This window comes from Muscardinus avellanarius, assembly GCF_963383645.1.
Source record: "Muscardinus avellanarius genome assembly, chromosome: 1".
Classification (NCBI taxonomy): Eukaryota; Metazoa; Chordata; class Mammalia; order Rodentia; family Gliridae; genus Muscardinus; species Muscardinus avellanarius.
In genome coordinates this window covers 170,063,021-170,207,199 of record NC_137786.1, presented here as the reverse complement: position 1 = coordinate 170,207,199, position 144,179 = coordinate 170,063,021, and positions in this window count along the sequence as shown.

Below are 144,179 nucleotides of genomic sequence, written 5' to 3'. Positions count from 1 at the left end.
AAATAAATCACCTGCTATGTGGAGAAATCATGAGTATTAATCTAGTGAAAGGTTTAACACTATTTCGCCGGGCGTGGTGGTTCACGCTTGTAATCCCTGCACTTGGGAGGCAGAGACAGGAGGATCGCGCAGGTTCGAAGCCAGCCTCACTGGCTTGAGAGATGCTGTTTCCAAATAAAAAATAGTATAAAAATAGGTCTTGGAGTGTAGGCCAGAGGTAGAAGGGTTTCCAGGAACCCCAGCACCACCAAAAAAAAGAAAAAGAAAGAAAGATTTAACACAATTTCTGAATCCAGAGTAAGCATGTAATATATTAGGAGTTGGGAAACAGAATAGACCTCTTCATGCTTTGCTAGAAACTACACTCTTCTTTGAGACTAAATGATTACTATTGCTGTGCCTTGCATCCAAAGGCCCTCTATTACAGTGATCTACACAAAACACATCCTATATTCTGCCATATTCAATTAATAGTTGAGATTTCTTTAAGTATATTTGGTAAGGGTTGAATTTGGTATCTCCCAAATTAACATTCATTCAATTCTTAACCCCTGTTATCTCAAAAGTGACCTTACTTGTGGATAGTGCCTTTATACAGTCATTAAGGTAAAATGAAGTCCTTAGCATAGACTTGAATTCAATATCACTGGTGTATTAGGGTACATATATGCATAAGTGGAGAACACCATTTGAAAACAAAGGCAGAGATGAGATGAGGCTTTCTACAAGCCAGGGCATGCCAAAGATTAAGAGCAAACTACAAGACCCTAGGAGAGAAAGAGGCATGGGGAAGATTGTTCCCTGCAGCCCTTCAGGGGAGCCAATTCTGTGAACACCTTGACATCAGACTTCCATGCTCCACAATGTTGAAACAATATATTATGTTCCTTCTCACCTAGTTCACAGTATTTTGTTGTAGCAGCCCTAGTGAACTAATACAATGCGCTATTTTCCTCCTACTTATTTTTACATCTTTCTTAAATATTATTCTCTTTTTTCATTTTACAGAAAATATGTTTTTTTTCCTTCCAAATGTATCTCAGATAAAATTGTTTAGGCTGCTTTTTCTTACATACCATACTTCAGAGTAAAGACTGAGTTGAGGATGAACATGATACACAATACATGTCTAATATAATGGTAGAATGTCCCCTGAAGAGCTCATATATTAATGTTCAGAGTTGAGGTAACTAAGGCCTGAGGTTTGAAATCTCATCTGTCAGTAAATCCAATTCCTTGTATTTACTAGACAGTAACCTAGGCAGGTGAGGTGTAACTGAAGAAGTTGGGTTCTTGGGGGTTGGCCTTTGGGACTGTGTTTTTGTCTTCTAATATTCCTGCTTGTTTGCTTTCTTGCTCCTGACCTCCAGGATGTGAAATCAGAGCCCTTATCTTTCTTTCTGTCTCTACTTGTCATGCCTGAGATCCTTAGATCTAGGCTTCACATGGACCGAACCTGATCTCAAAAAATAAAAGAGAAAAATGTGAACAAATAAATTTCCTTTCTCTAAGTTGTGTGGTCATTGCTTTCCACTATATCAGTGAGAATGTTAAATGAGAAAACTAGTATCCAGTTTTTTATCTTAAAAAGAGTAATATGCATTATTTGAGATTATTAATTTATGTAAAGCTGAAGTTAGTGGGATTTGGTGTTTATGCACTAGCTTTTTTCCATCTCTACTTTGTTTAAATATTAACCACTTATGGATTAACCATTTATGGATTTTCAAAATTCAACTACTACTAAGTACATAGGAAGTGAAAAACTATGTCTGCCACTATATGGCTATTTGCTTATGAGAGAGCCAGCTAGGATTGAACTTCATTTGAATTATGACAAATGTCTAGTCATCATATTTAAGCATATTAGCAAGCTACAGATATAAGCAATACATCTTTCAGAAATGCCTCAGTTATTCTGAAGCAAGCATTTGTGAGACTTGACCTATAAATTACATGCTCAAGAACAACAGTATTTCCCATAAGAATGTATTATGATTAATGGCCTTGTGCCAGTAGAATTAATGATTTTCCATTAGAAAATACTACACTCATGAGTCTTGGTCATGAGTGTATGAGAGATTCTACTAAGCCATTTACCTCTAATAGATTGCTGTTTTATAACAAGTCTGGGTGCATCTAACTTATAAGTTAAACTAAATGCAGGGAAATCTTCTAATCACTCCTACATCATATGCCCCAACAAGTATCAAACAGGGAAAACTGATTACTGTTTTCTGGCTGCCAGTTTCCTTCAAAACAAAATTAAAATTCTTTAACATGGGTAATATCCTGCTCTCTGCTGATTTTACCAACCACATACAATTTTTCAATATAATACTTTAGATATTGAAGTCTTACTAAGCTTCATGATTGTGTCATTCATTTTACCCATTCCTATCCCTTCATAATGCCTGCCCACTTGCCCTGGAATATCCTCCCTCTACTTGTGCTACAGGATTTTACTCACAGATATGTCTCCTAGGAAACATCTGCAGATTAGTAGTCAATGTACTCTTTCTCTTTCTCCCTAATTCATCTCTTGTACATTGCTTTGTTTGTGTTACAGATTTTCTTTATCAGTGTGCTTCTTGTGTATACTATAAGATTTTTATGGATAACATTTTGTCCACAAAATGGTAATATTGTTATAAAGGCAGTGATGCCTTCATATATGGGTCTCACATAATTTTGAACTCTTTTATTCAGCAATTCTTTCTTTGTTTCCCTCCCCAGGAAGGATATGTAACAAAGTGGGACTTGAAGAAGAACACATGAAGACCTATATGCATTTTGTTTCTATGACTTTGGACCACATTATGATCTAAAATTGCAATGCATCAGTAAAACTATAAAATACACACAAAAAGGTTTTGTTTACACCATAGCTCTATACTGCATATTCCATGTACTAACTTGCACAAGGTTGTCTTTATGTATATTGGTGAAAGACTGAATACATTAATGAGAGAGTGAATAGAAGAGTAAATTACTGGTAAGATGAATGTATACTATGAATGTATATTATAAGGGAATAGCTTTGTTAAAATAAAATCTGATTTTTTTCTTGTATTTTTTCTTAAGTTCTAATTATATTGATGTTTTGTCATAAAAGTCAATACAATGTTCTCAGGAAGTTATGTTTAAACAGTAAAATCATATTGTGCTTGGAGTAAATTCTTTAAGCAGATGGTGCTTTTTTGTGGTATTAGAGATGGAACCAGGAGCATTTTACCTTCAAGCTACATTCATACCCTATTTTGTATTATTTATTTTCAAACAGGGTCCCACTAAGTTGCAGAGGGCCTCACTAAGTAGCTGAAGCTGGATGGAAACCTGAGATCCTCCTGTCTCAGCCTCCCAAGTTCTGGGACTACATACAAGATTGTACCACACTTCTTGGATGCAGATGATGCTTTCTTTAAGTAGAAGAACATAAAAGAAGAATCTAAAAATAATAAAATGGACTTAATCTCTGTCGCTTTTTATTTCTCCTGCTGTATAATTTTGATATGCCAGGAGTCCTGTCAGATAATCATGTTAGGAGATGAGGTACTTAGACATGGAATTTCTCTCTTCTCCTTGGTGTTGATATAGAATATGAGGGTCTCATAAACACCGAGAATAATTTGATTTATGAAAAAAATATAAATATACACTGTAATAGATTATCATTGTCTATTTTTATGTATTTTATTATTTTATTTTTCTAGGTGCTTTGTAGTCCTACATCTTAACAGGATACAAGATGGTAGAGTCATACATTCACATATCACTATATTGCCCTTCCCTACTTTCTACCCCATTCCCTCCTGCCACCTTTAATTTCTTGCTATGCTACTTCTTTGTATATGTGTTAATGGGGATTTAATCTGGAAGGTTGGAGCTATATTTCACAACCCTGTTTATTCTTTGTTTTATTTTATGTTTTTTTGTGTTTTTTTTTTTGGTGGTACTGGGGTTCCTGGAAGCCCTTCTACCTCCGGGCTACACTCCCAGACCTATTTTTACATTTTTTTTATTTGGAAACAGGGTCTCATAAGCCAGCGCGCGCGGCTGGCTTCAAACCTGCGCGATCCTCCTGTCTCTGCCTCTCAAGCGCGGGGATTACAAGCGTGTGCCACCACGCCCGGCTTATTTTATGTTTTGAAACAATCTCCCAAGGTTGTTGAGAGTTTTGCGAAGTTTCTGAGATTGGTCTTGAACCTGAGATTCCTCTGTCTCAGCTTCCCAAGTATACGAATTATAAACCTGTACCACGACACTTGGCTGCTTATAGCCCTTTTTAATCTCTATGTTTTTAGCAATGAATTTTTGAAAAGTATAGACTATCTCAGCCATGCATAGAAATCCCAAACAGAATTCTTTACAAGACAACTCCAAAAGTGCAGGGCTTAGTGTTTATAATAAAGGAGAAGATTGTAAGAGTTGGAGGAGGTTCCCGAGAACACCATGCAGGATCTTGGTCAAGCTGCCCTTCTCCAGTGGAGTTTCCTTCTTTTAAAGCCATGTTTCTGAATTTTATATCTTAGGAACAATTGTGTGATGTTACACACCTATAATTACAGTACTTGGAAGGCTGAGACAGAAGTATATCAGGTCAGAGACCAGCCTCAGCAACTTAGTGAGAGCCTCAGCAACTTAGCAAGATCTTGCTTGAAAATCAAAGATAAAATGGACTAGGGATGTAGCTAAGAAATAGAACACTGTTGAATTTATTCCCAGATCTGAAAAAAAAATTAAATCCCTAGTACCACAAAAGGAGAAAAGACAAGAAAAGAAGGGCGGTTGTAAGCCCGGCATGGTGACACATGCTTGTAATCCCCATGCTTGGGAGGCTGAGACAGGAGGATCGCGTAGGTTCAAAGCCAGACTCAGCTGGCTTAGGAGACCCTGTTTCCAAATAAAATATAAAATAGGTCTAGAATGTAGCTTGGACAGAGAAGGCCCCTGGGTTTCATCCCAAGTAACACACACACACACACACACACACACACACACACACACACACACACAAGGGCAGTTATATCTACTGACTAATCAATGTCTTGACTGTTATTACTCATACTATCTGGCATAATGTAGGCATTCCTCCACACATGTGAGTGATAATTTTGATTGTGTAATCTGAAATAATTTTTCTAATCATTCAGAAACTAACAAAAATGCCTAAAACTCACTATTTTAAATAATTGAAACTGCCACTATCTATAAGATACCAAGAACAAAAAATACTATACAAATTAAAAAATCATTGTTAAGAGTTCTTGACTCCAATCTTTTTTATGTTACCACATTTAACAACTGGATATTTCTAAGCCTTTATTTTATTAAACAAGAGAAATAAAATTTACTGTTTCTATAGTAAAGCTTACTGTAATAATTAAATAGATAAATCAGCACCTTAAAAAAATAAACACAATTTTTAAATTAACATTGAACATTAAATTCATGCTCCTCTTTTTTTAGTAGAGATGTTTTCTGGGATTTAAATATCCAACAGAAAACCTTAGGCTCCAGTCCTCTTTTATGAATGTGACATCAAATGAACATTGCAGTTCTTACTAGGAAGATATAAGTGAAAGTGATGAGCTGGGCTTGGTGGTGCATGCCTATAATCCTAGTACTTGGGAGGCTAGGACAGGAAGATCACAAGTTCAAAGTCAACCTCAGTAACTGCCAGGATCTTCAGCAACTTAGCCAATCCCTGTTTCAAAAAAAAAAAAAAAAAAAGTCCTGAGGATATAAATTGGATTTAGAATGTTCCTAGGTTAAATCCCACTACTATTAAAAAATAAAGAAAAGAAAGTGATGTGTGTTCTTTCTAGTGTTTGGTGTTTTAATAATTTGATAGGATTTTTTTTCCATCTTATTTCTCTGTTTCTCCCAGCCTAATATCAATGTCATTGTCAATATTCAAAGTTTCTATCTTCAGAAGAGACAGCATAGCTTTCATTCTTCTAGAAAGCTGAATGATTACATGGAACAGAGTCCTATAGCTTTACAGGACTTGATTAGATAAGCAAGAAAAGACTTTATTATATTCAGACATTAAAATTTAGTTTAAATTATTTCTACTAGCCTAAATATATGTTGAGATAAAATATGTGGTAGAGTAAGAAAGCAGATAGTGTAGTTTGGAAGGCTATATAGTTTTGTTTTATTGTAGAAAAATATTTGATAAAAAATAATGTACCTGTACATCCTAAAACACTAGAGAAAATGGTTAGATTAAGCCATAATGTTGGAGTGCTAGATGCTATTGACAGTCTAGAATATTAAAAAAGAAAGAATTAGAAGATATTTCAAGCAGAGGTCACATCAATGGAAAGAGATAAAGTCTAGAAATAAAGGGTATAATACATTAAATTTTTTTTTTTCTTTTGGGGTTCTCAAATATCAAGAATAATATTGAAAAAGGCTTTGGCCAACAAATAACCAGTAATTATCTACAAAATTCCTTCAGCTGTGTTGAAAAAAATAACAGTGGTACAATCTAAGTTCATTGTTTCTGATAGGCACTATTAAGTTGAATGATGTGTTTATATAGATGAGCAAAGTAGGAAATAAAGTTGATTTGACGGGGTATAAGAGGGACTTTAGATATTGGAGGAGAAGCCACAGTGGAGTGAGGGAGGTGGTCTGGGGAGGCTGAGAGGGGACGAGGGGGAATTATTGAGGGGAATAATTTCATTGGTGTTATGTACATATATGAGAAAACTAATGCCAATATCAATACCATGTATGAGGAAAGGAGGAGTGGGGAGGAAGCTGGGGAACATCACCAAGGGCTTTATGTATATATGTCACTACCACAATGAGCTACATTATGATATGAAACTATAATTCAGCAATAAATGGACTAAAAAGTAGGTTCAAGAAACAAGCCTAAGAAACAGTTTTTTTTTCTTATATGTCAAAAATTCCATAATTTTTGATGTAATGTCCAGATCATGGAGAAGCACACATTTAAAAGTATTAAACTTCTGGGAGAATATCGTTGCTAAATAAAAATAATTATAATTCCAATTTAAAATGTTTTCTACCTGGGCATGGGACTACACACCTGTAACCCCAATACTTGGAAGGCTGAGAAAGGAGAATCATAGTTTCAAAATCAGCCTTAGAAACTTAGTGAGTTAATGTTTCAAAATAAAAGAATAAAAAAGGTCTGGGAGTGCAGCACAGACATAGAATGTCCCTGGGTTTCATCTTTAGCACCACAAAACCTGTTTTGTGATATTTAATTATTAAAATAACACCTGGACCTCTGAAATTCCATAGGCACCAGGTGAATTGGGAAATTTTCATAAAGATTAATGTGAGAAGCACATTTTGAGACGGTAAATTCAGAAATAATTTCAAAAACTATTCCTCTCAGGGGGCAGTATCACTATTGAATAGGAATTTCTTCCCATCCCGGGATAGAAGCTGCTTATGATGCCAATCTTGAACAATCTCATTATTGCTGTAAGACTAGTGATGTTATGCATCATTTTTTCCTTTATTTTACAAATAGGATTTAGTTACTTAATTTAGTTATGATGTTACTATTTGGGGATTATACACTGACTCATGAATGAATAGGCAACTTGAGCTTCAGTTCACTGTTTGGCCAATGATATAGATGTATCTTCCCAGCTAGAGAGGGCTATGACCAACCACATTCAGTCTTTGAGATGAGTAGAGAGATGCAAGGAATCTGATATTTTCTCCTTTTTTTTTAAAATTTGGCTGACATGGACAGTAAATATGTTTTACACCTGAGGAAAGGATTCACAAGGACTTTCACTGGCCCGAGGAGTAGACTTTGGTAGAGATAATAAACTATCCACCAAAGATTTGTGCTCCTTCTGAAAAGCACAGACATTTTTTTCTAAGTAGCACCTGTCAAGTCCAGGGGCATTATACTTCCAAAACTATACGCTAGTTCTATTTTTTATTCTTTATTTTGAAAAAAAAGTCTCACTAAGTCGTAGAGGGCCTCACTAAGTAGTACCTGAGGTTGGCCATGAACCTGAGATCCTCCTGTCTCCACCTCCCAAGTATTGGGATTACAGGAGTGTACCATCATGCCAGGCTTTGTTGGATAAATTTTAAAAATATCTTTTAGTCAATTATGTCAGTAGTCTAGAAGTACTGGATCAAATATGAGGAGAGACAGAAAAGAGTGGACATTTCAGAAGAGAAATATGAAGGTAAGAATGACAGTGGTTGCTATAGGACCAACTGCATTAGTGTCATGTCAGCATTTAGTAGAAAATAACAAGAATTTAGATGTAAAAGGCAAGGCTTAGTTTCTGCTGAGACAAAGAAACAAGGCTTTGTTTCTGCTAGAATGAAGAAAGTTCAGTTGCATAAGATACAGTTTTCCACCCCACTGAAAAGGAAAACAGGAAGTAGAATACACCATGAATCATCTTCAATTTTCTGCAAGATTGATATAGTATTAAATAATTCTTTAATAAATTTACTCAATCCTTGGAGATAAAAGAGTGAAAAGAAAAACACAGGATTTGGAGCCAGTGGGCTTGGTGTGAGGCCCAGTCACTCTTCATTTTTCTGGGCCTATGGTTGTTTCGTTTGATAAACCATAAAGATGATGGCACCTAATTCATGGTAGAATTTCGGTGGTCTTGTTTATAAAGGTCTTAGTGCTAAGTGTATATCATCTATTCAATAATGCATTCTCATAAGCTGGGCGTGGTGGCATACGCCTGTAATCCTTGTGCTTTGGAGGCTGAGACAGGAGGATCGCACAGGTTCGAAGCCAGCCTCAGCTACTTAGTGAGGCTCTCAGCAACTTAGTGAGACCCTGTTTCCAAATAAAGTATAAAATAGGTCTGAGAGTAGAGCCCAGAGGTAGAAAGCCTCTGGGTTCCACCCCCAGTACCACCCAAAATAATAATAATAATAATGCAAAAAAATTTTGTCCAAGGACATTAGGAGCATTAAAGTTATTTATTAGAGAGAAAAAAGAGTAACCTAACCACTGAATCATTTTTATTTATTCCTAAAGCTTATTTGCAGTTTTTTATTCATATTTTTCTGTTTTAGATAATTTAGTAAATATAATCTTAAGGGCCACATATTTATTAAATACTTTCTAATGTTATCGGAAGGTGGTTATAATAAAAAAAAAGTGTGCTTCAGCAGGTATTTTAGATGTCAATCTTTAATGCTAAAGACCCATTTTCTCATGAAGAATTGAACACTGCCATCAAATGAGTGCTTTCCTTAAAAGTCCATCCTTGTATATTTTACAACAGGATTAGACAAATGTATAGAAAACTTAAGTGTTTACGCACTTAAGTTCAGGCACAGATCTCTAACCTGCCCTACATTTCATTTCATGTTTCTGCTTCATGGACTATTGATAGAATAAAAATGTATATTACTTTTTGAAAGAATGTTTAATAAAGAATTGACAAAATTTTTAGCTTGTTTTATCACCTAGGAATAAGTAAATTTCTTTAAGAATCTTTTAATTATGATATCAAATTTGAACACTATTTTCATGGGACAAAATGTACCTTGATGCTGGCAGTAGTGTGGAATTTCTGCTCTTTCTTATCCATTGTGGAACTTTGAAGGAACTTCACAGACACAGGAAGGTCCAGTAAATCCATCTCCCAGTCTGGCATTGAAAGCTGATGATTTCAGGTCTTTTCAGGCTGCTATCCTTCTTGAGTAAATTGTTTCATGTTATCTTTTCAAAATATTATAAAAACTATTCTCAGTTTCTGATTCTTTGAGAACTGCTTGTAATACTTTTTAATACACTTTTATTAGTGCATTATAATTATAAATCATAGTGAGATTCAATGTAATATAAAATATAAACGTCCATAGCATTTACTCAGATTTTTCTTCAGATCCTATAAATTGTTGGCTAGTTATATTATAAACCCTCATGTGCCAGAAGCTCTTCTGCCCAAGTTTCGATATATCAGGTCTTCTGCCAGGCTCTGGAGAATTAATTTTAATTTTTTTATTTGATTATATAATGTTTTATTTAATTTAAAAAATTTATTGTATCATTATAGTCATACATTTTTTTTTGTATGTGTGGTACTGGGGATGGAACCCATCTACCTCCAGGCTACACTCCCAGACCTATTTTATATTTCATTTGGAAACAGTGTCTCTTAAACCATAGAGGTTGGCTTCAAACCTGCACAATCCTCCTGTCTCTGCCTCCCAATCGCAGGGATTACAAGTGTGCGCCACCACACCAGACATAGTCAAACATCTTAATAGGATACAAGATGTTAGAGATATACATGCACACATTCTTATAAGACCTTCTCAGGCTCTTTCCATGCGTTCAAATCTTTCAAATTATTTTATTTTATTTTATTTTATTTTATTTTATTTTATTTTATTTTATTTTATTTTATTTTTGGTGGTACTGAGGTTCCTGGAAACCCTTCTACCTCTGGGCTACACTCCCACACACCTATTTTTTTATATTTATATTTGGAAACAGGGTCTCTTAAGTCACCAAGGCTGGCTTCGAACCAGCATGATACTGCTGTCTCTGCCTCCCAAGTATGGGGATTACAAGCATGGGCCACCACGCCTGGCCGAATCTTTCAAAATTTAATGTGTGCTGACTTCTCTAACTGGCATAATTTCACCAACAACAATTTAGAGTTATGTTAGGAAGGCTGATAAAATGTCAATATTAATGAGAATATTTAAGAAATATCCCCAGAAAACAAAGGCAAATTTTAGAGAAAAAATTCTTAGGGGATCCTCCATTATGTCTCCCCCAAAGAAAGATTATTTTGTTTTATTTTTGAGAGAATACTTTCACTTCTACATACCAGGGAATAATAAGTACCAGTTTTTTTTTTTTTTTATTGTATGGCATGATGAAATAATCGATAGCCTGAGTTATTATTTATACCAGTGTTACCAATTCTCTCTTTAGTTGTCTAGAATAATATATGTTTTCCTATATTTAAGTCTTCTCCTTTCCCTAAGGAAGGAAAATAATTAACCTTTTGGAGATATAATTTTCTACACTAAAGTGGTAATCAGAAAAACATACCTAAATATAAGTTTGAGTAATAACCTTTGTTTTAGCTCCCAGATAAGAAGAGCTAGTTACCCATAGTCTCTCATATTAATTCCAGAATTTTAAGAGATTTGGCCTAATGAGTGCAAACATTTGTAAATTTTACTTAAAATAGTCCAAATCAATTTTCTGATGATAATTTAATCTGTGTGCTAATTGATATTATTTATTTTTGTTAAGAAATTTAGAAACCAATACATACAATAAGTATTTAACTTTGTACATAAATTGAATTTTTCATGATTAAAAGAGAGTAATTGATATATAGTTAAATCTCTACAGAATAGTCAATAAAGGCACAAGCTCGTGAATATGATTTATCCATTTTTTAAAGAAAAATATGTTAGGATAAGCAGCCCAGTCATGCCAAAGATGGCGCCTCTCCGGCTTCTCTTCTGTATTGTGCTGGTTACCTTATAGCTTGCCAAAGGGGCCACAGGATGCCCAACAATCAGTCCCGATAACACACTCACTGGAGTATGAACCATCCAATCAGTAAACGCTGTACTTTGTGCAATCTTCCGCTGTGAGCGGAAGCCCCCTCCTCCCAGCTGCCTGATATAAAAAGGAGCTGGGCTGTCTTAAAGCTTTTGCTTGCTGGCTTGCTTATCTCCAACGGCTGGCCTTGGGTCTTTCCTGCACCCACCCTTCAAAATATAACAGTTTGAATTTAAAATGTTCCCCTTGCCCACATGTAAACAAGCAATATTGGAAGCAGGATTTGGTTGCTAAGGAGGGGTCACTAAATATGTAGCCTTGGGGGTGTATCTCCTTTCTCCTCCTGCTGATTGGCTGTCTGGCTTGTGGTATTCATGCTGATTGGCTGTCTGGCTTGTGGCATTCATGCTGTGAAAGCAGAGCCCTTTCTCTATTCCTCTCTCTGCTTCCTGATTCTATACCCTAAGAGTTAAAGATGTCAGTCCCATATTAACTGAGCCCAGAATCTCCAAAAGACTGTGAGCAAATAAATTTTCTTCCTTTAAGTTTTGTGGTCAAATTCTTGGAATTATAACAGTGAGAATGTTGACTGTGACACCCAATACGGTTTATTAATATGATAAATTCAATGTAACATGAAATATTTTATTTGATTGGCTGATAAAATTAGTTATACTATAATTATGAAATTAAAACTTTTACGTATCTCAGCATGTATATGTGATAAAGAGACACTAGGCCTTAACTTCAGTAACACCGTGATGTTACCCTAGATGACCCCAAGGTACTAATGTTAGTCGGTCTGAGAACTAATGTTTGTCATCAGGTACTTTGCTAGTCATGTATAACTGCCTGTTAGGCTTCTGTAACTACTGCTTATCTTGCACCTGCAGAGAAACAAAAGTCGTTAGAAACTTTCTATCCTTAATACAATCAAACGGTGAAAATTTTTATTTACTAGTTTAGCATAGTGAAATAAATGACAAATAAAAACAATTTTCATAAGTTACTTATATAAGTAAAATATAGTAACATAAATATGATAAACTATTTCTTGTATTAATGGAAACCTAATTATGTTCAAGTACAAAGTGTAAACATTAATGTTTCCCAAAATGACCTTTTTCCTGTGTTCTATGATGCTTATCAATCAGAACAATTCGAGCATGATTTATGGTATAAATCAAAAGGCCATGGGATCTGCATTGTCCTTGCTGTTTATATTATGCTCTCACTCTCAGGAATCATAAACTGCATCTGTACTAATTAATTCTATGTCACAGGATAAGAGAGGATAACATTCCCATTAGCTAGACCTCCCATAGGGTTGGGGTTTTCTGAACTGAACTCAGGAGCATTCTAACTCTGAGCTATACTCCCAGCCATTTTATTTTATTTTATTTTATTTTATTTTATTTTATTTTATTTTATTTTATTTTAAAAGGGTCTAACTAAATTGCAAAGGTTTTGCTAAATTTCTGAGGCTCGCTTCCAACCTGAAATCCCCGTCTCGACCTTCCAGGTTCTGGGATTACAGGTGTGTGTCCCTGTGCCCATCTCCACAGGATCAAAAAACAATTTATATAAAAAAAATTTACACGGCTGAAAAGTTGTTTGGTTTTTCATTATACTTGCCTATAACACAATAGTGATAAAACATTAAAGATGAGACTGGGCCTGGAGCTAAAATCTTGCTATCCCTTAGATTCTTTCTGAAAGGATTGTGCATAATTAAATTAAAAATAGGTTATGGATTTGTTTAAATTATTATATATTTATTATTAATTCTTAGGACTCAGCAAAATTTTTCTTGTTGGAAAATATTATTTTAACACAAAAATTAATTTTCTGACTTTTTTCCTGCCTGGATTCAAACTATCATTTTAATGATAAAAGTACTCATTTTAATAAAGCTATTGAGATTTTCTTTCTTTTACTTACAACTTTACTGCTCATATCACATTTAATATTCAGATAAGGTGAAAAGGTACAAAATTAATTCTCAAACTTAATTTGACATGCAGCTAGTAGATCTAATGAAATAATATGTTAATGAATCTATATATACTGAAATAAACTATATTATACATGGTAAGAGGCAGAGCATCAGTTCATTTCTTCAACTTCCAAGTTCTGATCTTTATTCAATAACTCTTGTTTTGATTTAGAAAGTAATATTGTCTCATCTTCAAATTTATATCACCACCAAAATACCACCAGTCTGCTCTTTCTGCTTTCCTCCATCATTCTATTTTTAATGATCAATCAAAGATAGTCAGTACTGCTACCTGGGGCTGAGGGTGTTGCTCAGTGGCATTGTGCTTGTCTAACATGCATGAAGCTCTGGGTTTCATCCCCTGTAGCACACACACACACACACACACACACACACACACACACACACACACACGTACCACTACCTGGTCTAACGTATCATTTTGTGTACTATTTAAGCAATACTTATATACTGACCTGTCACAAAGTCAGCTTTTTTCCCCTACTTGCCAACCTGCATCTAACCCCTTATATTTAGGCCCATTTTTTCCATTTCTCAGGAAGCTGAGAAGTGTCTAAAACATGGTGAGTGCTCAAAGCTATTTAAATAATGCGCCAATAAAAGCATAAAAATGTTTTCAGACAATGCATCACAATCCTGTCTTCCACTTTGTTGATTCAAGTCGTAAATTTACATTGTAGAGGCATTTGACCTGATATTCCCTAGTTCAGGAGCTAATATATAAGTGGGTCATGGAAAATATATGCATTATTTATATATATAATTGCTAAATAAAAAAATAAAAATGGAATTTCTTCATGCAGTTTTTGTCGACTTCCCTGACTCCCATCACTTACCTATTTTAGGAATGGATGTTGGGTATCCCTGACATCCATCTCTATCATAGCTAAATTTATTTATGTCCTGTACTAAGCATATGTGACTACAATCTTATCTTTTAGAGTTTGTTCTACTTGGGTTTTCTAGATTTTATGTGATAAACAGGTGTGCACTCTCAATTAATATCTCAAGTTTACTTCCTATTTTTTAAACTAGAACTTTTCTTGAGTTTCTTGCTTAGTTTTTATTATCTCTGCAAATTTAGACACATACCCTGATATGTGGTTCTCAGCCCAGCATTACAAACCTGTGTTAGAGAAGGAATTCAGACACCTGTTACAGGTTCATTGTTGATGCAAACTTAAATCATTCTTGTTGAATCATTCAGCCAGATGCTGTCAACTGAAAATATAAAGGCTCTTGACTAGAGGACAGAATGTTCCCACACAGTAAATTTATTTTACTCTTCTTTGAAAATTATGTCTCTAACTTTTCCAAAAATTTGTATAATGTCATTCAGGATGATATTCTCACCAACAGTGATAAAAATACCCATGTCAGATCAAAGGTGTAGATATGGTAATAAGAAGCATTAATTTCAACTTTCATTTCAACATTATTATAAATGTACTCATTAAGGGCTAAATAAGTGATGTGTGCATGTATGCCTTTACTAGCTTGCACCCCATTAAGATCTATGACTATAATGCACCAATAAAGAATTAATTAATTAATTAATTAGGAGAGAAAATGTCTTCTGAATCATTTTCATAAGCATTAATCTTAAACTCTCCTCAGCTTATCTAGCTTGAGAGAATAACTATCAGGGTCAGCTAAAACTTTGAGAATTTTCAAGATTATCCAATTCTTTCTCATGCATAAGATTTAGTGCTCTTGTGGCCCCGAAGTGCAATATGTATTGCCTTTACTGCCCAGGACTCCTAAATTGAGATATGAGCCTATTGTGGGCCCGTGACACAATCAGATAGTTGTTTAAAGATGATTGATTAAATGGCCCATTATTTTTTCACTGGTGAATAATGATATATAAGACTAATTTTATCAAATAAAATTTAATAGGTATCTGAAGTTTTATATTTTTAAATGATTTTTGATTCAACGTCTGTAACAGTGGGCCCACATATCCTGTTAGCCTTCCTACCACGAAACCACAGTGGTAGAGAGGTTGCCATGATGAACAATGAGTATGCATACTGTTTTAAAACAATTATGTTCTAGGAGGTATGATAACTTTCATTCTTGTTTTTGTTGTTTTTTTGTTTTTGGTGAGACAGAATTTCAGATGACACTTTGGTTTTTTATTATTAAAATGTAAATTTCAAGTATTATTAATATTTTTAAAATATGAACAAATAAATATAATAAAATGGAAAAATCTACATTCTCAACACACATTGTATCTACACTAAAAAAATTTTCCCTTATTATGTTTGTGGGTGTGTGTCTATTTTAGGCATATATGTGTATATACATGTATTTATATGTTTTCAATGTATTAGTGTAATGTTGTAAAGTAGTTTGAATATATTATATCATGATAATATTCTATAAGTTCTTTTTGTGTATGTGTGGTACTGGGGTTCCTGGAAGCCCTTCTATCTCCGGGCTACACTCCCAGACCTATTTTATACATTTTTAAAATTTGGACACAGGGTCTCTTGAGCCAGCGCTGCTGGCTTCGAACCTGCGCCATCCTCCTGTCTCCACCTCCCAAGCGCGGGGATTACAAGCGTGCGCCACCACGCCCGGCTCTTTAAGTTCTTAAGAATGATGTATTATGCCATACTAAAAAAAAAAGATTATAAGCTATTTAAACAAGTCCTTATGAAGTTTAATATATTTATCACATTTTTCTGTGCTATATTTTTTGTTGTTGAATTCTACATGTTTTATGGATTATTTATTTAAGTATTATTGCTTGTTGAAAGTGTATGAGGAAAAATTTTGTCAATTAGTACAAATTATAGTTAAGAGGAATAAGTTCTGTTGTTTTATTTACGGTAGGGTCATTAGGGTTAGAGATACTAAATTGAGCATTTCATAAAAGATGGAAGAGAGAAATCTAATAATATATGCCACAAAAAATAATAAATGTATAAGGTTATGCACATGCTTAATACTCTGATTTGATTATTGTTTAATATATTCACATACTAAAATATGAGACTGTAGTATACAAATAGTTATATAATTATTATGTCAATAAATGCAAAAAGGATATAAATAATATAAAGATATCAGATACATATTGGCAAATCATTCTTTAATAGTTGCATAATTTATATTTATATTCCTACTAGTTGTCTAATAAGTATGCCTACTAGTAGAGAATGAAGATTCCTATTCTCTAAGTCACAATGTAAAATGTCACCACTTAACAATAGTCTCCAGTTTGATGTGCAAATACTGCTATCATACCATTTTATTCCTTTGGAAACACCTATTGTATTCTCTTGACTCATAAAAGCTTTTTATATATTGAAGATCAAAACATTTTATAATCTACATGGAACTTAATTATTTACTTTCCAGTTTTTCTGTAAGGTAAATTACATTCTTGGCATTTGAATTTATATTATCCTCATCTATGTTATATTCACTTTTAGTACATACTAGATATTCAATTTATTAAATCATTTTGTTGTATGCTTAGAGAAGAAATCTATTCCAAAATAATCAGTTATCTTGTTTCTTTGTTTGCTTTTTGGCTCTAGGAAATAAACCCAGGGTAATTCTACCTCCAAGTTAAAACCCAGTAGTATTTTATTATTTATTTATTTATTTATTTATTTATTTATTTATTTATTTATTTTTGGTGGTACTGGGATTCTTGGAAGCCCTTCTACCTCCGGGCTATACTCCCAGAGCTATTTTTACATTTTTATTTGGAAACAGGGTCTCCTAAGCCAGCACGCGCGGCTGGTTTTGAACCTGCACGATCCTCCTGTCTCTGCCTCCCAAGCGCGGGGATTACAAGCGTGCGCCACCACACCCGGCTTATTATTTATTTTTAAACAGAGTCTTGCTATGTTGCTGAAGTTGGTTTTGAACCTGTGATCATCCTGTCTCAGCTTCCCAGCTGCTGGGATTACATGTGTGAGCCACAACACTAGGTTAAGTTAATCATTTTTAAATGTTCATTATAAGAATATAAAGGATTCAACTTAGATTTTCAAATGTATTTTGAACTTTACATTGTGTTTATATTACAAATTGTTCTTACCTACTGTATTTTAGTGTTCTATATTCCAACCATATTAATTTATTAAGAAAATGATAAAAATGTCTGAAACTTTTATGTTTTTCTTTTTTGCTATTCCTTCTGTCTCAATTGTTTCTTCTCATTCAATCTAACAAAATTATGTTCAAATTCTCTATTTTCCAACTTAAATGTGATCTCTTTCACAAAAAATGAACCGATTACCCTAGGCAGAATAAATATTTCTTTTTGCATAGCAATGGTTTTATATATCTGCTTGTCATTATTTTTATGTCTTACTTAATATTGATATATTTATATGTTTATAGCCTCTTACTTAACTCAAAGACCCATGAGAAGGCTATCAATTTATCACTGAATCTTAACCAGTATCTAGAATATTGCCAACTACAAAAGAGTTAATAACATATGTTTGCATCATAGAAAAGTAAATGAGACTTCTCGAAATAAAAGTAGTCCAACAGGTGGATATAGAAAAGGAATAATATATGTAAAGTATTTGGCTTATACGAGATGCTACCCATGGATTCTTTTTTAATATTTTAATTCCATGTGCATGTATTATTTTATTAGTTATTTAGATTTGAGGATGGGGACAATAAGAAAAAGATATGCTTTGTACAAGATCACATCAGTAAAAAGTGGCTAAATAAGCTAAGATACAATTTGGGTACTATGATTTCAAATTCCATCTGTCTACATGTGTATCTCACTAAGTCTTTACACTCAGATTTTCTATTCTACATCAGAGGAGCAAAGCAATAATAGCATATGCCCAAGTTATATACAAATGTACACTGGGTTAGGAGAAGTTCTTTGAATTCTCTTTATGGAATTTTCCAAGGATAAACAGTCATGAAACAAAGGAAAATTTAATACAAGTTTGCATTGACCAGAAATGCAACAATAAAATCTAGGAGAAAAGAAGATTTATGTCAACTAGAATGACCTAGAAGACTTCAAATTCTGACTGAAATTTAGAAAGAAAAAGAGGTCATGTTGAGTCTTTGTAGCCTACACAAAGTTAAACTGTGCCTTATACACTGAATTACCATATATCTATTCTATGAATTTAAAGCCCTTCAAGATTTGAAATGTATTGTTAGACCTGATGGTACACATTTGTAATTTCAGTACTAAGGAGGCTCTGAACTACTGGGATTAAACCCACACCATTTTTTTTGTTGTTGTTTGTTTGTTTGTTTGTTTTATTGGTGCATTGTAACCATATATCACATTGGAATACAAGACTTGAGAGGATATACAAGCACACATCATCCAACTAGCCCTCATCCAGCCCCCATCCCATTCCCTCCCCCTCCCTGGATCCCATGCTTGTTTGGTGATTAACTTTGATTCATTTGTTTATGTACCTCCTGCGTTTTAAAGAGGCTCCATCCTCCGCTATTCCATACGCTCTGATTGGTCACCTTAGTTGCCTCACTATAGAGCCCTTTCTATAGCTCGACCTCTTCCTGTTGCCCCTATCCTCCTAGTTTTTGCTGATTAGGGGAAGCATCTGATTTTTATTTTCTGCGATATTTCTCTGTGCATGCCGCATTGCAAGTAGCGATACCACTCTTGACGGCCCCAGTAGTGGCCTGGCTACCCGATGGACTGATCCAGACCTCGCTGGCTCAAGCAACAGCCTTACCTCATGGGAGGCTCCGATTCTGGTCTCACTGGCCCCGACACCAGCCTAACCCCTCAGCTGGCTCCGATCCCAGCCTCGGAGGCTCCAGCACTGGCCTAGCCTCACGGCAGGCTCCAATCCCGGCCTCGCTGGCCCCAGCACCGGTCTGACCCCTCGGCAGGCTACAATCCCGGCCTCGGAGGCCCCAGTACCAGCCTTGCCTCACAGCAGGCTCCGATCCCGGCCACACTGGCCCTGGCACCGGCCTAACCCCTGGGCAGGCTCCGATCCTGGCCACAGAGGCCTCAGTAGCAGCCTTGCCTCATGGAAGGCTTCAATGCTGGCCCCGGCACCGGCCTAACCACTCAGCAGGCTCAGATCCTGGCCTCGGAGCCCCCAGCACCGGCCTTGCCTCATGGTGAGCTCCAATCCCAGCCACGCTGGCCCTGGCACCAGCATAACCCCTCGGCAGGCTCCAATCCTGGCCTTGGAGGCCCCAGCACCAGCCATGCCTCATGGCAGGCTCCAATCCCGACCTTGAAGGCCCCAGCACCGGCCTTTCCTCATGGCAGGCTCCGATGACCGCCTCACTGGCCCCAGCATCGGCCTAACCCCTCGGCAGGCTTCAATCTCGGCCTCAGAGGCCCCAGTAGTGGCCTTGCCTCATAGCAGGCTCCAATGTTAGTCATTGACCCTGGCAATGGCCTAACCCCTCGGCAGGCTCCAGTTGCTGCCTTGAAGGCCCTAGCACCGGCCTTGCTTCATGCCAGGCTCCTGTCCCAGCCTTGCTGGCCCCGGCTCTGGCCTAACCCCTCAGCAGGCTCTGATCCTGGCCTCGAAGGCCCAGCACCAGCCTTGCCTCACAGCAGGCTCTGATCCCAGCCTCACTGGCCCCAGCACCGGCCTAACCCCTCGGCAGGCTCTGATTCCGGCCTCGGAGGCTCCAGCACCAGCCTTGCTTCACGGCAGGCTCCAATCCCAGCTTTGCTGTGTCTGTCACCATCCTCATCCCTTGGCAGGGTCCAATCCAAGCACCCTCTTCGCCCAACCAATTGTCCCACGTTCTTGAGGGTGTGTGGTGGTAGCATTCTGCCTCTGGGGTTATTATTTCAAAGGTTCCAGGTGTAATGCATCAGATATCTGCCTCCCCTGAGTACTGGCCACTGCCATTGCCACTGCTTCCACCATTTCAAATCTTTCCCAAGCTCTTTTTCCACTCTGAATGTTGTCCAGTGTTCCTAAGCATGTGCAATGGTAGCATTCGGCATTTGGTGTAATTTCTCCAAAAAAATAAGGTTGGTAGGATCCGATTTCTGCTTCTTCTGAATACAAGTCTCCACCGCCATCGCGGAGACCTCTTTCAACACCGCCTTTCTTCTTGGTCTCCCCTAAACTCTCTCCTTACAGGTGATGTCCAAGATTCTTAACAATATAGAGAAACAGCAGTTCTCCTTCATGGGGGATTTTTCCATAAGTTCCAGAGCATTTGGATAAGTTTTGTCTGCATCTCCAGTATCCTGGCATCCGCCACGGCCTTCTTAACCACTCTCCAATATTTTTCTTTTTCTTTTTCTTTTCCTTTTTTTTTTTCAATAAGAGAAGACAGTATGTGTGGTTTGAGTAGGTAGTAGGATCAAGTACTCAGTAGCACTGTGACGCGACACGGTTTCCCCATGGGTCCAGCGTGCTCCGCACTACTCTGCCTGGGGCCCAGAGTCCTGCAACCCACGTCCTGGCTGTTCCAGGGTCCAGCGTGCCCCGCCCAACCCCTGTCCAGGACCCAGGGTCTTACTGGACCCGGTTTCTCCAGGGGTCTGACGTGCTACGCGTGGTCCAGCCCAAGGCCCAGAGTCCCGCGACCCAGGCCCCGGCTGGTGTGCCCCGCGCAATCCCTGCCCGGGACCCAGGGTCTTACTGGGCCGGGTTTCTCCAGGGGTCTGGCATGCTACACACAGTCCGGCCCAAGGCCCAGAGTCCCGCGACCCTGGCCCCAGCTGTTCCGGGGTTCCGGCATGCACTGCACGACCCCTGCCCAGGACCCATGGTCTTACTGGGCCTGGTTTCTCCAGGGGTCTACCCACACCATTTTTTAAGTTACCTTACCATTATGGATGACAAAGTTGGAAAGATTTTGTTATAATCTGTACTTATTAAATAAAAATTTGATTTTTAATTTATGGATAAATAAAAATAATAATAATGCAAGTTAGGACTTCTGATTGCCTAAGGCAACCAGTTCTTTCACAATGATTTTTCATGATAATAAGAAAACTCTACATTTACTTATTCATTCTTTTGTTACAAATAATTTTCTATGATGCTCTAAAAATGTCAAAACATTAAAAATGTATCTCTAGCCGGGCGTGGTGGCGCACGCTTGTAATCCCCGCGCTTGGGAAGCAGAGACAGGAGGATCGCGCAGGTTCGAAGCCAGCCGCGCACGCTGGCTTAGGAGACCCTGTTTCCAAATAAAAACGTAAAAATAGGTCTGGGAGTGTAGCCCGGAGGTAGAAGGGCTTCCAGGAACCCCAGTACCACACACACACACACAAAAAAAAATAAATAAATAAATAAAATAAAAATGTATCTCTATAGTTACAGAATCTATAAGACCCAGGCTGTGAAAACCAAATCTTTTGGGATAGTAAGTAAACTCTACTTAACAAGAGGTAACTTCAATGAAAAACTCTTTGGTTCAGTACTTAAGTGAGTGCAAGTAGGTAAGGAAGGAAAATTCTACTTTGGCATACTCAAGAGTTTTGAGTCTTGGTCAGTGTAAGAGTTTCCTAGAGAAACAAGATCAAGGCTCACCTACTGTTCTATATCCAGAGATTCCCTTCTTACTACTCACTTCCACTACTCTTGAGTCTACTCAAACAATTAAGGTTTGGCCCCCACCTAGCTAAAGCCTTCTTTGAAGATTAGGTCCCATGCCAGATTTTTTTCTGAATATCTACAGCATTCGCAACTAAAAATTTGAGGTTTCACCTAGCACTTTATGAATTATATTTGTAGTAATTCTCCTAATTTCATGCACCCACCAAAACATTTTCTTCTGGTTACCAGTAAACCCTGTAACAATATATCTTTTATTTCACCTATTTTTGAGATTCTCCACCCAAAAATTATTTACATTTCATGTTTTCCAAATACCTCTCAGTTTAAGGGCCCTTCATAAAATCATTCATTTTTCCTTAGAATCACTCTATAATATGTTATTTAAACATGGTTGTTTAGGAGAATGAACAGGTGATGGATCAGAGAAGATCCCAGCAATGTATGTGAAACCAGAGACTGCCTTGGGTAAGGTGGTAGAAATGGCCACCTTACCACTAGGGATTCCCTAGGGCCAGAAGGTGTCATACACATTCTACTGTCCATTAGAGATGGGCAGCAGTATAGCTACCTTCTGCTCCACATTGCCCATCCCACAGCAGTGTTTCAAGGTTCCTTGGTGATTTTTTAATTGATATTTTCTCATTCCTGAAGCATGTATTTATTTCTTAGTGTAGAGGTTGGTAGGTAAATGTAGAGATGGAGAAATTATTCACCTTCTACCTTTGATCCCTAGATCACAGTACTTGGGAAGCAATTAAGAACAAACGTCTTGATGCTCTTTTGTAGTGGCCCTGTAGCCATGAACTTGCCTCATTCTATGAATTCCTCAGCCTGTCTGAGACAGGAGGATTGCACAGGTTCAAATTCAGCCTCAGTTACTTAGTGAGGCTCTCAGAAACCTAGTGAAACCCTGTTTTCAAATAAAACATAAAATAGGTCTGGAAGTATACATCAGAGATAAAAAGAAAAAAACCCTGAGTTCCACCCCAAGTATCTCTCTCCAAGTATCTCTCTTCTCTTCTCTTCTCTTCTCTTCTCTTCTCTTCTCTTCTCTTCTCTTCTCTTCTCTTCTTTCTCTCTCTCTCTCTCTCTCTCTCTCTCTCTCTCTCTCTCTCTCTCTCTCACACACACACACACACACACACAATCTGAACTGCATTTTTAGATATGGTTCAATTTCTTTCCCACGAGCCACCTAGAATCTTTTCAAGAACTCCCCAAAAATCTAAGAGATAAGTTTCTAGAATATTCAGAAAGGATGATTTGCCAGCCAGGCTTGGTGGCATATGCCTGCAGTCCCATAGTCCCAGTATTTTTTAGATAGTAGGATTGCATGTTTGAAGTCAGTACAGAGTAACTTAATGAGATCCTGCTTCGAATTTTTAAAAATAAGATAAAATAGGGCTCGGGGTATGGCTCAGAGGTACAGCTCTCTTGGGTTCAATCTCCAATACCAAGAAAGAAGAAAAAAGAAGGAAGAGAAGGAGAAGGAGGAGGAGGAGGAGGAGGAAGAAGAGGAGGAGGAGGAGGAGGAGGAAATAAAAGAAAGAAAGAGGAAAGGAAGAATGGTTAGCCATGATCCCACAAAGCATCTCCTGAGGGAATTTGAGTCTGAATTTATCTGAAACTTAAAAGAATTTCACATGTAGTTCATCCAAAATAGTCTGTTAGATATATCATTATTACTTGTACTATACAATCTACTTCACAATGAATTCCTCACCAGCCCGTTATATTTCAAAAAAGATCTTGTATTGTCAATCTCACAGGAGAATTTTAAAAATTTGGTTCCATATGAATATTTTCAGTTTATTTTCTGTTCTTCTTGCCTTTTATCAAAATTTTGGATTCAATATTGAGATTGTTAATGATAATGGAAGGCAACTTTAAAACACAGTTTTAAAAGTTTATATCCATATTTGTAGTTGAAATACATAATTATATGACACCAAGAAGTATTATTTTCTTTTTATTCCTGAGAAAATTGACATTCAGCGAATTTAAGCAACGTGTCAGGATTCTAGCAATTAAAAGGCCACTAAATCAGAATACAGAGTATCTGTCTTATACAGTTATATTTTTTGTCCTTTAAATACCACAAATGGCTCTTCATTTCAGTAATTTTTTCCAGTGGCCTTCACTAGAACCAGTAACAGGAACTTAACAAGACAGACATGGTCAACCATCAGTATGAATGTCAATGACCATCTAGCAGCCCCTCTCATAAAATATCCACTTATTTTTTTTTCTGCATGATAGATCTCTGTTTTCAATGGAATCCGCTTCTTCTTCTTCTTTTTTTTTTTTTTGGCAGTGTATATCTGTGGATTGAATTCTTAAGTTTTGAACTTAAGTTTATGTACTTTCATATTCTCTTAGATAAATGTCATTTCTGGGGACACACACAGAAGTGTATGGTAACTTTTTAATAATTAGCATTAAATTTTGAATAGCTTTCTTTATTCAGCTATTGCTAGAAATATTACAGCATGATTTTACCATGATAAACATTTTTTGGTACTAAAAATGGAACACAGAGGGGTTCTATTTCTGAGCTACACCACCAGCCTATTTTATTTTTAATTTTGAAACAGGCTGTCATTACATTACTACACACTGGCTTCAAACTTGAAGTCCTCCTGTCTTAGCCTCTCAAGAACTCCAAGTACAGGTGTGCATCATTGTACCGACTCCCTGTTCACAAATTCTCTGTACACTGGTTTAAATTACTTAGCAAAATGAAGAAAATCAGCACACTTATTTACTTGTCAATTAATTCAGCTGCATTTTGAATGACTCCTTTTATTCTATAAATCCTTTCTTCAGTTCTACATCAGGAAAGGCTAAACACTTGGTTTTATATCCATCTTTGACACCTCTCAGAATAGTATTAAAATGTGAAATTATTGTAGTATAGAATAAAAGTACTTTTAATATAAGTTGATAATAAATTTGATCAAATACTTTTTCTAAATCTATTAATATATTCATGCAATTTTTCTTTTTTACTTATTTTAAAGGGTTGCTTGTCATGAGTCATGTGATATTAAAAGTCCTTGCATTTATGAGAAAAACCTATTATTTTTAAATAACTAGATTTAGTAGTAAAGTATTTAAATGAAATAAGACTATATTTTAATTTAATAATGCTTTTGTTTAATTATACAACCAATGTTATATTGGCCTCATAAAATAATAAGCTATTTTCAAGATTATATATATATATATATATATTCTAATACATATAATATACAAGTATCTTATTTTAAAATTGTCTTAGCCAGGTGCCATGGCACACCTATAATCTTAGTATTTGGGAGGCTGAGGCAGAAAACTCACAATTTTGAGGGCAGCGTAGGCAACTTACTGAGACCTTATTTTTTTAAAAAAATGTTTAAATTCTCACATGAAAATACTGATCTAAGGCTTTTATTTTTCTTTTGGGTGTAGGTTGCTAGATACTTGATAAAAATTTTAAAAGTTTTAAAGTTTAATGTTAAGTGAATAACTTTTTCTTATAGCAAGTCATTTAAATAGAAACATACCTGATTTATGTCCAAGAATTAATACAAAAAGTTTTCCTAACAAAATTATCCATCTTCTAATTTAAAATGCCTATTCTATAAAATTCGTGAACATACTATTATTTGATAATTTCCACACTAAATTGTTGTAGATCATATGTCAAATTGATGTAAGAAGTAGTATGCATTCTCTCTAAAATCAAGAGATTGGCATGTACAATTAGTACAAAAATAGTGTTATGATTAAAATTCTATATAAAGAAATTTAAAAATCCAAATAAAGAAGACAATTGTTAATGCAACTAAGAGAAACAAACAAGAAAACACAATAAACTTGATATGGGAAGCAGAAAAGGAAAGGGTATAAGATTTAAAGTGAGAGAAAATCACTTCCTGATACCAGGGTCTAAGAAGTTTTGGGGTGGTACCTACAGGACAAACAGGACATTATGAAAGAAGCATTTCCTTGATTTGTGTTGCAGTATATAGATGAGGAAGGATATGTGTAGAAGGATAAGATGAAATACTTGGGTCTGAAAGGGATCAGGTCACATGGAAACATGTCAGGTCATCTAGAAGAATTAAATTGTAGACTTTATGGAAGAGTTTATTGGGAACAAGGGGAATTTTAAGCTTACATGAACTAAAGTTTTCTGTGCCATGCTGAGGAATATGGACTACTAAAGTAGGTAATTTAAAATCACAGAAGAATTTTGAACAAAAGGATAATGCAATCAGAATAAAACTTAAAACAAATTAATAATGACATAAAAGTACCACTGGGAGGTTGTTGAAATGATCCTGATAAGAGCATATGAGCAATGGATATGTGCTAGTGGGAATAAGAAAGACAGGATATAGATGTGAACCCTTCTGAGCAAGGAGAATTGTAAAAACTTGAAATGTGATTTGGAAATTAAAATGCATAATAATAAAAAATGGAAAAGAATAAGACTTAGATATCATAAACATACACAAAAAGATCTGAGATATGTAGCTGATAAGGACTGAAGATACTCTTAGAATAACAATGGAAATTCATAAAGAAAATAAAAACAGATGAGATCGGGTGTGTCTGGGTATCTACCCAAAAGAAAGTAAACCAAACTACCAAACTAATATGTGTGTATCTATGTTCATAGCTGCACAATCACCATAGCCAAACTCTGGAACCGGCCAAGATGTCCATCAACAGATGAATGGATTACAAAACTGTGGGATATGTACACAACGGAATTTTACTCAGCCATCAAAAAAAAAAAAAAAAAAAAAGCTCAATTACACCATTTTCAGGGAAATGAATGGAACTGGAGGACATTATGCTAAGTGAGATTAGTCAGTCACAAAAAATAAGAAATCAGATGCTTTCCCTAATATGTGAAAGCTAAGGAGAAGTGGGTCATAGGAGGAACTCTAGATGAAAAAGGAAATCCTATAGAGAAGCAAACAAGACAACCTAAATGAGGAGATGGGGGGGGGGGAGAAATTCTCTAAAGCACATGATGTACTTAAACATATCAAAATCAACCACTAAACCACACAAGGGAAGTAGGGATGGAGAGGGAATGGGGTGGGAATTGGGTAGGGGTTAAATTGGTGATGTGTACATATATGTCCACACAAGTTTTTACTCCAATATGATGTATGAATATAATGCACCAATAAAATATTTTTTAAAAATGTAAAAATAAAATAAAAACAAAAATAAATTAGATATAAAAACTATAATTTTGTATTATGGGTAGGTGCAGAATTGTAAGACTTAAAACTTAGCAGTTTTAAAGGTCCAACCTGCCTTAAGAAGAAGAAACAAATAAATGTAAGAATGGTCTTAAAGTTAATACATATTTAGATTTTAAAATTAAATAACAAATTAATTTGGTTGCAAATAATACCACCAATGTCACAAATTTATAAAAAATACATGTATAATACTTTCTTCTTATTTTAATCTTTATCAGCTCTAACAATAATTTTTACATTTGCTATAGAAAATATATTAAGTTATCATTCAACTTATTGTATTTATTTTAATTAGTAGTAGTATAGCATTTTTTTTAGTACTGAGGTTGAACCAAGAGGTTTTCTATCTCTGAGCTATATTTACAGCTCAATTTTATTTTTTATTTGGAAATAGGATTTTGCTAAGTTGATGAGTCCCTTACTAAATTGATGAGGCTGGCTTTGAACCTATTATTCTCCTATCTCAGCCTCCCACATACTGGGATTACAAGACTGTCTTACCATGCCCAGTTGACAGAATAATTTTCATCATACATCTTGTTATTGAAATTAACAAATAAATTCTCTGTGAATTTTGAAAAATATGTTATATTTATATACACGATTCGCAAGATATAAAATAACTTTTCATAGCTTAGCTTCTAGTGCTGTAATTTTTTTATTTTTATTTTTTTTTGTTTTACTGGGGTTCCTGGAAGCCCTTCTATCTCCGGGCTACGCTCCCAGACCTATTTTATATTTTTGAAACAGGGTCTCTTACACCAGCGCGGCTGGCTTCGAACCTGCGCGATCCTCCTGTCTCCGCCTCCCAAGCGCGGGGATTACAAGCGTGCGTCATCACGCCCGGCTAGTGCTGTAATTTCTAACCTGTCTCCTCCACTCTCCACATACATGCTCTTGGTTTGCACAGGATACTTTGAGCTTGTGACTTTGATCGCTTTGCGTTTGGGTCATCCTAGTGAGCAAAATGTTTATTTATGAGAAGTTTTCTAAACACTTTGGGATGTATCTGATTTATATTATCTCTGTGCAAATATGACCATAACTACATAAGCAAGTGTCACTACATACAAACAAGTGAGTCCCAAAATATCCCTACCTACAATTGCCTCTGGTGATTTCAAAACCATCTGCCAAGAGGAAAAGTATGACAGAAAAAAAACTTTGAATGGAAAGAGAAACCCAGTCCAACAAACAATACTTAAATCATATTAGTTTTGCGTCTTTTCCAAGAAAAAAAAATGCTGTATGAATATCAAGGCCTTGAAAAGGATCTATGAAAATGAAGAGTCCAGAAACATATTTTATAAACTTCACAATAAATTTTTCTTAAAAATTCAATAACATATTTTTGAGATTTTATATAAAGAATAGGAGTTCTACATTATATTGGCTAAGGATAAGAGGCCAGTAGTTCATCTAGGGAGAAATAGACAGTACATATTAACTGTAAATCAGAGGTGAGGGAGGGGAAATAAACAGAAGGGCAATCACCCTTGGAAAGATAGTCACTGGGGAACACTAAATAATTGACTGTTAAGATAACATACTCACAACCTCTTTAGGGGAGATAGATTTGAAGGAAAGGCACACTAATGAACTATGTCCAAAAGTATACAAACAGTAATGGAAATGTGGCATGGGGCTAATTTCCTCTCCACTGTGACCATATGCTTGCTGAAGGCGTTAATGGCACTAATTGCTTGGGGAGGAATCCATGAAGTGTGTTTTATCTGCTTTGCTGAGAAATAACACAAAATACTTAAGATCTCAAGGTTGCTCTTTGCAGCTTTTCACAAATCAGCCATAATTTATCTTAGTAGAATTCAGTATTAAGAGAATGCCTAATTTACCATCTCCATAGATTAAATGAATCTCCATTCAACCAAGGAGCAAAGGTTCTCTAACTCTTCACGGATGGGTTGCTTGACACCATTTCTGAACCAACAGATGGGAATGTATACTATTGTGCAGCTCCTGAGTACTTTACTCTGATCACTCCAAAACAGCAAACAGCAAAAGCAAGATGACAGAAAGAAAAATAAAAGACATTTGATACATAGGATTCCTTGAATTACAGCATATCAGTGTTATTTAACTTCTAAGTAATTGTCTATTCTAAATGAAACTTGGGGTTCATGCAATTAGATTATCCAACTACCTTAGAAATTGTGTTTGGCCAAAATATGTACAATGCTGTAGTAATTACGAAGAGCCTAGTGAGATGACAGCTAAGCAGAGGACCAGATATGATTCTGAGGAAGCATAAAACCCAGATACATAGGTTGCAGCGAAAAAAGTGCCTATCTCCAACCCCAGATGTCAGAATTGGATGTCACTATTGCAAAAACCCTGTAAAGAAGAAGAAGGCTGATGACAGGTCTTCAATGAAAATGTGAAACAAGCAAAGAGAATTTGGGTTTTTAATCTGACTTTTTCATTGTCAATGTGTTCGTGTAGGACTTAGAATGGGCAACCTTGACTATATTTAGAGACTGGAGAAATTTATTTTTTGTATTCTGTTTTAGCTGGGGTAACAGAGAACATTACAGAGGCTGAGTGATTTAAAAAAGGTTTTTTTTCCCCAATAACATCAGGATTTTTTCTATACCATTACTGAGATCAAGATGAAGGACACTACCATTATCAATTTTGGAACTGGTTCATGATGGATAGACACAGTGTATCAAAATAATTTTCTGCCAAGAGAATTTGCAGGGTACTATTCTTTCATTATTTAAAGAATAAAAACACTACCATACATATAATATTATATATTTCCACTGTATGTCATACCCAAACAATTTTGGATGTGCTGCTATAAGGAGTCATTACCTGAAACTTCTATGATGGACAATCAGAAAGTTACATAATACGTAGCTTACTGGTATGCTCACCAAAAATTGGTGGTAAAATTTACAGGATCATAGACAATTTAGGGAAGATGGAGAATTATTTCTGATAAAGATTTTCCCATCACACAGGGGTGCTCAGGCAATGTCCAGCCCCAAACTACCCCAGCAGAGAGCAGAAAATAGGGATAGTAATCTTGCTAGACAGTCAACAATTAAATCTGAACAAATGACAGATATTTTGCTAATCCACTGAGATACACTGTTCATTTCAGATATGTTAGTCATATTAACCAGGACTTTTCATCCAAAAAACACCAAGAGCAGTAAATCTTCATGGTGAAGCAAGCCATGAGAAATGCTATACTACCTGTGAAACTTATTTGAAAGTCCACTTTTCTATGAAATTATAGGTATGAAATGGATAAGTAGAACTTCTAGTTTATTTGAATAATCTAGTTTTGTAAAACCCAGAAAGATTTTCTCTTTAAGATAATATGAGGAAGACTGTGATAAAGAGTACAGAGTTATAAATTAATAAGTAAATAATGGTTTAAATTCCAACATTTTGACCTGGGAAAAAACACTTAAATTTTTCATCACAAATTCTTTTTTTTTTACCATGATTTTGGTATCTGTAATCTTCTGCAAGAAGGGAAATGACAAGAACTAGATAACAGTGAACTTTTTAAAAACAAATAACTTTATTTTTCATGTTATTTTTCTCAGTGATATATTCTCCATTTTGAGGTGGGGTTTTTTTTGCAATACTGACAAGCTGATGTTTTCTTTAATTGAGCATCACTTCAGTTTGACATGCTTAGTTTCCTAGAGTATTTCATAAAATCTTAGGCTTACTGATTGACTTTGGTATGTTTATGAATGTACATCATGTGCATTGTAAGAAGGGAGGGAGGAGAGATTGGGATGGGAATTGGGGAAGGGGTAAATAAGTTAAGTGTGCATGTATGCCTCTACCATCTTGTACCCTGTTAAGATGTATGACTACAATGTAGCAATAAAGACATTTTTTAAAATTCTAGAAATAGTCCTAAGTGTACAGTTAAAAGAGTACAAGTATGCTATGGTTTGAATGAGGCCCCCAAAGTTCATGCACTTATAACTTAATTTCCAGGGCAACAGTGTTGAGAGATAGAAATTTTATGAAGTGGTTAGGTTATGAGGGCTCTGCCCTCATTAATAGATTAATGTTGCTGTTGTAGGAATGAGTTCCTGAAGAAGTGAGCTCAGCTCCCTTCTTTTCTCTCATGCATAAGGAATATTTTACCCATCTGCCTTCTGTTAAAGGATGATACAGTAAGATGGCTCCCACAGATACAAGACCCTAGACCTTGGATTTCTTCAGACTGTAAGAAATGAATCATTGTTCCTTATAAATTACCAAGTCTCAAATCTTCTGTTTTAGCGACAAAAACAGACTAATTCATGGCAGTTCCAAAAGCTGGCCATTTCTCAAGAGAAAAAGCAAATAATTTAGAAAATAATCGAAAACACAATTTTTAATTTAAGATTTGTTTTATAAATTATTTCAAAATTCATATGTATCTCACCCTGTGCATATTAATTTCCTGAAAAAATCCCTAACCAACACCAAAAAGATGTATGCAGGAGACTGCAAACTAAGTCATTTATTTATTGATGAATTGGTTAATTCACATATTCAATGAATATTTATGAAGCATTTGACATATCTTACCAACTGTACCAGATGCTGGTGACAGTCAGATGCAGCAGAGCTCTTTTGTTAAAGAAGCTCTTGTTCAATGGGAAGGAAATGCACTTATATCAGTCATCATATTTCTGTGTGATAGTGGTAAGTTCTTCAGAGATTTTTGGAATGCATCTTAGATTTAATGTATAAAAATATGAATATTGTATTGCTACAAAGATTTAATTATGGAGTTTCTTTTGAATCTTTGCCCATTGAAAATGATTCTCATACTCTCTTGTCTTTCCTGTTTTATCTAGCTAGAATAGTCACTACAGTTTTCTCATGGCAAAGTACTATATACAACCTCACAGCTTGATTCCACACCACTTTGGCTATAAAGCTTTCTCCTCAGCTTTCAGACAGACTTTTGTTCTCTTCCCAGCATAAGCCCACATAAATGTATAAGGATAGCACTTAGCTCAATTTCATTATCATTTTATATGAAGCCATACTTGTTGTTTATACTATTATTTCTTCCACTAAGCTGGAAAATCTCAAAAGTTAGCCCCTCTTTCCTTCTGGGGATTCCACATTTCAAACATGGTAACAAATTTAATGAAATCTCAGAGAAGACGTACACAATGCATGAAGAACTTGCATGACTTTTACTTAGACTTATGGGGAAAGATATAAAAATCAAGTGTATTCTCCTTTTTTAAACACTTTTAACATAAGTTGTTCACTTTTATGCATACATTTTTTTGAAATAATTCAATAGCCTACCCTTTCAAAAATACAAGTACAAGCTGATCGTGGTGGTGAATGCTTGTAATTCCAGCTCTTGGGAGGCTGAGTTAGAACAATTGCAGGTTCTCGACCAGCCTCAGCCACTTAGTGACCCCCTTTGAAACTTAGTGAGACCCTGTTTCAAAATAAAGAATAAAAAATAGGGCTGGGTGTATAGCTAGGAGGTAGAATGCCTTGAGTTTGAAACCCAGTAATGCAAAAATATATACAAATACAGCTTTTTTTATTGGTACACTGTAATTACACATCATGTTGAAGTTCAGAGTGATAGAGACATACATGCACACAACATTTGGAGAGCCCTCCCCCAGTTACCACCCTACTCTTTTTCCCTCTCCACCTCCCCCAGCATGACATTATGATTGGCATTTATATATCGGGTGATTCCCTCTTTGAGTCTCCCTCCCTCCTCCTACCTCCCTCAGTTTAGGTACCCTTCTTTTCTCCACTCTTTTCTCCTTCTTTGTCTGGGGTCCCTCCTATGTCTTAATTTCTCTCTAGCTTCCACATGTGAGGTAAAACATGTGACCTTTCACTTTTTATGACTGACTAATCTCAGCATGATATTCTCCAGTTCAATTAATTTCCCTACAAATATAAGTGCAGTTTTAACAAATTCTAGAAAAAAAGAACTTGAGCTTATGGGGGACATAAAGTTCAAATTACAGTTTTTATTCATTATTCTTATAATTTTGTCCAATAATCTTAACTAGTATATGCCTTAGTCTACCTTGTATTACTTTTTGTAGATCAATCTTCCACCTGACTCAACCAAAAGATTGTCATAGCTGTGGCATGTATATTTGGAGATGTTAACAAACTCAGGGAGAATGTTATTATAAAACTGTAACATAATACTCATCTATATGAGGTTGCCCACGGCTTAGCATTCAGTAAATCTCGTACATTTTTTGAAGCAAGTACATTTTATAGGAAATGACTTTCATATCCACAGATGAGCTGATGCTCCACATTTTTACATCGTTAAAGGAGATGTCACCTTGATAGCAGGGTGACCAGGGAGGTAATACCTGATGGAACCCATTATCAAGAGGCCTAGAAAAAAATGATTATTTCTCAATTTTATTCCAGCATTTTAAATCTGAATTAATGAAATGTGACTTTGCAGAATGATTTCAGCTGCTATTAAATGCAATATTCGGTGGATGGCATTCTGGATCCCAGATAAAGTCGATAGGGCAATGACCTGGCAGGCTTAGGCTGGTCTACAGAGACCCTTTCACTCCCGAATTCATCTGTCACACAAAGAATACATAATTCTACCTTGATTTGTTCTTCTAAATATTTTTTATTCAGTATTAGGTACATCCCATTATAACATCATGGATTCGTTCCCACAAACATGCCCATACCCCACTGCCTACTTATTTTTATCCTTTGCATTTATTCTTCAAGAAGTAAGCATCATCTCCTCCCCGAATCCTCCTTCGGGGCTCCAAATTGAGTGATATAAGCCTCCTCTGATTACCGCTTTAATCTCTCTTAGATTCAGCTTATTCTTTGAGTTATAATACACCAGTACAGTATTTCTCTCATTAAGAATGGTAGTTTTGTCACTCGTCTCTGAATCATCTGAATCCAGCAAAGTGTTTGGCCAATAACAGATACTTATTAATATCATATCTATGAATCCATGGAGAAAGGACTGAGACAGAAATTGAGAAGGCTTTGGTGAGTCTGTATCTCCATATCCATGGGCTAGAAACTCCCATCCCTCCCCCCATCACACCCAGGGATCGGTTCCTCTTCTTTCTCTTATATTTTATAGTCCAGCAGAAGGTTTGAAATTCTCATTACTGTTATTCTTTCCTAGAAGTTACAAAAGAAGGATAGAAAGAGCTAAAAATACTCTTCTGAAAGTTGGGACAGATTCCATGCTGGTCTCCAATTCCTCCTGAAATCATGCTGAGGCCCTGCTTAAGTGCGCCCATGTAATTGGCTGCACTGGAATTGACAGGCTCTGGGGAAATTTTATTGTTTAATCAAAGCTAGATTCTGCATTTCCATTAGAATTAACTCACAAAGTAGTTATTGTGAACATAGTATATACTAGGCAAGGCAAGGGCGCAAATGCCATAGTCTCTGCACTAAAAGAGAAAGAGATAAATAGAATAAACAGACTTGCAGGTGTGTATGTGCCATGCTGTCTTTAGGGATGAAGTTACATGGGGGATGCACATCCACATATTTAATTTTCTAGTTTTTGTATCTTCCCAGCCTCACTGAAAAGGCTGCTGTGGAACAGAAAATACATTGGAACAGGGTACCATTTGACTTGGCCATTTCCCAGACTGTTTTAGATACTGGACAGGTCACACCACAGTCTGAATCCTCCCTTGTCCGTGACTTTCCAGTGCACCCAGTAAAACAAGACAGGTTGTCTTAAAATACAATGGACTAGTTTTCATTCTTAGTAAGAAGGTGTGTGTGTGTGTGTGTGTGTGTGTGTGTGTGTGTGTGTGTGTGGTACTTTAGATAAAAGTCTTGATACTGTGAAAAGAGGAAAAACTAGCAATGTATTTCTGAGATTAGGCAGGTAATTGAGAACACTGAGTTATTTCACCTCCCTGGGGTGGACAGGCACATAGCCTGCCCTCAGAATCAATAATCAAAACAAATCCTACCTCAGCAGGACATGCGGTATCTGTCCAGTTAATAAAAGCTCGGGCTCCTATTTTTAGATTCATTCTCACACCAGGGAGACAGCAGTGACACAAAGGATTTTTTTTTTTTTTTTTTACACAAAAGCTACTAGCTCTTTTCAGAAGAGAATATCCTTTAAATAGGTTTCTTTCCTTCTCTTCCCTTTCTCTCCTATTCTCATTAAGACAGGCTTTAGGGAGGAGCTCACATTTTCAAAGCCAATTTTTCTGTTTTTAGAGTTGGCTCTGACTTTTCTATTGGATGAATAAAGCCGTTCTTTTTTTTTTTTATGTTCGCTAAACAAGGTTTTTTTTTTTTTTAACCTCAGGAAAATTGGGGATTTTAGAATCAGTCCCTATGGATTTCCTGCCAAATCTTTGAAAAATCCCATTGTTGTTTCAGTGGGGAAGACTTTGGTGTCTTGGGCTGAAAATTATTTAGGTTTGTAGAGTTTGAGTGAAATAATCCTCAGACAATTGAGATCAGAGGTGACAGACATGTAAAGGTCTACATACTTTTGCAAGACAATGACACTTAGCTGGGATAAAGCAGCACAAGAAATAGAATCAGGACTGAGTGCATTTTTGATACTGGTTATCAATAAGTACTAAGCTACACTGCTAGGAGAAAGAACTTTGGTGTACTATTGCACAGCAGAGCGACTATAGATAGCAGTAATGTGTTTTACACTGAGAAAGCTAGAAGGATTTTGAAAGCTTATATTATAAAGAAATGATATACATTTGAATCAAGCATGGTGACACATGCTTATAATCCCAGTGCTTGGGAGGCTGAAACAGCAATCCCCAGTACACTCTCCAAAAAAAAAAAAAAAAAAAGATACATTTGAGAACATAGTTTAACCATTATACAATATGCACATGACTTGAAACATAGCGTGGTGATCATATATACGCCTAATTTTTATGTTTTTTATGAATTGGTTAAAATAAATTTTAAAATACCTCAAAATAAACAAATAAAAATAATAAGGAAACAAATAATTCTAATTAAAAAAAAAAACATATTTCTCTCTTCATCCCAGATCTCTGCCAGGATATATGTGGCTTCTGGATTTTGGGAAGAATCTCAATAGCCTTCTCTTTAGTTCATGAACAAGTCTGTACTGTGCGCTATTAAAATATAAAACTGACATTTTTAATTTAACCCATTAGGGGAAAGGGCAGAGGATGATACTCTGTAGGTTCTAGTGACAAAAGCTTCCAAACATGAGAACTGAACCTTAGAGTGAGTTAAAGGTGAGGGAACACATTTTCTCATCCCACAAAATGAACCTTAGCCTTCATCTCGACTACTTCCTAGACCACACTGGGAAAATCACTCCGTATTTTTGAGCTTTGGTTTATTCCTCTTTAAAATAACGCATATGCTTTATTCTTGGTATTTTCATGAGCCAAGCTTTATCTTAACAACTTGACCTTTATTTTCTCATTTCATTCTCAGAGCAGTTTTAAGAGGTAGATAATATTACTATATCTATTTTTCAGATAAGGAAAGTAGATTTTAGAGCCATCAAGTAACTAAAATGCAAAGTAGGGATAACTTGCAAAGAGTTAGGTAAAAATATTGAAAGTGTGCAGTTGGTACAGTATTGTGGAGTGGTGACTGTGCTGGTGTCGTGGTGGAGGTGCTGGGATGAATCCCTGCACTGTGAGGTAGAGCAGAGACTATGGAGGAAGGGACCAGTAGGAGGTAGAGCATGAAGGCTCTTCACACTCACCCTAGTGCCCTGCATAGAGGAACCATGCAAGAAACACACATTGACTGACATTGCGAACATAATGTGTGGGCCATTAGGACTCTGGAGGCCAGATACAGTCATTTTTATGGAAGACATGCCACAAGGCTGACTTATCTGTTCAGCACACTATCAGCGAAGATGAACACAGGGCTTGAGTAAAGAAAAACCTGTGCTGAGGAGTTATGGAACTCCAGGGAAGGTTCCACGTGGACAGCATACTAACACTTTCTGAAATGGATTCAGTGCTTAGCTAGAATTTTGCCTTAAGCATCTGGGCTGTTTCAAACTCAGGTTTCAATAAAACTCAAACCATCTGGAATTTTTGAAACTTAGGTTTCAATATTGTTCAAACCACCTATAAAAATGCAAGTAGAGTATTAATACTAAGCTTTTAGTATTGATACTAAGCTTTTATACTTGTAAGAAATCAATGAATTTAATATGAACACTTGGCAAATGCATTTATGCTGAATATAAGCTCATTTGATTAAAAATAGGCCCTTAAAATGCACTGATTATAAAAATTAATTTGTATGTGTTTTATGTGTTTTAAAATAAAAGTTCATTTTGCAAAATAATTTAAGGTGGTATTAGCTATTGAAATCAGGCAGACAGAGAAAGGAGGCAATGATTATATGCCCCCAAAAATGTTTTCTCTTTGCTGATAAACTGTCATTGGTGATAACAAAATATGAATTACTGAATGTCAGTTATGACCTTTCAATGCCATTTAATTTAACCCTACAAACCTTTGCAAGTGAAATGATCTATCTTTGCTTTCAAAATGATGAATCGGGAAACAACGATGAAACAAATGAGAGGTTCCCCAGCTCAGAAGAAGGACTGGGATGGAATGCAGAATTGATGGTAAGCCCTGCCTTCACATTCATAGCAAGTCAGTCACAGTCCTATCCCTTCTAACCTTAGGTCTTCCCTTCCTTTTTTTCTCCTTTCTTTCCTTCCTTCCTCCCTTCCTTCCTTCCTTCCTTCCTTCCTCCTTCCTTCCTTCTGGTGTGTGTGTGTGTGTGTGTGTGTGTGTGTGTGTGTGTGTGTTTGGTACTGGGGATGGAACCCAAGGACATTCTACCTCTAATCTATACCTCCAGCTCTTTGTTTTTCTTGTTTTTATCTTAAGACAAGTTCTCATTAGGTGACAAAGAGTCACGCTTCATTCTTAAGGCTCTCCTCAAGCTTGCAATCCTCCTGTCTATCCTCCCAAATACTGGGGATTACAAGCATGTGCCACCATGCCCCATCTCTAGGAAATTTAGTGCAATTGCCTTGTCTTGTTATCCTATTTCTTCTAAGATAATGCTAGGCAGAATACTTGTTAGCTCAGCCATTAACTTTATTCTTAGTCTTACTGCCATGAAGAATGGGGTATTTTCTCCAACCTTCATCCTTCTCATGCATTTGGAATGGAGAATACAGAGTGATGGCCGACCTCCTCAAGGCTATATTAAAAACTGCTGTTCCTGTATAAGAAGATGCCCACATTGAGTATCTGTATGTGACTTGAAGATTCCCTCAAGGGCTATTTGACTGGGGGGAAAAAATGAGTTAACCTCTACACCCTTTATGATGTCCACAGTCTACTGAGAGAAAAAGGCAACCAGTAAATAGTTACTAAATAGTACAAAAAGTAAACAAGGGAGTACTACAGGAACAGGGAGGGAGGCAAAAAATCCAGTCCAGGGCTAGGCTGCCGGGGTGATGCCTGGAAAAGGGATTTATGAAGTGAGTCTTAAACTGCAGTGCACAGCAGATAGGAAATAATGAGAGTGACAGGCTAGAGGAGTGGTGATACAGGATCCTGAATGAACTTCAAAGAGGAGGCAGAAGGAGGACTGGGGAAGGAAGCAGTCCAAATAATATTATGCCCACATATGAAAGTATTACTACGGATCTCACTAACATGTATGAAGGAAGACAAATTTAGAGCAGCATGGGATGTGGGAAGAAATATGCCAAGTCATATATAGATGCATCCTGGTGTTACTTTGAACCTCACTATGATGTATGATTACAATACACCAATAAATAAGTAGTACTTTAAGTGTTTCTCTTTTGACACTATATAAAGTGACCTGGGAAAGTGATGAGACATACATCTTAAATGACCACGACCTCATTTGATCATACATCATTGCAATCTTTTGTTTTAAGTGTGAAGGTTAGGAGGAACAATTGTCACATAATTTTATTTTCATGGCTACAGATAAAAAAAATGGGAGCAAAGAGACTGCATGCGGCAGGGCTGGGATTTAAACCCTGGTTGCCTGTCTCCAGAGCCTGAGCTCCTACACACTAGGCAACACTACTTTATTTGTAGTAAATCACTCTCAGCTGTAGCTATAAACATTAATTGCTGGGGTTGACAGAAACTTGATCTCAGATTTACCTACCAATTCTATGGCAGACTTTATTATTTTAATTATTAATAGAAACAACACATTAGATTGTTGTCTTGCTTTATATCTTCGAAGGACATACCCATCTCTATCCCCTCTCCTTGAATGAAGGTAATTTGCCAGAGTCTAAGACTCATAATGTGCTTCATAAAACTGAAAACCTATCCCTAAAGAAGAGTTTTCACTTTAGAAATTCCTCCGTCATCAACACAAGTGACAATAGTCTCCGAGAAACCAGATGTGGTACCTAGAAGGAAGACTGCGCATAAACCACGGCTCTCATGCCATTTTCAATTTCTTTTCTCCATATAGTTGAGGAGAAAGCTACAGTCAATGAGCACACATTTTCTCAAGTAAGCCAGTTAACTGTAACTGGATAAAGAAGAATGTTGTCCCCATGAGAATAGCATTATGTTGCTTAAAAGCTAGCTCTGCCATGCTAGAAAAGCAACTTTGAAATTTGAAGTTAAATAAAGTTCTTTTCTAAAACAATACAGCAAACTGGGACAGGACTGGAGAGTTGAGTTATTCAGGAACTTTGTGACTCATGAAGATGGACGCAGTAGAAGTGAAGGGAGAATTATCCATTCCCAGTTTCAGCGGGGAGGCCATAGTGAATAAATACAAACTCTTCATATCCAATCCCTTTGCTAACCCTGAGAATAAGTGTAACTGATGACAGTATATATTCCTATGAAGAGAACCAAATCCAGCATTTCCTGGTAGAAAAGAGAGGGAGGGAAAAGAAACAAAACCAAGATCCTCTGATATCTTTTATTGCAACTATCGATGCCAAACTCACCTGAATGACTCACGGAGCTTCTCAGCAGTGCTAGAACTATTTATTTTGACTTTTGTTTTAACCATCGTTCTTTCAATTGTTTTAATTTCATTGCCCTGATTTGTCTTACTGTTTCTTTCTCTCCTCTCCTCTCCTCTCCTCTCCTCTCCTCTCCTCTCCTCTCCTCTCCTCTCCTCTCCTTTCTCTCTTTCTGCCATATTAGGGATTGAACCCAGGAACATTTTAACCCCAGGGTATATATCCCTAGGAATGTTTAATTTTGTTTGGACACAGAATCTACCTCAGCCACTAAAGGTCTCACTGTGTTGATGAGGCTTCCCTTGAATCTGAAATCCTCCTGTCCCTGCCTCCCAAGTTCTAGGATAATAGGCATCTGCCACCACATCTGGCTTTGGCCAGAAATTTTAATAAAATGACTCATCTTGTAAACTTCAAATATAATTGAATCATGCTTGTTTAGAACCCTGAAATGAGATTTTAAGTGAAAATGCTATGAAATATGCTTAATCGTAAATATTAAAGTTAGAAAAAGAATAACCAAAATGTGCATCTCAAAATTCCAAAATTTGTTAAAATGATATGGGGTGGTATACATTACTGATTGCAGAACTAATTATTATACCCTAAAGGTAGCAAGTTCCTTGTTCAATATATGACCTGATATGTGGAAACACTGTATGGGTACTATATTAATGACCTTGTTTTTGAACTATGTAGGGGAACATTTATTTAGAATATCACACATATCTTCAAACTTTCCAATTAAATACAATTTTAAAAGAATATTAAATTTATTTTGAGAGTACAAAAAAATTCCAAGGTCTTCTCAAAAACTTGCCTGATTCATTAGAATATGGTATTTCAATAGCAGTTTTAAACATAGATAAAATATTTCAAGATAAAATTTTAATTAGCTACCCTGGAGCATTTTCACAGAACACCGCTATGTAGAATAATAATAATACTGCAGAATAAATATATTGATATGATTTGATATTACTTAAGAATAGATAAAATGCACAGGCTTAATAAAGAAAACATGCATGGAATAAAACAGTGAATTGACACCATATTACAGTTATTTAAATTATTATATGATACTATAAAATCCTCCATTTTTATTTTAAGATTTCTTGATTTTCTAAGTTACCTATTATGAACATTTTCTTATTACTAATAGGCAGCATGATAGTTTAAGAGATATTTTTCTAAAGTTTTTTCTTTTCACCTTGTAGATGGATCATTATATGAATTTTTAAATAAAAACCATAAATCAGTAGTTTTGATAAATACAACTTCAGAAGAATTTTTAAAATTGCTATGAAGCCTGGTGTGATGGAAAAGTCTTGTAATCTCAGTACTTGAGAGGCTGAAACAGGAGGACTGTAGGTTTGAGACCAGTCTCAGCTACTTAGTGGGGCCCTCTGTAACTTATTGAGACCCAACTTTAACAAAAATAAAATAGGGCTGGGAGTGCAGCTCAATGCCTTGCATTCAATATAATCATCATGTTCATAATTTATGTTTTGATTTGATCAACAAATTAATCCCCAATGTGTCAGAGGGATCATTGAGTAAATCCTTTTGCCCAGGCCTCAGGAGTGGCAAATCATTTTGCAGTATCTTAATGGTGGTGTTTGTCTTCTGTGTTACTACAGTTCACAAGTGCTCAAAAGCATTTTAAGAGAAACTCATTCACTGAATCCTATCTCAAACAAACAAGATGTGCAAGATGTCTTTGTATGCAGACATGTGTGTGAGAGTGGGCAACCAAACATAGCTAGCAAGTACTCTTATTTTCATGATGAAATTTTGAGATAAATATTTCAAGTGATATTCTCTAGTTTCAAAGATTTGCTTGAATGTAAAATTACAAGAGTAATTCATAATTTATGGAATTTGAAAGAAAAAAAAACTGAAGATTAAGAGAAAGTGTCTCCTGACCTTGCTTAATATTGATTGGGGAAACTAGAAAAATATTTTTATATGTTTATTTCTTATCTATTCAAAACTTCCTGAGCATGGTTTTCAGTCATTCACCCCAATGGTAGATTTAATAAGTCTCTAGATGCACTGTTACAGATAATCAAAAGAATGAGCTCTAGAACTAATTCTACAAAATACATGCTAGAAGCTATTAGTGAGCTGTATGTGTGGGATAACTTGTCATTCACTGAGTCTCTAAGGCATCATTTTATCCTCATGAGACCAGTGAATGCATTCCTATTCCACTCAGTATGTGTTAATGATACCTTTGGGCCTTATAAGAATATCATCAAATTTGAATTATTTTTTGCTATACCTCTGCAGGACATATTAATATATATATATATATATATATATATATATATATATATATATATCACTTATGAGTTATACTCATAACTTTTTCAAGGAGATACCAAATTTTTAATTCATAAATACTTAACTGCTAAAAATCTAGATACTTCACAAAAAGTAGTAGTAATGCTACACTTATTATTCCTCTTATATCTGAAGGTGCTCATTAGGCATTACAAATAACACAGTGATATATTTTAAACAAAACTCATATCTTCTGTTAAATTAATTTATAATATATTGAGTTACGTAGATTCACCCTATTTTTTAAAGTACTAAAATACAAACCTCAGCTAGATGGCTAATTCGAGGTATCTAGCTCACTTCTTCCACATGCATAAAAAGTGGCAAAATCAAGAAACAAGAATGGCTGTCTCACTATATTGTAAGCAGACTATCAATACATAGTGAGGATGTGGCAGAGATTCTATGGATCATGGAGATGCACTATAATCTTATGAAGAAGAGAACTTGGCAAACAGCATCCACTGTCCTATCCCTTAAAATAAATTTGGAATCAAAAGAGACTTTAGATGGTAAAAAAAATGTTAGGAGGGAAAGCCCACTAACAGCCCTCACTAACTCAATGTAAATCTGACATTTGCTGCTAGAGAAGTCTGCATCCCACAACAGACCCTGAATCCAGGTTGCATTATTTCCTTCATATCCCCTTCCCTCACTAGAGTGTATGGGAGTTTCTTAAGATTAGGACTGATATTTTAGTATGGCCCAATACAATGCTTGAAGAATTTGTTTTGTTTTGTTTTGTTTGTTTTGTTGTTTTGTATTTTGGTGGCACTGGGGTGGAACCCAGAGGGTTTCTATCTCCAGGCTATACACCCAGACCTATTTTATATTTTATTTGGAAACAGGGTCTCACTAAGTTGCTGAGAGCCTCACTAAGCAGCTGAGGCTGGCTTCGAACCTGTGTGATCCTCCTGTCTCAGCCTCCCAAGCGTGGGGATTACAAGCGTGTGCCACCACGCCCGGCACAATACTTGAAGAATTTTAAGCGTTTATTATATACCTAAAGAAACATGGATGAATGAATACATGCAAGGATGAAAAAATAACAGTGACTAATAAGGGAAACAAAATAATATTGAAAATGAGGGAAAATTACACCTGAAAGACACTGCATACAGGTACTGATCCTCTGCATGAATATTGCAGAAGACCAAAGGAAACACAGTTGATCTGATTATACTTGCAAGGGATGTGTCTCAAAGCTTTACAATATAGCATTACAGTTATTTACCTATAAGATCTCCTTATTTATTTGTTCTTTCCCTTAGCTACAGCTATTCACTGAAACAGAATCTCAAATAATAGTTTATATTTTTGTATAGAAGCCATGGTAGACCCCTTTGTATCCTAAGTCTGTAACCGTTTTGCATGTTTATAATTCCCCTCTTGAGTAAATAAACTATTTGGTAGCCATAAAGAATAATTTCTTGGATTCTTTAACTTTCACTCGTGATTTTACTAATTAGTTTTCCTTCTAGGCTTTTGCTCAGGTTTAAGATAGAGATTTTTTGGTACTCTCTTTATAAACATGATATAAGAAGATAACTTGGTATAAACTATGAGAAAAGAGTCTGTTTTGGGGAGGAAGAGTGCTGGGGATTTAATGCAGGGTTATTCTACCACTGTTCTATACCTCCAGCCCTATTTTATTTTTATTTTAAAACAAGGTATCATTAAGTTACAGAGGATCATACTAAGTCTCTTTCTTTTTTATATTTAATGTGTTCTTTTAAATTTAATTTTTATTTTTTATAAGTGGAACATATTGAGAGTGGTGTACATTTACATTGTGCTTCATGCCCTTCCCCCCTTCCCCCCCAATAGAGAGTGTCCAGGTTAATTAAGTTGTATTTATGCTATTACACATATTCGTATGTAGCTCCTCCATTGTTCATTGCAGCACAGTTTGTAATAGCCAAAATATGGAACCAACCTATATCTCCATCAACAGATGAGTGGATTGCAAAATTATGGGAAATACATATTAAGTTTCTGAGGCTAGCTGTAATCCTGAATCTTTCAGCCTCAGCCGCCCAAATACTGGGATTACAGGTGTGTGCCACCATGGTTAGAGTCTTCTTTAGAAAGTAAAATTTGCATGCTTCCTGGTGTCAGGCTGATGAGAATTATAGAGTATGGTTAATATCAGTGATTTTTCGGCTAATTGAAAAAATACCTGCCCTGCCTCAGAGATACAGCTCCAGGAAGCTCTAATGGATTCCCCCAGCGTACACCAACAGTCCAGTGGTTCACAAAACTACTACTTCCTTTTCTCCTCTTTTTTCCTCTACTTATTTCTCCTTCAAAATAAAGAGCAAAATTCTTGGCTTTTTGTAGAGAAAACATCCTAATATATCAGTCAGAAACATTCAACACTATAACTTTGATTATATAATTAAAATTAAGCACTCCTGTGGGTTGAATTCCACCATTTTGGGTTATCCAGTATACACACATGCACTATTTATTTGAGATTTATAGTCATTTATTCTCACATTGTAGAGGATTCAAATTTATTTCTTTGAGTTAAATAAGAGCTCACATTATTAACCTGTGGTCCTTCTGTCCCAGCCTCCACCACTCACTCTTTGTGCCTGCTCCTGAACTCTCTATATACTGCATTACACTTTAATTATTCCTGGATATATCTCTCTTTCTTACCGGACAGTGTGCTATTTCATCCACAGCAACTTGTCTAAGGCGTAGTACATTTACAAATAAATGAAAAATTTGGACTGCATCCTAATTTCAACCTCATAAAAGATTCTAAGTCAGAAACACTCAGTAAAGCTTTTTTATATGTCTGCTTCAAAGAAACTAATAAATAATGAATACATATTATTGTTTTATGTTTTTCATGCTGGAGTGATTTTTCATGCACCAATAGAAAATGAATCTGTAAACTCCTTTGATGATGATGCAGGATTAATGCTATCTCCCTTTCTTTTAACCACAAACATTGCTACCAAACAGCATTCTTTCTTTTTTATTTATTTTTTTGTACTTTCTGCCCTCAGAGGAGATTCTTTGTCATGTTAATTATTTTATTTATTTTCTTCAACATCACTATTAACCTTTCTGATTTGGAGGTCCTGATATCTCATTGATCATTAGATTTGGTTCATAACTGAAATCTCTTTCTCTACTATTTTCTGTCTCTAATGCTTTCTCTTCTTCATTTTCAACATTTTAAACTTTCCTCTATTAAAAACAAAGACACAAAAGACATTTCAATTTGTTATTATGCCATAGCATTAAGATATGATGTATTCATTTATGTATCTGTTTATTCAACAAACAAAAAACACCACTAAACAGTACCTGGTAAGTGGTTGTAGGGTAAAAATAGTTTTAAAAGGAGGGTTCTCAATCCTTTTGATTTTATAAGAGAGTCAACAGGAAATAATAATATAGGATATAAACAGCCAGGATCTGAGTTAGAATAATTAAAATAGTCATATGTAAGGAGAATGGAGATACAAAATGATAGTATGAGGTGAGAAAAGAGTCCAAGGTCTTAGCCTCTTTGTTGAATGATGGCATGCCCAGCAGGCAACAAGGACATGATCAATGGTAGTATAGTCAGAATCTCACTTAATACAGGCTCCCTTAGACTTGCTGATGAACAAGGAATTATTTCAACTAGCAATGGGAGACATGGAGTATACTGTACTCACCTATGAGTACTAAATTATATAAAATATAAGAATATAAACAAGTTCAATCTGATTTGCAGAGTAAGTCAAATTTTCAGGAGAAATAATATTTATGAGAAAGTATAAAGGAAGTTAAATATTCAATGAAAATTTTGAGGATGTAGAGATTGCAATAGTTATGAAACTCAATATCTATATAGGAAAACTGAGAGATAGAGGAAGATATTTACCATGGTAAGAAAGGAAAGTTGGATCAGCATGTGATAGAGAGAAATATAAGGTGAGCTTAGAGCATAAAGCTGATAAACATAGATATTCATCTCATAGATGGCGCCAGGGATGATGGAGTCTAGCTGTGGTGAGTCTAATGACCACACTGATTTCCATAACTCTCAGTACTTAGAAGACTCCTAACACTTAATGCCAAGACATCCTGCTGCCTCGGCATCTATGTGTTGAGAACCCCCATTCCACATAGTTAAATCGGCAAAAACACCCCGAGAAGGAGGTGTCGTCTCTGGCCAAAGTACCCCCCACTTTTAGATACCCTTCACTATTATTCCTTTTAACTTTCTACACGAATTGCTCCAGTGATGTGAAATTAGAAATATAAAAAGAAACTGAGTCCGTGGAAATAAACTCTCTAATAATTTGTCTAAACGTCCTTGGCTCTGCTCAACAATAATGAGAAACTGGCCAGAATTCAGGTACTGTGATAAGCACCCCAGCTGCAGCAATCACAAATGGTCTCCGACCTTCATCACTATCTATCACTCCGGCAAAAGTAGCTCAGTTCAAAATAATTATTCACCCTTGAAATCCTGCCTAGAGACAGAGAGAAACCTTGTGTGTAACCGTAAAGAAACAACTTAGCTGCCCGAATACAATAGACCCAAAGAAAAAGACTGTTAACTTTTACCTCAGTGTGAGCATTCCAGGAGATAGAAAAACTGGCCGCATAATTAGAAGTAAATATTACAAAATAAAGGACAGACATTTTAAATATATATGTATGAAGGAAAAGAAATACCCTAAGAGTAAGAAAAGCATTTTTGCATGAAAAAGAGCTTATCATAAGGAAGTCCCAACTGGGAAAGAAAGAAATTAGAAAGTTAGAAGCAGACTGCAGAGAATTTGTGACAGGGAAGTGAATTCTTTTAATAGGTTTGTTGTTTAAAGAAGAGTGCTCAGCAGTTAAGGAAATACATCTGACAATTAGAACTAAGAACCTTGTGGTGTTATTTGCGGTATTTTGTCTACCAAACTGTGTTGTGAGTATGCTTAAGCTTTCAGATTTAGAAGATAAGATGCCAACACCTGAAGAAACTCCATCACATCCACCTGAATCACCACATCTCCCCACACTTGCTATATGAACTGAGCCCAAAAGATGGAAAGTTCCAGGAAAAGTTCCCGAGAAGCTCCCAAGCCTTGACTATCCTGGGAGGCTGCCACCTACAACTGCTTATTTACAAGACCTTGGGACCTTGGAGAGGAACAGAAGTTAATTCTTCAAAGGCCAACAGCCAGCTAAAAGACACCCGCCCCCCTTTCTCTTAACTTTACTGGTGAAGTGTATAAATTTCTTGGGGTTTTCATAATAAAGTGTCATTGGCTCAAGAAGCCTTTGTCCACCTCAGGTTCTTTCCCAAAGCGTCGTAACTAAAAACTTAAGGAATTCATAGAGGGGAAAGAACCGCTGCAGATAAGAATCTGCAGAACATCGCCTGCCTTTTGTCCCATCTTTCTGAGGCCCCCGACCGCTAGTGGGCTTGCCCCGCACAGGACTGAACCCGCCAGTAACAACTTAACACAATGTCTGATACACAGAAGTTACTTCATTATGCTGAATGACCTTTGGGCCAGAAAATTTAGAAATTATTAAATTATGCATAATTCAAACAACAGAAATGAATACAATTACAAAAGAGGGTGACCATGTTAAGAATTACAAACCTGAAGGTCTCTTGAGAATAAAGAGTAAGAAAAACTATTTAAGACTATTTAAAAAACTATTTAAGCCCCTCACGCTGTGCTTTTTCTGAATCTAATGAAGGCTCCGTCACTGGTTCCCCTGGTGCGTGCGACTGGATCAGACCTGGCCGGTTCTGTTTCTTGTGTTGCTGTGTTACTGTGGGGTGAGAACCAAGTTCCTCCCCGGGAGTGAGACTTGCTTCTGCCGAAAAGAAAGGTGGGTGCGTTGTGAGGAGAGGGCTGGCTTCAGTTACTTTTCTGCAGAATTATCTTCAAAGCAACAGGTCCTAGGAGCACACAGAGCAGTTCGAGGTTTTCCCTGGATAAGCTCTAACCTAAAGATGAAATGAGTCCGCAGACTGAAGGTACCTTTTTATTACACGTGGTGGAGAGTGTACAGAGCTCTGTGTATCCATGTATCACACCCACCAGGTTGTCACTGCAGTGGGTGTGGTTTTCATACAAGCGTACATTTTGAGAGAAAAGCTGAAGGGGCTTCAGCCTTCCACTGTGTATATATTAAAAAAAAGTTTTGTATGTTTTTATTACTTTAATTATTGTTATAAAAAGCCTGCCATTTTTAATATGTGGTTTTGGGGGATTTCTGTTTGTTTTTCCTGTTTGGGGGTTTTGTTTGTTTTTTAGTTTGTTTTTCTGGGCAAAAAACAACTTGCTTTTAGTGTTTGTACTGCTGCTGGTAAGGACATTAAAATATTGAAGTGTTTTTAAAAATTAAAGAAGAAAAGTAAAAGAGCTTGCCACTGGAAAAAAATATATATACTAGATTGTACATTGAAGTGAAATGGAATAGAGCACGCCTACCCCAAAGGTAATTTAGTATTTTTTACTTGAAAATACTTGCAACAATTCATGTAGAAGAATAGAAATATGATGGAGTCATTGAGAAATATAATTAACCTAAATAGTTTCACACATACTTTCTATAAATTTCCCAGGCCGTATTTGAGAGCTGTGCTTTGGGCTTGTAGCATCAGCATCACTGGTTCTTGTTAGAAAGGCCAATTCTTGAACAAAGTCTCAGACCTACTAAATTAGAAAATGGAACCATGACTACTCAAATGACTATTAACTGTGTGAATAAAAGACTGCCATATACCTCAAAAGATTGCCATACACCTCACCTCGTAAGAACTAGACATGTAATGTAAACTTATCTTAATTTTTTTGGAAGCATTGGTTATACTCTGTGCCAACTGCTTCCATCTATTCTTTATATGACTGCAGGAAAATAGTCAAAATTTTAATATGTGATTACTGTATTTTTTTTTTTTTTTGGTGGTACTGGGGATGGAACCCTTCTTCCTCCGTGCTACACTCCCAGACCTATTTTATATTTTTTATTTGAAAACAGGGTCTCTTAAGCCAGCTAGGCTGGCTTCGAGCCTGCATGATCCTCCTGTCTCCGCCTCCCAAGTAAGGGGATTACTAGAGTGTATGTACCACCACGCCTGGAGTGATTACTGTAATTTTAAAACAATTAAGTGATACAAAACTATTACAGATAGATTATCCTATATTTTAATATTTGTGATTTTGAAAAGTTCTCTGATATTTGAAATGCATAGTGTCTTTAATTAAATTTATCTTAATACACTTTTTAAAGTGTAACTCTGAGAAAGTTATTTAATGTTTCAGAGTCACTAAGAATGCTATGAAAAATCAGAGACAGAATACCTAATAAAGCCTAGAAAATAATTCATGATTCTAAATTCCTTAGCACAAGGCACCCTTGTTTTTTTCAACCTATGTAAAACAAAATTTAAATGCAGTATACATACATACACAGGAGCAGGAATCATGCTTAAAGAAATTTATCATATATCTGCTATGCAAAGTTTTTTTTTTTTTTGCACTACTGAGGATGAAACCCAGGGGCATTCTACCTCTGGCCTATGCCCCTAACCCTATATTTTAGTCTTTTTTGATTTTTGAAACAGGGTCTCACTGAGTTTCAAAGGGCCTTGTCAAGTAGCCGAGGCTGTCTGCTGGGAACTGAGATCCTCCCGTCTCCTTCTCCTGAATGCTGGGATTACAAATGTTCACCACCACACCCAGCCATTAAAGTAATCATTCTTAATCCATTATATTTTTTCTGGTAACTTTATTTCATGTTAGTTCTTTTAAAATGATTGTGTAAAAGTTATTTCTCTGTACATATGCGTCTTTAGGTATAGATTGACACTCAAAGCAATTTGATATTTTCTAATTATCTGCATTTAAACATCTGTGTACCATGTGTCCTATTCATAGTCAGTTTATGTAAAAACAACTGCTGTCCTAGGAAAATAATTGTTGGGACAGAACCAGGGTATAAGCAACCAGGGTATAGGCAACTCAGGGCCTTCTCTTGTGAAATAAATATATTTGAGTGAAAACAACACTGCATACTGAAATGAGAAAAGAAAAAAACATCTATGAACATGTTGATTTTCTTCAAGGGCAACAGGTTTTAAAATTAATTAGATAACTGTATCCTCCAACTGTATTTTTATTACTTGTTAACCACAAGGTTTCCAAGATTCTTAGAAACCACATATAGTACATGGATAGTTTAAAGTTGAAAAAAGACAGACCCAAATTAAATTTTATTTAGAAATTACTTGCTAAATCAAAAAGAACATAAAATAATTATTAATTTTAACTTTATTCAACCCTTAGTTTTTTGTATTTTTCACTTATATTAAATTTGTGTTCATATTATTTTCTTTCCTTTTTCTGTGGTATTTTAGGGTGGAACACAAAGGCTTTCTACCTCCGGGCTACACTCCCAGCCCAATTTTATATTTTATTTGGAAACAGGGTCTCACTAAGTTGCTGAGAGCCTCACTAAGTAGCTGAGGCTGGCTTTGAACCTGTGCGATCTTCCTGTGTCAGCCTCCCAAGCGTGGGGATTACAAGCGTGGGGATTACAAGCGTGCACCACCACGCCCGGCTTGTGTTCATATTATTTGCAAACAAAAGAAGAGAGTGGACTTGAGCTCAATTATAGGGTGCTTAACTATCATAATTAAGACCCTAGTTTCAATCCACAGCACTGAAAAATAAAAGTCTACAAGAATATAAACAGATGCATACTGTTAACTTTTTTAAAGTATAACTAATACTTGAATTAATAGTTGAATAAATTTACAAATATATATGCATATATGTTTATGTAGCACATTTATACAGCATATGCACCATACATAACATGTATAGATGTGTATGATTTTGTGTGTGTGTATGTGTGTGTGTGTGTGTGTGTGTGTGTGTGTGTTATTTTTAATCTAGCAAGTACCATGTAATCTTTCCTGGCCTTGGTTTTGTTACTGTGGGAGTGAGTATTTATTTATAGTAGAGATACTTTCAGTATATATCAATTTGCTTTTATTTGTATAAGAACCTTTAAACTTTCCATAATTATTGAATTTTACAGCCATACCCAATTACTGGGTTATTTTTGGTGTGGTACTCGGGATGGAACTGGGGATATTCTACCTCTGAGCTACAACCCCAGCCCTATTTATTAGTCTTTTCATTTTTGAAACATGGTCTCACTGAGTTGTGAAGATTCTTGCTAAGTCGCTGAGGCTGTCCATGAACTGTGCTTTTCCAGTCTCAGCCTCCCGAATGCTGGGCTTACAAGCGTGCTCCACTATGACTGGCTGGGTATTTTGGCAGTATGATTTTTCATTGTCAGACCTAATTCTGCTGCACATATCTGTTATGCTGATTTGGGGAAGGTATTATTGTATACATCTGTAAAAATTTTACATCTGTAAGAATTTCAAATGTAAAGTATTTTTGCATTTTGGTACATTTGGTAGGAACTGATATCTTGTTCTCCAAATCAGGAAGGATATTTTATTTATTTACTTGCATTTACGTATTTATTTTATTGTAGTGGAGTTTGAATGCAGGGACAATCTGCCACTAAGCTAAATCCCCACACCTCCAGTCCTTTATATATATCCCAGTCTCACACACACACACACACACACACACACACACACACACACACACACATATACACAGATATATATGTATATATTATAATATATATTATTTTGTGGTACTAGAGATGGATGGATGGGACTTCTACCTCTAGGCTACACCTCCAGACCTATTTTATATTTTATTTGGAAACAGGGTCTCACTAAGTAGTTGGGAGTCTCACTAAGCTGCTGAGGCTGGCTTCATACCTGTGATTCTCCTGTCTCAGCCTCACAAGTGCTGGGAATACAAGTATGTGCTACCATGCTTATATATATTATTTTGATACGTGGTCTCCTCATTTACCACCTTCTACCCTTCTATCTGATTCACCTGTCACTGCCTCACAAGTCCTGGGAGTTTAGGCATGTGCTACCATGCCAGGCTCTCGGTAACAGTCTTAAGACATGAATAAATTACAGGTAGCTTATTAAAATCCAAAGTTTTGTTTCAACACCTCCCTCCAAAATTAGTCTAGATAAACAAGAATATCAATTCATTTTAAACATATGATATTAAAAAATACTAGATGAGTTCTTTTTCTCCCTATGCCCAACACCTTCAAATAAACATATAATTTAAGTAAAACTATCATCTCCAGCATGAAGGTGCAGGTATAAGACATAAACCTTAGCCCCATCCTATTTCCAATCAGATTGTCACACCTATCTCCCTGCCCCACTGCAAAGCTACTAAACCAAGTTGCAGTCATGCCAATTATTATACTGAGTGCTTGTTTATACACAATCTTGTCACAATGGCCTCTTCTCAAACATACTAACATTGTTAATGTGTCAAGAAAAATAAAGGTGTCTCATTATTATTTCACCTGGCACTTATTCCATTATGAAGAGGCTTAGTATTATTTTCTTAGATGTCTGGATTATATTACCTATCTATCATTTTTATCAAGAACCATAGTAATAAATATATAAGCTAATTAACTGAAAGAGAATTATTTGAAATTTCTAATTATTGATCCAATAATATCAAATACCCTCTGAAGTAACTGCTCTAGAGTAATTGATTTGTAGGCAATTTTTTTTTATAGTTTAAAGGGTATAAACAAAAGTTCCTGAGAAGATGATGGAAAAAACCCATGCACAAGTGGAAAATCAGATAATTCAGTTGACTGGCAGAATATTAAAAGGAAATAAGGCAAAGATAGAGAATTTTTATTGGGCATTTAAATCACTTAGTGACTAAGACACACCCCTTTCCTAGAATAAGGCTGAGGCTGTCTTAGAACCTGTGATCCTCCTATCTCAGCTTCCCACATACAGGAATTACAGGCTCGTACCACTGTGCCCCAAATTTCATGTATTTTTTACTTTGTGCGCTACTGGGGATTGAACCCAGGAGTGCTCTACTTCTGAGCTATAACCTAGACATTTTTATTTTAAAACAAAGTCTCATTAAGTTGTTAAGAGTCTTACTAAGTTAAGGAGGCTGGTACTGAATCTATAATCCTCATGTCTCAGCCTCCCAATTACTGGGGTTACACTCCTGCACACTGTGCCTGTTTTGTTTTCCAAATGGTTGTAAGTCAGACAATAGTTTATATTTGCCCTAAATCTCAGCTCATTATAAGTCATTAATGTGACAGGAGATAGTAAATTGTATTGGCAGACTGTTGCTAAACTTAATTACTCATCAGATCCAACCCTAATCAATTAACCACAGCACTACACAACATAAATTCTGTATTCTCTTCCACTAAGAAGGTTGCCAACTCCTTTGTTCTCAATTAACAAGTTCATTTCTTTCCATTTGCTGTGTTGAGCCACAGCCGATAAATCTGTGATATTTTAATATAATAATGGCTTATATTTATATAGTAATTGTCATTTTAAAAACTCTTCCATATTTACTAACTCAGTTCAGCTCCACATTCAATACCCCATCAATCAAAGCAGGCCACATTAAGTGCGACTTGATGAGAATAGACTTTTAACTAATGTAACATGCCTATGAAACAACATGTCAGGCATGTCAGGTTCAGCAACATTGATAAGTCCTTTTTCTGAAAATTCCAAAATAAAATACATGACGAACATATGACTTAGAAGCTGGGTGTGGTGGTGCACACTTGAAATCCCAGAACTTGGAGGCTGAGGCAGGAGGATCCTGCAGGTTTGAAGCCAGTCTCAGCTACTTAGTGAGGCTCTCAGCAACCTAGTGATACCTGTTTTCAAATAAAATACAAATAGGCCTGGGAATGTAGCCTGGAGGTAGAAAGTCCTAGGTTCTTTTCCCAGTACCACAAAAATGAAAAGAAAGGGAAAGAAAAGAAAAGAAAAGAAAAAAGAAAAGAAAAGACTTCAGTAATCTGTGTAAAACTGCATACCTAGAAACTGGCAAAGAGGGACTAAACCTGGTCTTGTCTCTTGGCCCACTATAATATTTAAAGGACATCTTAACTTTTGTTTTGTTTTCTGTACTGGGGATTTAAATATAGGGATGGTCTAATCCAAACCACACCACAGCCCTTTTTATTTATTTATTTATTTATTTATTTATTTATTTACTTATTTTGCTTTAAAACAGGGTTATGCTAATCTTTTAAGGGTCTCAGTGCATTGCTGAGGTAGCTTCATACCACACACCTCCTGTATCAGCCTCCCCAGTACTGGGATCACAGGCGTGTTCCACCACACCAGGCTGACATATTAACACATGGCCAGTACAAATGGTAGGACTTGAAGATATATTATGAAAATTATGTCTTAATATTTTTCTATCAAGGTTTACGTTCCAGCTTTCCTTGCGCGTGTGATACCTTACATTTTCAACTCATATCCACAAAATGTCTAATAATAGTAAAATTTAAAAATTCAAGTGACCAATTTTTGACCAGCACAAAAAAAATATACAATTCACTGTGTCCTTTTTCTAAACATAATACTCTAAATTCTTAATTCTTAAACCATTAACATTTTTAGTATAATTACTACACCAATACTAGGCTGAAACCTTAGGTATTCTCTCTTCCACCCTGGGAGCCTTATGTTCTTTTAATCCTACCTTATGCCCTTTGCCCTCAACACATATTTTATGTTGCTCCTTCAGGATCTTTACTGGATACTTGTCCCAAATATACACAAAGAGTGTGCAGTTCATTGGATGCTTCTATTTTTCTTTCTTTCTTTCTTTTTTTTTTTTTTTTGCAGTACTGGAAATGGAACCCAGGGGCATTCTACCTCCAAACCACACCCCTCCAGCCCTATTTTTATTTTTTATTTTGAAATAGGGTCTCACTGAGTTGCAAAGGGTCTCACTAAGTAACTGAGGCTGTCCGCAAACCGCGGTGCTCCTGTTTCAGCCTCCCGAATGCTGGTATTACAAGTGTGCGCCACCACACCCATCTGGTGCTTCCCATTTCAAAATACCAAAAACTTACCCTTGTCAGAGAATACTAAAAAGTAACCAAGAAAGAAGATAGCACCAACCATTATAGCTCATTTTTGGTAGACTGAAAAGAGTTAAATCAGTTGGTTAGGTCCATTATGTTAGAAAGCTAGCATTAAAAATCAGAATAAAATATTATTACTAATAATAATGAAAACAAAATTAGCATTAACTTATTTTTATGTCTAAGATAATGCTAAGTAATTTACAAATAATATGATGGAATTATTTTGATCATGACAATCATAATCACTAGCCTTACTTTATAAATAAGGAAGATATGGCATAAAAATAACCATTGTACCCAAGTTTTTTTTTTTTTTTTTTTTTTTTTTTTTTTTTTTTTTTGGTGGTACTCGGGTTCCTGGAAGCCCTTCTACCTCTGGGCTACACTCCCAGACCTATTTTATATTCTAGTTCTTGTGCTTCATTATTTTTTTTATTTAGAAGAACATCTATGCATCAGCACATCTGATTTATTTACACACATATTCTACCTGAAATGCATCCTGTGTCATTTTGCTGAAGTTGATAAAAGATTCTTTAACTATATTTAAATTTTTCCAGGAAAAATGTGTTTTCAAAATAGTAATTTTAGAATAACTTAAAAATACTAATAGTTATACATATTATCTCAGATCTACTACCGTATGATGTAATTATGAATATCCATATTTTATGAATGCTGAAATCTAAACCAATAACCCAAACTAAATGCAAATTCTGTCTATTTTATTCAAAGTCCTTTCAAACAGAATAGATCCACCATTTGATCCAGCTATCCTACTTCTCGGTATCTTTTCAAAGGGACTGAAATCAGAACATTAGAGTGATGCATGTATAACCATGTTTATAGCAGCCTAGTTAACAATAAAAAAATTATGGGACCAACTTAGGTATCGATCAGCTGATGAGTAGATTACAAAATTATGAGATATACACACAATGGAATTCAGAATAAAGAAGAACAAAATTTCATTTGCAGAAAAATGGAAGGACCTGGAGAACATTATGTTAAGTGAGATTAACCAGTCACAGAAAGTAAAGGGTCATATAATTTCTTTCTTATGTGGGAGCTAAGGAATAATTGGGATACAAGAAGAACTTGAGAGAATAAAGAAGAATTCCCAGTGGAGTAATGGAGAGCACCCAAGAGAACATGATAAGGAGAATTATCAGAGAAATCTCTTCCACAGATATTATGCAAATATGTGAAAATACCAATGACAATTTCAATATCATGTATAAGGAAGGGGAGAAAGTGGGAAGGGAACAGAGAAGAAAGCTCACAAAATGTCGTATGCCCCTATCAGTCTGAACTGCATTTTTATGTGCGATGGCATCGCACCAATACAAGAATATAAAAAATAAATTTGGGCCACTGTGGTGGCCCACATGTATAATTCAAGCGTCAGGGAGGCTGAGACAGGAGGATTGCAGATTCAAGGACAGCGTCAGCAACTTAGGGAGACTGTGAGCAACTTAGACTCTATTTCCAAATAAAATAGGGCTGAGAGTAGAGTCTAGAGGTAGAATTTCCCTGGGTTCTATCCCCAGTACCACAATAAATTAATGAATATGTTAATTAATTAATTAATATTTAAAAGATATCAACAGTCATGTAACAAAATGTAGTCAGGTTCTTATTATACAGCACATAATTGTACCCTGCTTTTTAAATTCAATCTGATAATCTTAAAATTCATGTGTAAATCGTTCTTAGTCTAATCATTCATATGATTGGATTAAACTCTACCTTTCTACTTAAAACACAAAACAAAACAAAAAGGTCCTCACTCCCTTACTTTCCATTATCCTCTAGTTATCATTATCTAACGTTAATCATTTGTAGTATTCTATGCAACTAATACACATTTGATACAAGAACTGATGCCTGATTTTGCCAAAACTGAAGAATCATGTTTTGTAATTACATTTTCTTAAATCAGAAGAAAAGACAAAGATGTGAGAAAGACTCTCCTCCAGGATTTATAATTCATGTTGATGAAAAACCTTACTGAATTTAAAATGCAAATGATATGTAATTATGTACTTAGAGAGTTACTTATTTTGAAAATAATAAATTATACAACACTAAGACTCTAATCAACGTGAGGACATATGGCCATCTATGTTCAACATTCTACATTTTATACTATAGAAATGATTAATGAACATATTTTATAGGTTTCTAAAAGTTAAGAGGCAATGTCTTAGAAAATGTTGTTTAAATAAAGATTGAGAATGTCTTAGTTATCCATTCAGTTCTAAAATTCATTAACTTTCCTGATATTCCACCATTTATCAAAATATCGAATTCTTCAAGTGTTTCAAAAATTTTAAATTAATTTTCCATCTTTTTTGTACTTGGGATGAAAGAACTCAGGAGCACGCTATCTCCAAGCTAGCTCCTCATTACTTGTTAAAATTTATTTAGATACAGTATGTCCCACTAAGTTTCTACACTGGGCTCAATCCTGCTATGCTCTTGTCTCAGCCTGCCATGCACTGGGATAGATTACAGATGTACACCGCCACATCTCTCACATACTTCCTTTAGGGAGTTATTAGCATAAAATCGACAAGATACATTTAATCCTATATATTTCTCTCAATATCAATAAGGATATGGATTGTGGAGAAGAGAATCAAAAGGATATAGAGCAATATATGCAAACCCTGGGTCGATATACTGAATAAACTATTACTATTAGAACTACCAAGGGGGCATATGTTAGAAAAAAGTGCTACATAGAAGTGTTTTAAAGTATGGACCACCTGCTTCAAGAGTGGATCCCACCTGAATCCGTTTTGAAATGTAGTAGTAAAACAGCTATCATTATTTGATGATAGCAGTGTCGGTCAGATTTGTAAGATCTATGCATAGATATTAGAAGGTTTCAGCTTAATTTGGCTTATTATGGTGAGTGATACCCCCTAGGTACTGGTTTGTTCCTTCTTGTTGTTCTCTTCCTCCACTATCTAGTGTTTCTATCTACATTCCAGAATTGCCAGAGCTCACTACAGCCACGGGGGCTGCAATGATTTCTACACCAGCTCTGTTTCATGGTAAGATTCAGACAAATGTATGCAACTGATTTCATAAAATGTCCCCTCCAATAAAATAACTCTGACTTTTCTAATTATTAGTTATGCTAATAATTTCCTAATGGAAGGATGTGAGACAGATGTGGTGGTGCACATCTGAATCCCAGTGGTTGACAGGCTGAGATAAGAGGATAGCAGGTTGGATCCCAGTCTAGAAACTTAGCAGGGCACACTGTATCTAAATAAAAAAAAAAAAAAAAGCAATGAGGAGATAGTAATTCAAGATTTACTAGGGACTTCCCTCCGATCTTTCTCCTCTTTCTTTTCTGGACCTGTCTCCTGAAGTCGTCTCACAATTGTTAAAACTCATTATCCCTAATACATATGGTATTTTTACAACTAATGTATAATCTAATGATGTAATAAAGATTCCATAATTCCAATAATATTTCTTCTCTAAACAAATTCTGACCAATACAGATACCGGTATTAGTACAAAAATATTTTAATAATGGAAGGATGCACTTCATAGATGATCTCAGATAGTAAAAAATGGCCTGAGTGTCTTTAGAATACTTCAGCATCCCGACATGCCACGTAAGTTGAGAGAGGGCTGCCTGAAAAGATTTGTCAATATGACTTTCATTTAGTGTGGTGAACAAGATTTGCCAGAAAACAACAAATGTGTTTTCATAATGCACTAGTAGAATAAAAACAATTTGAAACTTAAAGGGGAAACAAAACAAAATGAAAAGGTAGCTGTAAATCTGCACATTTCTATGGGCAGAAAATAGATTAGCAAACCTTCTCAGCTATAGATAGGGACCATTTTGAAAAAGAAGAGAGACTAACTCAAGGGATACTGCAAGGAGCCCCACAGAACTACCTTCAGGAACAAATGTCTATTAGGCTTACTTTATCACTGTTTCCAAACTGATATTTATTTACTGGGTGTAGATAACTTTTTAGCTCACAAATGTCTACATTTGAAGAAAAACATATCTGAAACCTATTCTGAGGAGCTTTGTCCACACCTGAGCATTTTTAGATATTGTTATCTTGTGCTTTAATGCTACTGTGAGATGACACTTTTGGTGGTCTTCAGAGTGATGGGTATGCTTTACCTTCCTGGAGAAATGTGAGTAAATCACAACCTCAGGGCATACTGGTGGATTGGAGTTGGCCTATATATGTTTGCCATTTTTTTAGTCTGAACAGGCTGTGACCCACTTATGACTGATAGAAGTAGGCAGAAATGACTATCTCTCTAACTTCTGATAGTGGACTTTTAGTGGATAAAACATAACAAAACAAACAGGAAAAAAAAAAAAACTACAGTTTCTATTTTTAACCTTGCCTCTCCCTTCCTTGGAATCCATCTTCCATGTTATCAAAACCTCAAACTAGCCAGATGCAGTGAAGCCTGTCATCCAAATATTTGAGAGGATTTCAGGTTCAAGGCCAACCTTAGCAACTTAGGGGGACCCTGTTTCTAAACCAAAAACTAAAACTGGACATGGTGGTGCACACTTGTAATCCCAGTACTTAAGAAGCCAAGAGACTAGAATTGTAAACTTCTTCATGAGGCCCTTCGCAACTTAATGAGACCCAGTTTCAAAATAATGAATAAAGCCGGGGGTGGTGGTGCACGCTTGTAATCCCCGCACATGGGAGGCAGAGACAGGAGGATCGCACAGGTTTGAAGCCAGCTGTGCTGGTTTAAGAGACCCTGTTTCCAAAAATAAAATAGGTCTTGGAGTGTAGCCCGGAGGTAGAAGGGGTTCCAGGAACCCGAGTACCACCAAAAAATAAATTAATAATAATAATAATAATAATAATTAATAATAATAATAATAATAATAATAATAATAAATAAAAAAGTAGGGCTTGGAGGTAGAATGCCCCTGGATTCAATTTCCAGTACCCCTTACACACATGTTAAAACATACATTCAAATCTCAGACTATGTAGAGAGGCAGCCTAGAGAAGAACTGAGGAACTCTATCTAGTAAACCATCTCACCTGAGAGCCAGCAACAACAGCCATCCAGCCATCCAGGTGAGGGAGCCATCTTGGAAGTTTCAGTCACTGACACCTTCCAGAGGTCTGTAGCTCCAGCCCACTGGTGGAACTTCCCAGGTGGGCCTAATCATCCCAGATCATGAGAGATGATAACAGCTGTTACTGTTTTAAGTTACTGAATTTTGGTTATCACACACAAATAAATACACAGTACTGTTTTAAGTTACTGAATTTTGGATTTTCACACACACACTCTAAATATATATATATTTCATATATATATATGAAAATACTTTTCATACCCTAAGACACATAAAATTTCAAAGTTTAAAAAAATGTTGCCTCCCCCTCATATGTCCAATGAACTTCCCGTTTGAGAACTATTTCCTAAAAAGTAGCAGTGCTTGTTTTCAAAATATCTTGCTTTTATTAAGAAAAATTATTGGAACTATAAAATGTAGAAGCCTGAAGTCTAGCCACACTATTAGTTGTGAAACCTGATTAGGCATTTTAACATTTTTGTACATCAAAATGGAGATAAATAGGATCCATTTTAAAGGGTATATGAATCCAGGTAGGGTGGCACATGCCTGTATTCCCAATGTGGGGAGGCTGGAATATTTGAGACCAACCTCAGCAATTTAACAAGGCCCTCAAAAATTTAGTGAAACCCTGCTTCAAAATAAAAGATAAAAATAGAGCTGGAGGTGTTGTTTGGAGACAGAATATTCTTGGGCTTAATCTCTAGAACCATAAATAAATAAATAAATAAATAAATAAATAAATAAATAAATAAATAGTGTTATGTGCATAGTAGGGCACATCGGTGCATGTTTGTAATCCTACTATTTAGGTGACTGGGAGAGGAACATGGATTGGAGGCCAGCAGGCAGTAATTTATTAAAACCCCATTTCAAACTTTAAAAAAGGGTGATCTAGAAATCCCTGGGTTCAATCTAGTCCCAAACATTCACATAAAAGGTATATAAATAAAGATTGCATGAAATAAATAATAAAAATAACCCAGAAAATGTTCCATAAGCAAGGGAAATTTTACTCATTCAATAGTGTTAACTGCCACTATTATCTGATAAAAGAGGGCATGGCTTGTTGGGTTGAATCTCTGAAATGATACATTGCCTTTCACAGCAGAAGGAAGAGGCTGACATTTATTTGTGTACATAGCTACTGTTTTGGTAATTTAATTGAGTATGGTAAGGTTTAGTTTTTCTGGGATTGACTTTTACTTTTCTAAAACAAATATATACTCTGGGAAAATTTATTAAACATGTTTTTGGAACCAGAACTGGACAATTTCACAACGTCTTATGTGCATAATTCCTCCATGGTAGTATGGGATGAGTGGTGGGATAGATTATGACAGTAAGTATATGTCTTGCTCTCCTGGGGTGAGGCAGATGAGGTCCTTGAATAAGTAGCTAGATGCCTACACAATCAAAGCAATCCTAACTCCACCAACCTACATACACTCTTAAGGGGAAAGTCATGCTTATCAGTGATCAAAGTACTGAGTAATAATTGGCTTTTAACTGCTTTTCTTCAAAGTTAAATACAAATCACAATTTGACTATGCAAAATTCCAAGGATGGACAATAACAAGACCTAAAAACTAACAGGACAGCAAAAATCACATGAATTCGGCTATTCATTTTGTAAATGCTGAGTCCATTTCTTCAAACAGAAAGCACACATAAAAATAATAGGAGGCATATCTTTCGAACCCTGTCCCCTTTGGTTATGCACTCCATGATACTCCTATGTCCTTATCTTACCATGTTATCCCTCTGTGAAAACTGAATTCAGATCCACTATCATCTAGTGCTTTTAACTCTGGATACTGCTTTGGAGTGGATTTCAGATAAAATGAGAATAGGCATTTCTTTCTAGGCACATATGAAGAACTGAGATTGTTTATTTTCTGCAGTGGTATTCAAAGTGTGTTTTCAGGCCAATGGTGTCAGCATTTCTGGAAATTAGGTAGAAATGAAATGAGCAGGATCTACTACAGACCCCCAAGATTTGAAAATTATGGGTATAGGGTCCAGTCATCAGTGTTTGTTAAGGCTTTCAAGATGATGCTGAATGCCTCAAGTTAGAGAGACAACTGTGAAAAAATTCATACAACAGTGAGGAAAAATTCAAACAACCCACCTCCGTTAAAACATGACAAGAATTATGTATAATTATCATGTCCCCAAGTACCAACATGAATATGCATAATTAGCATATGTCAAATACAATTAAATTAATGTGTATATGCACATATATGAGATGCCTGTTTTGTTATGTCTGAAAATGTAATAATGGTAAAATGTAGAATGCTATCCTTCTACAAAATGTTTGCTGATGTATACATTGAAATGTCATTGTCTGCAACTTAATTTTCAGTGTAATAGAATCTTAACAATTGAAGAATCTGAGTGAGCAATATATAATGTTCATTGTAACAGCCTTTTATCTTTTTTAAAGTGTTGGAATTTCATAAAGAAAAACATTGGATAGCAAAAGAAAAACAAACAAACAAAAACTAAAGGTAGCAAAAAGGTGTTTGAGGAGTTCCCTAAGTCCTCTCTTTTCTGCATATGCTTCTCCATAGGTGGTGAGGGGCAGTGATAGATATGGCTGAGACAGAGAAGTCAATGAATGAATGCACTGGCTCGAATCCAGAGCTTTGTTCACTTGTGGTAGCTGAATCCCTAGGAAGGGCCAGGAAGAATGTCAGTCAATGAAGGTGAAATGGGCTATTTAGAAAAAGACAACACAAGATAATGAGGAAGAGCTTGGGCTTGGAGTCAACCTGACTGGTTTCCAATCCAGGCCTGCCATCTACCTACTGTGTAACCTCAGGAAAGTCACTTAATCTCCGGGGTTCTGACTTTTTTTTAATTACTTAAAGGTAATAATAATATAAAATGCCTTGTGGAATTATGCACACAATAAAACATTTTAATTCAAGTAACCAAAGCATATCCGATAATCAAGCACCGATAATAGATGTTGATTATGGACATCTCAAATCATGCTGGGGAACTTTAGTACTGCAAAGGTTTTTCTTCACATCCCACTGTCTGCATGATCAAGTCCAGAATTTTATCCTCCTTGTCCTCTAAACTAGTAGTTATCAATCTTTATTATGCATAGAAATCACATTGGGGTTCTTATTAAAATGCAGATTCTTATTCAGTAGGCCTGGAGGGGCTGGATTTCTGCATTTCTAATACGTTTCCAGGTTATTCCAATTTGGCTTGTACATAGAACACAATGTTAATGTAAAATTAAGCTCTAACTCAAACTTCAGTGTGCAGCCTATTACAGGCCTGGAACATCACTTTAGGAGAGGTTCCTATATGTGCTATAGAAAAACAGAAAAGACTGGCCCATTTTTCCCACATGGAGATCAGACCAATTTTTAAGCAGGTGTTGTTGATAAGGAAAAATAAATGTAATACAGAAGAAAAAATGTAAGAGGATTGTGCTATGACTTTGATGTCAAGGGCAAGAAGTTTGGATCTGATCTATACAGTGGCAGGAGACCACTGCGATGACTGAGAAGTAGAATTGATAAAGTTGCAAGGCAGAGAAGAAGCTTTTACTCACTGCTGTGCTGAGAGCTCCACCACAGAGACAGGGGAAATACAATTCACAGGCCTGGAGTTAAAGTCTCAGGAAGCAGGTCCTGTAAATTCCTACACATCTTATATTGAATTGGAGTTGAAATTATTAAAAAATATTGGTTGAGGGAAATGTAACTTATTCTATTATTTCATTTTATTGGAAGGAATAATATTTACCTTATAGAGTTATAAAGATGAAATGAGTTTAAAGACATAGAGGATATAACATTCTTGAAATAGAGCTGTGCTTGATATATAGTGGTAATATAAACTATTATTTTAAGAGAAAGAGATTTTCTTGAAGGAAATGATGTTTATTGTAACAAATAAGTAATAGTTATGTTTGTCACTTATTTTAACATTTATAGAAGCCTTAAAAATCAAGATGAAAGGAGAAAACCATATTGTTCAAAGACACATAATTGGTTTGAGACAAAATTAGATTAAAATGTCCAGATAAAACAAGTGACATTTCATGATTGCTTACTAAGGATTTCAGCCAAATGGTTATTTTTAAACTATATATAGTTACTAAATTTGCAAAATTAAGAATATATTAGCATCAGGTGATGATACAGTTAACATGTAAATATACATTAAAATGTTAGCAATATAAATGAGGGTTGAGTTACAGCATTCATACTTGGTTCTAACTACAAACCCTTTAATAACTGCACTGGTCACTTTTAGTAAGAAAAATATAAATTTTTACTATATATTTATATCAGCAAGCTAAAAAGAAAAGAAAGTATATGTAGTTAACTTCTAAATTTTCAACACATACATACATACACAGATACACAGATGCTAGGTCTTTCTCTCACACAAATAAATACATACACACACTCCAACTCTTTTTCTCCATCCCCTTTTACCAATAGGAGCTACCATGAATGGAAAACTTCAGTCGTATTAACCTTACTTTAGTTTCTCAGAGATAATATGTGTGCTCCCAAGTTGCTATGTGTGTGTGCGTGTGTGTTTGTGTTTGTGTTTGCATGTGTGTTACTGGGGTCCCTCTGCCTCTGAGCCACACTCACTACCATATTTTTTTAAACAGAATCTTACTAAGTTTCAGAGGGCCTTGCTTAGTTGCTGAGGCTGGCTATGAGCCTGTGATCTTCCTGTATCAGCCTCCCAGGTATTGGGATTACAGGCACTGCACATGCCACCATACTCAACTCTAAATAAGAATCTTTCTTGTTTCCTTGGCTGGAGGGCTTTATCTCTGAGTCTTGACATATGTAACTACCTTTTGTCATTAAAACCCCAATTCAAATTTCATATCTTCAGAAGGACTTCCAGACCATTAATTTTAGCTATTTTCTTTCTTATCCCCACCTATAGATATTCAATGCCTGTGTCATACATACCATTTTAACTTTTGGAATACTCATCACTCTCTGAAATTGTTTTTTAATTCCTCTAAAATTTACCCAAATTAAGTTTGTATTCTGAGAAATAAACACATCAAAGCTTTCTCAAAGATTTGTCAAGAAAAAAAAAAAGCCAACAGAAGTTATAATTAGAACTATGTATTTTGCATATGGTAATATACAACATATTGTTCCACCTTTTTAACTTCAAGATATAATGCTTTTAAAAGTCTATCCTTTATTGGCTTGTCATGAAATGCTAACTTATTTAAACTACCTTTCATTTTAAATGTGTACTCTTATTTTTGGATTTGTTTCTTGGCTTATTGAACATTCCCTTCCAAGGAGAAACCACTGTGAGGTCAAGAACTGATCATCCCTAAGAGTTGGGATGTAGTTATCATACCCCAGACTAGCACAGGGTAAGCATTCAATAACCTTCCCTTTAACAAGTAAAGAAACATAAATGATGGTCACTGTATCATGAACTTCAAAACACCAAAAAGTTTAAAAATGCACAACATATTTTAATAGTTAAAATGTTATTCCTTGATAGCCTTACTCAATGCCTTTTTTCTCAGAACTGTTGGCAGTTAAATAGTTATTTTATTAATATTTAAAATTTTTAATAATATTTATGCTACAGCCTAAATAGATTTTCCCCTCCTTTTAGTATTGGGAATTGAACCCAGGAATTCTACCTCTAAGCTACATCTCCCTCCTTATTATTTTAATTTTAAACAGGATCTTGCTAAGTTGCTGAGGCTGACATGGATCCATTGATTCTCCTATCTTAGCCTCCCAAGTACTGGGATTATAGGTGTACACCACCATGCTTAGCTGCTATATAGTTTTTGCCATGTAAGAATAAGATCAATAAAGGACCTACATTTGTGTTGCTTTGTGATACTGGAGATTGATCCCGGGACTTCGCACATGCTAGCAAGCACTCTAACACTGGGCTACAATCCCATCCCTAAGGGTCGCAGTTAATGGTTATGAACAGATCAACTTGCATAGTTTTTGCCAAGTGAGAATACATCATTCTGAAAACAGAAGTTCTGTGCATAATTCCATACACTCCTAACTCCCAGCTGCTAGTGAATTTAAGAACAATTTTTTATCAGTAGATTATCACTTAAGTAGTGACTAAAATAGAATCAGCCTTGAATTGAGCACTACATGTTTATACATTAGTTAGTTTTGTGTGTGGGGAGGTTGGTGATTGAACTCAGATGCATTCATCATTACTTATTTTTTTTACTTTTTATTTTTTTATTTTTAATACAAATTTTTATTGAGAATAAATTGTATACATTTAAACTATACTTGGTGCCCTCTCCCCCCTGCCCCCCTTTTCCCTTCCCCCCTCTCACCAATGATTGTCCAGGGTAACCATGCCATATTCATACTTTTACACATATTTGGATGTAGACCCTCATTAATCAAGTTCAGCCTTTCTCCTCTCCTATCTTTCCATTCAAACTTTGCTGAGATTTCCCCTCCATTATCTGGAGTCCCTCTGGTATCCCCTATGTTCCCTAGTTTAGGCATATTAGAGGAAACATATGTACCTTCTCCTTCTGTGCTTGGCTGATCTCACTTAAATAATGCTCTCCAGGACTTTCCATCTTCTTGCAAATGACATGATTTTGTTCATGGGTCTCATTAGGTTCCTGAATGTCTCACTAAATTTCTAAGGCTGATCTTTTTTGAACCTGTGATACTTCTAACTCAACCTCTCAAGTACAAAGATTACAGACATCATCAGCACACCCAGAGTTATATATTAGTTCTTACGGTATGTTAGTCAATATCACTACGCCATATTAACTTTAGTCAATGATAGACTTTTAAATGTTGTGATAAAGTTAGTTAATTTCTCACATACACAAATATAAAGTTTTCTCTCAGTTTTCAGCAGAACAGAGGTGTGTATTAGGGATGAAGAAAGGTTTATTGGGAGTAAAAATAATCAAAATCTGTAATTACTGTGAGCCGAATTATCATGGTTATAGTTATCTAACTTTTTATCTAAGAAAAAAAATTTTTTTTTTTTGGTGGTACTAAGGTTGGAATCCAGAGGTTTCTACCTCTGGGCTATACTCCCAGACATTTTTATATTTTATTTGGAAACAGGGTCTCACTAAGCTGCTGAGAGCCTCACTAAGTAGCTGAGGCTGGCTTCGAACTCGTGCGATCCTCCTGTCTCAGCCTCCCAAGCGTGGGGATTACAAGCGTGCGCCACCACGCCTGGCTTACCTAAGAAATTTTAAAGTCAAAGAATATACAACATTTAACATCAGTCTTGTGTTTAAAACAAAAAATCCTTATATATCCAATTCATACCACTGATTTTCCCACCAAAGTATTTCATTTTTGAAAGCAATTATTAACCATGTATATATAATAATAAACTATGAAAAGAAAAGCCTCACAGGTGAGGTGGTATCAAAAATGGCCTTTTTAGAAATGTTCTTTGAAAGAAAGTAAACAAAGCTTAATGTTAATATCCCTAGCAAGACACTGGACAAGCAATTAATAACTGTCTATAAAATTAATATACTGCAGTTTTAGTGTTCTATTGTTCATTTTTCATTAGTGTTTCTTATTTATTATTGATGTAAAAGTCCAAATTGAATCTCCTCTTCCATCAAAATATTTCTTTAGGTTGATGGTTCTTTCATTTTGAATTCTTTATCTTATATTCTTAAGTCCTTTGTTAGTTTCCAGTAAAGAAATATTATTCTTGTGTGTTATTTACCTCATTTTCCAAACTTTTGCTGAATGCTTATTCTATTTATAAATTTTTCATTGGTGCACAGTAATCATTTATCTTTTATTTTTGTGCTAGTGGGGATGGAAACCAGGGACATTACTTTCAAGCTTCACCCCTAGCCCTATTGACTTTGATATGCTTGTGAATGTAAATTATGTACATTAGGAAATTTCCCTCTTCCCTCCTCCCAGCCTCCTCAGTTAGGTCACCTTATTTGCTCATCTATGGTTTCTCCTTCCTCATCTAGAATTTTTCCTATGACCACTTTTCTCCTCAACTTCCACATGATAGGAAGAGCATCTCTTTTTTTTTTTTTTTTTTTTACTTTTTGTGACTGGCTAATCTTACTTAGCATAATGTTCTCCAGTTCCATACACTTCCCTGCAAATGACATGATTTTGTTCTTCTTTATGTTTGTGTAAAATTTCATTGTGTACATGTCTGATAATTTTGTAATCCATTTATCTATTGATGGACATCTTATTGGAAAACAATATGGAAGATTATCAGAAGGATGGAAATGAATCCACCATATGATCCAGCAATACCACTTCTGTGTATCTACCCCCCAAAAATGGAAACCAAACTACCAAATAATAAATATTTATTTTATTCAGATAGATTAAAAATTAAAATCTAGAAAACATATGAAATGAACAAAATAAAGTCCTACACTATACACCTTGCTGTGAGAAAAATTCAAGTAGATGAAAAATAATTATTCACTAAAGAGATAATAGTTGTTATGTTGCTTAGAGAGGGGGATGAATTTTGATACTCGGAATAGTTTGTAGAAAATGGTAGAAGGAAATATTATATAAATCAGATAATACAGATAAAACATGAGTGATATCAGAAATTTCTGAAAAAGAGATATGAGTATGTAATAAGGAAGGAAGGCCAGATGCCAAGTTTAGGTAAATGTAATTGAGAAGAACTATGTGACGTTTGTCCGTTTGCTTGCTTAATTCATTGTACAATATGACTATTAAAAATCTAAGCTAAGAACCAGCACCATAAAATTATTTATTGAGATTTTCTTCCTATCCTCTTAAAGTAGTCTTCTCTAAATTACATTTTTTCAATATGCTTTCCATTTAAAAGTATATTCTGAATCTCTTCATTTATCGGAATTGCACACCAATTCCCTAATGTCCTAACTTAATTCACAGATATCCTCTTTACAGCCAACTTAAAAAAATTTTTTTAAATCCTTTTTTACACCAATATCAGTTATCTTTTTTAAAATATAAACTATCTAAGTCACTCTCCTGCTTTGAAAGTCTTTAGTAGTTTCCTAAATCTCTCATGACTACTAAGCTTGACTTACAGCCCTTTGTGTCCTCCAGCTCCCCTCTATGTAGACCTCTCTGTTCCTCACTTCTAAGTTCTGCCTGTCCTCTAGAGCCCGAAACTCATTTTCTTTGGTCCTCTCATATTTGTGCCTCTGTCATCCATAAGACCTTTCTAACTAACCCCCTTCTCCTCGGTGCCCCTCTGTTGATCACATCAAATTATAATTGGATATTTTCCTGATTAGATCATCCCATTAAGCCACAATCTCTGTGAGGCTAAGATCCATGAATGTCTTATATATATTTCCAGTCTCATATATATTTCCAGTACTCTGTACATGGCCTAACAGAGGGTACTACATATGTATGTCACAGCTGAATGTATAGAGAAAAGAATAATAAATAGATGAACTAGGTGAAGGAGGAATGAACAAATGACAAGAAGGACAAGCTCTTTTAATTGGTGTGTTACTAAAGTTAAACATTTGGATCTTGGAAATGAATAAAAAGATAAAATAAATAATGCCACAAAATTACTATGTATTGAGTCATATACAGATTCCAAGTTAGTGCCTGTAATATATTATCCATCACTTGGCATTGTACCTGATGTTCATTAATATATATGTTGATTGAGTTATCTTTATAACATCTCATATATTAAGTTACTATTATATGTATCACATATTAAACTAGGAAACTGATATTTAGTAGATAAGTAAATCCTTGAAGATCACATAGTAATAGCTGCTTCATTTTAAATGTGGCAAGTTTTCAACTATGTTGAAGTCCCTAACTTTTTTTTTTTAGAAGTAGGACTTCTCAATAAATCTTATTTGCAACCACAGTACATGGGTTTGTTGAAATGGACCTAGTCTAATGTTAGCTGGTCCATCCTCCACCCCCTTTCCCATGAACATTGGTACTCCCAAAATTGAAAAATTTCCAGAGATGCCAGCAATAATATAGAGTCCATTTATTACCTCACTGGCATACTCCCCACTGCCCATCGTTATATGAATATGTTTCTATAGCTATAAGATCAAAACTTCAGTTATGACTTCTTTTGGCTTAGTATAGTTGCAATGTAATACAATATACAGTATCTTTATTTGGTCTATTAAGATGACTAGTTTTTCTAATCAAAAAGTAAATACAAGAAGATGTACTGTTTAGAAGTATAGTCCAGTCATTGTGAGGTTTGACATTTAATACTCTCCAAGCATGTGAAAATTTAACTTAGTTGCTGAAAGCTAGGACCAATTAAAGGATCTCTAGAAGGTAGTGACTGGGTAAAGCTGGGACTCTGCTTCCAAACATTTATTAAATTAGGGACCTACAGAAGTAGATTACAATTTTGAGTTGAATATAGTTTATTTCTACTCTCAACATTACATTCTATATGATACTAAGTTCTAAAGAAAAGTATTTAGAAACCAGTAAAAATAAATTCAAGCATTAGCCTTGCTACCTTGCCCCTCTCAAAAAAAATTTACTTAAGATTGTGATTTTTAGGTAAGTTTTTATTTTGGGAGGAGGCCTGAGTAACAGGAGAGGCTGAAAGAATAAAAAAGAAACTGATGGAAAATAAATAAAATAATTCAGTAATCATTTTGCCTGGAAAATAAAAGACAAGGTAGAATATTTTCCAGATTTTTTATTAATGCCACTGTTGGTTGCTTAAAACTTATTTTTAATATAATGAAATATTAAATCTTGGTTTTCAAATAACAGATCATAATATTTAGTAGGATCAGTTAGTACTTGATTCAAAATAAGTAGTACATGTTATCTTCTTTTAATTTCTAAACAAAAGAAGGGAAATGCAAACTGCCTGGATTTTTATTCCTTTCTTTGTAGAACTACACAGTATCTGAACTTGATCATTTACAAGACTTAAATCTAGTAAAAACTTAAACAGCAAAAGTAGAGCTTGGCATTGATCTGACATTGGTCCTCTGTGAATAATTATGTCCATTCACAGAATGATTGTGTCTGGGTATTCTACTACTGTATATAGGATGATCCCATTTTTCTTGGTAAGAGGAAGCTACCTGTGAAACAGCCTAGAAGGGTAAGACTGGAGAAATGATCTTATGCCTGATTCTCCATCCAGAAAAATGTAGGAAAAAGCAATTCTGTGTAATGCATTTTAAATACTTAAGGCTGCCCTTTGGATAACTACACTTCAAATGGGCATTAGCAAATTGCTGTTAAAGCCAAAGGGATGAATCATATTCTCTATTATACGTAATGAACCAAGCAGTTTGGTGTAAGATTTTTAAACAATCTTCCAGTAAATTAATAGTTGGGCATATTTAAGAGAGATTTAGAAAAGCACTAGGCATGTGCTTGAAGATTTTAATTGAATGAAAGATTATAAAAGAAAACGAGAGTTAGCAGTTTCCTCTCATGAAATTCAAAAATTTTTTGAAGATAGACCCAGATAATGAGATACCAATCCTGGATTTAGAGTTTTGCCCTGCCTCACCCTCTTCTTAAATATAATTCCCTCCTCAGTGAGCTGTGGTATGTGTACTCTTGGTAGAGAACTTTAGGATGCTTTCTCTTTGGAAGAAGACTCTACTGACCATCTAATCAAGGTATTAAGGGTACTGTCCTTGGAATAATACAATAATTCAAAAGACTGTTTCCAGAAGTTAGGATCTGTCTTTTCTTGTTAGATAGATGAATACTCTACTCACCAAAAAAAAAAAAAAAAAATTGATCTCCCAAAAGTATTTTCAACCCAAACTAATAAAATAAAGATCTTTAAATAGATACAAAAACAATTTAATTCATTTATAATTTAAAGTTCAAACTCTTTTTTAAATTTTAGTAAATTCTTTAGATAATACAAACATGCCCCCTGATAGTAAACACCTTTCAGCTACATTTGTTTTTCTAATTCTCCATTCTACTGCTCAATGAGTATCTAAATGTGTTTAGTTCCTTTGCACAATCCTAGAAATGTATTACTTAACTCTGCATATCGCCTGATTTTTGTCAAAGAAACTGATGTAAACATTGCTTAATTTTGTTTGATGAACACAGGAGTTTCACTGAAAAAGATAATGTCATATTAGGTATGGAAGGAGTGGTGTGTAATTTGCAAATAGACCCTAGAGAACACATTCTGGGAGTTTTACTCCACTTACAAATTTTAGCTTAGTTCACTTTAAATGTTTTTTAAGCACAAATTCCAAAAATGGAGAAGTATTTTAGGACCTTTCACTGTAACTTTTTGTAAGATAAAAACTAACCTTTTAATAAGAATAATCTTGTAGTCTTAAAATATCATTAGTAATAATCTTATTACTATCAACATTGTTTTATATGCAATACCTTCATGTATAACATGTGTATCATGCAACATTTATTTAAGTAGTTATAGTAGAAGAGTGTTATTAAAAACAGTAATAATGTTATTATTAAACAAAGAGATTGAGTTCATAAATATCAAAGGACGTATCCCATGTTCTAAATACTTAATTGTAATGAAATTTCAATGTGAAACTCAATCTATCTAGTGTTCATTGCCAATTAGATTAATTAATTTCTCTTTTTTCCTGTGACAAAAGTGGAATAGAAAAAATATTTTCTCATCTGCATGATTTCAGTTTGTTATAATTACATATGGAAACAGTATCAAGTAATTTGGGGGAATTTTATCTCTATAAAATTCTGTTCAATACATAATTATGAAAGAAAAACATTTTCATTATCTTGTTAAGAAATAGAGACATGTACATTTTAGATAGATGATAGACTATATATATATATATTGCTTAGTCAAAATTATTAACCAGTGTCTACATTAAAATAAAGTACAAATTTACAAGAGTACTCATTTCTAGCCTATAATTGAGAACTTCTATACACTGTCTTCAAGAGAAAACTTAGTCATCTTAAATCTTACTGTTTTTATCAAGCTCTGATAAGATTTATTACATTCTGATGTTTTTAACCAAAATGTTGATGACATCAAAATGAATATGAAAAAGAAAATGAAAACATATTAAGGTATAGATGTTCAGCCTTCAGGTTGCTTCATCAGCTGGGTTCTGTGGCTTTCTGCTCTTCCTCACAGGTGGAAGGTATACAATTATAAAACATTGGCCAGGCGTGGTGGCACACGCTTGTAATCCCCACGCTTGGGAGGTGAAGACAAGAGGCGAGCAGGTTCGAAGCCAGGCTTGCTGGCTTAAGAGACCTGTTTCCAAAAATAAAAAAGTATAAAATAGGTCTGGGAGTGTAGCCTAGAGGTAGAAGAGCTTCCAGGAACCCCAGTACCACCAAAAAAAAAAAAAAAAAAAATTATAAAACATTGCTTATAATGACACAGCAAGTTCACTCACAGAGTTGAAACTTAAATTATAAATATGTGACATGTATAAAATAACTGTACATTCAGAGACTGGACAAAAAGCAAAGTATTAAAAAGTTGTATACTAAAAATAAGAATGAGGTGATTATTCAAAAGTAGAATGCAGAGCTTTGATATTTACCTTGAATGAGGACTCATCATTTTTCTAGGTTCATTCCACACTCTTCTTGAGGTGCCTCCCCAGTACTGAAAGGTCGTGGTTTCATTGCAGCCCTCCGGTTGTTTGGAGGCTAACCAAGGGTTCCCAACTATTTCGATCTCAGTATACTTTTACAAATTAAAAATTATTGAAGCTTTCAAAGAACTTTGTTTACATAGGCTATGTATTGATATTTATACTACTGTAATCTAAGACTAATGGAGTTGTATTTACTTGGGAGGCTAATACCAAAGGATCATGGGATAAGGAAAGTGCATGCAAATGAGGGGGAGGGCACCAAATACAGATTAGATGTATAACATTTACTTTCAATAAAAAAATAAATAAAAAATAAGATAAAATAATATAGGGCTGGAGGTGTAGCTCAGAAGTAGAATGTCCTCCCAAAAGAGAAAAGATATCAACTAATACATTCATAAAATAATTTGTATTAAGCCCCCTAAATGACAGTAATGAATTTAATATGTGCTAGTATAATCAACATATTAATGAAGAATATTTCAAAATCATTAGTGTTATAAATTTCTCACAATTTTGAAAATGTCTGTAGTATAGTATGTGGAATCAAAGAAATAGAGGTCAATTATTTTATTTTCACATGTAATCTGCTGTAATATAGGGCTGGATGACATATCATGTCATCTTGGAGGCCTTCCACTGTATAGTCATAGGAGAATAAGAGGGGAAAGAAAAATACTATCTCAGAATTGTTAAAATAGCTTTGAAGTTCACAAATCTCTTGAAATTTTCTTGGAAACTGCCAAAATTCTATACTATACTTTGAGAAATGTTCTCCTAGGTCAATATTATATTCTTATCAGTATATTTTATTCAGATAAGTTTCTTTACCTTTGATAGGATTTCCGTATTCCATAGCTAGTATAGAAAATTTAGAGTACACAATTTAGAAAATAAAAAAGAGGGTAACTGGAGATGTCAATTATTTGAATTATATTTGTTTTGTTTGAAAGGAGATCTATGAGGTGATATTTGGTTTATTTTTAAATGGGTTGTGGGATGATTCATGGTCACTAGAAAAAGAAGATTTTGAAAACTTAAAGTGTGTCAAAACCTAGGAAACCTTGTGAAAAGTGTTCTTGATTTTCATTCAAGATTTTGTTTTGTTTTTGTCTTAATCTCTAAATAGAATAGAATAGAATTGTACATCCTGTGTGGTAATCAGCACAATAAAATGTTTTATGGAGGATCTTGAAATAAAAATATACTATATTTTTATGTAGTTAATAATCTGGAAAAATGCAAAAGGTACTAGAGTCTGTAATTGCATTTTGTATTTGGCCAGCTTTCCTGCCTGAGGTTGAACACAAGTAAACATCCCTACAAATTTTTGTTTCCTTCTGCCAGTGGTTATAAGGGTGTATGCTGACTCAGTGCTGCCTGCTGGCATCCCTGCCATAAAAAGAATTACAACATCAAGTAATAATACATTTGACCCCCTTAGTTAATATTCAAAGTGATGGTCAAGAAAGTTACAAGCAAACATCAGCTTCCTTTCACACCTCTTAGTTCATTCTGCAAATTAATAACATCATCTTGGGAGCATTCAAGACCCTGGATAATGAATGTTAACAGCAGTTCCTGTTGGCTGCATCTGAGGATGCATTTATTTTTCTCATTATCTTACACACAATCTTTTAGCTATTGTCTGCCACTGCTGCTCACTCAGGAAGACACGGCAAGTGCTAAAGATGTCAAGAAGCAAGAAGCCTCATTTATTTTTATAGCCTTCATCAGCATTTTTTTTCTTTTCACTCTCTCCCTTTCTCTCTCTCTTTAACTTAAAGGCCTGTAATGGAATCTGCTGATTAGAATCAGAACCGTATCTAAGTAGAGATAGGAGAGACCTTTTCTGAAGGTGATGGGCAGTGGAAGGGCACCTTATCCACATGATACCTCTGCTAGATACTGAAGCTAAAGTCAATTAATTGGCATATTTCCATCTTTCAGCTACCTACTAGTCAATTCATAATTGATGCAATCTACTACTGTTCTGTAACAAAACTGTATAACGGACTTCAATGACTAAAAAAGTATAAGTGGACTAAAGTACTGCCAACAGGGAAAACCAGGATAGAATCATATGCAAATGACTAGAAAGAAAATTTGCATCATGCTTTACATAATAAAAGGTCATTTTTAAGGTATCTTCATGCATGACTATAAAAATAAAATTACAACAAATGATCACCATAAGAACAATACAATGATACAAAAGATAATTTCATGCTGAAGTAGGGAGCTCTTCTAGCCCATCTATATGCCTAGAAACTCCAGGTATAGGATGAGATAAGTTCTATTATAACTTTTCAAGAATAATAGAACATGTGGACAGGACATACATGAAAAGTTGTTTTCTGGAAGACAAACATATCCAAATATACACAGAAAGCCTGGAACTTTAAATCTATTCAAGGAACTACATAGATCATTGATGGAAAAATATCAAACTACAAATAACAGATACATCATGAAACTGAATAATTTTGATTGTCATTGTGGTTAAGGAAATACCAAGGTTTAATGAATATCTCATATACTTTGGAGGCTTAGGAGTCACAATCTTTTTAAAAGAAATTACAGTGAGAATGGGCTGAAACCACTTACATAGGAGTTTAAAAAAGATCCTTCATTGTCCATGTCAAAGAAAGATAGTGGATATTATTAACTCATTATATTTACTCTTTTGTAGCTATCTCTCAGCCTGGCATGTGTCAAAAATAACTCAGAAACTGAGTATGCATCAGGCTGATGGTTTAAGGGCACTGGACAACTTTGATGGAGGTAGAGATCATGTGGTATATATAGTAGATAAGAGAGAAATGTATTAATGAAAAGGACAAATGACCAACATAGATTGCTGATGAATTTATGAAGACCATACGCTTCTTCTTTTGCTTGGAATCATTTCAAAACTAGATCTGAATCTATACTACTGACATCATCCCACCTCTTTTGTGACATGGCTACCTGGTCCTTGCTCTGGCTAGCTAGTTTCTATTCATTATTGAATCATCCTAGGCAGTGCTCAATTATACTGCAGTTTGGTCCATCAGTGTTCTTCATTATGCTTTCCTGATCTGAGTCCAAGGTGTCACATAATGGTTACAAGCGTGTGAGATTGGCTCAGTGGTGTTTGTGGGTTTCCAAAACCAAATGGAACATATTACAGCTGAAGACTTCAAAGAAATACTTTTATAAATGCTCGTGCCAAGCTAACAGAGGTCATTCCAGGAAAGAAATAAATTTCTTGTTAATTTAAAAATATTCTAAAAGGTCAGTGAGGAATGACAGTAGAAGCTTTTTCAATAGAAAGGGCCCCATTCTTATTATCTCTTCAAAGATTCATTCAGTCAGTAGTGTAACCTGATTATAACACCAATATTTTTATGATTTAAAGACAAACACAGAATCAAAAGGAAGATTAAAAATGTGATATCTGAAAAACAAAGTTATCCAACTTTTGAAACACACATTGCTTATTAATGCCTCAGTGGATATTACAATAAAGTATTTTTTAAAAGAATAACATCTGATACCCATTTTCAAAGTAAAGTTATCATTTTCAATGAACTTTGAAATTTTAGTTGTTCAGAATTGCTTATGCCAACTTTTACAATAGAGTAGTAGCATAATAAATATTAAGATATTTTCTTAGGTTATAGAACCACTTGCTGGAATTATCTGTTAATCATTTTAGTTTATACAAAAAATCTATTTATATTAATGTGTATTAGAGACCTACTGTGTATCAGTCACTGTTGTCATTTTATTTAATATACAACAGATCCTTGAGGGAAGTATTGGTATTAAAAAAAAAAACAAATCAAATTGAGGCAGGCATGGTGGCACACATTTGCAATCCCAGTATTTGTGGAGGCAGAGACAAGAGGATCCTGGTTCTTGGAGAGCTTCAGCTAGTTAGTGAGGCTCTTTGCAACTCAGTGAGACCCTGTTTTAAAATAAAGAATAAAAAATAAGCCTGAGAGTGTAGCTTGGAGGTAGTATGTCCCCGGGTTTCATCCTCAGTGCCACAAAAATTAATAATCAGTGAAACTGAAATCCTTAACATTTAAATGGACACAAAGACATATTTATATTTATATTTACAAAGATATATTTGTTCAGAATTAAAATTGAGGTCCTAGAAAGTTTCTATGACAGCATTAAATAAAGATTTTATATGAGAAGTAGCATAAAAATATCTCTATTTTTAACAAATATTCAAGTAACTTCTGGCTGCCAAGAACTATCTTTGTGTCCCTGATGCTCTGTCTCATAAAGGAGCCTCCACATTGACAGAATTTTCAAATTATCAGTTAATATAGAGCCATTAGTAGATTTTGAAAGCCATGCAGAAATGCAGTCAAGGGTCACTTTTAATAAAATATTTCTAAACTTTTCTTTATTTAATGAAGAAACTATTTCTTTATAGAAATTTTCCTTAAACTCTTCATTAACATATATGATATACATGATATTAGATATTAGATATTAGATATATATGTGATATCTAATATATGATATGATGTTATATATATAAAATATTAGAGGCCAAAGATTTAACTAATACTCTTACCCCCTACATGTTACATGTAACCGACCAGAAGACTGCTTTTTTATCTCAACGCTTGAAAAAATTATGTATTTATGTTATCAAAAGCCTAAAAAATGCCTATATAAAACCATGTAAGTATTCAAAATAAATGTATAAAGTCATGAAATAGACAAAAATGCCATGAGCCAAGTAAAACTTTCATCAAGACTTTGGTTCTAACTCCATTCATAATCCTGGTCATGTCCTTCACTTCTGTATCTTTGTTTTTCTTTGATACTGAGAATTATATTACTCATTTTGCCTTTTTTCCCCAGGATTGGTACAGACTTCAATGAGTCAGCATAAATGAGCAGCCATTGACAAGTCAACAAAATGAACAATTTGTTTAATTTGTTTAAAGCAATGTGTCATGGTTTACATTATCATGTGATTAATATTTCACTAAATTATAAATAATGCAATATTACAACCAAACTCTAAACTTTCACTCAGTATACAATACAATATGACATACACTCTATCCTTCTAGAACAGTATATTATATTCATTTCTGATTCCACCTAATGATATTAGTTATGGTGAGATCAGTGGGTAATAGCCTGTTGCGGACATTTCCATGAGTTCCTTCTGACTTAGGGTGATGATAAAAGCTTTTGTAATCAGTAAGACAGTATCTGGCTCTACAGAGATAAGATGTATCATCTTAAAAATAATAATGGTCTCAGTTAGACAGAACTGTAAAAATACTTTGTAAAGCAAGTCCCTATGATAAAAGGAATACTTTTAACTTACCTAAAATAAGTGAGAGAAACTGAAGAAATAATTTTAGAAATAGAAGAAACTATAGATACTTGTATATTTTCTTGACATTAAACTTCAGTTGTTGCTGAGGAGTTGAGTCCTTGCACAAGGTCATCTACTGAGATATTATCCCAACTGACACTACACATCATTTTTTCTAATAGTCCATCCTCTGCCCTTGTTATTTCCCCCAATTTAAATATTTTTTTGTGGCTGATTACTGAAAGTTGTGCCGGATCTATCTCTCTGTTCATATTTAAGTCCTTATTATATTTGGGTCAATTTTCCATCTTCTCACAGTTTGCAATCTGCACACTTTGTAATCCTATAAATTTAGTATCATTTGGCATTTCTATTAATATGCTATTTAGTCCCCCATTTCAGGTCTTTAATAAAAATGTTAAATAAAACCAGACCTAGCATTTGTTACTTTTTGTTTATAAGCCTTCCCTGGATTCTAATCTGACTGATTTTCTTGTCATCTAAGCTCATTTAAAACAAATTTGCAAGTAAAATATCATCAGACATAGTATCAGATGTTTTTCTAATGCCTAAATATATCACATTTTTCCTTCTATCCATTAATTTTGAGAATTTATCAAAGGAAGGAACTCAGCTTGTCTACCATGAATTTTCATTTATAAACCCCTGCTGTTCTAGGCCTAGAAACCTTTTTCTTTCTGTTGTTGTAAGTTGTTAAACTATTTTAAAAATAGGCCCATCTATTTTTCACTATGTAGAACTTCATTGACACCATCACAGACCAAAAAATAAATAAATAAATAAATAAATAAATAAATAAATAAATAAATAAATAAATGTGGAGGATGTAGTTAGGGAGGACAACAGATAACTCTATAAAATCTCTAAACTAATTACCAGACAGCAAAAGGCCTGCACTCTTCAATCAAATACAGTGTAAATTCAGATCTTCACATTTGGGAGACAAATTTCATTATAATAGATGATGAGTAGATATTTACAAATAGCATCTTTTCTGGCTCAGTTCTCTTCATGCAATTGATTCTGTGTCTCCACCTCTAGATTCTCTCAGTTAGACTTTTTATGACAACTTCTGTCCCATCTCCATTACCATTTCTCCACCCTGTGATTACATCTCTCCAGGATCACCTCTGCATCTTACAAAAAAATAGTCATTACATTGCCTACAAATTATTTCTAGTCTTCTATACTATAAAATTGAAGCTTCTTAACAAGACATAAACAGCCTTTTTTACATGATGAGAAAATGTCCACAAGCCTTCTCTGCCTAAACATCAAATCTTAAATTCTTTTTGAAGGCTTTTTTCCTCCTTTGCCATCAGCACCTTCTCATGGACCAGGAATGCCCTTTCTTTTCAGTTTGCATCTAGTGATCTGCCCTTTATCCTTCATGACCCTGCTTGCTGGCATATCAGTGAAGTCTCTTTTAGTTCCTCCAGGGAGTGAAGCAAATACCATTTGGATGTGGCAGAACTTGGCTCCTGTTCCTCACTCACTTCTTTCTTTGTGTTGTCATTGTTCCTAATGAAAATTTTGAGCTTCTTTACAACAAACACTCTTTCTTCCTTATCAGGCTTTCCGTGGCTGCCAACATAGAATGAGTACTAAACATTTCTGGAGCTACTGTGTGAATATTCTAAAAAAAAATTTTAATGTAGAAATAGATTGTCTTTGGAAAAAAGATACTCTCTCAGTACTGATGCCTTTTATTCTAGCAATTATTTTTTATGTTTGCCAACTCAAGACACTAGTTTATTTTCTTTATAAACACAGTGTTACTTACTTTGAATAATAAAAATATTTTATGTAGTTTGTGAAACCAACATCCCAAATTTTGTGACAGAAATATGATATTTAATCCCTTTGTATTGATAAAATGGCAGAATACTTTACTCTTTAAATCTGAATTTAGCATTTTAATTTCCCTAACAAATATTTTTCATTAGTTCTAAACCAATTGGCTTTCTTTGGCATTAATGATCACTATCAAATTTCCAGAGTGTTTTAATATTTTTTTTTCACAGTCTCTCTTTGCTGGGACCATCATAAATTGACCTCTGTGACTTTTTTCTGTCCCTCCCAGCTGTAATCTCTTGAAGAAACAAAAGATGTTCAACCTACAAGATCAAATTCACACGCTCTGTAAGTTATTCCTAAACATCCCCTCCTCCTGGCCACTGGTGTCTGAAATTGATTTTGATGCTCAAAACTCAATACTTATTACAACTGACAAGAAGATTCCTAATATATCTACATCCACAAATCTACAAAACTACTACTATCTCAGGGTTAAGGCATATTCTTGCCTAAGCTAGAGTCAAATCCCCAGCCAATTTGTAGTTTTCTCCTCACGGATGAGAAACACAGTCCTTATATTCTACTCAATAAATGTTGTCTAATACAAATGAAATAGCTCCTCACTTGCCACCTGCATCTTTACTAAATTTTACACCTTCCATTTGGGAGTACTATAGTATCTATTCTTTTTCATATATATTATTCAGTTCACAAACTCAGTGATAAAATCATGGTATCAAAAGGAAGAACCTTTTTGTTTAATCATTTTCTAACTCATGGAGAATTATTTATGAATTCAAAACATTAGATTTGGCTCCTGGAATTAGTCTTTTTTCTAAACTTGATAATGAATTTGTTTGGCTTGATTTAGCCAGGTGTCTGGAGCCATTCTTGGCTTATCCCTATGACTTTATATGAAATTAGTCGTCAATGCATCAATTCTACCTCCGAAATATCCATCATTTCTGTCCTTTGTTTCTTCAAATCCAAGTCACCACCATCACTCTCAATGAATCTTAAAAACGTGTCTCACTTACCACCCTTTTTAATTCTTTCTGTACGCAAAAGCCAGAATAATTATTTTAAATAAAATCTATTTACTTCACATATTTTTAAATTATTCACTAGCTCCCACTGTCCTTAGGATTAAATTCAAGTTCATTAACAAAGTATTACAGATTTTCTCTGTTTTATTTCTTCAGCATGCTTTTAGAAACAACCTCCATTTCTCTTTCATTCAATCTTATGTTAGTTATCACAGCCATCTCTTAGTTCCCCAACTGTTATGGTTTTCTATCATCACTGAGTATGTTCTCTTTTTGTTGGGAACATACTATTCTTATTTTCCCCAAATTCCATTTGTACTTCTTGATTTTAAGCTCTTAAAAGGACTTTTTTTTCCCCATGAAGTCTATCCCATGCTCCTCGATTATAGTTTGTCCTAGCCAGGTACAATAGCAAACATCTGTAATTTAGAACGTGGGAGACTGGAACAGAAGAATCTCAGGTTTGAGGCCAGCATCTAAGCAAGACTCTGCATTTTAGTTAAACCCCATGTCAAAATATGTAAGTAAATTACTTAATATATAAAAGTCTGGGGGTATCACTTGATCACTTGGAGATAGAATTCCCTTGGGTTCAATCTCCAGCATCAAATTAAATAAATAAATAATAAATAAATAAATAAATAAATAAATATTGTTCACTACAGTAGACCAAAGTGCTCATATTTTATTGAGATCAACATATTTTTTGCAGTACTGGGGATAGAACCCAGGGGCATTCTACCTCTGAGCTACAACCCCCAACCCTACTTTTTATACTTTGTTTCGAAACAGGATCTCACTGAGTTACAAAGGTCCTCACTAAGTAGGTGAAACTGTCCAAGAACCAAGATCCTCCTGTCTCAGCCTCCCAAATGCTGGGATTACAACCCTGCGACATTATTCAATAGCTCATCCCTTACTGGATTAAGGTTCTGAAAAGATAAAGATCTTCTCTTGCTTATTTATCTTTTGTTCCTCTGTGCCTGTTGTTTGGTTAGTGCTCCCTGTGCCCTGGTTATTACTGAATGATTTTTGTCCTCATCTCCTTATACCTCAAGTTTCAGCATTGCTCATTTAATTGCTGTTGTTTTCAATGCCACATAGTCTCTGCTCTATCTCTGCTCTGTCCCCCAACGGAAGCTCAATCATTCTCGTTTCTACTTTGTAAAGGTGGAGAGAAATTCTGACAAAATATTTACAAAATATTTTAATGCTTTGTTCTCATAAAAGTAATAATCTGATTTCTGGCTAGTTTTATTCTCGTTCTACAATCATGATTAGCTATTTTATGTAAATTCTGTAAAAAAATCTATATATGATCCTTTTAATTCTGAGTGCAAAAATTCTTTATATCTATCTATGTATCTATCTATCATCTATCTACATTTTGTTCTTTGTATGTGTGTATGGATGTGTGTGTGTGTGTGTGTGTGTGTGTGTACATTTTGTTCCTTGTTTAAGTAATATTTTCTTTTAATACTGTAAGATAAAAAAAAAAACTACTTCTGGATTCTATTTTCACTTTCCATGAAAATTCTTCTTATTCCGTGGCATTGCTATCACTAAGTTTACCATCAACTGAAATTTTAAGTTGAGTTAGTGATTTAACACATGTTTATGAAGCGATGTTAAGTTTCTAGATTACAATTAAAGTGTAATTTAATCACACTACATGGTTCTTGAAAGAGAAAAAGATAGTCAAATGTGAGTTAAAATGCAATTACCCAAGTGACACTTAATTCTTAGGAATTTTACTTTCATTCTTGATAATTACACCAATGCTTTCTGATCATGACTGAATTCCTTTCAGGTGAGGTTTCAGATATTATTTTACCTTCAAAGACATATTATTAAAAATTCAGTGTGAAAAGGATGGAAAGTTCAACTGTCCTTTGGAAAATATTCTCAATTTTCATTTTTCACCTTGTTGTAGATATATGGAAAATTATTTTAAGAGAATGAGTCTTTCAAGCATGACCTGTAGATAATCTACCAATTGAGGCTTTTAACTATGTTTTATGCCATTAGGCATTGTCTATCACAAAAGCAAAAAATTCTTTAGGAGGCATAGAATCCTTAATATTGCAGTACTGTTAACAGGAGACATAATGGTTAGATTTGTACATAAATTACCTAATTGGGTTTCCATTAGTAGCCTTATAAAAGTTATCAACCTTATTACAGTGATTCCCAACACTGGCTATACTGGGTAAGGTGAGGGATTTGAAAATACAATGGCCTGTGCTACAATTCTAATTGGTTTGGTGTAAGGCCTGGAAATCTGGACTTTTTAAGCCTCGTTAACTAATTCTAACGTGTGGTCAAGGTTGAGAAACTTTGCTTTAACTTCATTAACTTAAAGCAGGAGTCAGTATGCCTGCTAAGTACAGACTTAGTTCCATCCACCCCCTGGCCAAGCCAAGAAAATCTAGGGCAGAAAATAAGTAACACGTCACAGCACTTGAGCAAGTACAGCCTAGAAGAAGCACTGTTGGTAAATGGCTTTACTTTATTCATCAATTAAAAATCAGACTTCTTATTTAGATATAAACTGTTTGTGTCTCCAAATATTTGACATAACATTTTTTTCTATCATTCATTTACGTCATTCTCACTGCTCTCTGCTTGGAGGAGTGTCCTTTCCTTCTCTTACTCACTTATGATTTATTTTTACTAACAATGTTTTTTCATTGTAATACTTTGAATATTCATTTAGACATTAATTTATTAAAGGTAGTCACTGAGTCCTTACTACTCAGCTTGGGTAATTCCAGTTTCTGCTCCTGCTCTTAGACCATTTCCCTCAACCTAACATCAAGGCCTTATTTTAAGGTGACATATGGAAGATATGGTCAATACAAAGGGATTACCGTAGGACAAATTACAAAATAATTAAAACTTTGCTACTAAAGTCCGTAGAGGCATCTCTTTCACAAATTTAAATTGATATTACCTGCATTCTTTTTTAAACATTACAAAAGTTATAACAGAATTTTTCATACCCCATTAAAAGAATATTGTTCTTAGTTATCATTATGAGTAATATTTAAAAAATATAAATTATCTAAGTTTATGTAATCTGCATCCCATTCATAACCACCTACAATGCTATCTTTGACAATTTCATGAGAAAAAGAAGTTATTTTCATGATAAAATGTGATGTATACATTTTTGGAATAATCTAACTATAGTACAAAAAATTGACAAGCTAATAATAGAAATATTCAAAAAATTACCCCAGAAATTAAAATCAAAGTAAAATCAAGACAAACAGAAATAAAGCCAGAGAAGAAAGATAAAAGAAAATTAAATTTAATTTCTCAAGTGATAGGATTGAAATATGGCTGATAATTCCATAACATTCTCCAAAAGAAATTACTGGGGCACATCTATCTGGGGGAATAAAACCGAGATTGGAGGGGGGGGCTAGGAAATCTGAAAATAAAAATGGGCAATTTAGATCTTCCTGAATTAGTGGGCTTTCACTTTTTTTTTTTTTTTTTTTGGTCTCTCAGAAACATTCAGTTATGCTTTGGGTTTTTCTTTTGTTTGTTTGATTGATGTATAATAGTGATGGAAATTACATCCAATACCTTCAACATGCTAGGCAAGCTCTATACTACTGAGTCCCATCCCAGCCTTTTCTATTTTTTGTCTTGCAATAGAGTCTTGCTCAGTTATCTGACCTGGACTCAAACTAGTGTCCCTCCTGTACCAGCCTCCAGAATGGCTGAGATTATAGGCCTGAGACACTGAATTGTATTTTGATATATTTCCTGACAAAATCCATGCTTTTTTTCACTTTCTACAAAAGGTAAAAATATATTATTTCATTCACCCAATTTCCACTTTCTTCCCCCATATAGAATTGTTTCTCTTATTCTCTTGACTTATTAATTTTTTTTTTTTGGTGATACTGGGGTTCCTGGAGACCCTTCTACCTCTGGGATACACTCCCAGATCTATTTTTATATATTTTTATTTGGAAACAGGGTCTCTTAAACCAGCAAGGCTGGCTTTGAACCTGCACGATCCTCCTGCCTCTGCCTCCCAAGCGCGGGGATTATAAGCGTGCGCCACCACGCCCGGCTCTCTTGACTTATTCTAAATCTTTAAGCTAATAGAGAAACAAACAGAGAGAGTGTACTTATATTACAATAAAGATTTATATTAAATTCCAGTCAGAAAGTTATAATTATCTTCCTAAATGTGGAAAGAATTGAACATCCCTTGACTGGGATTGGTTCCAAGACCCACTGTAGATACCATCATTTATGGCTTTTTAAGTCTCATATTATTAAATCACCATTTAATAGTATTTGCATCTATGTACACACTCATATACCTCATTATCTCTAGATTCATTTTTTATTTTTGATACTGAGGATTTAAATCATGGGCATTCTACCTCTGAGTCATGTTCTTCAGCCTTATTTTACTTTATTTTTTTATTTTTAAACAGGGTTTCACTCACTAAGATGCAAAGGGCCTCATTAAGTTGCTGAGTCTGCAAGAATCTAGTCACCCTGTTTCATTCAGCCTTTAGATTACTTCTTATAACTAAGACACAATAAATGTTATATAAATAATTATATACAATTAGGAAATAATGACCAGAAATTTTGCACATCTTTGATAAAATTTTTTCAAAATATTTTTGATCCATAATTGTTGTCTATAAATGTGGAAATTAACATACTAGGGCCAAATATATATATTTTTAAGAAGTGCTTAAGTGAGTGTACTGGGAAGTGATGTGAACATCATTTATTTAATACAAGTTTTAATTTCCTCATATTGCAGAATAAATTAGATTAAATAATAATGAGCATGTCACTGCACAAAGATATTTGTAAAGACTATATAAAAAAGAAAAATAATTTTAGTATCAAGCACAGAATAAATATCCTGTTCTATTTTTTCAAGTGTATCTGAATATAATCAATGTATATTTTTAAAGTATTCATTATCTAACATATAATACAATTTTGCAAGTCTGGAACCTCAGTTTAAAAAGCGTCAATGTACAATATCTCTTTAATAAATACATCGTGAGAAAGTCATTAAGTTGTTTTTTACAATAAAAATTGCATTAAGTTTTAATTTTTGTCCTTTACTTTCTGGTGACCTTATTTAACTTTTGGAAAAAAATTAAACTCTTCATGCACAACACAATTCCAAAAAATCATTCAACATAAACACCATCTTTTTTTTATTATTGTCTCCTTTTAATGCTCAGTGAAACACTCTGAGTTCCTTCTATTCCCCATCCATTCTACATTTTTTCTCTTAATGTAGTTTTATAGGAAAATATAATTATAAAGTCATATGTTATCATAGGTTATTTGAAAAGCTACTTTCCATATTATTTCACATTGTTTTCATAACATGCCCTATATCAACACATATTAAAATAAGGATGCAAAGAAAGTATGAAAATAAAAATAATTTGTACCAGTGAAACTTTTTAATATTTTTCAATTTAAAAATTTTAGAGGACAAGATGGGCCTAGTGGCACATGCTTGTAATCCCAGCATTTGGGAGACTGAGACAGGAGGATCACAGTTCAAGGTCAGCCTCAGATAATACTTACTGAGGTCTTTGCAACACAGTGAGACCCTGTTTAAAAATAAAAAATAAGAAAAATAGAGCTGGGAGTGTAGCTCAAAGGTAGAAAGCCCATAGGTTCCATCCTCAGTACCAAAAAAAAAAAAAAAAAAAAAAAAAAAAAATTTAGAGGACTTCCCAGAAGATAGCAACGGAGGGAACAGCACATATCAGTTCTTCCAGAGAATCCCAGCAAAAATGTCAATGACTTGAGATGAAGTTAGCAGCTACAGCATATGGGCATTATAAGTAGTAGGCCCCACCTGTGCAGACTCTGGCAACAACATACAGCATACTGGCTGCCATGCTCACAGCCAATTTCAGAGATTCAGAGTAGCACCTAAGGACAGTGTAAGTGAACTAGCCATCCCAACAGGAGACCATTCAGAGCAGCTGTAGGAGCTTGCCCAGCAAGCAATATACTCACAGGGCCTGAGACTTTAAGGTTTCCCCTGGTGAGGATAAAAATGAAGTCTGCTCTCTGACACAGCAACGGCTTAGATTAGCAGACAGCCCCCAAGGCCAATCAGGCAAAAAGGCTTACAGTCCCCAGGGCTCAGAGCCCTACTCCGTTCCTGAACATGTCTTTTCTATATCTTTGCTCTGTCTTAGCAACTAGCCTAGCCAACATGTAAATCAAGCTACAGGAAGCCTGGTGGAGGATGCAAAATCCTATGGTGTAGAAATAAGGTATTCCTGCTGAATCCATCTCAGAACAGCCAGCACCAGTCTACCTCACCTTTTCTTATGATCCAGCCATGGAGACCAGAAGCACCTTTCCTTTTAACCCTGTGGGCACAGATTGCCAACATGCAGGCCAGTGAGTGGAACAAATTCCTTAGCTGGAACATTGCATTTTGTGGTACGATGTTATTTAGCAAAACCTCTCTGATATAGGAAATAAGTTTGGCTTTTTGCCACAGCAGAACTGAATGAAACAATATCATTTTCTGAAACAATATTTCTGAAACAATATCACTTTGCCTATCAAGGTAGTTATAATATAATAAGTATAAGTTAAATAATATGACTGCTTCATGTTATTTAACTGAAAAAATGAGATAATCCAAGTATAAACTTAAGAACGTGTAATGTAGTTGGAAAAAAGTGACTACTGATGATTTTAATAGTTTGATCTTTTAAGTAGTTCATTTAAAAATACTTCTATTATAATCTGAATTCAGGGAAAAAGTGGAGAAAGATTGTCTAGTAAGAGTTTTACTACTGTGTGTGCAATGACTTAAGAGACTATAAAATTACTTGGGAAAAGTAATTGTCTTGATATTATTCTTTCTTTTCCTTTTTCTTTTTGGTGGTACTGGAGTTCCTGGAAATGCTTCTACTTCCGGGCTACACTCCCAGACCTATTTTTTTTATATTTTTATTTGGAAATAGGGTCTCTTAAGCCAGCACAGCTAGCTTTGAACCTGTGTGATCCTCCTGTCTCTGCCTTCCAAGCATGGGGATTACAAGTGTGCACCACCACGCCCAGCATGTTATTTTAAAAATGTCTTTTGTGAATGTCTCTAATTCATTAAAAATAAGTGATGAAATAAACAGTTCAAACTATGAAATGCCAATGTTTGAAAAAAATCATTACCAATCTCAATGTTGTGTATGGGGGACCGGAGGTAGTATGCAGAGTTTTGGACCCTGAAGAAAAACACACCAAGACCTGTGTGAATGTTTGTCTGGTTGATTTTGAAACTCACTATGGTGTATAATTGTAATTCATCAAAAAATTATAACATCACTAATATGAAGTACCTATGTTATACACCTGGATTTCCTACCTAATAGCATAATCCTTGCCATATCTTCTATACTGATGGTAGATCCAACTTCTGATCAGATAGTCTGCTATTGATAGTGAATGGACATCAACTTCCAGTATCACAAATATCCTCTCAATGGCATCTCTCCTTACTTATCCAACAAATACACATATGTCATGCATAATTTGGTGGAAAGTTTTGACAATTTGTAATTTTAATTAGGATAATGTTGTGGCTTAGTGAGTTACAGAAATTATATATAAACTTTCTTCCTTCAATTTTACACACATGGAAGGTAGAATATTCTCTTCCCCCAACAACTATGCCTATACCACTCTAGTCCTGTGATGTTACATTTTTGGTTACGTTACTTTACATGGCAAAGGAACTTTGCATATGCAGTTAAAGCTACTAATTAACTGTATTTAAAGCAGAAAGATGATCCTGTATTTTCTGGATAAACCCAATATAATCACATAGGCCCTTAAAAGGCAGAAATCAGAGAGAATCAAAGCACTGGAAAAGTTCAACACATTACTGATTTAAAGATGAAGTAACCCATGAGTGGCATCAACTGTTAGTGAGCTTCAAGAGATCTCCAAGATGCTAGAGAGAAATGCAGCTCAGCTGACTCCTTCAGGTTGGCTTACAAAAAGATCCTGTGCTGAGAGTATAGTCACATTATTCTAGAATTCTGACCTACAAAACTATGGCTAAGTGTCTTTTGGATCATAGAAATAATAAGCTAATACATTGGTCTTATGTGAGATGGTGGATGTACATGATGCTAGTATAGGCTTTGAATCTTGCAGGCTTGCTGACAAACTTAGGATGCCTCCAACTATCCTGAATGACCTAGTTTGAATTTTCCTCCAAGACATGTTTGACCTGCTGATTACTTCACCACAATCGCATGCAATATTAATACATGCATATGAACCAGTAATCCACACCCTCACTCTTTCCGTTATGGTATCACATTGAACTGATTGTTGTCTGTGGGAAATTGCCTACACAATAGAGAGCACCAATTTCTGAAAGGTAATACCTTTTAGGATACATTTTTAAGGGATAAAAGACCAACACGGAAGCACATAAATCTACAGAGAATGTGGATCATGGTAACTGATGTCAGCCTACTAGTTTATATTCAACATCATTAATCTCTTAGACATGACAAATCTTGGTAGGAGAGGGAATAAGTTCCAGATAATACACTTTTGAAGTAATGAATAACTCTCCCTGTGAAGTACTTTAATGAGTCTTCTTGTCATATTTAAGGTTTTATTATTAATATTAGAAAATGGAAGCCTAAAAGATACAGCTGCAAATCAATTTCACTGTTCCTTCATAACGAGTCCCTAATTGACCTCAATTTCTGATATCATTGCATATTTCTTCCCATACTTAATTTTAATGACATATATAGGAGAATCTAGTAACTGAACATAAAGGAATTTATTTTAGTCCTCCTTTTTATGTAGCTTAATAGGTAAAATATAAATCATCACCACATTCATATGAGTATAATGAGTATATTTATGTCTCTTTACAGGTTAGAGGATGATCATTTCATTAAATTAGCGATTCACTTATCTTATTAAAAATACATGATACAGATAACCTCCAATGCTAATATTCATTATGTGAGGTTCCGTGATCAAAGAATTATATTTGATTTAAAAAATCTAATAAAGAAATGTCACTGCTTTTTTAAAATTAACATTTGAAAGAAATATGAATTACAAATATACGTGGCTCTTCAAATTTCTAGAACCCTAGTCTGTGAGATCTAACATTTAAAGGCGAATGATCCTTTTTTTTTATAAGAATCACATGTTGGTACTGTATATGTGCACTTAAAATGATCTTTAGTTATGATATTTTTTTTCCTATTGAAGCTTGAGTATTTATTAGAAAAATGGAGCCTCACATATCTGAGGGTCATATCTGTTCTATATTTTTAATACAGATTACCTTGCTCATTGTTTATTTATAACTTTTTGTCCAAAAATAAATCATGTTGTATGGTTGGAATATGGCATTTTATATTTTACTAGCAAGATTTAGTGGAAACAGAACAGACACTGCTGACAGGTATGCCTTCATTTTGTCTAGAAGTTACTTGCTATCAACCTTGAGTTTCTTTTCTTTTCTTTTTTCTTTTTTAGTTGTGCTGCAGATGGAACCCAGGGCCCTTCTATCTCTGGGCTACACTCACAGACCTGTTTTGTATTTTATTTGGAAACAGGGTCTCACTAAGTTGCTGAGAGCCTCACTAAGTATCTGAGCTGGTTTTGAACTTGTTTGATCCTGATCCTCCTGTCCCAGTCTCCCAAGTATGTGCCACCACGCCCAGCTAACTTTGATTCTCCCGAGCTTTTTAATCATCAGTTTTCTCAACTGAAAATGGAACCATTTTTCTACTTCAAAGAAGTATGTATATAATTTTATATAATTCATTCAAATTGCATAGTGCAATGCCTGGTACCTAGTGCACATATGAAAGCCACTAATTATAATTTGTGTGATGATGGAAATCCTGGTGTTGGTGGTAAAAATTTTGTTGATGATTACTTCAGGAAATTATCTTTAATTCCATCCTTATAATACCTTTTGTTTGTAACATATTTTAAAATGGGAGCATTTCCTGACTTTTTCCAGGTATAATTCTAGATACTGGAGTTATGAAATTAATAACATTAGCCTTTATAAAGTAAATACTGTTAGCTTTTCACATAATATTTTTTATATTTATGTAAAGTATGTAATGAAATGTCAAATGCTGCTTTTAACTTTACATTATAATTACTGTCTTATCATTCCAAGAACATATAGTTCATATTATTTGGAATACCAACTTTTATTAATACAATTTTTACTTTTATTTATTCTAATATTTATAAATCATTCACATACAAAGATAAACAGTTCATGAATCAGAAAGTAAATGAATTGTACTCGCTTCTGCATCACGTATACTAATATTGGAATGATACATAGAAAGATTAGTAATACCACTGCTCAAGGATGACATATAAAATTGTGAAGTACTGCATATTTAAAAAATGTAAATAGTCAATAAAAAATGAATTATTTCATATAAATGAAACGCTACCTCTTATCCTTTTCTTCATGTTAAATACCCCTGGAATTTCTAGGAGCAATAAGCCACTTAGTAATTTTAGTACTTTCTTTGCTAGGCTTTGGAATAGGTAAGTATGGATTCCTTTATGTGCAGACATTCCTCCCATACTTTTTGTTTGTTTTTTATTTTATTTATTTATTTTTTATTTGGAAACAGGGTCTCCTAAGCCAGCGAGGCTGGACTGGAACCTGCATGGTACTCCTGTCTCCCGCCTCCCAAGTGCAGGGATTACAAGCGTGTGACATCACACCTGGGTTGTTTGTTTTTTAATGGACGAAACTGAAGAACATCATTCTAATTGAGATTAGTCAGTGGCAAGAAGTAAAAAATCGTAAGCTCTCCCTAATATGTGAAAATTAGGAAGAAAATGGTTCATAAGAGGAACTCCAGACAAAGAAAGAAACCATAGATGAGCAAATAAGGCAACCTAACTCAAAGTGATGGAAGGGAGGAAGAGGGAAATTCCCTAAGATACAGCATGTGTATTTACAAACATATCACATTCAATTACTAAGCCAACATGAGAAGGAGGGAAGGGGGGAATGAGGTAAGAATTGGGAAAGGGCTAAATGAGTGATGTGTGCATTTGTGTCTCTACCATCTTGTATCCCATTAAGATGTGTGACTATAGTGCACCAATAAAAAATACAATTTGTTTCTGATTTATTAGAGAAAGTTCAGAAATTTTTGATGAAAATAAAAATCAGCACATCTTAAAAAAAATATCCCCACCTATTCTCTCACTGTATTTTATTCAGTCTTGACCTCTACTTCCTCTCTGTAGTCAGCACCTCTTTCTGTGCCAGATACTATAAAAGGATAGAAAGCTTAGTAATGAGTACAGGTTTCCTATCCATACTGATGTCAATTATAGAAAGCCAGAAGTAGTGCCAGGCAAATATTTACATAAATGTTTAATGATATAGAATTTTTATGTGAGATAAAAAATATAGGGAATAATGAAAGAGGACATTTGGAAGACTTAACCTTGTCTAGAGGGAGCGACCTCAAGGCTGAGATCCCAGGAAGTAGGAAATGTCAGGCTTTGGTCAATGGGAAGCCACTGGGAGGTTTCACACTAGCTGGCACAAAATGATATTCCAAAGCAGGGTGTGGTGGCCCACACTTGTAATCTCAGCATTCGGGAGGCTGAGATAGGAGGATCATGGTTTGCAGACAGCCTCAGATACTTAGTGAGACCCTGATTCAAAATAAAGAATACAAAATAGGGCAGCAGTGTAGCTCAGATGTCAAATGCCTCTGGGTTCCATCCCCAGACTCACACACAAAAAATGATATTCCAACCAAGAATTTTTTTTTGTAGGAGGGGATTTACTCTCATTAGTTGGCAGAGTCCTTAATATGACCCTTGGCCTATGTTTTTTATATTTACATTGATTAGAATAATGACTATAAGGCAGTTATTTTTATTTTCTTTCTTTTTTATTTTGAAAAAGTATCTCACTAGGTTGTTGGAGGTCTGAGATGCTGAGGCTAGTCTAGAAACTGCAGTCCTCTGTCTCAGACTTCCAGATACAGGGAGTACAAATTTATTATTATAATTCAACAGTGAGAGATTTCTCTATATATTATTCTATTTTAGAACCAAAATGATGGTCATTTTATTTATTTTTGTTTGTTTGTTTGTTTTTGGTGGTACTGGGGTTCCTGGAAGCCCTTCTACCTCTGGGCTACACTCCCTGACCTATTTTATACTTTTTATACTTTTTTTTTTTTTGAAACAGGGTCTCTTAAGCCAGCGCAGCTGGCTTCGAACCAGCGCGATCCTCCTGTCTCTGCCTCCCAAGCACAGGGATTACAAGCGTGCGCCACCATGCCTGGCAAAATGATGGTCAATTTTAACCAGATTTTTCTACCAGGGAAAGCTACAAGAATTTAAATGTAAATGATATTGAGTTTCTATTCTTATAAAGTAAGAATCTTGTTATGCCCTCAACTATGTTCAGAAATATTGTCCAAAATGTACAATTCAGGCAAAATAGAATAAGACAAATTTTTAGTGTTATATTGGTATATTACTTAATAGGACTAACCTACTTAATTTAAATCTAGACAGAAATTTTCAAAATTTTCACCCTAGTATCTATCCATACTTTTAAAAAAAATGTTGAGAATCCAGAAGAAGATTACATTTTGTGGATATTATTTATTGATTTTTACACACTACAAATCTGGACTGCTAATTAAACATATGTATCAGTTTAAAATTAACTACAATAAACCCATTGTATGCTAACCTAACTTTTTATAAAAAGAAATTTCCCAAAGCAAATACAACAATGTGAAAGTATAAATGTTTGTAAACAGCATCAGTGTCTGGCCTAACAGAAGACAGCTAGATTCTCAAGTCTGTTTCTACTTTCAATCTATTACCATACTGCACATCATCCAATCCCTGAATAAGTCCTTCGTAAGTGAACAACAGTGAAAGGGCAAATAATATCCCAGTATTGATAAAGAGATACTTTTTATTCTTCTAGATCTTTTTAAAGGGTCGGGAGGCTCCATGGGCTGCTCAACTTTCCTTTGAGAAACAGCTCTAGGCTAAAGAATCTGAATCTTGCTATTTGATTTGGACTCAGAAACTATGTCAACTAAATGTTAACCTGCAAATTTATGCCAACTAGAAAAGGTAGCTCAAAGGTTGTAATATGATGGTCCTCTAGACATTAACTATTTTTGTATGTAACCTAATATTCTTGTACTATTATTTGTTAAAGCAAACTTTATGTAAATATACTGTTCTTGAACTGGTTTTGGTTCTTTGGTACTAGTTTTATCTTTTTTCCTGATTTTTCTAGTTTTCTTAGATTCTGAATTCATAAAATTCTCCTTATTCTTATAATATTTTCTCTCTCACAGGCTGTGTCATTGCAATGAAAATTCTGTAAGCATCTTTTTCTCACCAGTAACCCTAAAGGGGAAACACTAGATATATGTTTCACCTGGAATTCCGTAATTTCAACACAAAATGATAAAAGTCAAGTCTATGTGTTTGATAGAGGTTTCCAGAATCAATTTTTATTGTCATGAAACACTTTATTGTGGTTTCTTAATATAGAACTATGCTGAATGAAGAATGCAAAGAAGAGATGACAAAGTATTAAACTCATACAGTTACAAATGCCTAAGGCTGGAATCTGGAGTAAATAAAATTAACAAACCTTGCTGGAACATGAGAAAATCCAATGTAGAAGAGAAAAAAAGTCCAGGAATCTATTGTCTTTCCCAGGAGCCTAAGGCCTGAATTAATACTGAATCAAAGTTGGCAATGGACTAGAGACATAAGGGGTCTTTTTATTTTATTTTAGTATTGCTATTAGGGGAACTAGAGGAACTATGAATGTACTTCTGCAGTAAAGGATCCTGAGAGAGCAAAGACCTGACACTTTAAAAATGTTCAAGCCGTTTTGGGTAAGTGCTCTCATCTTTCATAGGAACAAGTATGAAATAAAGTTTTTGAGTATTGGAAACTCCTTGTTCTCATCCTTTGTGTTGTAATAGATTAAGAGATTGTTATATACACAGAGATCCAGGGAGGTGGTTCAAAGGAGTCTTTTGTGGCACTTTGTAGTAAAGAATATTAATCTCTGTCTGGAGTTGGATTGTAAACCTGTCTTTGCATCAGAACAACCAAACAATATAGATTAAAATACAAATTTCTAGGACTCACTGGAATCTCCCAGGAATAGAGCTGAGATATGTATAACAATTGGAAGAAGAGCATCCAGTCCACACATATGGCAAACCAACCCAAAAGCAAGCAAGCAGCTAAGTGAACCATGAGAAGAAGCATGCCAAGTCTAATAATTAAAGACATTTAGTTTTTTTTTTTTTTTTGGTGGTACTGGGGTTCCTGGAAGCCCTTCTTCCTCCGGGCTACACTCCCAGACCTATTTTATATTTTTGAAACAGGGTCTCTTACGCCAGCACGGCTGGCTTCGAACCTGCACGATCCTCCTGTCTCCGCCTCCCAAGTGCGGGGATTACAAGCGTGCGCCACCACGCCCGGCTAAAGACATTTAGTTTTCAAGCAGCATAAAACCCTGGTATGCTATAATTCCAAAGCATAATACATATTTTACTAGGATCCAGTGCTTGTTAACAAATAAAAATAAACAAGTAAATACGTTAAAGGAGTTTCAAAATGTCTATATAAATAAAGTCCCATTCAGTTACTTGAAACTGGAGAAACTTTGTCAGAAGACAAAGGACAGTAGTCCTGCCAAGAAGGGCAATAAGGCAGGTTCATCAGAACTTAGGTTAAACAGTCATGCATGTTGGGCATGGTGGCTCATGCTTGTAATCCCTGTGTTTGGGAGGCAGAGACAGGAGTGTTTGGGTCTGCACAACTGCCTGACAGAACTTCCGATGAATCAGCTACATGTAGCGCCGAGTGGATATGGAGGGCATAACTACTCCCCTTGTCCCCACTAGCCCAATTTGGTAATGTTGAGCCTTATTGGCTCATATAATGCTTCTGTGCTTGTGAACCCCTTGTGCATTGTAATAATGATTGGCTACAAGTTATGTGCTTTGCGCATGCGAGAGTGACCTTTGGCTTGATAAGTTAGAATAGTTTACCGTTGGAAATCCCCCTTGTGGTTTTTTGCTTTAAATTGGGTTGCCTGAGAGAAATAAATGAGATCCTGCTTGACACGTCTCCCAGCTCCGTGTGTTGCTGCTGTTCATGGCCGTCGGCACTCACCTTCTCTCAACCCCACCGCTGACGGGCTGGACCCATCAGTCTGGTGCCCCGTGTGAGGCACTCTTTCTCTGCGAAACGCTGACAGACTAATCAGTCTGCAGGTGAGTGTCCCCTCATAAGATATGGGGAAGTCCAGTTCTAAACCTGACCCTGCCCTAGAATCCCTTTGACTCTTTCTCAAGAGCCAAGGACTTAATCTCACTGATAACCAAGCCACCCAGGCCTGGGGGTGCCATTTAAAATTTCCCCGTGGCTCCCCTAAAGTAATCTTTTTGATTGGGATACCTGGGGTCGAGTTGAGGGACTGGTTAGGTGAGCCCAGACAGAGCAAGGGGAGATCCTCCCCTGGGGGTTCTCTCCACCATCTTCATGCTTAAAAGTTGTTTTCCCCCATGACCCCCAAAGAAACTCACTTACCGTGGCCCCAAGCCAGCGGAAAAAGGGGCCGCCGAGTATACACCCTCCCCCAGTCCCGAAGCCCCTAAGAACCCTCCCCACCCCTCCCTTATTCCCCCCAACCAAGACCAGGTATGGACAGCCGCTTTGACAGCGTGGAGGAGATAAAGGGCCTACTGAAGCCCCTATCGCTGGAATAACCCAAAAAGCAAAAATACAAAAGGCAATTAATGAGACATCCTTAAGGCGATTTAGTCCCATGCTGCCTTTAATTTTATATGTTTTCATGGGAAGCACCCTATGCTTGGCTCTTTCGGCCCAGATGGGAGAGCCCATTCACTGGATACATCTCTCTATAGGAGGAACACCCTGGGTATATTCCATAATTGATCAAGTAGCAGATTGCATTATTAAGGGAAGAGACATAGCAAGTCGGCTTTTTAGAATGGAACCTCAAGATATAATTATCCCCTACTGATTATCTGATTTCACCCAGTTCCAAAAAAAATAATAAAAGAGTGGTAATAGTATTAGAGGGATTTTTGGGTAACATTGATTATCATTATGGTCCCTATAAGTGGATGAGAACTTTTACTAGATTGAAGTGGAGGCCCCCCAAAATCTTTATCCGAGAGCCTAATCCAAATTTCCTGACAGTGTTTACCGATGGGGGGCATATGGGGGCAGCCGTGGTTACATATCCTTCATTTGTCAATGGACAAGACCCACAGCCAATTCAAACAATATCCCATCCAATAGAAGGCTCCCCCTAGTTCAAAGAATTATTTGCAGTAGTATTAGTGTTAAATGCCATTCATGAACCCATCAATTTATTTTCAGATAGCCAATATGTGGCTAATCTGTTACCTTTATTGATGGCGGCCCATATTAAACTAGATTCTAATCCTATTACCCCTATAATGATTCAAACACAAACAATTTTAAAACAACAAATACATTCTATATTTTTACAACATTTGTGAGGCCACCAAAATCTACCAGGCCTACTCTGAAGGCAATCAAACTGCAGACAAATTAGCCTCCTCTATTTTTCTCTGTAATGGAGGCCACCAAATTCCATCAACTTACATCAATTGGAGGGGCTTAAAACATAAATACCTAAATACCTAAAAAACATAAATACCTAAATACCTAAATACCTAAAAAATATAAATACCAGGCATTGGCAACTGATTTAAAAAAGATTGTGTGTAACTGTCTATCTGCCAACCCTTCCTTCAAATACCCCCACTACAAATCTCGGGCAGCAACCCTCGAGGATTGCGCCCCAACAATCTTTGGCAAATTGATGTAACTCATTATTCCTCCTTTGGTAAATTAAAATACATTTTTATATCAGTCAATACCTATTCCCAAGCATGCTGGGCCTCAGCCCATGCAGGAGAAAAGACCAAACATGCTATTAGTCATATGCTACAATGTTTTGCCACCTTCAGGTTGCCAGACCAAATAAAAACAGATAACAGAGCATGCTTTATGGGCAAGGCCTTTGCTGTTTTCCTCCAAACCTGGAATATCTTCCACACTATGGGCATTCTGTATAATCTTAGAGGACAGGCCATTATAAAAAAGATTCAATCATACCTTACAGGTTGAATTACAGAAACAAAGGTGGGACTCAATACCCCCACATGATTAGCTTAGAATATTAAAATTTTTGAAATACAGCCCAGAACTTTCACCATTCCAGGAACATTGGTCATCCTCAATCACATATACATCTGTCTTGGTAAAATGGAAAGACCCACTCACAGGCATATGGAGAGGGCCAGACCCATTGATTACTGCTGGAAGGGGATTTAGATGTGTCTTCCCTCCAGATGAAAAAAGAACCCTGTGGGTTTCAGCAAGGGACATTAAATATCTTCAGCCATCCACTAATAATTGTGATTCCAGGGAAAAATAAATCCCTGAGATTAGCTCTCTCTTCTTATATGTGAAAAGAGAGATACAAAATGGAGATGAAAATCCTCATCAATCTGATCTTATTAGCACAACTAAGGTATGGTATACAAGGATTTGGAGACCCAGGTAAGGAAAGAGAGATCCTTAATAAAATAATGGGGCAGCCCTGTGATTGTGGAGGGGGTGTCTTCCCAGTACCCCCACCAGGTGGACAGGTTATCCAGAGTAATCCATTTTACAAGCCACCTTTAGACTCCCTTGCAGATGTAGTGTTACAAAACCGGAAAATATTAGACTTGTTAACAGCCAAAAAGGGAGGCATATGCTTGTTTTTACAGGAAAAATGTTGTTTTTATGCCAATAAATTGGGTTTAGTCCAGGACAAGGTAAAGCAACCCCAAGAAGACCTTAAAAACACAGGCAAGATCTACAAGACAACCCATTATGGACAAGCTTCAATGGGCTTTTGTCTTATTTTTTCCCTCTATTGGGCCCCCTTGTGTCTCTCCTGATTGTACCCTGGGCCCCTGAATCCTCAGTAGATTAGTTCAGTTTGTAGCAGTTAAAATACATCAAGTAGAGATCCAATATCAAAAGATTGCTGAGAGAGAGCCCAATCAGTATGACTGGCATTCTAACTATGGACATCCCTCCTCTGCTCACCATGTATCCAACAATGGGTATGATCCTCAGAGGAGGACAACCTAAGACAGGAGCTGGGGTGGATTATGAGCGGCTATCAAGCATGAGTACCCAATGACGGGTAAGATCATCAAAAGAGGACAACCTAAGACAGGGACCATGCATTTCGCCTTCATATATAAAAAAGAAAGGGGGGCATGTTGGGGTCTGCACAACCACCTGACAGAATTTCCGATGAATCTGCAACATGTAACGCCGAGCGGATATGGAGAGTGTAACTACTCCCCTTGCCCCCGCTAGCCCAATTTGGTAATGTTGAGCCTTATTTGGCGCATATAATGTTTCAGTGCTTGTGAACCCCTCGTGCATTGTATAATGATTGGCTACAAGTTATGTGCTTTGCGCATACAAGAGTGACCTTTAGCTTGATAGGTAAGAATAGTTTCCTATTGGAAATCCCCCTTGCGATGCCGGGCATGGTGGCGCACACTTGTAATCCCCACGCTTGGGAGGAAGAAACAGGAGGAGTGCGCAGGTTTGAAGCGAGCCGCACGCTGGCTTAGGAGACCCTGTTTCCAAAAAAATAAAAAATAGGTCTGGGAGTGTAGCCCGGAAGTAGAAGGGCTTCCAGGAACCCCAGTACCACCACCAAAGAAAAGAAAAGAAAAGAAAAGAAAAGAAAAGAAATCCCCCTTGCAGTTTTTTGCTTTAAATTGGGTTGTCTGAGAGAAATAAACGAGATTCTGCTTGACACATGTACTGGCTCCGTGTGTTGCTGCTTTCCGTGGCCATCGGCACTCACCATCTTACTCTGCCCCACCGCTGACGGGCTGGACCCATCACAGGAGGATCGTGAAGGTTTGAAGCCAGCCTCGCTGGCTTAAGAGACCCTGTTTCCAAATAAAAGTATAAAATAGGTCTGGGAGTGTAGCCCAGAGGTAGAAGGGTTTCCAGGAACCCCAGTACCACCAACAAAACAAAACAAAACAAAAAAAGAATCATGCATACATATATATTCATGTCTGGGAAAGTTGGATTAAGGTGCTATATTATGTAACAATCAAGGTCTTCTTTGTTGAGTATTCAGAAGGACAAAGGTAACAACAAAAATATATTAAAAGAAAAGAGAAAAGAGAGACACAGAATATGAGTTTCATTTTGAAACTGTAGGACTTCTAAATCTTTCCTATATTTGTATATTGTGGAAAATTTTTAAAACATTATGCTAAGTGAGATTAGTCAATCACGAAAAGTAAGAAACCAGGTACTCTTTCTAATATGTGGAAGCTAGGGAGAAAATGGGTCATAGGGAGAATTCTAGAAAAAGGAGTAATTATAGATGAGCAAATAAGCTGACCTAACCAGGGAGGATGGGAGGGGGAAATTCCCTAATGTATGTGATTTACAAACATAACAAAGTCAATTAGTTAGCTAAATATAAAGGAGGGAAGAGAGAAGGAATGGGGAAGGAATTGGGAAAGGACTAAATGAGTGATGTGTGCATGTATGCCTCTACCATCTTGTACCCCATTTAGATGTATGATGCACAATAAAAAATTAAAATAAAACTGTGAAAAATTCTGACTATTGGATGTGATCCCATCCCTTAACATTACCTGTGTGAGCCTAACATAATTCACCTGTCACTGCTTCTTTGCTTTCTTCAGTTGCAAAACAGAGAAATAAAATTGCCATATGGATTACATAAGATCATATAATAAAGGCCTTAGAATGGAATCTAATTGAAAGTACTAAAAATTGAAGCTTATTTTGTGACATTTATACAGTTCACACTTATACCATATGTACATTCAAAACCACCTGTTTAAGCCTACCTAAGTATTTTAAAGTAAAATACAGCCCCCCCCCCCACACACACATGTATACAACACCAAGCCTGTTCCTCAGTTCAGGCAATGAATACTATTACATTTCCCATCTAGACTTCTTCCTTTGAGAGAGATTATGTGTATATATAATATACATAATATTATGAGAGAGAGAAAGAGATAGTAGAGCGTAGTTGGATTGAATTTAAAGGCATTCTACCTCTGAACTACACCTACAGACCTTTAAAATTTTTTTCTTTTTGTTTTTGAAACAAGGTCTCTCTAGTTTTCTGAGGGTCTTGCTAAGTTGATCATGCAGCCATGAACTTCTGATCCTCCTGTCTTAGCTTCCCCAATACTGGGATTACTACAAGCATTTGCCACCATACCCTTCCTTTGTAAATAAGTACTTTATTTATATTTTGCTGTTTTTTACTCTGTAATTGAGCTTTCTATGTAGGGAGTAAACATCAAGTCTCTTTTCTGGGGGATAGAAAATACTTTAAAATTTTTCAAGTTTCAAATTTTATTTCTATGGAACTTCTTTTGTAATCATGAGTTAATATTTAAAATTTAATTAATTTTCACTTTGTACTCTCAATTGCTTCTCTACTGTATAGTTAAATTTTCTATGAACCTCTTATATGTTGGAAATATAATAATACATTTAAATTATGCAGCAAAAAAATTTCCTTAAGGTGAAAATTTACTCTGTTAACTGTGCCAGTCTAAATGAGGGGCCTCACTATTAAGTTGTCAGAAGGAATTATGTTTCTTTCTTTCTCTCTCTTTTTTTTTTTTTTTTTTTTTTTTTTGGAGGCCTGGGGATGGAACCCAGGGGTATTTGACCTCCGAGCTATACCCCCTGCCCAATTTTTTATTCTTTATTTTGAAACAAGGTCTCACTGATTTGCAAAGGGCCTCACTAAGTAGCTAAGGCTGTCCGCAAAGCACAATCCTCTGGTCTCAGCCTCCCAAATACTGGGATTACAAACATATGCCACCATGCCCAGCTCAGAAGGAAGAATGTTTCTAAGAAAAAAAATTAAGTTATTCTTGATTTTAATTTCAGTTATAAGACTTCATATTTGTGTGACTGTAGACTATTTAATTGATCTGTGTTCCAATTCCATATTTGTAAAATGAGCATGGTTATAGGTACAATTTATAGTTTTGGGAAAATTAAATAAACAATAGCTGTAGAATTCAAAAACATAATTGATATATCAATTGTTAAGCTTACCCTCCTATTTATTAAGTATTGAGAATATATTACTGTTAACATAATGTTTAATATGTATTAAATATTTATAGTGCTTTAGGTATCTTCATGAAAACTTTTCAAAATACTCTCATTTATTTAGCATGCTAAAATTTTAAGAGTGTGAAGATCAAGACATGTTCTCTGGAGCCACATTGCTCTTTTGTACCCCTGGTGTACCTTTTAAAAACCTAGAATTAGCTGGGCGTGGTGACGCATGGTTGTAATCCCAGCACTTGAAAGGCTTAGTGAGGCACTCTATAGCTTAGTGAGACTCTGTTTCAAAATAAAAAAATAAAAAATAGGGCAGGAGGTGTAGCTTGGAGGTCAAATGTTCCTGGGTTCCATCCTCAGACCCGCAAAAAAAAAAAAAAAAAAAAAAAAAAAAAGCCTAGAGCTGTTGGACAAATTACATGACATCTTTGTAATATGAGTTCTTATGAGTTCCTTATATGTAAGTTGTATGTATGTGTGTGTGTGTGTTTGTATGTGTGTATGTCTGTGTTTTATAGGAGATTAAACCAAGAAATATTCTGCCTCTAAGCTATATCTCCACCCCTAATCTATTTTTTATTTTGAAGCAGGGTCTAAATTGCTGAGGCTGGCCTTAAACCGCCAATCCTCATCATGTTTTAGCCTCCTAAATACTGGGATTATAGGCATGCACAATTATGCCTGGCTCTTCATATTTAAGTTGAACATTATACATTGTGTTTCTCTTAGTATTATACACAGTATTTATAAAATTTTACTTATCTTGTTAAGAATGTCACCTAGAAGCCAGGTGTTATGACACAGGCTTGTAATCCCAGCATTTGAGAGGCTGAGACAGGAGGAATGTGGTTTGCAACCAGCCTCAGATACTTAGTGAGTCCCTTTGCAATTCAGTGAGACTCTGTTTCAAAATAAAGAATAAAAAATTGGGCTGGATGTAGCTCAGAGGTAGAATGCCCCTGGCTTCCACCCTTAGTACCATACACACACAAAAAAAGAATGTCACCTAGAACATTGTAAGTGCCCAACAATACTATTAGAATCATTAACTAGTGTTCTTATTACTTAGCTAAGACAATAATCAAAACACTTTCAACCCTCTTCAGTTGATTTTCAAAATAGGCTCATTCTGAGCAACTTAAAATATAGCTACCGTAGTGTCAGATTGAAAGTATATGAACTGCTCAGTAAAGCAGTTAACAGCTCTCACATCAGAGAGGGAGTCAGCACTTCTAGACCCAATTCCAAATCATAGCATTTTATGTATTTTTAAGTACCTAGTCACACCTACTTCACAGAGGTAAACTCCTTAGGGCAAAGGCTATGCTTTTCCTTGGCTTGCAAAGTGCTACAAAATCTTGATTGTTGGCAAGAGCTCATTCTCTAGAAATTGATGGGGTGACTGCGGAAAGCCTTTAAGTAATTTAGCTAGAGCATTTTAAAATCCATTTAGAAGCTATTTAGGGAAGTTTGAGTCTAAAGTCAAAGTTGAAGCGGCAAAGTCCTAGGAGGCCTGCAGGGAGAGAACCACAATCGATAAAGACCATTATCTTAAATAAGTCCAGAACATTGTGAACTTGGCTGAGTATTTTAATCCCTGTCTGGCAAGGGAGCAAAGGCAGATAGCACTAAACAAAGTGCCCAGGGGCTCAGAGAGCTTCAGAAGCAGATAGCAGCTTTAAAATGCTTCAGCTAAGAAACTTTGTATGGAGCAATTCTCTTCCTATTCTCTCCTCACTCTTTTTACACTTCTCCCTCTTCTCCTGTTCTCATATTTAACCACTACCCCTACATTATTCTACCCTGGCAAAGGCTTGGCCTGTCAAAATTCAGTGGAAAAACAGTCTCCTCCATCAAAGCTTTCAGGGATCTCCTTAGATCTGGCCAGTTGTATGCATGTGTCTCTGTGTTAGAATCAAATGGGACAATTTTATTTTTTATTATTTATTTATTTATTTATTTATTTATTTATTTATTTATTTATTTATTTTTGTGGTACTGGGGGTAGAACCCAGGGGCTTTCTACCTCCAGGCTACACTCCCAGACCTTTTTTTCTATTTTATTTGGAAACAGGGTCTGACTAAGTTGCTGAGAGCCTCACTAAGTAGAACTGGGACAATTTTATATACCTGGGATTCAGCTTCCAAGACCTGGACTCATCTTATCTAAAGTAAGACACTTGTAATGGGTTGTTCTTAAAAGGTCTCTAGTTGATTCTGATATGGAGTTGGACCTGGGCACCAATTTAAATTAATTGGTCTCTCCTTTCCTTCCAGTGATTTTCTAAACTTGAATAGTCCTTGCCCTTTGCTTTCCAAACTGCTGTGGGATTCAGGAGTTTAAGAGACTCTCCTTTTACTTCCTGATAAACATTTCTTGAATATATGAACTCATTCATTTATCTGTTCTTTAAGAGTTCCTTTTTATTCCTACATTTTATTCCTTCCTTGTTAATCCATCCATTCATTTACAGATGGATTCATTTACCAATAATATAAGTCTTATATTACTTGAATAATTGATTAATTTTTAATAAATGAATAGTGTATACTTAATACTCATCAAACTATGACACCACATTTTAAGAAAAGTATTAAGAAACCCGTGAAAGAGGATACATCACAATTATATATTACTTATACACATAGAGTCACAAGTATAGCCAAATGCTTGCATGCTTAGCGATTAGGAGCATAGACTCTTAAAACACAGGATGACTGTTGATCTCAAGGCCTAGCAGGTGAATTCGGTGCAACTTATCTGTGCTGCAGGCTTTTTTATTTTTAAAATAATAAATGATAATATTAGTTATCTCATTAGAATGATATAAGGATAAAATATAGTAAACTATGGAAAATATTAATGACCCTATTCAATGATAGCCTGTATTATTTTTTATGTGTTCTCCCTCATATTTGGTTCCATTTGACATTCACAAGCAGCCCTTCAGGACTAGCTAAGTCAGGCCCAGACAAACTGACTGCGCTCACATCTATCATATCACCAGCATGTCAGAGTCACAGAGAGTTCTGAGTGATGGACCTGCCATTTTCCCGCAGTTAACTGCCTGCATATTTCCATGGAATATCTACTGGCATAAAAAAGTAAAAAGGTAAAAGAAAACAAATGTGTCTTGTCAACCCAAGTCTTCCAACCATTTGAAATAATTGCTATGGATTAATATGTTGTCTTCTTCAAATAGCAGCTAACATCTGTGCTTCAGACAGATGTTCACCATGTCTGATATAACCTTTTCCCAATTATCCACATATGCTTTATTCTATTTTTGTATTCTATATAACACATTTTTACCCAAGCATGGGTTTTTCCCTTGCCACTTGTTCATAGTCAGAGAATCTACATAAAATTGAATTTTTAAAGACAAAGAGCATCAATAACAGAACACTAGTAGAAATATATATCATATGTTATATACAATATAAATAGACATATCACATACTTATCCATACAACTCACATCATGAATGAGTAAAACAATAATTCATATAGAGAGTTTTTGCATAAGAACTATTTATTTTCCTTAATGATCTATTATTTGAGACTCAAAAGTTGTTACTTTTTGAAGCCCTCTGAATAATGAATCTAAGGTTCATCCTTTAAATACTAATATATCTCAAATTTGAAACTAACTTTAATTATACCTTTGGAAATTATTTAGTGCAGAGTTTCAATGACTTTCAGTCAATAGATCTCCTTTTTAGCATAATTCTAATCTACACTGAAAATATGCCATATTCTAAAAAATTTTTTTCTAACTTATTATTTGCCTCCAGGTAGATGAAATGATTATTTGGGAACAAATATTACCCAATGTAGAACAAGATAATTATTTTTTAATTTTATGTTTTCATTGATAAAATAATGCTGAATTCTCTCCAAGCACTTATTTTGAGACCCATGGTTAATAATATGATCTTGCTAAGGCAAAAAGTTTTCACCATCAAAACATGATTAAATCTCAAAGAACATTTTCTAGTTTTCTCTTTCTGTGTTATCTATGGTTAATACAACATCTAAAACATGATAGGCAGTCACAAGAATTTGTTAAAGAATTAAATAAATCCAATGATGAAAAGGAAAGTCATCACTTTGCTTTGAAGGGCTTTAGTTTAGGTGAAATTAAATAATAATTTACAAAAATTGCAAAATGCTATGCCAGCATAAATGTTTCCACCATCTCTCAAACTTCACACCTACTCCACCACCACCACCAGTGGATGCATCTCTGTGATGCTTATTTACATAGATAATGTATATGCATGTATGCATGTTCATATAATATATATATATATATATATATATATATATATATATATATATATACCACTTCATTTCCAAGTTGGATTTTGGATAAATGATTGCTAATACTTCTGTATAGAATATATACTAGTAAATGTACTTTTCATAATGATGTACACAAGGTAATTGTTTACTTATTAGGTATCTTACTGAATGTGTACCCGGATCCAAATTCTGTGTCAGTATGGGTACATAAGAGAGTACAAAAATAATTAGACATATTTCATACTAAAATACTTCAGAATTTAGACTGAGAAGATAAATACTTTCTAAACTAAGATAATGCAGGGCATGAAATTATAAATTACATGAAAGAAATAATGAGGGTATTCAGAGAAGGAAGAATATTTGTTCAACTGAAAAAATAGTAAAGACTTTATTAAAATTTAATGTGATCCAGATTATAAATTATAATTAGAAAACATATAAATCCAACAATTTTAAAAACATTGATTGAATGCCTCATTTGATGTTCAGCATAATATTTAGCACTGAAAATTTTTATATGAAATATTTTCTGCCTACAAGACAGCTAAAAATGATGGTACAAACAGAAAGTACAATGAAGCTGGGCTTGTAATCCCAAAAAATGGGACAGTATAGCTTCAGCTGTTTAGCGAGTCCCTTCTCAACTCAGTGAGATTCTGTATCAAAAAATTAAAAGACTAAAAAATGGGGCTGGGGAGATAGCTTGGAGGTACAATGTCCCTGGGTTCCTTTTCCAGTACAGCAAAGCAAGAAAGCAAGAAAGCAAGAAAGCAAGAAAGCAAGGGAAGGAAGGAAAAGAAAAAAAAAAGAAAAAGAAATAAAAGAAAAAGAAATAGAGAAAGAAAGCATAAAGAAAGTGCAATGACATAAATATAGCCTTTGTTATCATGGGAAACCTGACTGTCAAAGGGTATGTAGAAAATAATTATCAGGCCGGGTGTGGCGGTATAGTCCTGTAATATCAGTATGAGGGAGGCTGAGATAGAGAGATTGCAGGTTTGAGGCCAGTCTGACCGACTACAGAAAGTCTATAAGAAAATAAACAAACAAATAAATGTCAATAGATAAATAAGTTTTGGAGGTGCAGCTTGGAGGTAGAATGCCTTTGGGTTCAATCCTCAATACCCCCCAAAAAACAGGAAGTGATTGCCAAAACGAATAAAAGAGAGGAAAATGAATGAATGGTGTGAAATCTCTGTGAGAAAAGTGATTATTTGGCAGAGAAAAGATGGTCTAGATGTAGGTAGAAAAGATTCAAGTACATTGGTTTGGTGGCATAGAAGATCCTTTATTTACTGAACTATATACAAAGAAACTGCACAAAAAAGGCATAAGATATCAACTAGTAAAATAGCTATCATTGGACATATGAATATTTTCAAAGAAAGAGGGAAGAAATAAATGGCAAATTACATTTATTTAGTAGTTTATATAAGATATATTTTATTCTGGAGGTACTTAGCAAATTTATTCAGCATATGCAGCACACTCTGCCTACTTAAATCCTCACAATCAGCTAGAGAGAACATGGAGGAGTCTTCCACATGATGCAAGCAAAGCTGCCCAGACAGGAACCTGTGAATATGTACAGACTAGAGTATGCACCTCATTAGCCAGAAATGGTTGAATGAAAGGGGACTGGCAGGCTGGATCAGACTAGATTATTGAGAACCTTGTCACTGTGCTATGGAGTTGACACTGTATTTGTGCCTTATTAAGATTGATGTGGTAGCCCTGTGTAAGACAGATTAAAAGACAGAAAGCTTGTCAAAGAAGACAAATTAGGAATTATAATAAGAGTGTAAATAGAACTTTAAAATTCCCAAACTCTGCTGGTTGAACTAAGAGTAGATATGTGGAAGATACCCAGGAGGTAAAATCAAGTTACAAGATTTGTCACTTCTTATTAGTCTATTCTTAGATAATGTGATAACTACCAAAGAGAGTACAAGCAAGGGGCAAAGGTATCCATACATATTTATCACAATTATTATGAATAAGGGCTAGAAAATGAATCACTTTCTTAAAATCTAGTAAGGCAAATGAATATTATATTATTGTGCCAATTCATACATGAATCAGATATGCAAAGCTTTTATTTTCAATTTAATTCACCTTATCCTTACAGAGATTTCTTTTAATTTTATTTTTATTGGTACATTGTAGTCATATATCTTAATGGGGTACAAGATGGTGGAGGCATCATACATACACACATCACCCAAGTAGCCTTACAGGGATTTTTGACTGAATTTAGAACCTGATTCTAAATTTCTAGGTCCAAATGTATTCAAGTTGGGAACATTTTAGTTGACATACGTTATTTAGCTTTTTTAGGATGATGAATTATGAATTTAAGAATGTATAATTCTAGGTAAGGCCTAAGAGAAAATATTTGGTCCACAGAATTGGATTATTGGTTTTTGGTTTAGGTTTTACACCTTTAGTTCATAAATTCAACTACTTGTTTTCTTTGTAAAAAAATGCATTGAGTCCTGGTGATTTTTTGGGGGTAGCTGCTGAAAATACATACTGAAAGAAAGCAATATGGTGAGTCTTTAATGTGGTGGCGATGTAGGGCTTCTTCTCCATGCCACTTTGCATTCAGATTTTCTTTGGCTATCTCAAGAGACTGTTAGCAATAATTCTACACAATGATACCGCATTCTTGTCAATAAAGCTTAAACTATACTGACATACATCCCAATTTAATCTTGTTCCCTCTTATTGGAAAGAATCAGATTTCCCCCCTGCCTTGGCAAGAGCAATATCCCCTAGGATTCATTATGTACTCAAGGGAAAATTTAAAAAAAATAGAAAAACTGGGAAGTTCTTCATAATCTGCTTTTGTAGGAAACAATTCATAAAGGGGAGATAGGATATAAAATATGTATCTATCTAGAATATAATAAAACAAACAGACCCATAAAATGCCCTGTGTAATTCAAGTGACTCTGAACACTCTAGCAATCTAAGGCTGATTTGATAATACGGAGGCTATGATTCTGTTTCCACAGAAGCATTTGAAAAGTACAGTTTATAACAGTCCTCCCTTCAAACCACTGGAGGGGAAGCTTTGTGAAAAGCCTCAACAGCGGCTAGCACTCAACGTGTTACTGGTGGTGACGATGCTCTGTCATTTCTAATGGGTGTGAACAAAAAGCAGCAGTTGTTGGCACTGTGCTGCATCACAGAGAAGTGCTGCACTGCTTCTGTGTAACAGTTTATGGCACATTGGCACTTGTACATTCATGGGTCTCATCTAATGCTCCCCATAACTCTGAGGGAGAGATTTTTTAATCTCTTGCTTTTCAGGAAGCCATAGGAAACTGAACTTGGAGAAGTGTGATTCATGAGTATTACTGACACTAGGTTACATATATTTTCAACAGCAGGCAAAAAGCTCATGGTAAGACAATCACCATCTCATGAGTGAGCAAGGTAAGAGCTGGACGTGGACTTGCAAGGTGTCAGAGGATCAGGCTTTGGTTTCTTTTCCTAATCTTTGTATCTCATATCTTTATACAGTCTCAGACAATTGTTAAGTGCTGAAAATATTTTTCTTTGATAAATGAGCAGAGAGAAGACCATTAAGAAGGTGGGCATGCATTGAGCAATTGAATTGGGGTGAGGAATGGTGTTAGTTTAGACTGAGAAGACAGAATACGTCAGGGTGTTACCCTTTTTCGATGGCTTATGTCTTTTATCTGTGATATGTTACAGAGCAGGTAGGACCTCATTTCAGGCAAATAGGATGGAGGGAGGAAAAGATAACTGCATCTGAAGGCAGGACTGCATATTTTGTGTTAATGTTTAGAAAATATTTCCATTTGGGAACTTCTTTCCTATGCCCTTTATGGAAAATGGTGTCGTGGTGCAGTATATCGAGGAGATGAGAATAGAATAGCCAACCTGCCCTCCACATCATCATATGTACATTCTTAAGTGTGGGGAGCGTGGTACTGGGGATTAAATCCTGAAGCATTCTACCTCTGAATTACATCACCAATCCTATATTTTTTAAATATTTAAACAGAATCTTGTTAAATTGCTGAGGGTCTCGCTAAGTTGATGAGGCTGGCCTTGAATCTGCGATCCTCCTGTCTCAGCATCTCAAGTACTGGGCTTTACAGGTATGCACCACTACAACTCAGCTCTTCATCATCACACTTTAATTTTCAGTTTGCATGTCGTTTCTAGCAAATCCTCCTCTTCCAAAAGCCTTCCTGGCCACACTCTTCCCCCATACTAAACAACCTCAGGCTTAATTAGTTCAGTATCCTGTTTCCTTCAAAATACTTACTCATCAACATGTGAAATTATTTTGATAGTTTGTAAGCTTAATATCTATTTAAGATGTTACTCGGTTCAGCCAAACAAAAAATGAAAACTTCTTGTTCATAGTCATCTCTAAAGTTTCACAGAGATGGGCACTGTGTCACACTCTTGATAATTCCAGTTGTGTGGGTGGCTGAGGTGGGAAGATCACAAGATCAAGGCCAGCCTGATAAACATGGCAAGACCTTGTCTCAAACATAAGCAAGTGAATACATAAGTAAATAAGTAAAGTATTTTAGAAATTTAACAAATATTTGATAAAAATAATCATTTTAAACTGAAAGCCGGGCGTGGTGGCTCACGCTTGTAATCCCCACGCTTGGGAGGCGGAGACAGGAGGATCGCGCAGGTCCGAAGCCAGCCCCGCGCGCTGGCTTAGGAGACCCTGTTTCTAAATAAAAAAATATATAAAATAGGTCTGGGAGTGTACCGGAGGTAGAAGGGCTTCCAGGAACCCCAGTACCACCAAAATAATAATAATAATAATAATAATAATAATAATAATAATAATAATAAAATAAATAAACTGAAAGGTAAGGTGGACATGGTGGCACACACTTGTAATCCCCAACATTCAAGAGGCTAAGACCAGAGGATCACATTCACAGAAAGCCTCAGCTATTTTGTGAGGTCCTTTGCAATTCAGTAAGACCTTTTATTAAAAAAAAAAACACACACACACATAAAGAATAAAAAATAGGAATGGGGTGTAGCTTGAAGGTAGAAGGCCTCTGGGTTCTATCCCCAGGACTGAAAAAAAAAAAAAAAAGATTCAGCTGTTAACCAGGTTACATCACCTATGTATTATCACCTGAGGCAAATGACAACCACTCAGCCTGAGTTTACACCCACTGAAAGGAAAGTTTTAAGCGTACTTGATCTTGTTCTCAAGGACCGTTCTAATCTCACAATCTGGGTGCTTCTTTTTCCTCCTTGTTCCTATGGAATCTTGTACATATCTCTGTAATAAATGTTGTCCTATTTCTTTGCCTTTGTCATGTCTAAAATGTGTCTGTGTGTGTGCTTCTTCAGTATTATGATAATTCAAGCATGTGTGAGAAGGCGATGGGAGTGGAGGTAGCTATTGAGTTTAAAAGTTTTGTTTGTGAGCAGATTCAAGGTAACATATGGTCCTTCTGCAATTGCATAAAGGTACAAACTAGGCAGCTATTTCCATGAACTGCTGGACAAGAGCTATACTGGTCCATTTCTTCCAAATCACTCAGATCAGATTGTTTCCATTCTCTTTTTTTTCCAGAGTAATTTTTATGACTTTCTAAATCTTCTCACTTGGCTGCCACAGGTTTGAGACAGATAATACATTGTCTTTTTTTTTTTTTTTTTCTCTTTCACTTTCCTGATCTAAATGGCCAGGCTGCTAGAGACAATAAAACAGGCTATGAATTCCTGAGCTGGTTTTCATTCATAGGAGACATTAAACTCTACAAGATTGATCAGATTTCACATTGCCAGTCCCTGTAGCTCTGGCAGCGCCACAGATAATTATTTAATTTTCAGCTGCAAATCACATTTGGATCGTAAAATTCCAGTTAGATGAATGCATGGAGAGAACATGTAATTATGACTAGAGTGCCCACAATGAAGGTGACAGTTAAATATGGCCATTGCTATTCTGACACAGTACAACAAATTGAGACTTCAAAATATTTGAGTTGTTTAAAATTCCTAAGGTAATTTAACATTCATCAATAAGTCCAGCTAAATCAGTAACAATTACTGACATTGTGCATAAAGCTGAAAATTCAGGGAAAAAAGTATGTTGTGCCTGCTTCTAAAATATTTGGAGTTTAAAGTGACAATGTATACAAATCTTATATTATTGCTTATTAGTAAAGTATGTTTGTGGTGTTATTCTAATTGGTGTGACTGGAAGTTTAAACCATATTATGATTACTTTTCTGTCTACCTTTTTTTTCCTGAAGAGCACTTTAAGGAAAGATAACACTTTCTTACCCTTCTAAACTTAATTTTAGCATAGTACTAGATATTTTACAGTCCAGCAATTATTAATTATAGAATAGTGAAAGGAAAGGGAGGAGGAAAAGGAGGCTTCAGAAAAGAAGCAGATCCAATGACGTTATGCTTATATATGAAGGTATCACTACCAATTTCACTTATGTTTATGGGAAGAAACAGGGGTGTAGGGTGAGATGTGGAAGGAAATACACCAAGAAATGGCGTATGGATATGTAAATATATCACTCTGAATCTCAGTATGTTGTATAATTATAATGCACCAAAAATTATTAAAAAGAAAAAAAAAGAAATTATTGGGGTTAAATATTTTCAGTAGGAGATTAGGCAATCATATAACACACCTCTTTACAAAGACTTTGAGAATATTAAGAAAATGCTTGGGTTAAAAATTATATACAAAATTGAACGTGATTACATACATGAGGAAAATTCTTGTTATATGTGATTATTTCTGTTCTAGGTAATACAGCAGAAAAGTACTATTGGTTTTAATTTTTTTTCAGTAACTAAGTCTTTTTTTTTTTTTTTTGCAAGTCTGGGGATGGAACCCACGGGCATTCGTCCTCCGAGATACACCCTCTGCTCTATTTTTTTATTATTCATTTTGAAACAGGGTCTCAGTAAGTTGCGGAGGGCCTTACTAAATAGCTGAGGCTGTCTGCAAACTGCGTTCCTCCAGTCTCAGCCTCCCAAATACTGGGATTACAAGTGCGCCGCCATACCTGACCTCAGTACTTAATTTTAATTTTAAATTCTATGATCAGTATTTCTTGTTTGGTAACAATAAAAAGGGAAAAATTATTGTAGAAAAACATCATTCTCATCTGTATTTATGAACTTGTGAATCAGGCTATGTAAATATTTTGGACTTAATATTATATAAATTAATAAATTATATCAGTACATTAATGCTTATTTTTATACAGGCATAAAATTATGAAGGTGAGTATAGTATGTGTCCTTTTCTATATCTGTTCTGAAAAATAAATAATACACTTAAAAGTTCTAATCTGCTTTTTCAGAAGAAAAAATAATAAACCAGAAAAATAACAACAGAATGAATACACCTCTATAGTTGATTTCATTAGTGAATCTGCAATAAAATGAAATGAACTCCAGGATACGTAGGTCTCATTGTTATATTTGCCATTGATAAATTTCCATTCAAAGTATCTATATTCAGTGGTCTATCTCAGAACACTGTACTATTCAGTCATTTAGTGTTGTTAAGTCCAGTCAATTTTTATGCATGACTTTATACATTCAATAATTATAACAACCTTGATTTACATTGGTCTTTCACAATTTCAAAGTGCTTTCTTAAAAATTATCTTTCATGCTGAGGTATGAAAATGGTACATTTTAGAAATCTAATGTAATTTAGGTACACATGCAAGAGATTAAATTAGTACTTAAGAAGGAACTACTATTTTATTAAAATATAAAACATCTTCACAATACAATGTTTTGACTTGTCATGGTTTACTCTAGTAATTATTATCTCCTCTATTAAGCAGACTGTTCTCCCAAAGATTCCCAGAAAATATAAATATAGTATGTTACAGGGAAGGGAAATTTTGCAGGTTTAATTAAGGTCACTGACCTAACAAGTGAGAGATTATTCTGAATTTTTCAAGTGGGTTTAACTTAAATAAATGTCCTTAAAAACAGAGAACCTTCCCTGGGTAATGGCAAAAGAAATACAGTGATAAGGAAAGCCAAAAATATTTCCAGTATGATAAGAATTTCATGGGCCTTTGTTGGTTCTGAAATGTATAACCTCCTACATTTTATAGGCTGGTCTTAAATCTGTGATCCTCCTGTCTCAGCTTCTCAAGTATTGGGATTACAGATATGTGCTGCCATACCCAGCTAAAGACCATATTTTTGTTTGTTTGTTTGTTTGTTTGTTTGTTTGTTCAGTTTCAAAATCCCGAATTCTAGAGTTAGAGCTCCTTCTCTTCTTAGAAGTCTATGTAGGTTTATGTTGACTTTTGGAATTAAAAATATCATTTAGCATGCCCATCCTCTTGAATTTTTCCAAGTATTGAATTGTAGCTAAAGACTTTTTTTGGGGGGTAGAGGTAAGTATTAGGAATTGAATCCAGAGGCATTCTACCTCTGAGCTACACCCCCTAGTCCTTTTTTTCTTTCTTTGTTTTCAATTATTTGGTGTTTTGTATTTTACATCATATTAGGGTACTAAGTGACAGAAAGATGAATGCACAGGACTCCTGATACCCTTCCCACTGGATGCCCACACAAACTCTCCCTGTGTATGTCTGAGACTGAACTTGGTAATTTTGTGGACATTTATAGCATTATTTCAAATGTTACTATGTCCTGCTTCTATGGACATGAATATGAAAATATAATAATAATATTCTGAATTTATTCCTAGAGGAAGCCATCAGGAATCTGCACTTGTAGCAGTACTTTCACCCTGGCTCAGCACACAACAGTGAGATGGGGTAGCTAGAAGATATTTGAGGTGATTACACTTGTGATTTTGAGTATCCTAACTGGCTTGTTTTGTTTCTTGTATATAAAATTATACATAATCATGCATGAAAGTGCATTATGCTCCAAGAGTTTCCTTATATATCAGCTGCATTGGAAAGGAATTTTATTTGAAAATAAATATTACTTCAGAACAGAAAAAAAAAACTTTAAAGAATCTGCAAAGAGCCCACAGAATGGTTGAAGATCCTCACCACCCACACACCTGATAAAAGTCTAGTATCTAAAATATAAAAATAGCTTAAAACTTAACACTAAAAAAAACCTAATGAAAATGAGCAACCAAACTAAATAGGCTCTTTTGAAATGAAGAAATTCAAATGGTCAATAAATATATGAAAAAAATATTCAATATCTTTAGCAATCAGGGAAATGCAAATTAAAACCACACTGACATTCCATCTAACTGTAGTTAGAATGGCAATCATCATGAACACAAATAATGCTAAATGCTGGCAAGGATGTGGAGAAATAGAAACTATTTACACTGTGGGTCTGCAAGCCTGTGGAGATTTCTCAGAAGATTGAAAATGCAACTGATGTATGACTTAGTGGTAGCACTCTTGGGCATCTTCCCAGTGGAATTATTTTTTGTTTGTCTGTTTTGAAACAGTGTCTCTCTACTTTGCCTTGGTTGTTCTTGAACCTATAATCCTTCAGACTAACAGAAACTTGTGGTCTTCCTTTTTCTCTCTGTGTGTGGTACTGAGAAATAAACCAAGGGGTATTCTACTTTTGAGCTAGACGCTCAGCCTTATTTTATTTTGAAACAGGGTCTCCATAAGTTAATTTATGTTGGCCTTCAATCTGAGATTCCTGTCTAAATCCCCCAAAATTTTGACTTTAAAGACATACTTCCATGTGCCCAGATAAGACTACATTTTTTTTTTTTTTTTTTTTTTTGCGAGTCTGGGGATGGAACCCTGGAGCATTCGACCTCCGAGCTATAACCCCTACCCTATTTTTTATTCTTTATAAAAATTTATTCTTTTAGAAACCGAGTTTCACCAAATTGCAGAGGGCCTCACTAAGTAACTGAGGCTGTCCACAATCAGCGATCCTCTGGTCTCAGCCTCCCAGATGATGGGATTACAAGCGTGCGTCACCACACCGGTTTAAGACTACATTTTCTATGGTTCACTTTTTTTTTTTTAATTACACATGATATTCATACATATCACATATCATACAATGTGATATTTTAAATCATATATATTATATACATTATATATGAATATCTATTATATATTATATTGTATTATATGATATATAAATATATATGCATGTGTATATATATATGTGCATATATATTTGCATATATATGTGTGTGTGTGTGTATATATATTTTTTTTCCATGACCAAGTTGGGGCAATGAGCATACTGATGACCATAAGTTTTTATACTTTTTCATGATAATTTTAAAATGTCTCTTATTTTGAGATTTACAATGCACTATTATTGTTTGTACTTACTGTACTCTGCAATAGATCACTAGAACTTATTCCTCCTATCTCACTATAACACTTTCCATTCACCAACCTCTTCATCCCATCTCCCTCAACCTCTCCATTCTTTGGTAACTTCTGTTCCACTCAACTTAGATATACTTTTTTAGATTCCGCATATAAGGGAGATCATGTGCTACTTATCCTCTTTGCCTCATTTATTGCACTTAACACATGTTCTCCAGGTTTATCCATGTTGTTGCAAATGATAGAATTTCAATGTTAATTTTTTGTTGTTGTTGTTGTTCCTGGAATCCAGTGATGTTTTACCTCCTAGCTACTCTTCTGGCCCTTTTGTTTTGGAACAAGGTCCTACTAGGTTTCTGAGAGTCTAGTTAAGTTGCTGAGTCTGGTCTTGAACCAACAATCCTTCTGTTTCACTCTCCTAAGTACTAGGATTACAGGCATGCAACCATCACCAGATGGCTCGAGTGTTTTTTTAATAGCTGAATAATATTCCATTGTGTACCACATTTTCTATATACCACATTTTCTATATCAATTCCTCTGTTGATGGCTATCTAGGTGGACTGTATACCCTGCCTCTGTGAATAGTGCTTCAGTAAACATGAAGGGGTTGTTCTTTTCAAAATGCTGATTTCATTTTCTTTAGATAGATCCTCAGTAGTACAATTTCTTAATCATACAGAAGTTATCTTTTTAGGTGTTTGAGGAACCTGAATACTGTTATTCACACCAGCTGAGCTAATTTAAATTCACATTTCCTGTAAGCCCAAGAACAAGGGGAAGTAGCCTTGGCCTTGCCTGAAGGCTACTTGAAGAAGTATCCTCTGTTTGAAAGATGAGGTGTCTTCTCTGATCTCTTCAAATAAATGACTATGTCCTGAAACATAAGAACATAGGAGGGTACTTTGGAGGCCAATACATCTATAATATAAATAATTTCCTGGTGCTGGAAAAGTGTGCTTCCAATACTCTAGCCACCTAAAAACAAATTACCACACTACATATTTAATCAGGAGCCCTCCTGAGAGTCCTTCTGTCCTCCCTGGGAGGAAAAATATCCCAACTCCTCGTGGATGCTCCAAAAGTTTGCGTTCCCTGCCTGGGCTTGAATATAAGAGAACTGTTAGTATTTTAAGACACTACAACTGCAGTTAGGATGGGGGTATATCATAGGACACTAAAGTGGGCTTTGTTCTTAACCAAGGGATAGTGACTTGACCATTAGGTCTGAACTGTTTTCAGGTGGTACTATAATAATCACATCCATACATCTTGTCTCTCCTCTCCTGTCCTTCACACACACACACACACACACACACACACACACACGAATTATTATTTCTATTTTGTTGATAAGCTATGACTATTGCTCAACATACTGATTATGGACACCCTCAAAAATTTCTACATATTAACACAACATACCTGCATTAAGAAAGAACAAACCATTCCTATCCATGTTTATAGCAGCACAATCCATAATAGCCAAATTAAGAAACCAGCTAGGTATCTGTTGACAAATGAATAAATACAGAAAATATAGTATATACATACAAAGAGATTTTACTCAGTCATAAAGAAATACAAAATATGTCATTTGCAGGGAAAATCATTGGAACTAGAGAATATTACACTGACATCAGTCAGTAGCAGAAAGTCACAGGTCAAATGTCTTCTCTCATACATGGAAGTTAGAGAGAAAATAGGAGACAAAGGGACTTTAGATAGATGAGACTGAGACGAGAGGCCAGTAGAATAGTGGAAGGAAATAGGGAAGGGAGGTGGAAAGAGGAAGGGAGGAATTGATAAAGAAAGCTGCTCAAATTATGATGTGCCCATGTATGAAGCTATCACTGCCAATCTCACTAATATGCATGGGAAGGGAAGTGGGGTAGGGCTTCAGAGAATCACACCAAGACTTGGCACACATTTGTTTTGTGAATTTGAACCTAAGATGTGTAATTGCAATGCACCAACAAAAGTGTAGAAAGAAAGAAAAAAAAAACAGATCAAAACTTTACCTTTGTTCCAAATTACACATTTATATGAGTACTTAAAAAGAAAAAATAAAGGAGTAAAAAAATACATATACATTATATAGTATATGATATGTTATAAATATAATGTGTTAGATATATATAGTTTAAAAGTTTAATAAATGTAAATTATTTCATTGCTAGTCAAAATTTAAAATGTATTTTTGTATAGTTTGATAAATGAGAATGATTTTCATAAAAAGAAGATTTCAAATGGCATTTTATCCAAAAGAGGTTTTGTTTAATAAGGGTAAAACAACTGACCTTCACAGATTAAAAATCTAGACTAAGAAATGACGTTAGAACTTACATATGACAAATAATTGTTCACTATTATTAACTGAGGTACAGGTGACGCATATGGAATAGAAATGACAGAAACACCATTGTTATAAACTGTCAACCTGAACTTGTAGCTGGCTGGAGTGGAGATGAAGTGTTACAGGAAGGTTATTCACATGATTTTATATCATTCTCACCTACCTGCTTTCAACGTAATAGAATGCACAGTTTTTGGTTTCTAGTTAACATATAGGAATAAGTCTTTGATCAACTTATAGAATAGCCTTTGAATTGTCAATAGAATGTCTGTTAAGGATGGAGGTCATAAGCAAAGTGGTATATGTACAGCTTCACACAGAGGATAGGAACATAGACCAAATTTGTGATATTATTATTTGTGAAACTTATTCTTCATTTTCATGAGCTATTATGTGTAGCTTAATGCCTAGCACATTCAAATACTCATTAAACTTTAGCTCTATATCTTCTCTCTTTTGTCCTCCTCAGTTATAAGTTTTGAAATTATATTTAAAAATAAATTGTTCTTTTTCTAACCATCTTGTACCCCATTAAGATGCATGGCTTTAATGCACTAATAGAAAAAAAGAAAAAAGAAAAAGAATAAATAAATTGGTCTTACTTTCTTTCCACTGATCAGCCTTGATTTGCTTTTTCTCAGATAGATCTTCAGGAAATAAAGTGTGGTTCAGCAAAAAAATATCATAGTGAAGTCCTCTTCATATTATACCTTCATTTCTTTTAACAACTGAATGAATGGTTTTTGCAAAAGATTTTTACCAACTTTAAGCTTACATATGCTGTGTCTAAGAGATATCTATAGGCAAATCCCAAAGCATTCTTGGGCATCTGATAATTAGAGAGAAGCTGTACTAAACAGGCTGAGGCAAACCGAGCTTCTGTTTGGGGAAAGCCCTTGAACACCCTGGGAAAAACACAAGGGTGAGAAAGGGCATCTCATAAATTCATACTTGGAGATGTAGGAACACGTTTGAAGATGGCCATGCTGTCTCCTTTGTTCAGGATACAAAAGACATCCAGAGTTCTTCCATTCTCCAGTCTGCAAAGAGATCTGTGAAGATCAGAGTTGAGCAGTGGGATGCAGCTACCTTGGAAACAGTTTTTCTCCCCACAGCATAACTGGGTATACACTTGCAAGAAACATGTATCATTGGTGAATCAAAGTATCTAGGAAGGTTGGATGTCACCATGATTTAATTGACATCATGGGGCAGAGATTTTTTTTTCACTTTTCTATTGCAAAGAAAAAGTAGAGGATTAATTTATATATCTTAAATAAAAAAAGAAAAGATGTGAAAGAAGAAAGAATGTACATTAGTTTACTGTATCACACTGTGGCCCCATTAATGATATGACCCTGTGAACGTCTTTTACTCAGAAGAATTTACATCCATAATATCTTAATTTTTATAGTATCTCAGTATTTCCATATTCATACTGCTTTTTCCTTTTAATACTAATTTGTTTTATAATATACAATTGAAAATACATTATTTAATTTTTAATACCATATGTTTGTTTATATATGAAATTTAGGCAATCATTTGTGGCCTATTTTAGAGTATACATGGTGTGATGGCCTGCTTTTCAAACTGTGGTTGGCAGAATTCTGAGAATATCCACAGATGTGGATCAGGAGTGATGCAAAGGTAGGAGGCAGGGCTTGAGAGGGCGACATGCCAGGAATCTCAACCCTGAACAAAACAGAGAGGCTCAGGTTTTATGTTTTATATTTAGGCTTCTGTGAAAGACTTTACTTGAAAAAAAGGAGCTCATGAGCTAAAAATATATTTAAAAACTATAATGCAATGTAAAAATACAGGGTATAGAATAAACAGACAATGGCTTTCTATTGAAACTACACCAATTATTTATGATATAACTCTGTGAAGTTCTTTTTAATTTATTTGATCTTTATTTTACTCTTATATGAAAGGGGTATATTACTACTGGTTTTATAGAGATTTATGAGTAAAGTGGGAGGTATGTACTATTTATAAAGGCCATATTAATTACCAGGTGCTGAAGGATTCTCTTTGACAAATGCTGCACCCCTTACTGTTCGTACGGCTCCCGCCATGCACACTAATTGCATGATACTCAAACTGAAGTACTGTTCATCCAGATTGGCATTTACTTATATTATGTGTATTCTACATTACAAGGATATTAGAGGTAAAGGTGAGAATGCATATTTGTGTGAGCTTCCTCGGGTCTCAGGAGAGGGCTTTGTGGCTAATCACTTGTCATTCCTATTTTATTTTCTGAGCACTAACACTTTAAACCACTATGGGAAGAAACTCCCCACTTTTCCCTGAAGCTGTATTCTCCATGGAATAACCCCGGAGATAGATCTTCACACTACCGTTGCTTACAATCCACCGACCTTCTAAAAGTCATCTCTAGCTTTCTCTCTCTCTCTCTCTCTCTCTCTCTCTCTCTCTCTCTCTCTCTCTCTCTCTCTCTCTCTCTTTTTTTAAACTGGGGTTCCTGGAAGCCCTTCTACCTCCGGGCTACACTCCCAGACCTATTTTTACATTTTTATTTGGAAACAGGGTCTCCTAAACCAGCGCGTGCGGCTGGCTTGGAACCTGCGGGATCCTCCTGTCTCTTCCTCCCAAGCGCGGGGATTACAAGCCTGCGCCACCACACCCGGCTTCTAGCTTTCTCTTAATCATCAGATACTGAGAAAAAAAAATTAACAAATGAATAAATGTTTCTAGTTCTTAAAAGGATACAAAGTTGCAATTTTATAGGATGAATGAAAATGGAGATCTGATGTACATCATGAGGCCCAAAGTTACTGTATGAAGGAAAATATTGTGTGAAGAAAATTTGCTAAGACATACACTAGTTGTTCTTACTATACAAGGGAAAATTTGTAAGGAGATGGATATGTTAATTAATTTCACTATTTATCTGTATTCCAAAATGTCCTGTCATACAGCTTAACTATGTAAAATAAAACTCTCTAACTTGTCTTTGTAGGTAAACTGTTAAATCATCAAACCAAATAAATTATAAAATATCCTGAGCAAATATGAGTAATGAAAACAGATAGACAGACAGATTGATGTTTTTGATAAAATATAGAAATAAGGTTCCAAATGTAAAATAAACTATTTATGAATAGGAACCAGTAATGACTGAATTTAAATACTTAAGGTTACATCAATTTAGTTTCTCAACAAAGACATCCTAATGGAGGTAATTTAAGGAGGCATCACAGCTATATTTTGTTGAGAATTCTGCTGTGTTATTTTTTGTACTGGGAGTTAAACCAAAGGGCATTCTACCTTTGAGTTACATCTCTAAGTTGCTGTAGGCTTTGCTGACTTACTAAACTTACTAACCTCCAACCAGTGATCCTCTTGTCTCTGTCTTCCAAGTACTGGGATTACAGGAGTGTGTCACAATGCCTGACTTGTTAAGGACATTTTATGTGCCTTGGTGGTTGATTGATTCTTTTTCTTTTTTTTTTTTGTGGTACTGGGGTTTCTGGGAACCCTTCTACCTCCGGGCTACACTCCCAGACCTATTTTATATTTTTATTTGGAAACAGTGTCCCTTAAACCAGTGAGGGGCTTCGAACCTGCGCAATCCTCCTGTCTCTGCCTCCCAAGCGCAAGGATTACAAGCGTGCGCCACCACGCCCTGCCTGATGATTGATTTAAATAGTTGATTTAATTCTCACAATATTTTTATAAAGTAGATGGTATTCATACTAAGTATTAATAAAGTTAAATAAGATGAGATTAAACATATTATGAAGGATAAGTGAGAAAAAGAAGATAATGAAATTTTTCTCTTCATCTATCAGTAGAACTTTTCATTTTCTTAGGTTAGTCCCCCACTTTTTTTGAGGTACTAGGGATGAAACCTACAGACATTCTACCTCCCAGCTATACCCCCAGCCCTACTTTTTATTCTTTTATTTTGAAACAGGGTCTCACTGAGTTGCAGAAGGCCTCACTAAGTAGCTGAGGCTGTTCCTGAACTGTGATCCTCCTGTCTCAGTCTCCCAAATCCTGGGATTGCAAGCGAGTGCCACCACACACAGCTTAGTCAGTCCCCCCTTTATATACTTAAGGCAACAACAGTACCACTGGGGTAAATGCCTTTGACATACAGTGAATTAGGATTGAGTTTTGTTTAATTAGAAATTATTTGCAAACCCAATAATGAGTGCTGTGTATAAAATAGACCTAATAGCTGACTGTGGTGGTGCATGCTTGTAATACTAGTACTTGGGAGTCTGAGAAAGGAAGATCACAGGGTAGCCTCAGCAAAAAGTGTGACTCTTATCGACTTACCAAGACCCTGTTTCAAAAATAAAAGTAAAATAGAGCTGGGGATGTAGTTCAAAGGTAGAATGCCCCTAGGTTCAAGCCCTATATCACAAAAAATAAAATGCAATAAATATAAAATGGACCTGTTTGTAACTCACACAGTTGTGGGTTAGATTACTAGTTGAGTGCATGCACAGTTGCTTCGGTTGATGTAATTCAGAGTTTCTTGCTAGAGCTTGAGGGTGTTCTCAAGTTTACTGAAGTTCCCCATTCCATCCCTAAAATTTGGCTTTACATATTTTCCCTGTAGGAATTGTCAGTCTTCACTTCCAGATGTTTGTCCTCTGAGGCACATCTGTTTGCTCCAGGACTATCCTTTCTCATTAACATGGGGTTGTTTGGGACTGATAGCCTCTTCACTTAGAAGTGTCTTAGAATCTCAGACTCTGGAGGATTGAAGGAATGAAAGAAACATAATTTAGCAACTGTTCTAGTTCATCTGTGAAATAATTACTTGAAAATGAATTAAGAAAAACTATCTAAAATGAGGAAGCAACTAAGGCATCATGTGTCCTTCAGATATCTGAAAATATGTATCCAAAAATTTTATAATAAAACAGCCAGTTTAAAAACCTTGTTTCCGATTCTTCTGTGGGTAGTTTTCACACCTACAGAAGCACATTCCTTGACTTTCATTTTAGTTAAAACTTCTTACTCAGCATATGCAAATGGCACTCCAGTCACTCTCTAGTATCCCTCACAATGACCTTCCGGCACTTTTCTTTATATGGTTATGTACCTCAAATATAATTCCTCAGATTAAAAATATTGCTGACTAATTTGAACAAGAAAGATGTTTAGGTCTTCCAAAATTAGTATTTATTTGCCAACATTAAACTATAATAAGTACAAAGTCTTTGTTCTTTGATATTCACAAAAGGAAACAAAAATCACAGAACTATATTTAATGGTCACTCATCAATTATCCTCTAATGTGTATATATATATATATATATATATATATATATATTCACACACACACACACACACACACACACACACACACACACATACACACAAACAAACAAACATATATATTCTTACCCTGACCTAAAGCACAACTTCTTGAGTTAGTATTCAATGCAAAATAAATAGCCATATATTAAAATAGATGTCCTTTAATTCACATTGCATCAAATCTATTTAGAAAATATTACTATGTGAAAATAAACAACAGCACCACATATCAAAATTTTCATCTTTCAAAATCAAACGGAAACAAATAAAAAATAAAAGTATTAGCCACTTAGCAGCATTTAGCAGAAGAAAAGGCATCAAAAGCATACCCTTATTCCTGATGCTGCTGATGTAACGCTACAAGAGTTAATCTTATTTCCACCACATTAATCAAGTCTGCATTGACTAATATGGCAACTTCAGGTTCTTCACAGATAGGTGATATTTATCTACTAGGCTGTTCCTCGGTGGCTTTGTGCTCTGATTTAATTTTCCTCATGTACTGGTTATGGATTTAGAAGTGTACCAGTGTCAGAAGTGGAGAGAGGAACAGAGAAACTCTAGAGAATTCAATAGATCATCATTCATTTTCATTCTCTCCTCTCATTTCAGGCCTCTCTTGGTTGTTGATTTTGGATGGCTTCTCAGCCCACAGTGACACTCAGTGGTGGCTAAGCAGACAACAGTCGAGGATGGGGAACAGGACCTCATACAATGCTCATCTGGTATGTAAGAAGCTTGGGTGTTTGATTTGAATCAATCAATATGCAATTGTCTTTTCAAGGAAAGCACTCTTAGTTTATAATGAACATAACTCTTTGAAGGCTGGTTCATCATCACAATTGTTTTCACTGGGCATTTTATCACAGAAGAAAATTGGCCTGGTTATTGTGAATGCATGAAAGATAAACATCTTTTATCAGAATGTTCCACTCTCTGTAAATTCAGGGAAAAAAATTAATATATATTCACACTCTTCTACTTTCAGTATTTCTGACCACTCTGGGAACAGTTAGATCTGCTTTTCAATTGTAAATTTTATGAGTCAGTTAGCCACATGTGGCTATTGAACACTAGAATAGTAACCAGTAAGACTGTGGAAAATGAATTTTATTTTCAATTAGATTAAATTTAAATGTTAATACTGATATTAGGTTATTGGAAAACATTGTGTGTATATGCATTTGTGTGTGTGCATGTGTGTGTGTGTGTGTGTGTGTGTGTGTGTGTGTGTGTGTGTGTGTTTTATAGAAGATAAAACCTGCCGGGCGTGGTGGCACACGCTTGTAATCCCCATACTTGGGAGGCTGAGACAGGAGGATCGCACAGGTTCGAAGCCAGCCTCAGCTACTTAGTGAAGTTCTTGGCAACTTAGTGAGACCCTGTTTCCAAATAAAATATAAAATAAGTCTGGGAGTATAGCTCGGAGGTAGAAAGTCTCTGGGTTCCACCCTCAGTACCACCAAAATAAAGAAAAAGAAAGAAAGAGAGAAAGAAAGAAAGAAAGAAAGAAAGAAAGAAAGAAAGAAAGAAAGAAAGACTGACTCAGGAGAGTTCTATTATTGAGTTATACTTCCAAAGCTATTTTATATATTTTTTTATTTTGAAACTAGGTTTCCTGAGTTGCTGTGGGTCTCACTAATTTGCTGAACACAACCTGATACCTGTGATTCTTTTTGGTCTCAGCCACCCATGTACTGGGATTATAGGCTTGCTCTACTTCTGGAAAACTTATGTTAAATGTTTTTATATGGGTATGTGGATCTGCTTTTCAATTGTAAATTTTATGAAATATAAATATTAATCAAGTATCCTAGACACAATGAAAATCTCCCATGTGGGTTTAAATGAGTAATGGGTGTAATACACACTAGATTTCAAATATCTAATAAGAAAAATAATATAAAATGTTTTAATAATTTTATAATGACAGATGGGCATATTGGTGCACACTTATAATAGCAGAACTTGGAGGGTGAGACAGAAAGATCACAGGTTCGATATCAGCCTTGTACCTTAGCAAGTCCCTGTTTCAAAATAAAATATTAAAAGGATTAGAGATGTAGGTTCAAGGTAAGCTTCCCCCAGGCTCATTGCCCTATACCCAAAATAATAATAATAATAATAACAATAATAATAATAATAATAATAATAATAATAATAAATAGTTTTATACTGATAATATTATAATGTTTTACATGTAATAAATTAAAATGCATTAAAATTAAGTGATTATGTAAATATGTGAAAATTCCAGTGCCAAACTCAATACCCTGTATGGGGATGTGGGTTAGGGGAAGGAACACGGGAAAGCCCACTAAGTCTTGTGTGCATCTTTGTTACCATCAATATGAACTACATTATGAAGTGAGACTATATTATGCATCAACAAAAGTATGCAAAATTAATTCATGTTATTTTTATCTTTGTTGATGTGGCTAATAATAATGGAAACTTACATATATTGCTAACACTGAATTTCCATCTAGCTGGACAGCTCTAGATCATGCATCAGCTAGGCCCTGTTCCCATATCTACTTACGGATCACAACTTTGATCCTTGAATTTCCTAAGGTGGAAAAGAGAAGCAGGAGCTCAATAAACATGGTTGATATACCAGACGGGGCCTTGTATTCTTTTCTTGGACAAATAAGCCTCATTAAATGATAATTTTTTTACATAATCAATTTAAGTATTTATGAAGTATTTACTCTTTTTATGTGAACACTGGTGAATAAAAAAGAAAAAGGTCTGTGACTTATGAGTGATATAACATATACATACAACACATAGACAAACACATGAGGATAAATTTGGAAGATTTCTATGTAAGAAGAATAACAGATTCCGCAGCAGAGAATAACTGACCTGAAGGAGGAGCTACTTTGTATAATCAAAGAAGTGTTCTCTGAAGCTCTGACTTTTAACCCAAAGATTGCAGGTGAGTAGAAACTGGGCAAAGGGCCAAGGAGGCAGAGTTCAATGCAGAGGAAGACAGTACACCAATGAGTCAAGGTGGAAAAAAGCTTAATGTGTTTGAAAATTTATAAAATGGCCAAGGAAATCGTAGCTCAAGGTTTTAGTGTTATCTGTGGCCAGAAGTGAAGCTGGTAAAGTGTATAGAGTCTGGGTATTTTGACACCTCACAACCATAGCAAATAATTTAGAGTTTGTTGAAAGTGTAATATGAAGCAATTGAAATATTTTAAAACATAAGACAAATAATATAGTTTTATAACTTTAACTGTTATATGTGGAGACAAATTGGTGGAGAAGACGACCAGAAAGAAGAATGAGGAAGAGGAAGTTGTATAGTCCAGAGAAGACATCATGATATTTTAAAAGATGTATAGATACATAAATGTTGAAATATTGTATTTGTGTAGGTGTGTTCACTATCATTTTTATCGCCTAAGGTTGAGTTTGGTGAAGACAAGGACCTTTTATACAATTTATTTTATATAGACCTTGTATACAATAGATGATCAATAAATACTTAGTTAAAAAGATTTATGAAGAATTCCCTCCCTTAAAAACCTGCTATGTCTCCTTTTTACTTGGAGAAAAATGAGCAAACTCTAGAATAGCATTCTAAGATACAATAAAACATTACTTTAAGCATTTTTTTCAAACAAAATTTCTCATACCATTTCTCCTACCTACTTAAATTATTATATCCTTATTTATTATTCAAACAAACATTAATATTATCTTAAATCCCTGATTAATTAGAAGCACCAACCTCCTGACAAAAGTAGCAGAAGCTTCAAAAAAGAGAGTTTAAATTTTGGTTTTGTGCTCTAGCTCTGACAAAATATGTAGTATACTCCAGATACTTGCTGAGGACATGTTGTCCATGAATTAGTACATTTCTCTGACTCTGGTACTCTTGAGTCTCTGGTCCGCACGCCTGCATCCTTAATTTTGAGATAACTTGTGGTCTAAATTACATAGCATACAAACTTGCTCAGAAACATTTTATGCTTGACATCACACTGTGCTAATCCATTTCAAATCTCCAAATACATATTTGAGTTTTTTTCTCTCGTGGTTCTAAGGATCAAACCCACAGCCTTGCCAATGTTAGGCAAGTACTCTATTACTGTACCACCAAATGGCATCTTCAACTATCTATAATCTACCTACCTATCTATATCCAGCCATATATATATATATATGTATATATTGTGTGGTGCTTGGGATTTAACCCACATTCTACCTCTGAGTTAAACCCTTAGACATATTTTACTTTTTATTTAGAAACAGGATCTTGCTAAGTTCCTGACAGCCTCACTAAGTTGCTGAGACTGGGTTACAACTTGGAATCCTCCCATCTCAGTCTCCTAAATACTGGGATTAGAAGCAAGCATCCTCACGCCCGGCATTAACCCTATATTTTGACTTTTTATAGAATTACTATATTATTATCACCACTCCCTAAAAACTATATTCTGAGCTTGAGAAGACATGGACAGGACTCTGACTAGCTGTACAACGTAGGACATTTACCTATTCTCAAAGTATTTCCTACCTCATCCCTAAAACAGGGATAACACTGGATATGGTGTAAGATACATATAATTCCAGTATTTGGGAGGCTGAGACAGGAGGATTGCAGGTTTGAGAACAGCCTCAGAAATACAATGGTACTCTGAGCAAACTGTGGAGACCTTGTTTAAAAAAAATGGCTTGGGGTAAAATTTAGAAGTAGAATGTCCTTGGGTTCAAACCCCAGTACAACACACATACACACACACATGCACACAAACATATACACATACACACTTAGAGATAACAGTGCCTTCCTTGTGGTACTTACAGAATAAAATGTGCATAAGACATATAGATGCATTTATCACAGCTCTGTTACTTAGTAGATTTTTTTTTCATTTCCTAGACATACTCATTTCCTCGAACCTAGCTACTATAGAAACCCAATAATGAGCTAACATTGCACTTTGTCTTTCTAATTTTTGCCTTGACATTCTTCTTTTTCTATTTTATAATAGTTTCAGGGATGATGAAGTTGAATTTATGAACTGGGCATTAAAAGGGAGAAAAAATGTTTATGTGAACCAGTGGAAACATTTGGGTCAAACCATGGCCCCAGTATTGAAAAACCTCGTGCTCACTTTTGCAAGAGAGGAAGAAGGAAGACCTGGAGGAAGAAGTTGCACTGCCGTAGCTTCCCAGCCTGCTCCACTGTATCTCTCCAACATCTCAAAAACATGGGAAAGAAAAATGCTGCTTATCCATTTTGGAATTTTTTTTCCAATGAGGAAATAATTTATAAGAGCAAATGGTGGGGATGACTCTATACAACCAAAGGGAAAAGAAAAGGCAAAAAGTATTATTTGTATACTTTGGTTGCTATTTTTAAACACTGAAAATCTTTTCCAAAGTCTGCATGAAACTGTATTTAACCTACATATTCTTTCATCTCTTTTGGGTCTCATCCACCTTGTGCTGTTTGAAAGATAGACTGTGATAGTTTCCTGCCATAACCTGAAGACTGAGCACATTTTATGACACATAGAAGACAGTCAGGATACATTTGTTGGGTTACACTCTTTTATCTGATAAAGGGGATAGTCATTAATCTTACATATGCCAAATTTTCCTATTTCATCTCCTTTGCTACATAGAAAGAAAATGATATACAATAAAAATCAAGGGAAATAGGTGGATCTAACTCTAAATAAAGGTTAGCATTTACTAGCTGATTGGCCTAGGATAACTTACTTAACTATAATGAACACTTTTTCTATGAACTTGAATAGTTTGCAGGTTTGTTAAAGCTTGAGTTCCTATTACAATAATACTTAAAAGCCTAATGATTAATTAATAATTACCTATTATTAGTTACCTTTAGGAGGTAAGTAGGTTTAGAAGGTATGAGTAGGATGAGGCCCTAATCTTCAGATTAATGCTCTTAGAAATGACATCTAAGAGTCAACCTTCCATATTGTCTTTCTCTTTCTACTCTTCTTTCCAAAAGACAGTCATACAGCAGCCATGAAGATAGACCTCATAGGAAAGTCAATTGTCTGGCACCTTGATCTTGGATCTCCCACAGTCTCGAAACCATGAAGAATAAACTCCTAATATTTAAACGACCTCATCCTCGGCATATTGTTATGTTGGCCCATGCTGAGTAATACAATTTCCTTGTCATTATTAGCATTATACATGTCAATGTCTCCCATTTACAGAACAGTAGACCACTTCTCATACATACTATTTTTATTACCAACACTATTAGGGTTACAACCTTATGTTTCTGTTCAAGTCACTCTTAGTCATTCAAATGGATGCCCCATTGTGTATAAAACAAATACATAAAAATTTGTGTAGGTCAAAATTAATTATAAATTTGTATTAATTAAATACTAAAAAGTTAAGCACATTACTTAACAACTCATACTTTATCCAGACAAACGGTACCACCCCCACACAGTGACCCAAGGTAAAAATCTGGGCATCATATTAACTCACTCACCTGATTGCTGCTATTTTTAGTACATCTAACTAGTGAGGCATGAAGTTAACCTATTTTTTTGTCTCCAATTTAATTGCTCCTAACTTTGTTGAGACTCATCATTTATCCCTAGATTTCTCATAATCTTCAAACTATCTTCATGATTCAGCCATCATATATTTTCTTTTTTCTTTTTTTTTTTTTTTGTGGTACTGGGAGTGGAATCCAGGGGCTTTTCTACCTCCGGGCTATACTTCCAAACATATTTTGTACTTTATTTGGAAAAAGAGTCTCACTAAGTTCCTGAGAGCCTCACTAAGTAGCTGAGGCTGGCTTTGAACCTGTGCGATCCTTCTGTCTCAAGCCTCCCAAGCGCTGGGATTACAAGCATGAGCCACCACACCTGGCCCATCATATATTTTCTAAAGTGTCATCCTAAATTGAATACTACTCTGTCAAAATTTTTATGGTTCTTTGTTATAACAATAACAACAACAATAATATGCATTTATTGAACACTGGAAATGTATTAGGCATTTTTAATACCGAGAAAGAATGCAAAACAGTGAGAAGAAGATACACTAAGACACTAAAGAACTACTGCTGGCCATGGTGGCACACGTTTGTAATCCCAGCATTTGGGAAGCAGAGGCCAGAGGATCGGGGTTTGTGGACAGCCTCAGCTACTTAGTGAGGCCCTTGGTAACTCAGTGAGACCCTCTTTCAAAAAAATAAAAATAAAAAATAAAAAACTAGGGCTGGGAGTATAGCTTAGAGGTGCAATGCCCATGAGTTCTATCCCCAGTACTGCCAAAAAAAAAAATATCCTATTAAAAATTACCCAATTCAGCCGGGAATGGTGGCGCACACTTGTAATCCCAGCATTCAGGAGGCTGAAACTACTTAGTGAGGCTCTTTGCAACTCAGTGAGACCCGGTTTCAAAATAAAGTATAAAAAATAGGGCAGGGGGTGTAGCTTGGAGGTTGAATGTCCCTGGGTTCCATTCCCAGACCTGCAAAAAAAAAAATTACCTAATTCAAATAGTATAATATACGTAGTCATACTATCACATAGAGGCATTTGAGAAAGTGGTAAGATTTGAATATCGAAAGGTAAAAGGTTAATATGCTTAGGTATATATATATATATATATATATATATATATATATATATGTGTGTGTGTGTGTGTGTGTGTGTGTGTGTGTGTGTGTGTGTGTTTTATTTATTGTTATACTTAATGAAAAAGGGTATATGCTTAGGTATATATATATATATATATATATATATATATGCACTTGTGTGTGTTTTATTTATTGTTATACTTAATAAATGCGCTAGAGTTGAGTGCCATTTTATTATCAAATATTCCTACATCTTTATGAACTTTATGGAATATTATCTATGAAATGGCTGAAATAATTATTCCCGGTAAACTTGCATACCTTCATTGACTTATTTCTTATATAACATAAAAATCTATCCCTCCTCTTCTTTCTTTTCTTTCCTCTTTTTGTTTTATTTTGCAAATTTTTAAAGATACAGAACAAATATCTCAGGTAAATGCCGTGGAATGTATTGATTACCTACACCTACATCAATCCCTTATCAATTACTGTTATTTTACTAAATAATTCAGTCTCCTTTTCATCCAAAGTGGCTCATAAATAATGGTCATATTAAGAGTAAGAGGCACATATAAATTAATATAATAGTAATTAAAATCCTCATGGTTGAGTCAGACATGGAGGTCCAGGTCAGTAATCTCTGTATTTGGAAGGGTGAGACCAAAGGATCACAGGTTCAAAACCAGCCTCAGCAATTTAGTGAGACTCTCAGCAACTTACCAAGACCCTGTTTTCAAATAAGAAATAAAATAGAGCTGGGGTGTAGCTTGTGGGGCGAATGCTTCTGTGTTCCATCCCAGCACCACCCTTTCCAGAAATAAAGAAAAACCTCATAACTATGAATGTAGAGGTCTTACAATCAGAGAAAGATTGTACATATCTCTTCCAGGTAAGGAACTAATGTCCAGAACATAGAAGTCTCTTGATAAAATTAATAATATTAAAAGCAACTTTTGAGGAGCAATTTTCTTTCTTACCCTTGAAGTGATAAAACCTTTTTTCCCCCCACTGGTAGGTACATTTAAATTTCACCAGGCATGGGGAAGTACTGATTTGGACAAGGGCCACTGCCACAAAGAGTATTCAGAGAATGTGAATATTCTGTACATACAACATGGGAATTTATTGTTGGTCACTGCCAGATCTGACTGGTATTTCAAGGAAATATTAGCAACTGAAGATGTAAAGTTACTAAATCTGTGATTGGTGATATTTTTCTGTCTTTTTAAGAGACTATATATGGGTGAGAAGGTAGATGTCAAAACACTTGTACAGTTTTAAAATGTCATGAAACGCCATTTAAAAATGAGCTGGTTTTCTACAAACACACACACACACACACACACACACACACACACACAAATGCTTTTTTTTTGCTTGATTGAGAAAATAGAAATCAGTATTTCCAGTAATCCTGCATACCTTCACTGACTTATTTCTTATGTAACATGGAAGCCTATCTCTCCTCTTCTTTTATTTCTTTTCTTCTTTTGTTTTATTTTACAATTACAAATAAAGTCTAAAGCACTATAACATCATTTTTTTCTCTTTTCTGAAGGAAAGCATTCTTTTTAGTGGTTTTCAACTCTTCAAGTAGTTCTCTATTGAAGTAAAATAACTACTCGGGCAGTTACTAGTGACCTGCAGACTGGATCTCCTCTGGTCCCTGTATTTTCAGCCTCCCTGCACCTGGCTGGTCACCCTTCCCTTCCCTCTCTGCATTACCTGTGCTACGGACTCAGAAATGCTCAGAAAGTGTTTCATTTGAATGGATGGATGTTAAGGTTATTATTAAGTGACCTTGGGACTCTGTTGCATTATATTCTGCAATAAATTATGGGAGAATTTTTTTCCAGAATAGAAAGCTGAAAGAATGAGAGAAGATCTTTGCTAAATGCTCCTCCAATATAGAATTAATATTTAGACTATACAAAGAACTCCAAAAAATTACCACCAAAACAAACAGTCCAATAAAAAAATGGGCAAGTTGATTAGATACTTCTCATAAAAAGAAATACAAATGGCCAATAAATATATGAAAAAGTGTTCAACGTTAGCAATTAGAAAGATGCAAATCAAAACTACACTGAGAATTTATCTGAGCTCAATTAGAATGGCAATTATTAAAAACATAATTAATAATAAATGCTGGTGAGGATGTAAGGAAGTAAGGACTCTGGTACTTTGTTGGTTAGATTCAAAATTAGAGCAGCCACTTTAGAGACCAGTGTGGAGGGTCCTTAGTAAAACTGAAATGAACTTACCATATAACCCAATATCTACCCCAAAGTATTTAAACCAGACTACCACAGAAATACATACATATTTATGTTTATAGCAGCACAATTCACAATAGTCAAAATATGGAACAAGTCAAGGTGTTCATCAACAAATGAATGGATTACAAAATTATGCACTATACACACAATGTAATTCTACTGATCCATAAAGAAGATCAAATTTATGTCATTTGCATGAAAATAGAAGGAACTGAAGAATATTATGATAATATTATTCAGTCACAAAAAAGTGAAAAGTCATATGTTTCCCCTCATATGTGGGAGCTATGGTGAAATTGGGATACAAAAGGATCAATAGACAAAGGAGTAGAAACCTAGTGGAGAAATCAAGGGGGCCTAAGAGAGAGAGGTGGGTGGAGAGAAAGAGACTTGATGAGGCAAACACTTCAATAAATTTAATGTATATACAAAATTATCAATGCCAATCTCAATGGATAGGAATTGAAAGGAGGCTCATGGAGTGCTGTGTGCATGTATGTCTTTACTACTTTGAACTTCATCATGATATATGATTATAATGTACCAATAAAAAGAAAGAGTAAAAATGAGATGAGGAGAAGCAATGTGGGTTAAAACAAAGATAGATTTCGAAATGTGTCCCAACTTATGGGCTGATTCCACTTTCCTGAAAATGGTTATAAACAGAATGGCAGGAAATATTCTGGAGTTTGGAGCCCTGTATGGCATATCTGGACATACTGCTGAGACTTAGCAAATCTAAAGATGGAAATGGGGGGAGAGTTTTGGCACACTTGCCAAGTGAAAGTTCTGTGAAAGTGAAAGGCAAAGGAATAGTTTAGAATTTAGAATGAAGTTTAGCATGAGATAAATACCATTGAGTAAGATACCATGACCCCTCTTTTCTAATCTATAAAATGGGGTTATAAATTAAAATATTACATATGCATGGGGGGAACCAAATGTAGTAAATTATGTCAAGTGCCTAATATTTAATAGATAATAATCACTAATGCCATTTTACATTAAGATAAAATTACATATACATAATATGTATTATGTATATGAATGAACATGCACACATACACTTAATCCTATGAAAAAGAAGATTATATGCATACTGAACATTTTAAAACAAATGCATGAACCATATGTTCTCTGTCATTTTAAGATTTTCAAGATTGCTTATCATTCCAGAAGGGGAGGTGTCTAACTTAGGTTTAGTTACCCAGTTAGAGAACTTTACCTTCATTGCTTGGCATGCTTAACCCCTTCTCACATGACTTCAGCTCTTTAGAGAAATTAAAATATTTAAGGATGATAAAAATAACAGCCTTAAAAGTAAATAGAAAAAGACTGGTTGTCATCTAGAAGAGACAGAGCTCTTAGTAGTGACAGAAGACTATCACTATCATCATACATACACCTCTTTTGCGAGGATGATGCCCAAACACTTTATAATATATATACATATGTGTATATATAATGTATATATATTATGTATATATATATTATGACTATTTCCACTGATTTCTTATATGAGATATATGAATAAACATATATCTCATCTAAGATATATATTTCCATTCTATGATTATGTTGATATTAAATCATACGTTATATAAAAAAGGGCACACAATTAATTAATTTATATTAAAAACACTCAATAATTACTATGTGCCAACTACCTTGTATTGTAATTTAACATAAGATATCTTAATTGATTTAAAATGTTATGAGAAATTTATATTATTTTATAATATTACTATGCATTGTGTTTATATATCATGCACCCCCATTATATATCTTTTAGAATTAATTAATATCAAAATACTAAAACTATTCATGCAAAACCATATTTATGGCAACATAATTCACAGTCATAAATAATGGAATCAATCTATGTTTTCATCAGCAAATAAATGGATAAGGAAAATGTGGCATATACACACAATGGAATTCAGTTCATAAGGAATTTTAAAGAGAAACTGTAAGATGAAAGCATGGATTCTTTTTTTCGTAGTATTACTGCAACATACTTCTATGTATTTTCAACACAACATACAAGAAGGATAAAAAATGCTGTTGAAAGTTATAAAGACAAATATCACTGTAGGTACTCAATTATGTGAATTATGAAATTCACATACTTATATAGTTTGCTATAACAGAAAAATATGAGTAAAGATATTTAAAATTTAAAAAGGTGCTGGCATTAATTTCAGATAAAAAGCATTACAATTGTGGATAATGCACCCCCCTACAGTTACAGGAATCCAGCAGCAACACACACCCACACCATGCCCATTTCACAGAAGAGAAAAATAAGAAATGATTTAGTGGCAGGTGAATAGAAAGTAGAACTGAACCTCTTGGTCTCTGAGCTGTCGTTTCTCCCTTTTTCCATAGCCACCTCTATTAGCAGCCTGTGCATTTCCATCCCCAGAAAAAATTATTTGGTTAAGAATCAGCATGCAAGTGCATGCAAAATTGAAGCTGGAGAATTTCAATTATATACCCAGCTCCTGGTATATAATAACCACCCAACGAATGTATGTTTATTTCCTTATCCTTTGGATGCATAAGATTCTAGTCAAAATTTTTATAATTTTCAGCTCACATAAAGCCTCTGTTCAGTTTGAACAGTGACTAGCCCACATGCTACAAATTGAAAGCTGTCTAAGATATCTTTCACACTCAAGTGCTGATTAAATAATCCTCACCCTAGCTTTAACAGGCCCAAACAGATATGACAAATTGTCACTCATCAAAGAAAAAAATGAAAAGGCAATGGATAGACATTTTTGATGTAAGAATAAAGAGAGAGAAAAAAAGAGAAATTGTCTAAGTCCAGGCTGCAATCATTCTCAAAGTACATATGAAATACATAATAAAGGATAAGAAAATGATAAGTTTCATACACAGAACACTTTAGTACTTTGAAGCATTTTGTATTCTTGTGTCTCTTTGAGCTATTTTTAAATAAGAGAAACCACAAACTTGTTCCACAAACTTGAGAAAACTAAAATCAAATAAATTCCATGCCGTAAATATTTTTTGCTTTGATCCTATATCAATGACATGGAACCAGATAAATAATATTTGATTGTCAGAATATTTGGATTTTACATTTGGTTTGCCAGTTTAATATTATTTTGAACTTGGACAACTAACTCTCTTGATGTTTTACTTTCACCATCTACTGAAGCTTTAGAAACAAAAATGGAATAAGATAGAACTTAGTTATAAAAATCTTTATTTTAAGTACAACATACAAGTCTATCTTCTGTATACCAAAAGAACAAATGATGGTTTCTTAGCTAAATGTGTGCACTCTGGATTCATAGTATAAGAATTTCAAAATGTTTTCAGTTATTTATTGCTTATACAATTTGGTGATGTTCATTAAGCCCTTATGAATCCATATTTTCACTTTTAAAATTTTACAATGATAAAATATGTAGCTTAATGTGACTTTTACAAACAAGAGGATTCATGTAGCAGGCTAGTAGAGTATTTAAAAGACAGTGCTCATTAAATATTTTTTCAAATTTTGGCATTAGAAAAAATTGTTAAAATTGTTATGCTCTACTAAAATTAAAATGAGTTGTCATTATTTTCTGAGTTTTGTCTCTTCCTTTGTAACTTTGGATCCAATGACGAACTTGGGTTTTCTGTCTTGATCTCTGTAATAAAAGCAATAGCTAGCCGGGCATGGTAGCGCACGCTTATAATCCCAGCATTTGGGAGGTTGAGCCTCAGCTACTTAGTGCGGCCCTCTGCAACTCAGTGAGACCCTGCTTCCAGATAAAGAATAAAATATAGGGCTGGGGATGTAGCTCAGAGGTAGAATGCCCCTGGGTTTCATCCCCAGTATTTAAAAAAAAAAAAAAAAGCAATAGTTAATGCTACTTTTGCCAGGTTGCCTGTTAATTAACCACTCTCCAGGCTAATTTACTAATATATATATAGCATGTTAAATAACTAGGGGTTGATGTAATCACTTTTTGATAGCCTCCTATGATTTCAATTTTGTAGATAATTACCCCAGAGTATAGGATTTACTTCAACTGAGGATTGACTCTAGGGTTTCTACCATCACCTCATTTATTATTGTTTTGACAATATTGACTAAAGCTTTGTACAACAAAGCAGGGCGACTTAAAAAGACCCAAGCCTGTCCTCCCACCCCTCTTCACCTATCACTGAAATTGCCAGCAAGAAAGTAAGAGAGGAGCCTCAGGGGCCATTGAAGAAGAGAAGCTCATCCATGACAGCTGAGATATGACACACTCTGAGGAAGTGACTTCGGAAAGCCCTTGTCAGAAGAGAAATGAGATCAGCAGCAGTGTACTCTAGACCCCCCTCTCATCATCCCCTCTGTTCTGGAGAACTAAAAATGTTTAAAAAGAAAACTTGTCTGCCCCATTTTATCTTCTCTAAGTTAGTACATCCCCTAAGGAAGTAGATGGCGGATGGTCAGTCCAGACAAAAACATTCCAAACCTAACTTTGGGATTGCTCTGTAAAGCTCAGTCGGCATGATTCCAAAGCCTGTGTTTTTCATTTCCCTTTGGGGGCTTTCTATACCCTGCGAAATCTAACCTTAAGCAACCTACATTTCACCCCTGAGGACATTTGCATTCTTGATGCTGTATTGAGGAGAGAGTTCCCCTCTGACCTCCCAAACTTCAGCACTCTTCACTTTGCTTTCTCTTAGTCCACTTACCAAGGGAAAGGAGGAAACCAAAATGAATTTTTAAACAATTTTCAACTGTGTTCATCAGCATAACTTCCATTCAAAAAAGCATATAGTCAAAGAAAGGACTTTATATATACGTTGAAAACTTTCCAAAGTCGATCTCTTGTCTACCAGCTCACTTAGCCTTCTAAAACAATAATACAGCAACTAGTAGAAAAATTAATCCAGCAATCCTTACTTCTTTATGCTCAGTTTAATTTTAATTTTTTTTATTATTTCTGAGAAATACCTAGGCATGGCAACAGATTCATGGAGATATAACCATAAATTATGGAAATATTTTTATTATTTGAAATCTTTGGGAGATTGATTCCGTGACACCTCAAACTCCATGTGTTATGGTTAGATATAATGTCCTCTGAAGGACTCGTATTAATGTTCACAGTTGATGTGATTAAATCATGAGGGATGTGATCCCATCAGCATGTAAATGGACATCATTGGGCAGCAACTTAGAAAGGTGGGGTATGGCTGAAGAAAGTGGGTCCTTGGGTATGGCTTTAGCAAGTACTTTTGTCTTTAATTTCCTTGCTTGTTTGGTCTCTGTGTTTCAGCCTCCATGCTATGAGAACAGAGCCTTACTCTTTCCTTTTCTCTTCTTCTGGCCTCGGCTCCGCAGACTGCATCCTCACAGTGACTGAGCCCTGGAATCTCCAAGAAAACTGTGAGCCCACACATCTTCCTTCCTCTAAGTTATTTGGTCAGTGTTTTTAGATTATAGTAGCAGGATTGTTGACTGAGACAGAAAATGGTACCAGAAGTAGAGGCACTGTTATATCTAAGTTTGGTTATATGTTTTGTGAATCTTTGGAAGTGGTGTGTGAGAAGAGGTTGTTAGGGCCAGACTGCTGATAGAAAGAGAGACAGTGGAAACTGTACTCAGGAGAAGGTAAGGGGAACATAAAAAATGGAGTAAAGGTCATACATGTTGTATTTGAACAAATAATTTATGGGTATTTTGCTTGTATCTTTGTGTGGGACTGGATTTAAAGATAATAGGCTGATTAAACTGGTGAAAGAAATATCAAAACAGCGAAGTATTCAAATTGCATCTTGGATATTGATGTCTGCCTTCAGCTAATTGTACAATAAATTTCTGAAGCAAAAAAAGCAAATCAGAGAGACTGGATAGTTTTGCTTTTTTTTTTTTTTTGCCAGAAATGCATAGGTGAAGATGAGTTCCAGAGAGATGGTGCTGTGAAAGAAAATATAAGTGCTGGAGAGTGTCAGATCCTTTCTTTTATTTATTTATTTTTTATTATTTTTTTTTTGCAGGTCTGGGGATGGAACCCAAAGACCCAAAGACATTTGACCTCTGAGCTACACACCCTGCCCTATATTTTTTTTATTTTGAAACAGGGTCTCACTAAGTTGTGAAGGGCCTCAGTAAGTAGCTGAGGCTGTCCGCAATCTGCGTTCCTCTGGACTCGACCTCCTGAATGCTGGGATTACAAGGGTGCACCACCATGCCCAGCTAGATCCTTTCTTTGCATAGGAAAGTAGAAAAGAGTGTGATCAAGACAGTTCAACCCAAGTGTTAAACTAGGGAAACAAGGTCCCAAAGGTGGTGGTTATGATTGAAAATGGCTCAGCAAGAGTTAGAATTAAGAAAGACCCAGCCAGGACTGAGAAAGGTCCAGTAGTAGTGGCTATGATTGAGGCAGGCCCAGTTTCAGCTCTAACTGAAAAGGAACCATGGGCAGTGATTGAAATATCCCAACAGCAGTGATCAGAAAGGGTATGATGACCTTTTCTTTTAGAGATGGATCTCAGTGGTCATGTAATGCTGGCTTTGATAGAAAAGGGGGGAACAGTCATAGAATCTTTCTCTTAAATTTCAAAGGAAGGCCTGGGAAGCCAGGCAACATTTGTCATAGTTGGAACCTCTGCAATAGACCAGAATAGGGAAATTTCTGAGGCTATGAGCATGAAGACAAGATTCCAATTAAAAAATCCCTGAAATTTAGAAATACCAGAAACATCAAACAACTGCAAGAAAAGACTGCAAGCTGCAAGCCATGGAGCCGGGCTAGAAGAGAGAATATACTGCTCATCGCAATCAATAAGATATAGGGTAAGGGTTGCTAATGCCCCTTGGAGAGGACATTTCTCCACAATGAGACCCAGATGCCAGAAATGAAGGTATAGGATTAAATGTTTGCCCTTCTGGATGTCAATATTGTTTTGGTTTTATTCCTTCTTTCTATGGTCCTATTGCTTCTTTTTGGAATATAAATGTTTACTCTCTACCATTACATATCAGTTTCATGTAACTTGCTTTTTATTTTCATTTTCTTTAACAGACACTCACAGCCAAGAGTTCACTTTGAGTCTCAGAAGAGACTTTAGACTTTGGGACTTTTGAGCAATGTTGGAGCTACTGAAATGACTGGAACTGTTAGAGATGGACTAAATGCATTTTACACTCTAAACTGGGCATGAACTCTTTAGAGGCTTTGGGCAGAATGTTATGGTTAGAATGTCCCCTGAAGAGCTTCTGCATTAAAGTTCAGAGTTGATGTAAGTCATGAGAGCTATAATCTCATCAGCATTACATAGATATTACTGAGTAGTAACCTAGGCAAGTAAAGTGTGGCTAGAGGAGTTTTGAGTATTTAAGAACTGTGCTTTTGCCCTTGAATCTCCTTGCTTGTTTGCTTTCTGATTTTTAGCCTCCATGATGTGGGAGCAGAATATTGCTTTCTCCCCTTCTGCTTCTGGCCTCCATTATATGATAGTAGAGCCCTTAATCTCCCTCCAACTGCTTCCCACCATGATGCCCTGATCTCCATAGACTGCAGCTTCACATAGACTGAATTCAAGAATCTCCAAGAGAACTATGAGTAAATAAATTTCCCTTCCTTTAAGATGTCTGGTCAGTCTTTTGGGATTATAGCAGTAAAATGTTGACTAAGACACAATCTAAATATTCTAATCTGTGAATGCTCAAGTTTCTAATATAAAAAGGCAGAATGTGGTAGTGCATACCTAAAATCCTAGTAATTGGGAGGCTGAGAAGGAGAATCACTGCTTTAAAGGCAGCCACTGCGAGTTACCCAGGCTCTCAGCAATTTAGCAAGCTCCTGCTTCCAAATAAAAAATAAAGTAGGATTGGGGTTGTAGCTAAGCAATAGAATGCCCCTAAATTCAATCCCCAGAATTACACATACATACACACACACACACACACACACACACACACACACACACGTAGTATTTGTGTATATCCAACACACTTCCTCCTATATTCTTTAAATAATCTCTGGATTATTTACTTTTTATAACTAATATAATACTATATATATATATATATGTATATA